The sequence below is a fragment of the Mustela lutreola genome, chromosome 13, assembly GCF_030435805.1.
Source record: "Mustela lutreola isolate mMusLut2 chromosome 13, mMusLut2.pri, whole genome shotgun sequence".
NCBI classification, from domain to species: Eukaryota; Metazoa; Chordata; class Mammalia; order Carnivora; family Mustelidae; genus Mustela; species Mustela lutreola.
In genome coordinates, this window is record NC_081302.1 from 21,341,343 (window position 1) to 21,485,521 (window position 144,179).

At 35.2% G+C, this 144,179-nt stretch overlaps 1 protein-coding gene and 1 pseudogene across 1 annotated transcript; both read left to right on the forward strand.

The window, feature by feature from the left end:
* Window positions 1-6,041: 6,041 nt before the first annotated feature.
* Window positions 6,042-111,893, forward strand: LOC131813586 (uncharacterized). The gene is made up of 3 exons (XM_059143977.1): window positions 6,042-6,235; window positions 6,328-6,807; window positions 111,821-111,893. The coding sequence occupies exons 1-3, from the start codon at window positions 6,042-6,044 to the stop codon at window positions 111,870-111,872; spliced, it is 726 nt and encodes a 241-aa protein (XP_058999960.1). The 3' UTR covers window positions 111,873-111,893.
* On the forward strand, window positions 78,136-78,211 carry LOC131814251 (small nucleolar RNA U3; annotated as a pseudogene).
* Window positions 111,894-144,179: the final 32,286 nt, after the last annotated feature.

The window sequence follows — 144,179 nt, forward strand, 5'->3', positions numbered from 1 at the left end:
AATGCACCAGTCATAAATTTTAAGTGGATCACATGGAATTTATCTTGTGTGTTGTAAATATAGAAGTGCAGTGAACTACTACACTGTTCACTTACAGAATAATTGTTACATAACTAGCAATTTTCAAGTCTTCACCATGATAGGACTAATGCACACAAAACCATTTACTTTATATATGTATGCCCAATACCAGAAGAAACACATGGGTGAGCTACCACTTAACCACTACTATTTTAGTTTAATATAATCAAGATTGTTTACAATTTTCAAAATGTTTAACTGAAAATACTTCATAGGCAAGTACTAAACAAAGTAATTGTTTCCTTTCTTCCAGATAGCTGGTAAGGGGTTTCAAGAATTATGTTGCATTGACTGGATAAATCAAGGTAGAATGAGTGTTATCACTGGTACAGCATTTTGTCTCCACTGAAAAGAGCTAGAAGCATTTGATAGAACCTCAAAAGAAACCCAGGTATAGCAACAGTACCTTCAGCCGCAAGGTGAACAGAAAGTATTCACACTCGTAACTTCCTAAAAATACCACAGATTATAACTGATAACTGAAATAAAATCTGTTCAATATTTCTTCATTTTATTATTATTAATGGCAAATATTGGAGTACCAACAGTGAGACTGTGGCTCTACCTTCTCATTTAATCCTACTGAGCTTCCGTGAAATAATTCATCTTATTCTGAGGAAATGGAAGCTCAACAAGTTCAACTTGACCTCACTTATTAGTCAGCTCAGGACACTGTAACAAGAACTGCTTAAGACTGGGTGCCTTAAGTTTTCTCTGTTCTGGAGGCTAGAAGTGTCGGGTACTTCTAAAAACTAGAAGTAAATAAATGTGAAGAGTAGCAATCCAGAATTAAAGCTTCAAATGGTCTTGAAACCTCTCTTGCGTACTCTTTAAAATCCATTACCACCTAAATCTTGATGCTTCCTCATTTAGATCTAGCCAAGTGTTTTCTACAAGAAACCAAAGATTCTAGTGACCGGCTATAATCACCCTACATGAGACACTTGATTTTTGTAGGGTGGTTTCTGTATTTACTAATTCAAATATTGAACACTCTTGAAAGTGAGTTTTGGGTGTAAACTAGAGGCCCTAGGAGCTCAGAGTTTTTTTAAAAAAAAATACTCAATTTAGATAGGAATACTGAAAAACAAAGAATAGGGCAGATCTCTATAAAGCAAAGGAACAAATACAACCCTGTCAATCAAAATTTTGGAAGGCCTAACGAAAGGCTCACAAATTGTTATAGCATCCTACGCATGCTCTTAGACACTGTAGAAGATCTAGACTAGTTAACATTTTAAGCAGTCTCACCTTTTTTATTTGCTTGAAAATAGTTTTCAGGAGCAAAGACCTGTCCTCCCCACACACTGGAATTCAACCAAAACAAAGTTTAATAAGAGGCATAATATTAAATGCCAATGTAACCTTTGAAATACTAAGAATCATCTTTGCTAAGAACACACAATATGCCTTTAAAATTAAGTCAAAGCAGACACGCCAATTACATTTACTCAAATTATCCCAGTGTAAGATAAACATTCGGTTAAAAGAACTCTACATGCCTATTCAGTGATTTGCAATCTCAGGCTTATACTGGACTAAAAATAAGTTACATAGTCCATCTTTTCCCACAAAATTTTAACAGTGAGCTAATGCATTACTTCTTTCAAATATCCTTGTAGGGTTTTTTAAATTTTTTAATTTAAATTCAATTTAGTTAACATATACTGTATTATTAGTTTCAGGGGGAGAATTTAGTGATTCTTCAGCTCATGTAAAATCCAATGTTCATTACACGAAGTGCCCTCCCTAATGCCCATCACCCAATTACCCAATCCCCCACCCCACACCCCTCTAGCAACTCTTAGTTTCCTGTAGTCTCTTATGGTTTGCTTCCCTCTCAGTTTTTATCTTATTTTTTTCTTTTCTTCCCTTATGTTCATCTGTTTTCTTAAATTCCATGTGGGAGTGGAATCATATGGTCCTTTTCTTTCTCTGACTGATTTGTTTTACTTAGCCTAATCCCCTCTAGTTCCATTTTTATAGGTTCAAATTATTTAATTACTTCAGATTGCCTCAACGCAATTCATTCAATATTTCTCATTGTCATCTACTAAAATACATCTTAAAAATGTTAACCCACTGGTCAACACAATTCATTCAATATCTCTTATATATTGCCATCTACTGAAACACATCTTAGGAACATTGCCCAGTGGTCAATTTTACCCCCAAAAAATAAATGGGTATGTATGGGACATTTTTGGATGCTACAAGTATTGGCTGGTGATGAGTGAGGAAGGTGGAAGTGCTACTAACATCTGGTGGGAGATAAGACAGGGACACTATTAAACATCCCACAAACAGCCCTCCCAAAACAAAGAAAGTACCAATGATGCTGAGGTTTAGAAAACTTGGGTTAACACTGGAATTATGCTAATGCAGCAGGCACAGAGCTAATTACTACAAATACAAAGAACACGGATTTTGGAGTTCCAGGGACTGGCTTCCATCCTTGGCTCCATCATTTACTAACAATGCTATCTTAGGCAAATTGCCTAACTGCTCGGTTGCAAAACCATTAAAACCATTCCATCTCAGTTATTGTGAGGATCACAGGAGGTACTACATGCAAGCTGCTAGGACAGTGACCAGGAATCAACAGATGAAGAATCAAAAGGTAACTGTCACAGTAAGGAGGAGCCCAAGGAGCCCTTGGATGGGATCCTGGAACAGAAGGAGCTTAGGTAAAGGCTGAAAAAAATCTAAGTTATACACTTCAGTTAATAATCATATAACAGTATTAGTTTATTCTGATATACCCCACTAATGCAAGATGTTAATAAAGAATATGTACTAATTTCATGTTTCCTAAATCTCAATCTATCCTGAAATTTTAAAATGGAAAGGGAAGTATGGTATTTCCTTCTTCTGATTGACAGAGTCTTCACCCTCAAGAAATTTTCCCTTTACGTACTCCTACGATCAAGACGAGGTCAAACTCCAAACAGTATTTAACCAACTAGAGATGATCAGAAGGAGATAAGATGTGACACATAACAGAGCTTTAAACTCTCTCAAAAGCTAAGCCCTACAATATTTAGGATAGAAGAATTTATAGACTATTTCCCAAAAGAGGTTTCAAAACATTACAGAAGTGTCAAGGTAAATAAAAAGGGCTACATTACTCAACAGTAACCAAAACCTCATGAAAAATAAATATAAAAGGTGTGTTATATTTGTTAAAACTGAATTCCTTGACTGAGTGGGGGGAAAACCTTCCTAGACTGCTATCCCAAGACTGCAACACATTTACTAGATACTGTTTTGCTAGCTCAAATTTCACTTTTCTTTATCACATTAGGGAGTTCATGCTGAAGACACACTGCCTCTAAACACCAGGCTACAGACAGGTAAAATAAATAAATCTTTTTCTCAAAACATTTAAAAATTATGTTAGTAAAGTATTGGCCCCTACTCTAAGTCAGATTAAGGAGAGAACACATGTGATGTACTATGAATTCGTCTAATATCACTTTTTTAGGGAGCTCAAAGAATTAGGTGACAATATAAAGGGAGAACATACACTTTCTTATTGTATTTGTCTACATTTAAAAACCAGTGTCTGAAGTACTGGCTGAAGGCTGGATTTAGACCTTATTTCGCATTGCTTTTATGTAAGTCAGGTCCCTAATCCTTGTAGCCCCTTTGAAGAAGGCTTACAAAAAGAGCAGCAAAAGTACAAAGCTGCTTGCCGGAGTGCACAGAAAAAAAAAAAAAAAAAAAAAAGTGATAGGGGTTTTGAGTCAAATTGTGTCAGTGCCAAAATTGGTGGAATCCTAACCCAGGTGCTTGGTTTTTGAAATTAGGGTTTTTGCAGACATGATCACTTTAAAGTGAGGTCATTGCAATGGGCCCTAATTCAATAGGGCTGATGTCCTTACAACAAACACAGAGAAGAAAGCCACATGACAACTGAGTCGAAATCGGAAGGACACAGGTACAAGTGAAGGAATGCCAAGGATTGCCAACAACCACCAGAAGCTAGGAGGAGACAGCTAAGGCTTCCCTTGAGCCTTCAGAGGTAGTGAAGGCCTGCTGACTCCTTGATTACAGACTGCTGACTGCCAGCACTGAGACAGAAGTCTGGTGTTTTAAGCCATTTCGTTAGTGGCACTTTGGCAGCCCTAGGAACCTAACGCAGTAAGAAACCCAGAAACGTTGGCTGCCGTAACTATGTCACTAGGACTATAAAGGCAGCCAAATATGGAAGCGGGATTAACACATACCGATGGGTAAGGAATCCAACTGTAGTAGGTAAAACAAGGGAGAAACACAGTAAGCCCCACTGTACCCGGTGTGCAGAGGAGAGTGGTCTTTTCCTTGGGTTCATATCTACATGCCAATGCCGCCACTCCTCCAAGATTAACTTGATTTCAAAATACATTCTCTTAGAGCACCTAGGAACCTAGTCACAAATATCCACAGCCTAGAATTTGTATTTCAGCTGTAGAAAGACAGGTGCCATGTTTTTCCTTCAGGTAAAATCTAGCAATTTCTTTCACTCACAAAATGAACTTGGAGACATCAAGACTGTTCCTCATTATCACATGAAAGGTTTTGAATTCTTAAGTATTAAAGTATATCCCTTCATTCCCCCAAAACACAAGACAGGCAAAATTCTAAATTTTAAATCATGTGCTTATCCTCAATGGTTCAAATGGGAAAAGGGGTCATTATTAAAAATCTTTCTTAAGTATAAATAGTGGTCCTCTTTCAAAATTTTTCAGCATTTTGAAGATTAAGAACTTACAGGTAGTACAAATCTAAGACTGGGGCCACTAAGATGCACCCACTCCTCCTAAGCCTTTCAGTAATCACTGTCACCTAGAGGAAGGAGTAACAGTTTAACTCGTGGGCATTTTACAAATGAAAGAGTGTTATTCCTAGATCACCCCAAACTACAGCCCTGGAAAGGGGGAAGAGTTGCAATTTATTTAAAAGAGAAGGAGCCAACTGTTACCTGAATATCTTAAGCCCTATTGAGTGGGAAACAGGAGGGCTAGATAGAGAGAGAGAGAGGTGGTTACCTGACTGGGCTCACTCAAGGGGCTGTGTGTTCAGGCTCACAGAAATCCCAGATATGGAAATGCTGAGGCGTACAAGACCAGAGATAAGGGGATATAATGAGACTAAAAAGACTGCCTCCTTTGTCTTAAACTTCGGAGATGAGATCTCTCTATAACAGCTACAGCTGGACTACTGAAAATTACAAAACTTGAAAGAAAAAGTAAGCTTAGTGCTATCAGTGGTAAAGATGTCAGGAAGATTTAAGTTTCCCAGTCAGTTCTCAATAAAAGACTTCCAGTGAAAGCCCTCAGTGGCAAGCCATTCAGGACCCCTTGCACTCTAGAGAGCCTTTTTCCTTCCTTTCTGTTCTCACCTTCGCTTAATAAACTTTTTCACTTCGCCCATTTGTGTTCGCGAGATTCATTCTTCCGCTCCGTGAGACAAGAACCCTGCAATCCTGTAACACCATGAACCACCTGTTTATGGAATTGCTGGAATCAGGATTTTAGAACTAACCCTCCAATTCCATTCACTAGTTTGCACATTTGAAGAAATGAAGCCCCTAGGCGAAATGCCCTAAAATGTAACATTTAGTGGGTTGGCAGAATCTACCAACTTCTCTGCTAATGTCCTGTTGGTATTAAAAAGTCAAAAACAGCTATTTGTTAACATATTGCTTACTCACAGTAAGTGCAACTAATGTTTTATGCCAAGTTCCTGACTCTGGAACTTACAGGACAAGCTTCTCATCTTCCCTAGGAAGAAGAGCCTGGGAAAGGAGTTTGATCCCTGAATCCTATCGATCTGGGGAAAAAAAAAAAAAAAAAAAAAAAATGGGACAAGAGCAGCACTGGGTCCCTGGCCATGCTGGGGAGCCAACGCTTATTACTAAGACGGGGGCAAAGAGCTCTACAAATTGCACATATCATCACACCTAATGTTGCAGGACTATGCAAGAGCCTGGCACACAGCGTGCTCAGAGACAAACGCACGAAGCTGGAGCAACAAGCTTTAGCAAAAGCCGGGCCATGAGGGCAATTCAGCAGCGGGAAAGGGAAGCCAGGCTCGTACACCACAGAGACACCAGCCGACGTGTCGCCACTGTGCGGCTTCCAGAAGTGCCAGGGCAGCCTCTTAGCCACGGGTGCCCAGGTCCTGCGGGTGCAGACACGACCCTGCTCCGCCACCCATCCACCCCTGCGAGGGAGCCCCAGCCCGCGTTCCTCGCCCTGCCAGGGCCTTGGCAGGGTTCGCGAGCACCTACCCGCGCGCGGACCTCTGCGCTGGGTCTCGGACTGGGTCAGGGAAGGGCGACGTCAGCGTGGCCACCATCTCGGAACCCTGGTCGGGGCTGTGCCAACTGCTCAGGCCGAGGCACTGCGGCTTCAGCGTTTCTTTTCCTTTTCTTTCCCCTGACCCCCCTCGGGCTGCCAGTGAATATTCCGAGGAGTGGCTCCCACCACACGCTGGCCCTGCCCACGGGCTGTCCTGGGAGATCCTGGAGCAGGGGGAGCCGACGTCGGATCACGTGCGTGGATGTGAGGCGCGTCCGGTCTTTGTCTCTGGGCTGCCACGGGGGCCGGCCAGGGCTAAGGGCGGACGCGGGGTGCCTTGGACTGTCGCTATTAGAACCAGCAGCGGGGAGAAAGTCCTTCCTACGGCCCGCGCCAACCTGCCCTGCGTTCCCCGGATGGCCATGACCACCCAAGCTCAGGGGTAAGTCCTCAGCCAACTCGGACCCCGTGGGTTCAAACACTGTAATTAACTCTGGGACTGGCCAAACTACTTAACCATAAGGGGGGGGGGGGTGAGGGTGTGTACTGGTTGAACCCCTTCACGGTTCTGTGCCTCAGTAGCCTCTCCTGGTGATGTGAAGGTAATATTAGCTCCCACTTAATAAATCTTTTGTAAGGATTACACAAACTAACCAGTATTTAGGCATTGGGCCTGGAACCCGAGTGCTTAAAAATGGTCATGATAATAAATGTTCTTATTTTTTCACATAGTCCTTCCTGTAAAGAACAAATAAATCCTCATCAGGCCCACAGTGGCAATATCTAGAGGTCCCAGTCCGCATAACCCTGAACCACCACAAGGCTGGCTACTAAGGCTATCCGTGTGGTCTCCCAAAGGGATGGTTCTGGGGGACAGCTGAGAGTAAAGGAAGCAGGTAAAATTGTAGGCAGGGAGTCCAGGGAGTCCAGAAATAGGAATTCTCTCTATGAGGATCTGAGAGACCAATACGTAGGTAAAAGAGACCAATAATCCACTTGCAAGAGTCTTGGTTGCCCATTTTTTCAAGCTTGAGAATTTTGCAGTCATTTTTTAAATACACATAGTATAATAATTTTTTTTTTTTTTTTTTTTAAGGATGATGCTAGTGTGGTTCAGTTACAGGTTAGAAAGAAGTTCAAGTGGAAGCTCATTATTTACCTTGTGGGTAAAAGCTTCTATATGTGGTTGTTTCATAGAATACATATTGAAAAGCTGTGACCTCAGAGACATGGTAGTGGAGGGGACAGAAATAGGTGCTCCTAACACTGAAAAGTTTGTCAACTAGTAGTTCTTTAAAAAAAAAAAAAAAAAGTATTCATTTCTTCTGGCAGTAGTAAAACATGACCTTGTTTCTTCCAAGAAATTTTCTTCATATTATGCGGTTGACTATTGCTTCCAGAGATAAGCTAGAACTTAGGACCAGTTTCAGTTACCCAACAGACCATTCGCTTTAGTCTGTTCCATGCTGCATAACTGAATGAATGCATGGTCCAACCTCACTACGTAGGAGGAAAAAAGCTCATCCTATTTCTGAAAGCAGATCTTGACAAACAATGATATTGGGTCTTTTGAAAAAGCAGGTGTCTCGTCAGTTCAGGCTGCTGTGACAAAATGGCACAGACTGGGTGGTTTATAAACTGAAATGTACTTCTCACAGTTCAGAAGGCTGGAAGTCCAATATCATGGCACTGGCCTGGTTAGGTGAGGACCCTTTTCTGAACTGCAGACTTCCTGTTTAAAGTTCACATGGCAGAAAGGGCTTGGGATTTCTGCTGGATCCTATTTAGTCGAGCACTAATCCCATTCATCAGATCAAAGCCCAAAGGCCCCTCTCCCTAACACCATCATATCAGTCATTAGGATTTCACCATATGAATTGTGGGGGACACAAATAATCAGACCATGACAGCAGGTGACCTTGATGACCATTTTGATGATAGTTTATATAACACTTCAAAGGATTTTTCACCAGCTTGGGTTGTAGTTGTTTGTTAACACTGTAGTTCTTTTCTACCTATCCACACTCTAAGCAATTCCCATATCCTACCTATATCACTGGACAGACTTTTTTCAGGTTACCTTCATAAATTCTTTCTCTGACCACCAATGGTACTTAACAGGTATATTACTCTTCAGACACATGTCATATTTCTTTTAAATAGTAGACTTTATTTTTAAAGAAATTTTAGTTTTACAGAAAAGCTAAGCAGAAAGGCCAGAGCTGCCATAGGTCACCTCCCCTCCTCCCTCATAGATTCCCTTATAATTGATAGTTTTATTAACTAAAGCCCATAGTTTATATTAAGGATTCACACTTAGTCTCGTATAGATCCATGAGTCTTGACAAATGGATAATAGCATATATCCAACATTATAGTATTATACATAAAAGTTTCACTATCCTAAAAATATTCATCTCTTCCTTCCTCTACCCAAACCCTGGTAACCACTGATCTTTAAAATTTTTTTCTATAGTGTTGACTTGCCCATGAGGTCATACAGTTAGAATTATATAGTATGTAGCCTTTTAGATTGGCTTCTATCACTTAAAAGTATGCATTTAAAGTTCCTCCATGTCTTTTCATAGCTTAATAGTTCATTTCTTTTTCATATTGAGTAATACTCCCTTGTATAGATAATACCACAGTTTCTTTATCCATTCACCTTCTTTTTTTTTAATATAATTTTTTATTTTTTATAAACATATATTTTTATCCCCAGGGGTACAGGTCTGTGAATCACCAGGTTTACACACTTCACAGCACTCACCAAAGTACATACCCTCCCCAATGTCCATAATCCCACCCTCTTCTCCCAAACCCCCTCCCCCCAGCAATCCTCAGTTTGTTTTGTGAGATTAAGAGTCACTTATGGTTTGTCTCCCTCCCAATCCCATCTTGTTTCATTTATTCTTCTCCTACCCACTTAAGCCCCCATGTTGCATCACCACTTCCTCATATCAGGGAGATCATATGATAGTTGTCTTTCTCCGCTTGACTTATTTCGCTAAGCATGATACGCTCTAGTTCCATCCATGTTGTCGCAAATGGCAAGATTTCATTTCTTTTGATGGCTGCATTATAGCAGCAATGTCCACAATAGCCAAACTATGGAAAGAACCTAGATGTCCATCAACAGATGAATGGATCAAGAAGATGTGGTATATATACACAATGGAATACTATGCATCCATTCACCTTCTGAAGGACATCTTGGTTACTTCTAAGTTTGGTAATTATAAATATGTATGTAGGTTTTATCTGGCCATAATTTTTCAGCTCCGGTGGGTGAAAACACAACTGTTGGGCCATATAGTAAGATTGTTTACCTTTGCGGTTCCTGGGTGGCTCAGTGGGTTAGGCTTCTGCCTTCGGCTCAGGTCATGGTCCCAGGGTCCTGGGATCGAGCCCCACATTGGGCTCTCTGCTCAGCAGGGAGCCTGCTTCCCTCTCTCTCTCTCTCTCTCTGCCTGCCTCTCTGCCTACTTGTGATCTCTCTCTGTCAAATAAATAAATAAAATCTTAAAAAAAAAAAAAGAAAGAAACTGAAATAATGTCTTCCAAAAGGACTGTTCCATTGTGCCTCTCTACTAGCAGTGAATGATAATTCCTACAGCTCCACATAGTCACCAGCATTTAGTGTTATCAGTGTTTTGTAGTCTCGTCATTCTAGTAGATATGTAATGCTGTTGAGTAGTTTTAATTTGCCATTCCTAAACGACATAAAGTTGAATATCTTTTCATTTGCTTTTTTTTCTGTGTATCTTCTTTGAAAAGAAATTTATTTTGATCTTTTGCCCTTTTGCCACTGGGCTATTGGTGTTCTTACTGAGTTTTAAGAATTCTCTGTATAATTTGGATACAAGTCCTTTATCAGTTGTGTGTTTTCAAATAGTTTTTCTCAATGTATGACTTGTCTTTTCATTCTCTTAACACGGTCCTTCACAGAGCAGAAACTTTAGATTTTAACAAAGTCCCAATTTTTTCCCCACTTGATATTATATGCAAACCCAAAATAATTTAGATTTTCTCCTGTAGTATCTCCTGGAAGTTTTTAAATTTTGCATTTTAAATGTATGCCTATAATCCACTTTGAGCGATTTTTTAAAAGACAGGTGTGTTTTCTATGCCTGTATTCATTGTTCTCCATGTGGATGTAGTCATTATAGTACTGCTGACAAACTATTGTTTCTCTGTTGAATTGTCTTTGCTTCATAGCAATATTTGTGTGGGTCTAATTATGATCTATTCCATTCGTTCCATTGGTCTATTTCTCTGTTCTTTTGTCAATACCACTATCTTGACTAATGTAGCTTTATGATAAGTCTTCAATTTCTCTAAAGTGCCAGGGAACAGATAAAGCAGAGCTTTGTAGACCACAATGAAGAGATGGAATTTTATTTTGAAAATGAAGTAAAGCCATTTAAGAGATTTAAGTGGAAAATGTCATGACCTAATTTATTTGTTTATGTTTTTATTTATCATTAAAAAAAAAAAAAGGTAGCCTTGGTGGTTCAGTTGGTTAAGCAACTGCCTTCTGCTCAGGTCATGATCCTGGAGTCCTGGGATCGAGTCCCACATCGATCTCCCTGCTTAGCGGGGAGCCTGCTTCTCCCTCTCCCTTTGTTGCTCCCTGCTTGGATTCTCCCTCTATCCTCTCTCTGTCAAATAAATAAATAAAATCTTAAAAAAAAATTACCCTGGATAATGTTTGGAGAATGGGTAGTGGAGCCAAGAATTTAGTATTAGACTGGTTTGGAGGCTTTGAAGCAAGTGGAAACTCCTAGAAGAGTCAGATGTCAGATTAGCTAGACATAAATATCTCCTTTCACATTTCTTCCTGATTCAATAAGCATGGAGTCTGAACTGAAAATAAGAGTTGTGCAGAAAAGATCTGTTCATGAATTCAAGGATCCAAAGGTAAAATTGACAGACTCTGATAGTGTAATATTTAGAGGGAGATGTCAGGCTTAGATAATCTCTAATCGCCTGTAGTTTAACAAACCATGTGCTCCCATTGGTGCATTTTACAAGGTGTTTAAGCATAAAGAAATGATCTGAGGTTAGTTGAGGAAGATGAGCATAATTAAATGGCCATTTTTTTTTCAGGTGTATCCTAAAAGATATTTACTGCTTTTTGAATCAAATATCTAATTAGTTTCTTACTTGTGTGTTTGATAGGCCCATCTGCCTTTCTAGGAAATTGAGTCTGGAACATGATTTCCTAAATTGAAAGCTAAATTGATCTCCTCATGTGTTAGGACAGGTTCTTTATCTACCCTTTCCTTATTGCCTATTCCCTACTCTTTCCCTACAGTATTTTAGTAACATAACTTTACCACAGTTAAAATCATACAACAAGTTGAATAAAACATGAGACTGAAATATGAAAGATTAATTTTTTTCAAAAGGAAAAGAAACAATAGATGGTTTCTTAAGAATGCAGGCTTGGAAACTGTAGAGTTTGTGTTTGAATATCAGCTCCACCAACTGACTGTTTACCTGGATGCTTTTATTTTCATTTATCTTCTTATACATCAGTTTCTTCATGTCTAAAATGGAAATAAAACTAAACAGCTTCATCCTAATTTTGTTTTGAGAAATAAAACCGTTCTATAAATCTCAGTCTTCTTTATGGCCAGGAAGGATGGGAAACTGATTATGGGTAAGTTCTAGAAATGTATTCCACAGCACATGATGCAGAGGTACCTTTAGATAGGATGGATTTAACAACCATACTAAAGACAATAGGGATTCTTGCTTAAGGGAGGATGGATGCAACATTTGGTATGCATGATGCAATCTACATCCTACTAAGTAATGTCTTACATGCAGATGTTCTGGAGTTCTTGGAATCATCAAGGTTCTACTGATTTTAAGTCTAACCCATCTGGCCACAATTTCCCCAAACCCACACAACTGCTGCCCAGAATCTCCAGACCCCTTTACCTAAATTTAATAGAAGACAGGCAAAGGGACAAGTTCAAAGAGAAGGAGACCCATGCTATATGGATTTCAAAAGGTTTTTATTCCTTAGGCTTAATATGAATAGGAGGTAACACATCATTCATCTAAATGACCTGATGGCATTGGGCCTTGAGACTTGTGGAAAAACAGCTACTCACGTACTAGAACTATGAGCCTACACTTTTTGGAATATTTCATCGAAGTGATGGAAGTAAATACTTTGGTTCCCTGGGCTCTTCAGTACTGACCAGAGTAGCTGAAATCCCAGTCATTTCATGATATTTCATGATATTGTCTAGTATTTTCTTGAGCTGGCTAGAGAGCAGTGCTTGGCCCAAGTTGTGACCTTTATATAGATGCCTGGAGACAAAAGAAGCGGTCCTTGAGTCTCACTCGCCTGCAGCTCCCTACTCTCTGGATGAGGAGGCATGTGTGGAGGTGAGGGTAACGTTGCCTATAATTTTTCCTAAAGGCTAGGATGAGACGAAATTATCAAAACAAAATCCACAAGGCATTCTTCCTCCATGCGTTAGAGAAACATTACATAGACTATAAAGGGCTACTGGTATTTCTGGAGGAATTCTACAAATATTTCCCTATGATGATAAGATTGTTTTAGGAATGGTAACAATAACACAGCAGAATTATTGAACAATGGCAATACATCCAAATTCTGGAGTCCGTTCCCATCCACGTTCAATACTTGTATTAGTTTGCTAGGTCTATCATAACAAAGTACCACAGACAGGGTGGCCTAAATTTATTTTTCTTGCAGTTCTGAAGGCTAGAAGTCTAAGATCAAGTTGTTGGAAGGTTTGTTTCTTCTGAGACCTTTCTTCCTGGCATTCAGACAGCCACATTATCAGTGGGTCCTCAAATGGACTTTACTTTGTATATGTATGCCTCCTGGTGTTTATTCGTTGCTAATAAGGACACAAATTATAACAGATTAGGACCCCACCAATATGACTCAATTTAACATGAATTCCCCTATCTTTAAAGCCCTATCTCCAATATAGTTATATTCTGTAGTACTTGGAATTAGATCCTCAATTTAGGAATTTTGGGGAGACATATTTCAGCCCATTACCCTACCTAAAGACCATGTCAGCTTGATATGGTACACCTATCCTTGCATTGACCAAGGAACATATTGCCAACAACCGTCCATAACAGTGAGACTTATCCCTAGAAAAATAGCTTTTATTGCTCTAGTAGGAAAGCTGAAGGCTAAATCTGCAGTGACTTCAAGCTTTAAGAGTAATGGCAGCCTAGAGTTTAGAAAACTGGAAACATTATGGTGGTGTTCTTCAGAAGCCTCACCTAGACTGATAATTTAGAGAAGTATAGGTACAGTTAAGATGTGCTTAACTGTACCCCTTAGTCTTCTTGTGGCTCTTATCTTTCCATCTGAGTCTTATTGTTAGTATCTCTGGTTTTATTCCAGAAATCTTAAAGCATATTTCTGACCAACTTGAATAAAGATCCACAGGAACTGTATGCTAAGTATATCTATTTGAAATGAAACAGCAAAATGAAATGACAGTAAGAATAATTCTCACATTTTGCTGCTTGTTCAGAGTCTTCTAAGAAAGATACATATTTACCAAGTCATAACAATAATAGATAGCATTTGTTAAGTAACTACCTTGTGTAAGGATTTTTTCAAGATTTTACAAGTATTATCTTTACAACAGCACTGTGATTTAGATTGTCTTATTATCTTCATTTTATGATGAGAAAATTGTGTAGGAGAGATATTTTAAAACTTGCCCAAGTGTAAAAAGCTAACAAGAGGTAGGGTTGTAATTACGATTCAGTCAGATTGGTTAAGAGTCACCATGAGCTCTTTGTGCCTCCTTCCTGATTACAAAAGAAGACATATTTATGTTTAAGTTTTTCTCTTTTAGTTAAATACTAATTACACAAAATGGACTTACAAAAAGAAGCAAGGAAAGGGAAACTGCCCTAAACACCTCTGAATGTTTAGTATTGGGTTTCAAGCGACTGAAATTTTTGAAATACAAATACATACTCATGAAAAAAAGCTTAAAATTTGACATTTTGGATACCTGGGATGAAATATGCTTTGAAAACTGGGAGAAAAATTGAAGATCTTAAACCAAAGAAATACTGAGGAAATATCTCTATAAAATACAAAGAACACAGGTATATTTGTACTTCCCCCTAGGAAGTATGTTCTATGGCTATTACTTTAATCTAAACCACCTTCTTCCCCCAGCACACATGTAATGTCAATCAATATGGCTTCCCCTGCCACCAGGGGAATTCCAGCAGAACTGATTTCATAATTCCAGTTTTTTATTTTTTTTAATCTTTCTAGCGATTGGCACTGACTGATTTGTGTTAAATGAATGTTCAGAGGTCATTTTAAATAAGTCTTCCAGGGGCACCTGGGTGGCTCAGTGGGTTAAGCCTCTGCCTTCGGCTCAGGTCATGATCCCAGTGTCCTGGGATCGAGCCCCACATCTGGCTCTCTGCTCAGCGGGGAGCCTGCTTCCTCCTCTCTCTCTCTCTGCCTGCCTCTCTGCCTACTTGTGGTCTCTGTCTGTCAAATAAATAAATAAATAAAATCTTTAAAAAAAGTCTTCCATTTCTGAAGCAAACAAAAACAAACAATATAAACAAACCAAATGAGGCGATGTACAAATCCATATAGTGAAAACATGTACTCATGCACACATAACCTCATCTTTAAAGCAAACTCCCCAGGGTTACTTTCTTTTCTGCACTTGGAGTGAATTCATGACCGTTAATGACTGCATCGTATTTTAAAGGAGACAGTGCAATGTAAGCTACCTGAATTTTAAAAAGATCATCAAAAACTGGAAATTTATATTACTGATATACCTGCTATTCATATAGCAAAGAAAATCTTTTTTATATATTTTTAAATTCGAAACATTAAAAATGAAACATAGTATTTATTTTTATGTTTGTTTTCAGTAAACTGATATAGAAGAAACAATGAACCACGTGTGTGAGTAGAAAAAATAAACACTAGGCTAAGAACTTAAAGAGAAAACCCTTAGGAGGCATGAGCACGTGCAACAGCTAGAACGAGAAATCACCTTAGGAATAGAAAAGACTTTGAAATCCTCTGAGTATATGTCCTTCAGTGCTATTTTCTATTGTTTTGATTTTTATTGTTGAAGTGTTCAGTTGATCCAGGTAAAAAACAGACCTGAGTAACCTGTTATGTCATGTACAAATGGTTCTGGCATGACAACATGGTTTTAGAAATCCTCAGTAAAATTATTTTGTGTTGCCAGTTAGTACATTGCTGATCTGCTCACATTCTGTAGTTGCATTATAATTCCCTCATGTGTATAATAAGGCAACTAACTCATATGATTCGTAAGGCCTTAGTCACTAACATCTATTCTCCAATCTTCTTAAATTCAAGTGTGTCATTTTACATGAGACTGCTTTCTGTCAATAATATGTTTAGCAGAGCCAGGGTAGACACAACCCACTGGATACAAACAATATAGCATTACTGCTATAAGCTAATATTTATATAATTTTTCTTTTTTTTTTTTTAAAGATTTTATTTATTTTTTTGCCAGAGAGAGAGAGAGCACAAACAGAGGAAATGACAGGCAGAGGGAGAGAAAGAAGCAGGCTCCCGTTGAGCAGAGAGCCCGATGTGGGACTCGATCCCAGGACCCTGGGACCATGACCTGAGCCGAAGACAGAGGCTTAACCCTCTGAGCCACCCAGGTGCCCCTATAATTTTTCTTTTTATATATGGGTTTTGATTAATCTTTTGTTTTTATTTGTCCCATGACTTGCGCCCCTTCCCTTCCTGAGCCCTCCTCCGTATCAAAAACTTACCATCCTTTTCCTTGGATAAATTGTATGTGATAAGTATATAACATGGCATGGATACACTGTAATTTAGTCTTTTACTTATGTACTGGCTTTCATCTTTACTTATTTTTCTTTATTATGAATACGTGTTCATTAAATATCTTTTTTAAAAAGTCTATATTTATTTGTACTTAATTTAGGAGTTGAGACTTTACACTTCTTCGAAGCTACCACAAACCCAAAATATTTATCTGGCCATTTACAGAAAAATTTTAGTAACTCTTGCTTAGAATCTCATAGTTGGATTTTTATTTATTTATTTATTTATTTATTTATTAGATTTTATTTATTTGACAGAGAGAAATCACAAGTAGGCAGAGAGGCAGGCAGAGAGAGAGAGAGAGGGGAGGAAACAGGCTCCCTGGGAAGCAGAGAGCCCAACGTGGGGCTCGATCCCAGGACCCTGGGATCATGACCTGAGCTGAAGGCAGAAGCTTTAACCCACTGAGCCACCCAGGCGCCCCAGAATCTCATAGTTGGATTTTTAAAAAGATCACTTTCTCCTTTCATTCTTAAAATGAAGTTTGAGATGAAATTATGTATTCAAGCCCCAGAATTTTTTATTTTTTTTTAGAGGACTGAGTGGGGTTCTTATTATTTTTAGAGATTTTTGGTGTGCGTGTGGTGTGACAGAGAGAGAAAGAGAGAGAGAGAAAGAGAAGATTTTGGTTTTATACAGCTCACTGGTCTCCTTAGGTACTCTTTGTATGTTTTGTTTTGTTTTACTTTGTTTTTACTCAGTTCTCATTAAACAGTTTAGTTTCACTAAGTGTATATTCTGATTATTCTACCTGATTACCCTTTCTCTAGCTGGTGGGCCTCCTTTTGTGGCCTGTTATCTATCATCTAGGTTTCTAGAAATTCAGGTTTGTTTGTAAGAGGGCCTTCTCACTGTTGAAACCCTGAAAGTATGGAGATGAGAGAGTCCGGTTCTATAAGGCTGTCACCACTCTGTTGAGTCCCCTGAAGGAAACCTCACTATTCTCCAAAATCCCCATGTTCTCGCAGTGGCAAAATAGGAAAGTCTGAGCCTGCAAGCTCAGCAACAATTTATACTTTCTTTTTTTAAATGAGATGTTAAGGTGAATGAACAGTTACATATATTCCTTTACTTCAGCCTGGGGAGCCAAAGGTCAAAGTCTTTGTTGAATACGGTCTTCCAGCCCATTTCCAGTACCTTGAAGATATTCTCCACCAGTTCTACCCATGCTTCAGCTGCGTGCCGCTGCCCAAAGATCATAACATTTATTGTATGATAAAAGGGAAGTACCATAGAATTGGGATTGGAGGGAAATGGAACCATGTTCTAGAATCCCTGCACACATGTCAAAAGCTTTTAAGTATGTTGTCTCAATTTAATCTCTACAGCATTATTTTGGAAAGAAATGTCAGGGTTTATATAACAAATACAGAGAAGTTGAGGGTAGACAACCTAGGACTTTCCCTAGATATTAATGACAATAAAAATAACCCAAGCCCCCTAACAACTTATTTTCCAATATGTTAGTTCTCACTAGGAGAGATTAGTTTCATAAAATCCTGTTTCTAATAAAATTCCAGAATCCATTTTCAGAGATTTATTTTAGTCATTTTTCTTTCTATAGCAGAAGAGCTTGTTTAAACATCACACCAATTAATATATAAGTTTTGTCATGTATGTGAAAAAAGTTAGGAATTCTATTTGACATAAAGAATGCAGTATGCCAAAAATAGAAATCATGCGTTTCATTGCTCTAAGTGTTTAATTAAGTGAATTATATTATCAAGCTCTACTGTTAAGATTAGAATAGAGTTTATTTCCAACTAGTTCTATCTTCAGGCAACTTTTTTTTACCCAGAAAGGTGCCCTAAGGAAAGAATTCAGTGGAAGAAAATGTCGCAGTTCTCTTTAAGATAGCCACCTCCCCTCTGCTATCATGTACAGTATACAGTACACAGTATATATTTCATTTTGTGTAGCAGACTTTTAAGCCCTGATAACTTATGTATCAAAACGTAAGCCTGAAATATTATAAGACTACCTCTTTATGAATTAGATCCATTTTAAGACCAATACCTAAAGATGGAGACAGTGAGAAAAAGATCCCATGTAATAGATTTGTCATTTTTTTTTTTTATAATTTTTTTATTTTTTATAAACATATATTTTTATCCCCAGGGGTATAGATTTGTCATTTTTATGCCCTAGTTCAAAGCTATATGATTTTCTCTATCGCCATCAATTATCTTTCAAAGGCTGTCAAATATGTTCTCTTTTCCTTCCTGTGCAGCTAGAAAATAGAAATAAGAAATTTGATTTTTAAAGGTAGATAAGTTATCAAAGCAGAAATGCCTTTGAATTAGGTCATTCTTCCATAGCATAATGAATTTGAAATCTCCAGTAGAATTTTATAAGGAGCATTTAGCAATACTCAGGGAACATTGAACATTGGGTATCAGTGAGACTTCGGCTGTAGTCCACACTTTATATAGCAGCCTTAACATTAGCTGAGAGGGGGCAGGTCAGCATCTGATTACACGGTGAGGAAGGATTTCTGTCTTGACAGTAGGTGAGTATCTCTAGTGGTTGTTTGTTCATATTTATCAAAGGCAACTTTTTTTTTTTTTTTTCTTTTTGTCAGACATAGTTTGAGACAGCGACTGGATAAAGCTTTCAGAGTCACAGAGGTAATAGCTGCATACTTTAGATACTTTTCTGTGCAGTTTGTATAAGCATCAACTCTTTGGTAAGTGATTCTACATAGAGAGATTTTACAATACGTACGAAAGGGATAGAGAGGACTCTTCAACCTGTAATGAATAGAAAACACATTTCCCAATGCAGAGAGAATCAAGCCATGGGAATGATTTTTATCTATTATGCATGTCACATATTGTTCCCAAAATGATTTAAGATTTCTTACAAGGATGCATAAAATGAAAAGATAAGAGTGCCATTTCACACACACACAAAAAATGATGTAGGAACAAAGTAGCATAAAAAAATGTCATAATAACCCACAAGTCTACTGTAGATAAACCACAAAAATAGGTCTGACTTGTAAATTAAAAAGCTTGTAAGTTATAAAATTTACAATGCCCATGAGATTCAAACAAAACAATTGCTAAAGAGAAGTGCACTATACTTTATACGTATATCAGATAAGTTTCTCCCAGGGGGTCCCCCTGAAAAGGACACAGAAATGCAGATGAGTCACGTGTACCCAGAATGTCACATTCTGCTCTTAAGAGCTGAGAATTTCTTTGTTACAGAAACTTAAACCTTTTGAGATAAAGCAGTGTTACATAACTCATCCCATTTTCTATATAAAAAAATTCCTACAGATTATCTTTATAGGAAAATATTTTTATCAGTGGTTAAATATGTAGCTGTGTAGTTAAAAGATATTGCTAAATCCAATTGTAAAATTAATGTCATGTTTAAAAAGCAAGAGACACATCTTACAATAAGATTGGATGCTATTAAATTTCATAATCAGATGTTTTTCTCTTAGGAATTCATTTTAAATTCAGCCTCTTTTTGGCCAAGACACCCCTGCAATACCAGTCTTTAAGTGATGCTCTTGTAATATCTCCCCAATTCCTCCTCATTCCACATAACCACCGCTACCGCTGCCATTCAGGGTCCCATCATCTCTCATGTGGGCCATTCCTTTAGCTGCTTCTTACATTCTTATTTTCCTATGCTTTGTCTCCTATGGCTTAAGCCAGGCTCCTTTCCACTCCCGGGTTGATCTTTCTAAAGCGCTAATATGTTTATGGCCACCCTTTGTTCAATCTTTCAATAGTTTCTATAGTGATTTACATGACACTTTATAATATGTTCTTTTGTTTCCTTTCCAGGACTATTTGGAACATCAAACACTCAAACATTTTACCTTTTTCCAGCAACCATCCTGAGCCATGCATACTTCCCAAAATTTGACGATTTTTTTTTCTTCACATTTTCTCTTTCTGTCTTTGCACATCCTGTTATCACTGTTTGAAGTGTCTTTCTTCACCTTAATTTCAGTATGATTGTCACCGTTCCTGGACTCACTTCCCTGGTGCCAACAGTGTGGGTTGGCTTATGTTCCGCGGTGTTCTCTTAGTCCCCTGTGTTTTCCATCTCTGTTATAACCCTTATCACTACTCAAGCACCTTACTTCTCTGTCCCCCATGAGATGGTGAGTTTTCTAAGGATAGCAAGCATATCTTTTCAGTCCTCTAATTCAACTTCTGAAAGGTTTACGTACAGTTGCTAATAATAAAAACAGCCTTGATATCTATAGTTCTTCCAGTGGGGTAGCCTGTGTTATAAATCAATTATTTCAATAACTGCAAAAGGTAGATAGTAATGTTATCTCTAGCTGATAGATAATAAAAGGAAAGATTGAGAGTATAATCAGCTTTTCAAAGGTCATCTAACTAGTGCATCTAATACGGAAGAACTAGAATGAAGAGAAAAGGCTAATCGGTTTCACTAATTTTTATTATTATTTTTTTAAATTCTAGATGGGGCATTCCTGGGTGGCTCAGTCAGTTAAGCATCTGCCTTGGGCTCAATGACCCCAGGGTTCTGGGATCGAGTCCTGCATCAGGCTTCTTGCTCAGTGGGGAGCCTGCATCTCCCTCTGCCTGCTCTGCCCCAGCTTGTGCTCGTGCTCTTTCTCAGATTCTCTCTTGGACAAATAAATAAAATCTTTTAAAAAATAAAAATAAAGTAAAAATAAAATTCCATATGAATGAAAATACCATATTCAAGCTCAAAATCAAACCAAATCTGAAAGTAGAATGTATTTTAACTATTTTAGCAAGGAAGGATTAAATATTTATTTGCCAAAAACTTGTCAAACCTGTACAAGCAAGCTGAAATCAAACAATAGGAAAAGAAAAAAAACCCTCAAAAATGTCCAAGGCAGATAATAATAATATTAAAAATAAGATTGTATCAAAGTTTGTTACTAGCTTTAATTTAATACAGGCAATTCTCACTTGGCATGGTAGTACCACATGGTAAAAATGATCGTAAGCTGAAATTGTACAAAGTAATCATAATCAGTGGGAAAGATTACAATGTTCTATGATCTTTATTTTGTCAGGACATTAAAAACTCTTACTAGAGGTTAAAGGCACAATAAAATCAAATTAGTAAAATTAACACTTACGTAGTACATTGCACTTTAAAACACTGAAACATTGAGAATCACCATTTTATTTCTTCTAAAAATAATCTGTGATCTTACCTTTTGCTTCACGTTGTTTAAAGTTATGATATAGAGGAAGCATCTTCTCTATGCCTTGGCTAACTGTCATTCTCCTTTCAAATTTGGGATCAGCTTCCAGCATTTCATCCTTTTTGCTTCCCATGTGGTGAACTGCCTCTGAGAGTTCCTTGAACATGAAATTTTTTTGACAGTGTTACCTCCTCTAGGACATCTTCATCTTTGTTGTCACAACCATTTTGTTCATATATATTAATAAATACTTCTTTTCACTTTATTGACCTTATCATTCTAATTTCACTTAGTGTTATTTCTTTCTATTTGTTCATATTGGTTACCTAATTCTCTTTTGAATTATCCACTTAATAAGAGGTCATATGGGTTTGTTTCCATGAGACAAGGAGGAGCCCCAACTGCATGTTTTGCTGCCTGTGTGTGGACTGGAGAACAGATGTGTAGGGGCTACTTACTGACAAACTTTGGAAGAAGGAATATGAACGGCCACTCATCAGGATGCCCACCTGTTGTTTCTGTAATGATTCGTGAACTGAAGAACACGTAGTGCAGATCGCCCCTAATGCTAGTACTCCTGGTTAATATAGTAGTTAAACAGTAACTGCAATTTGATCTGTGGTCTTGGGGGAGGTTGATGTTATTTAAGTAAACTCTAGTAAATGAACTACTGCATATCACAACCATGCAAAATAAGAACTTGTCTATTTACTATACCACACCTCATGCATTTCATACTGTAAATATTATCATAATAATCGTAAGTAGGCATTGTTACAATCCTAATTCTACATGTGATGAAACTGCAGCACAGAGATAAAAGTAAATTCACATAAGGTCACATAATTATCTGTAATCAGGATTCCAAATCCAGGATCTTTTGGAGGCTGAGCTCTTAGTCTTAATACCCTATTACTCCTGGTGTTCATTCATTAATTCAGAACACCTAGGTGTTCTGAATTAATGAATGAAATAATAAATGTACTGAATACAGAAAGTTTCCTGTCCTTTGTGATTTTTCACAATAATATTAATGAATTAATTCTCTGTAAAGAGATGAATTGGTTTTAGAATCTCATTACCTGATGATACTAGACCCAAATGAGTAAATTTGTACCTGCACTTTTTTTCAGAATAGATAAAATATATCAAACACAAAACACTGTGCAAGTTGAACCTTAATTTAGCATCACTCACTACAACTTGATGTCAAATTCTTCAACATGTATATAAACCATGTTGTTTTGTTATTTTGCCTTTTTATTTTGTGGAGTTTGTTGAAAGGTACGATGATAGAAAAGAGAGGAAGGATCTCTTTGAAGTTTTGATAAACCCATGAGTGATCTTCTCAGATAGACATACACTCAGCATCTACTGTATAATTTAAATGTGCACATTGACCCCCCGAAGTCCATTCACAGACTTAAAAGAAGATTAAGGGCTCTCCTAGATCTTAAGTTTCCTTATAGGCCAAATGTCCATTTCTTTCTTCGGCTGTATCACTTAATGAACCTAGGCTCTTAAGGGTCTCCTGTGGACTGCCATGCCATCATCCCAACACAAGCCTTTACCATTGACCCTGGTGGAGAAAAGTACATGGGCTGTCATGCACCAGCTCTAAATCTGCTTTGCCTTTTCTTCTTTTCTACCAGTTCCTCTACTGGCACAGAGTTACAATGTACTCATATTCTTTTTTCCTGCTCCTTTCATTCCCCATGATGCCCTGTGTTTGATTCTCTTCAATCAGGTGTTTATTTGGTCATGTGTTTCCACTCTACCAATAAGGGCCTGTATTGATTATCATCCATGCATTCAACCAGTATTTATTGGGTGCAAAAATATGTGAATAATTGTTCTCAGTGCTGAGAATAAACCAATAAGCAATTCAAACTCCCAGAAATAAATGTAAAGGTGCTATACAGAGTAACTTTTTAGAAGAAGGCCCTATTTAGCATCTTTCAGGAGGGGAATTTCTTATTTGAGTTGAGACCATCTCTCCAGGCATGCAGGATAGAAATATATTAGGTAAAGAGAACAGCACGTGAAAAAGGCCCTGGGGTAGAATAAGCCTATTTATGCATTAGGAAGGTCTGCACATTTTGGAAAGAATTAAAAATAATAGTGAAAAGAAATTTTAAACCTAAAGCCAGATCCTAAGGGATTCTAGAACAGGGATTGAAAAAAGAGGCTGAACACCAAGTTTAGTAAGTAGTTTATGAGATGAAGTGAGAGAATTTTACAGGGCATTTGAAGCAATTGAAAGGAAGTGATTGATTTAGTAATGCCTATATAATATATCTTATAAACATTACTTGGTCTTCTCCTGGAGAAGTTTAAAGCGACATTGAGGAAGCAGTAGTAATTTCAATAGAGGGCTATTTTTCCAGTTCAAGCATCCTACAGTCAGGTGAAGGCAATGATGGTGAAAGGGTGTGGATGCTCAGTGATTGATTTTAGACTGGCCCATCTGATTTACATTAGGAGAAAGAAAAAACTTAGCTCAAGTTATTGACAGGGTGTATTGATTTAAAACGTTCATAGACCCCAGTCACTGAAATAGTATTTTTTACATTTTTGTAACTTATTTTTGGGCTAAACTGTATATGAAAACATAAAGAAATTTTAATATATATTGTGTTCCTGCAAACTTTGCTGAAATATATCCTTTCTAGGGTTTTAAAAACTACCTTACAGTGTCCCTTTTTTCATTTATTCATTTAATCAATAATGCTCTCAGGTCTTAAATATTACAGTGTTCTATTTGGAATACTTTCTTCACCTGTAACTTTACAGAACATTTCTTACTTTTGAGTGCAAAATACTTTTCTAAATATCAAATAATTCATACAGAATTATATTATCTTATAGTCTCTTTAACTGATTTAACATATTATTTCATTTTTTAGTCTTTTTTTTTCTTACCTAAAAGCCTTACATATTTTATTTGTACTTATTCAGATATGGTGATTTTAAATAAATTTTAACTTCTCAAAATGTTTCTCTTTTTCATCTTGGTAAGTCATAAACATGCCATTAATAGATTCCCCCCAAAATAGGTCAGTGTAAAGATGTAAACTTCTTTTCATCTATAAACAACCTTAATCAATGGTTCAGGCCCGAAATATTTGCCTAACCATTCAGTTCAGCAAATCTAACTGGAGAATCTATGTGACAGAGTCTTTGCCAGGTGCTGTGGGAGGCTCCCTGTGCAGTCACTGTCAGTCTTTAAAATTCAATTGGCATCATTAATGTAGGAATGATCTATATTTTGTTTTTCAATAGCATGTTGATAGTCTACAGGTAGATCGACCTCATAGGATTTTTTTTTCCCAATATCATTTGTCATGCTCTCACCAGTGCCTATGAGTTTCAGTGATTTTTCTTGACTCATACCAGTTGCTAAGTAACATGGAAAAGTACAGCTGCAGCTTCACTTCCTTCAAACTGCTGCTCCTAAATATGAATAAAACCATAGACATTCTATTTTTGTGTTCAGAACTCACCGCTTTCAAAGCTTCTGTGTTAGATTCTCTGAAGCATAATGGAGAAGGCAGTAAAATTACAGACCGAATAAGACTTCTGAAAATATTTGCTTCTTTTTTTTTTTCTCCAGATGCAATTAGATTATTTTTTCTTCTACCTCTGAGCTTCCATTAAAGTTCTGTAATGGATGCATTGAACTAAGAACTAAGAGGACACTGCTTGACCTTGAGCAAGTTATAAATTTCTCAAGTTTCTGTTTCTTAATCTGTAGTTAAATTCAGTGTTCATTTTTCCTCTTCCAGCTCTATGATACTATGAAACAGTCTGCATTATATCACTGAACTACTGAATGGCATTCTTTTTAAATAAATGTCACAAATTATGTTATTGTTTTGTAGTTCCTTTTTATTTGGCTTACATGGGATAAATACTAAACACATTTTAAAGAGAATTCTACTTCTAGACACTTGATAGTTCTTTGCATTCTCTATGGCTAAGTAAAAATATTCACATAAAGATAATATGACATAATAATCCTTTGACAAAGCTCTAGGTCATTTCCCTAATCAAAGTTCACATTGTAGGTGTCTGATATCAGCTTGCATCTCGGGGAATGAAACAAGAGTTTATGTTCCTTGCCTTCTATTTCTCTCAATTCCAGATTCGTAATTGCTTTTGTAAGATCTCCAGGGTGGCAAGAGTTACTTTAGAGTATGCTGAGTTTTTCAAATGTAATATGTATCTCCCTCCATTGTAACTATGAGTCCTTGTCTGTTTCCCTCCCTAGGCCTTGACCTCCTGCAGAGAGAATGTTTTGTGTATTTCATCTTTACAGTTCCAGGACCTAGCACAGTTGTTGTATTGAAGTTATTAAATATTTTCTTTTAAGCAGAAGAAGTAAAAAGTGCTTTGGGAAACCTCACATATCTTTTGACTAGTGGGGATACAGTTAGCAAATTACTTCTTTTCAGAACAAATTTCATGGAGCCTATATCTCCAGATTCTCTCTCCTCAGAAACGATCTAAGAAATAGCATTTTAGGGGCACCTGGGTGGCTCAGTGGGTTAAACCTCTCTACCTTCGGCTCAGGTCATGGTCTCAGGGTCCTGGGATAGAGCTCTTCATCGGGCTCTCTGCTTGGTGAGGAACCTGCTTCCTCCTCTCTCTCTCTCTCTCTCTCTGCCTACTTGTGATCTCTCTCTCTGTCAAATAAGTAAATAAAATCTTAAAAAAAAGAAATAACGTTTTATGTATTTCTATAGAGCATATCTTCTGTTAGAGCATTATCTAACAGAAGGTGTAAATTTAAAAAGTATTCACAATCATTTCGGGGAGCCTGGGTGGCTCAGTGGGTTAAAGCCTCTGCCTTCGGCTCAGGTCATGATCCCAGAGTCCTGGGATCGAGCCCCACGTCGGGCTCTCTGCTCAGCAGGGAGCCTGCTTCTCTCTCTCTCTCTCTCTCTGCCTGCCTCTCTGCCTACTTGTGATCTCTGTCTGTCAAATAAATAAATAAAATCTTTAAAAAAAAAAAAAAAGTATTCACAATCATTTCAGATTCATTGTTTATTATTTCTGCCATCTGTCTAGTGGGCACATGGCCCTGGAGGTAAGGAGTTGCCTTTACCTGAAAAGAACTTTTTATATTAATACTGACACTTATAAAATATATTCTAGGATTAAAAAAATTGTATATTAAAAGAATACTTTAAGTTAATTTACAGTTAAATGGAAAGTCTAATAGTACTTTCTTCCCAAGTATATATATAATCTTTGTTTAAAAAGAGAGAGAGAGACAAATCAAGAAGCTGACTCTTAATAATAGAGAACAAACTGATGGTTTCTAGAAGGGGTCATGGGTGAAATAGGTGATGGGATTAAAGAATAATACACTTAGCATGATGAGGACTGAGGAATGTATAGAATTGTTGAATCATAATTTTATACAACTGAAATTAATATAACACTATATGCTAAGTATACTGGAATTAAAATGAAGAATTTAATTTAAAAAAACCCTCTGCAGGACAAAAGAAAATAACTAGTGTCATATAGAATTTAAATAATTTGGGTTTTTAAAATGATATCAGCAAAAAAATCCAGACTTACTTTTGCCTTAAATTTATTAAATATAATTTTTGAGTGGAATAGATAAAAGAAATATTTTATAATAAAAAAAGAGGTAAAGAAAATTACCTCTTTCTCATTGTATTAGTTAGGTTCAGTTTACAAAAATGTAAATCAGAATGTGAAGACCTAAATAAATTCTTTCTTATATTCTTGCTTGCTTATGCAAATATATTGTTAAATTGAATAGTAAAATGTAGGTTCTTACATGCTTTTATAGTAATTGTTCTGTATAGTCAGTGACAATTTAATTAAGTGGAGATGCTCCTAAAATATGTTGGCTTTCAGTGTTAATTATTGTCTCCTATAAGTGATTGGTAATTTGAAAATGCAATAATTTATCTAAAGTATTTTTTATATGTAGGAGCATTTTTTTTTTTTTTTACAATTTAAGTGTACTCACTAATTATATTTCTAAATAAAAACACAATACTATAGAAGGATTTCTGTTAAATATAATATAAAATAGAGTTGACTTCAACCACGATTTTATGATCTGAGTTTGGAGGAATTTGTTATATTGTTGAGGTCAAAGTATATTAATTGGAAGGAAAGAAAAAAGGAAAAGAGAAGAAAGAAGGAGGAAAAGGAAGAAAGAATGAAAGAAAGAAACACAAAGAAAAAGAAAAAAGAGAAATTAGGGTTCTATTATTTATTTATTTGTTTATTTGTTTGTTTGTTTAGGGGGAGGGACAGAGGGAGAGAAAGAAAGAGAGAATCTTAAGCAGGCTCCACACCTAGTTCAGAGCCCATACAGGGCTCCATCTTACAACTCTAAGATCATGACCTGAGCACCCAAAATGTGTATGAAGCAAATAAAGTGTATCATCTGGGACACAGCATTTAATTTACATGATATCTTTTCAGCTAAGGTTCTTGACTAGCTCAGGGAGAAGACATATTTATGAATATGCTGCCAGGATTACATCTCAAATTTTATATTCTTTGGCTTTTTACACATATTCTGTTTTATCAGTGGGACCACCAAGAGCAGTTTTGTACACTAGCCATAGCTTAATTTGAACTTTTTCCTGTGTCTTAAGTTAGCTGGCACATAGACTGAGATGACAGCTTAGGCTGACAGCTATGGTGTTCTACATTTAATTCCAATGGATCGGTTTCCCCACACCACCAAACAACTCAGTTCTGATACCAACTGGAGATGGCATCAGATGTCTCAGACATCTATGCCTGCTTTTAGATTAGTAGCTAAATTCTACCAGACTGCCTTCCCACCACTCCCTGTTTCACATACCCCTGCAAGTCCAGGCTCTTGTCCATGCTTCTGAACAACTGGTGATAAATGGGAGGTTCTAGCACCTCTGCTTTGGGTTTAATCAGTTTGCTAGAGCTGCTAACAGAAGTCTGAGAAACATTTCATGTACTAGATTGCTGGTTTATTATAAAAGGATATAACTCAGGATGAAAGAGACAACAGAGAGCAAAGTATGAGGAAAGGGCACAAGCTTCTATGCTTGCTCTAGACATGCTTTTCTCCCCGAATCTCATATATTTGCCAACTTGGAAGCTCTCCAAATTTTATCTTTTGGGGGTTTTAATGGAGGCTTCATCTTGTAGGTAAAATTGATTAATTCATTGGCCATTGGCAATTGTTTCAACCTCCCTCCCCAGATGTCAGAGGGTGGAATGAAAAGTTCCTGTCCTCTAATCATGTAGTTGGCTCTTCTGAAAACCATCCTCAAACTTAGGTGAAGTCAACTCTTTAACATAACTGAAGATACAATGATTTTTCTCATTGCTTAGGAAATTCCAAGGGTTTTATGCCTTCTGTGCCAGAAAAGGGAGGAAGACCAAATACATAGTTCTTATAAAGTCACAATACGGTCTTGACTAAGACAACTTAATTCTGCTTCCCATGGTCCTTCTTTATGAAAACTAGTCTAGACATATTCTCATAGGAAGTGCAGAGGAGCAAGAGAACAAGCGGAAGTAATTGTTTTGTTTCAAAACAGAGACTCAGAGACTCAGTCTGTCTGCCAGCGATTTACTTAATATAGTTTCACTGTGGGAAGTTCACAAGCTAGTAGTATACAAGGTAACATCTCTTAATAACCTGGTAAAGAATTAATATACTCCAGAGATAGATTAATCACACTATTGCCCCACATAATGGGAGATGAAAGGAATACAGTCTAAATTTACGTGAGGTGTACCTTTATACTAGTTGGTACTCAGGAGAGATGGCTTAACCAACGAAGAGCTGAGATCCAGCTGCTAGTGCAAAAGTAAAAGTCCCTGTTGCTAGAGCATGTTGCTAAGGAACGAGGGTACCAGTGTTGACAGGCAGGATAATCTTCACAGGGACCTCGCATGGTTTTCACCACTCCTGACCATGAGTTGCCTTGTCATGGCAAGGGCTAATGCCCCAAGGTCTTTGGAAGGTTATTTAGGCCAGCAAAGGGTAGCTTTGTCCACACTGAACACTTGGATAGTTCTCACAAACTCTGACTATGTATAGTGTAAATATTCCCTTGCTATAGTTGTTTCTTCCTGGTTCTTATCAATAAAAATCAGTAGTGCCCCTCAGAAACTGAGCTCCTGAGTACTTAACAGCAACTGCAGGTGTTGAATGACAGCATCCTGACACAGTAACTTTATTCATACATCTTTAATTATAAAAACAAATTTGGTGGTAAAAACAACTTCATTTATTTTATTTTATTTAAATTCAAGTTAGTTAACATACAGTGTAGTATTGGTTTCAGAAGTAGAATTTAGTAATTCATTACCTACATATAACACCCAGGGCTCATTCCAACAAAGTGCCCTTTTTAAATACCCATCTCTTGTTTAACCCATACCCCACCCACCTCCCATCCAGCAACCCTCTGTTCTCTAAACTGTAGAATCATTTATGGTTCGCTTCAACTTAATTTTTGCCATGAACAGTACATTTGAATCATGTCAAACCACTACACAATAATAAACCAGGTCTTCTCTATCCCCCTGATGGCATCATGTTTGCTAAGATTCTGTTACCCAACCCAAGTCAATATGAGAATCAATACCAGAGTCATGCAGGAAGTGGGCTGTAAATTTATTTAAAATATAAATACCGAGTCCTGCTGGAAGTGGACCATAAATTTATTTAAAAAATAAAAAAAGTATGGCTTCAGAAAGACCATTAAGTGGCACCATCAATGTACTATACCACACCTCAACATATGGAAGGAGAGTTAGGTCCATTGAAAATATTGATCTCAGTAGGATTTGAGTGTTCAACATATTCATAATTATTGGAAGACACCCAAATGTCTCCTGTTCAGTTCTTTGGCTTCTTTTCTTTCCTAAACAATGCTATACATTTGACATAAGAATCCTGAAAATTTTAAGAATTCTTTTTTTTTTCCATTTTATACCAGCCACCCATAAAATTAAAAACTTTATTTTTCAGACAACTTGACTTACACCACTAAGATATGAGGAATTCATTAAAGGTAGAACTGGTGGCTTATTTTTTTTTTCTCAGTCATTATCTTAATGCAGAAATTTAAAGCTCAGAAAATAGAAAACAGCTGAGAACTTCAAATCTCTCAATACCAGTGACCATCCAAACCTCTTCCCAAAACCACTTGGCCAAACTCTACTATTACTTCTGGCAATGGTAGCTTACAGCCTACAGTCATGTCCTTGGGATGGTCCAGACCCCCTTAAGTTTTCCCTGGGGAAGCTGATCTGCCAAAATTATTTACTGTTTTTTCCAGTCTAAATATGAGGACAGGCCCCTGATTTCATTTCTCTGAGTGCATTTACTTTGGAAAGCTTGCAATTATAAACCCTTTCTTGGTCCCCTTGAGGTGTGTATGTATTTTCTCCACTCTGGAATATCTTTCTCAATGACTTGGGAGCCATTGCCTTGAAATATAAACATCAAGAAAGATAAGACCCTTTTCTCCCACTCTTTGTGCAAGAGTGGGAACGTAACTTCTATAAGCACTGGTTAGCAGACATAAGATGCTCAATCTGAATAAGTCACTTTGGGCTGCTATAACAAAAGACCATAGATTGGGTGATTTATAGACAATAGAACTTTATTTCTCACAGTTCTGAAGGCTGGGAACACAAAGATCAGGAACTGGCAGATTTACTGACTTGTGCAGACCCTCTTCCTGGTTTTTAGGTAGCAGTCTTAACTGTACTGTCCTAGGGGGGAAAGTCAGGTAGCTCCTTGTGGTCCCTTTTATTAAGACACTAATCCCATTCATGAGGGTGCCACCCTCATGACTTACTACCTCCCAGAGGCCCCACCTCTAATACTGTCACATTGGGGGTTAGGGTCTCAACATACAAATTTTGAAGGACATAAACATTCAGTCCGTTACAACATTCCTGAATATCTTTCAGTACTTCCTCTTTAACATACTCCAGTGTTTCAAAGACCTCTTATCTTTAGTTCTGGTGAGTTGAGCTCGGGGTACCCAAGGCCTCTGCTGCTCCAGTAGAGAATAAAACCTGTCCTACTAACTTAAACTAGTACTGGGCTTTGTTTCACTTTGACACAACCCAAGGCAAAGATAAGATTAAGGTTATGAACTTTCCACTTGAGTATATAGTTAAGACTGGAAAATGTTAACTTAGTTCCTCTTGAAATCATCTGATGATTCTAATACTGTCTGGTTTCATTCTCCTTTGTTTGATTTCTACTTTATTTCTTTAAAATTATTATACATAGTTATTTATATTCTATTTCCAATAATTCAAGTATCTGTGATCTTTGCAGGTGTCATTTTGTTGCTTGTTTTCCTGCTCATTCTCACTTATGAATTTTTTTGTACATTTTGCTTGTATGTCTCTTTATTTTTGAGCTCATGTTTTTTGGAAAGTGGTCTATAAATATTTAATATTTTTTCTGTAAGATGTTTTCTGTAAGAATGCTTTCACTGTCTTTTTGTCAAGCAGTTGAGTTGATGGCATACCCATATCTATGTTAAATTAAAACATTTGGTTTCCAGTTGTTGTTGTTGTTTTCCTTTTTTTTTTTTCTTTTATTATTTTTTTTGATGACTTTCAGTTTTTTTGTTGAAAATGCTATATACTCAAACCTGAAATCCATGTGTTGGCTATCCCTTTGCCATGAATTCTTATGGATTACTTCTTTTAACTTCCTTCCAGAACCAAAGTTAAAACAGTGTTCTCTGTTGAATATCACTGCTGCATGCGGTTTGTTTGTAGTTCACCCTTTTCACCTAGGCTTTTGAGATCTCAGTTGATGGCTTTCCTTTTGGAAAGATTAGAAATTCCCTCTAGAAGTTTCAGGCTCATCTATAAAGGTTCATAGTCAGACTGTACAGATGTGCTACAATATTTCTGACTGGCAGAAGCTTTAAGTCTTTGTTCCTTGACTAATCAGATTCCCTAGTCTCAAGTAATATAATCCTGGAAGGTATAAGCTATGCTGCCAGAATTCTGGGAATGGAAGTGAAAAGGCTTCCCAATCAAATAAATTTAATTAACGCTACAGTAAAAATGGTCCCAACATCTAAGTGATTCATACAATTTTTTATTTTGATTTTATATTAATTCTTCTGTAAGTGTCTGCTGCATCTCCTCTCCAAAGTCATCTTTACTTTAGGGCCCAAGCTGTGGATCAGCCTGTACAAGGCAGTGTTTTAAATCTACCACTCAGAGGTTAAATATCTCATGTTCCTTCATATTTCAGAAGTCTAGCCAAATAGCATGAATAAGTCTTTCTTGATAGCCATAGAAGTATAACTTGTCCCCAGGAAAGGCACTGCATTTATGTAAATAATAAAACAATTTGTCATGATTTTACCATTTGTAGATATTCATTATTTTACGTTTTCTCTTACCTGTACTCTTCCTATTTTCCATGAATATGGAATCATTCTTACTTACCTTCTCTGAGAGTTAATCATTCTGGCTGGATTATGTCGGGACAGTTCCCATGAAGGTCATTGTATTGGTCCCTACTCAGGTCTGTATGCTTTGTGACATTCTTAGGCTCACCTTCAATATGAGATGAAGTACCAGAAATTGTACTTTTGTCAGTTTAAATATAAAACAAAACAAAACAATGACATGAGGAATATATATATATATATATATATATATATTTATATATATATATAACAGTTAACTAGTGAGCTCATGTTTCTTGTTAAATATTATATATAATATGGTATCACATTTCATTTAATACCATATTTATTAGAAATTTAAATGGCACAATAATAATAATAAAACACAGCATAAATGAGGAAAAATATCTAGAAACTTGAAAATGGAAGAGAGTTAGGGGTGCCTGGATGGCTCAGTCCATTAAGTGTCTCCCTTCAGCTCAGGTCATGATCTCAGGGCCTGGGATTAAGCTCCCTCCCCAGCTCCCCACTCAACAGGGAATCTGCTTCTCCCTTTGACCCTCCCCCTGTTCAGGCTCTCTCTTTCATGCTCTGCACTCTCTCTCACTCAAATAAATAAAAAACTTTTAAAAAATAAAAAGAAAGATAACATAGTTTATAAACATAACTGGACATCTATTCTCTTTCACTAGTATTGAAAAATATTTTAATTTACAGAAATAAAAAGTAATCTCACGTCAAGGTGAGATAAAAATCATTTATAGCAATAAAAACTAAGCAAAAAAATGATGATTGTTTTCAAAATCTTAAACTGTTTAGATTTAAGTAAAGGTAAAGAAATTGTTTCTAATTTTTCTGCAAAGGGGAAAGAAACAGAGAAGGCAGCGAATATCCTGAAGAGGTCCATTTATAGCCTTGGGACAAAGGCACGGTGGGCTCTATATTGCTGAAGAAGCTTAATATAGGGTATCCTGACATTCTTAATAATTTTAGTAAAGATTTCTAAGGTAATAAAATAAAGACTGAATCCCAGTGTTGTTACTAACTAGTCACATGACTTTGAACAATTTGCTTAACTTTGCTAAGTTTTAATTTTATCTGAAAACAATGCTGATTATATCTCACATCTTAGGACACATATGAAGACCAGGTGTTATTAGTTATGTATCTTTTGTATTTTTCATTATTGGTATTTGCACATAAGTAGAACCTAATAAATTAAGTTTTACTGATAGTATCTGGGTATAGTAAATCAATTGTATTTTAAATATATTATTAAAATGAAAACAATGTAATGAAAAGTGTTCATTTATTCAAAAAATATATAGAATGGAGAATAAAGAGAAAAGACTGAGATAGGAAAACTTTTTATGTAACCACACATCTTATTCTCCTTTTTTTTTTTTAATCACTTCCATTGGGAGGTTTTAAATGAAAACATACAAACTTTGCTTTTGCTAATTTCTCAGACAGAAAGGCAGAATTGGAGAAGCCACATGATGGTGTTAGCATCTGTTTTAGTCAGCTTAAGATGCCAAAACAGAATACAGTAGTCCCCTGGTTAGCTACCTATAAAAGGCCAACTCTAAAGGCCTTCATTGGCAACCCTGTCCCAACCCTGTGAGGGCCCCTCTCACTCTTGAGAGCTTTTTCTGTATTTTCACTTAATAAACTTCTTTTCCTTCACACACCCCCCCCCCCCCACACACACACACTATAGTAGAATGGATGGTTGAAATTGCAAACATTGACTTAGAGTTCTGGAGGCTGGACGTTTGAAAAGATTGGGGTGCCAGCCTTCTTCCTGGATAACACATGGCTGTACTTTCTCATTGTGTCCTCAATGGCACAGAAAGAAAGAGAGAGGGAGGAAGAGAGAGAGAGCATTTAAGTAGCTCTCTGGTGTCTCTGCTTATAAAGAGCATTAATCTCCTGCCCTTATGATCTAATTACTTCCTAAAGCCTCCACATCCAAATACCATACATTGGGTTTGGGGGCTTCAGCATATGAATTTGGTGGGGGCACAAACATGCAGCCTGTAGCAGCAGCCAAGTGTCTGATGATGACGATGTCAATTTTTGTAACTGATCAAGGAGATTCTCAAGATGGAGAGACTTTAGTTTCTGTGGGTTCATATAGAGTATATTTTTTAGGTCCAGACTTTGACATAATAATATATCATTCTTTAAGGAACTATTAATGGCATTTTCATGACTACTGTTTCCTCAAGAGCTTTGCAAAAAGAAATAGAAGCTTATAATTAAACCAGTTTAAATTAATGTGAAATTTAAATTTTGTGTTTCATTTTACCCTTAAAAATGTAGGTCTTTGTCAATATAAGCTTTGGATTTTTGTTCAATATTACATTCTTTATATCCCTGTATTTTGAAAGCTAACTTGAAAACAGAAATAAGGAAATGTCAAAATATCTAATTTTTTTTTTTTTTTTTTTGACACAGAGAGAGAGACCACAGTAAGCAGAGAGGCAGGCATAGGGAGAAGGGGAAGTACACTTCCTGCTGAACAGAGAGCCTGATGCAGGACCCAGTCCCAGGACCCTGAGATCATGACCTGAGCTGAAGGCAAAAGCTTAACCCACTGAGACACCCAGGCACCCGAAGTTTTCTGTTCCTTACTTAAACAACAGCATTATTTCCCTAGGTAGAAGAGGAAGCTTTATCTTATTTATTTAGGTCCAAAATTATTTTTTAGATCTTTTATATATACACAAATGTGATACTGTGTGAAATCACTTTATATCATCAGTAGTTCATTAGAAAATATTGTGTATGATTAATCTGAAAAATAGTTAATATGAGTTCCAAATTAGTTTAAAATGAAAAATAGTTTTTCTTCTCAATTTATTTCAGTAACTATATCTAAATATGGTATCAACTTCAATGTTTTTCCCAATCCAGAGTTTTTATAACTATAATTTACTATTGGCATTTTTATTAATATACTGAAAATTATTTTACTTCTTTGGATGTATTTGATGACTTATTAAATTAATTTTATTTAACTATTTTTAAAAATCTGAAATCTAACTATATTTTTATGTAAGATTATATGGTTAATATATACTTTCAGGAATAAAAGTCCTTTTTTTCAGCTTAAATACATACACTAAATTCATTGACTCCTTAGTTAGCAAGTTATTTTCTTGATTAAACATTCTATAAAATTCTTATATTAATTTTCAACGTTAATAATGAATAAGTGCACAGGAGCAATTCTTTTCAATGTCATTTATCTTGTAGTTTTATGTTCCTGTTCCGAAACTAATGCTTTTCTTTTTTTAGAAATTTAAAATGGCATTTGCACATTCCAAAAACACTACTTAGAAATTTAATTAGGTATTCTATATTTATTTTTGCACACTCTTTTATATAAGGACAGATTAGAAGACAGATTTTTCAAATGAAAAATATAATTTCAAGTATATAATCTTTAAAAAATTTTTAAATTATTTTCTTGTCTTTCTCCCTCTTTTCCTCTTCCTCCTCCTCCTTCCTTTTCATGAACCTTCAGTTCTTCCTCTCTCAGTCTATAACCACACACGCACACACACAGGCATCCCTAGTTATTTTCCAGACATGTTATATCATAACCCCACAGACGGAATATTGTCTTTTGGGATCAAATATGTGCTATAGTCTGTAAACCAGTTAATTCTATGACCTAGGAAAAATCAGTATCTCACACTTAAAGAATATTTTATAAATGTAAAGTTATAAGCACCATTTTTATGACATTTAAATTAGATGAGATAGTATTCACTGAGCTACCTAGCAATCAGAACGTTTTAGCAATAAACCTTGAAATAATTGTTGATCCCAGGAAAACAATATAAAGGAATTAATTATATAGTTGTGTTGCCTTGGACATTTTAGAACAAGTCCTAAATAAAAATAAAAGTAAAAACTTCTAATCCAACAACTAATTAATATGCCCTCATTTTCTCTCTTACTTCTCATATTTGATGTCTCAAGAAAAAAGTAGGTAGACATTATTTATAGTGGGACATGGACTAGTCATGGGAGTTAGGGTTTATTCCTAAGCAGATGTATGACCCTGAAGAACTACTTAGCATTTTGAAATCTTTGTACTGTTTTTGAGGATAAGGATATGAAATAAAATAACTTCCCTTAAATCTTCAGGTTAGGAAAATTATATTTACAACTTGTATAAATTATAGTAGTTCGAACTTAACTGGTATATCTAACAGGCACTTCCAAAAAAGAATTAGTATAGCAAATGTCCAACTGTAGATTTCACCCCAAATCTGTTGCTTGTGGGGCACCTGGGAGGCTCAGTGGGTTAAGCCTCTGCCTTCAGCTCATGTCATGATCCCAGCATCCTGGGTTTGAGCACCTCATCAGGCTCTCTGCTCAGCAGGGAGCCTGCTTCCCCCTGTCTCTCTCCCTGCCTCTCTGCCTGCTTGTGATCTCTGTGTCAAATAAATAAATAAAATCTTCAAAAGAAATCTGTTGCTTGTGCTATATTCCATAATTCAATAACTGAATTTCTAAAATGCATCTGTTTGTTCAGGATAAAACCCACAAAGTTTTCATTAAATTCTGTCTTTCTTTCATCACCCACATTTCATTTTTTGGCAAATATATTTGGCCCAAACCATAAAATAATTACCTAAATCCACCAAATCTCCCTATAATTGCTATTCTCACCTTCACCAATTTCTTACTAGGATGTGATGACAGGATAGTTTTCATTAGTTTCAGGATAGTTTTCATTAGTTTCTCTACCCAAATTCAATCTAATTTTCCTGAAATAAATAAACAGTGTTATACTTTAAAATATTAGATTTATCAGGTAAAGTCTAGGCTTAAATTCCTTCAATGACTTCTTATCACACTTAGAATAAAATAATTTTTTTAAGATTTTATTTATTTATTTGACAGAGAGAAATCACATGTAGATGGAGAGGCAGGCAGAGAGAGAGAAGGAAGCAGGCTCCCTGCTGAGCAGAGAGCCCAATGCAGGACTCGATCCCAGGACCCCGAGATCATGACCTGAGCCGAAGGCAGCGGCTTAACCCACTGAGCCACCCAGGCGCCCCAGAATAAAATAATTTTTTAAATAAAATCTATATAATTTGGTCCACAAATAATACTCCAGTTTGATCTCTGCAGTGTCATGTCAAGTACATCCCTGTTTTAAAATCTTTGCACCTCCTCTTTGCCCTGCCAACCATGTTTCCACGAGTCCTGTTCTCTGGCTTCATTTGCATCTCTTCATTAGGGCATTTTTCTCAGTGAGGATTTCCAACTTCTGGAATTAACTGAAGGACCTCAGAGGAGATGAAAAGGAAACATGGATGAGGTACAACTTTTTGTTTCTCATAGGGATAAGTTATTGTAATTTCTTAGGCTGTACATGAGCAGTATAGATTATGTGGTATTTTGTCCTAAATACTTAGTCTCTGAACTAGACTACCTGCATGCTTCTATTTTTAATTGCAGACTCAATAACATTTTTTAAATCGCTTCTGTATTGATAAGGAAGTGTCTTTTTTTTTGATATGATGTTTTTATTTTCACACCAGGAATCAAAGAGATTTATGAAGTGTAGGGGCACTTGGGTGAATCAATAGGTTAAGGTCTACCTCTTGGTTTTGGTCCAGGTTATGATCTTAGGGTCCTGGGATCAAGCCCTGCTTTGGGCTCCTCACTCAGCAGGGAGTCTGCTGGAGATACTCTCTCCCTATCCCTCCTCCCCCACCCCACTCTTTCTCTTAAATAAATAAATAAATCTTTAAAAAAAAAAGATTTATGATGTATAAAACAACACTACTCTTCTCATTAAAGTGTATTATTATTACTCAACAAAAAAATCTCTATTACCTACATAATGAATTTATTGTTATTTTAGTATTTAAAATTATATAACAAAAATGATTAATATAAAGAGTTGATTAATATTAAATAATTTATTTTAAGTAATTACATAGTTCTTCCTAAATATAAAATAAATATTCCCAGATATAAGACATGTAGTAAAATCTTGAGTGCTCTTAATCATGTTTTATTGGTTAAAACTTTTATGAAACTGATTTGTCCTCTATAGTTAAGAGTCTTAGAATGATGTCTTAAAAGTGCTGACAATTAAGGATCTCTAATGGTAGATTTATATATACTGAGTGTATATATACTTTACAAATAAAACAAAATTAAGGCACATTCAGAAAAAAAATTGAGGTGACTTTTTAGATTGCACACTTTTAAAAATGATATTTTAGTCAAAAAACTATTCAGGTTATAATTTAAATGTAGAAGTGAAGAGAGGATGAAACATTGAAAAATTAAAAAATAGACTCTAGGGGCGCCTGGGTGGCTCAGTGGGTTAAGCCGCTGCCTTCGGCTCAGGTCATGATCTCAGAGTCCTGGGATCGAGTCCCGCATCGGGCTCTCTGCTCAGCAGAGAGCCTGCTTCCCTCTCTCTCTCTCTGCCTGCCTCTCCATCTACTTGTGATTTCTCTCTGTCAAATAAATAAATAAAATCTTTAAAAAAAAAATAGACTCTATTCTGTTTTTTTGGTGTGTGTGTGTATATCTTTATAGCAGTGCTGCACAGACTTAGCAACTATAGATTTATTTCCAGGTTTTGATATTTGGTATTCATGCATATTTATTTCTTCTTTTCACACTGATTTCGCTATTTGCATTTTTATGAAAATTTAGGATTACCTGTTCATTTCCATAAAAACACACATCCACACACACACACACCAGTTTCAATTTCCTTGAATTTATACATTAATTCCAACTCCTACATTAATCCCTAAAAACAAAGCAGAAAGCATGTAAAAATTAACATTTTTAAAGAAATAACCTTTTTAACGCCTATGGCAATTTTATGTGGCTGACATTGATTTTCTATTATAATAGACAATAAAGTTGGCAATCTTACTAGCAGTATTCTTGCTAACCGTCCTCCTTTAACCACTACATTTTCAATAATTATATCATCATTATCATATCACCATTTCTATATCATCAACTGTTAAAACTTATCATTTGAAAACTTGATTCTCAGTATGCTAGGTGTTCATGAAACAGATTTTAAAACTTCTAAACCTGGACTTTAATCGAGCATTTTCCAGTCTTAAGGCATTATTCTAATTCTCATCTTTTTTGAACTGAAATGTTGTTTAATTTCTTTTTAGAAAACAAACTCATGATTATTGTATAGTCTGATTTCTACATGCAGAAGGTTATTATACACTTTATATTCTGAAGAAAAATAAATGAATAGAGTATTTAACTGTATTCATTGCTATATATGTTTTCATAATGTTTACATAATAACAACTGCTTTTATTTTTGTTTCTATTTTTATACTTTCCTAAACTTGGAATAATTTTTTTCAGAAAAATAATAATAGTAAATTCTAATTTCTAAAATTTGACCTTTTAAATGCATTTTTCAATGTAATGTAACTATTATACTTACACTACATGAATGCATTATCAAAAGATTAGATACATTGTAGAAATATGAAGAATTACAGTTTTATTTTTCCAAAAATTTTATTAATAACCCAAATTGGAAGGAATTCCTCATTCATAAATGATTTAATGCTATCTCAGAAACAATTTTAATTTAGAGCCTGATCTCACTGTCAATTCACTGCTTACTAAGGCAATATAAACTGACATTTTAAAGTATTATTTCGTAATATACCTGGCCTGAAGGAATGGTTTTACCACATGCTGGCAAGAAATGTATGCCCTTACCAATGAAAGAATACTACCTTTAATCTACCAAATTGATATGACAAGAAATCCAATTAATTATTGTCAAATTCTTATTGGGAGGCACATTTAATGTGATAATACATGATGCATCATTTTAGAATTTTATTTTATTTTATTTATTTATTTATTTATTTATTTATTTATTTATTTTAAAGAGAGAGAGAGAGTGTATGTGCAGAGAGGGGAAGGGACAGAGTGGGAGGGAGAGAATCTTAAGCAGACTCTGAGCTGAATGTGGGGGCTCAGTATCAGGATCCTGAGATCATGAACTGAGGCAAAATCGAGAGTTGGCTGCTTAACCAACTGAGCCTCCCAGGAACCCGTAGAATTTTAAGTTATAGAATAAACATTATATAATATTAATATATCATGAAATAAATGCATTTCTAGAAAAATACTTTAAAAACTGCTTTTTTTGAAATGAGAATATGCAGAAAAAAACTATTTTCAGTATTTTATTTTAACACAATTTTCAGATAATAGTAAGTATATTTTTCAGTATGTTCAGAACAGTAAGGATGGGCTAAAACCAAATCAGCAAGATAGTTCAGCAAGAACCAAATCAAAAGATAGTTAATTTTAAAAAAGTAATGAACCATCACATTTTAAGTTTATAGATAGTATATTCACTTGGTCCTAAGCTTAGAACATTACACAAAGCTATACTCTGAGAAGTTTTGATCTCACCCCGTTTTCTCTCTTTTCTCCATTTTAGTCCTCCCCCTGTGTAATCATTTCATTTCTTTTCTGTTATTCCAGTAATTCATTACAAAATATGGTTATGGGGCACTTAGGTGGCTCAGTCATTCAAGCGGTTGCCTTCAGCTCAGGTCATGATCCCGGGGTCCTTAGTTTGAGCCCCAGACTCTGCTGAGCAGACAACCTGCTTCTCTGCTTGTGGTCCCCCTCTTTGTGCTCTCTCTCTCCCTCTTTCTTTCTGTCAAATAAATAAATGAAATCTTTAAAAAAATATGATTATGTGTTGGTATTCATCTCCTACATAAATGAAACATACTATAAAATTTATATTGCAAGTTGAATTTTTCTCTTGAGAAAATATCAGTATGTCAGCAATTTATTCATTAATATTTTTTTTTTCTTTTGGTATTTCTGATGGATGCATAATAGTCATTTATGTTGGCATATTGTATTGTTGTGAACCAGTCCTGTGTAAATAGGCATTTGTTTCAGTTTTTGCTGTTACTAATAATATCTTGATAAACAATGTTGGATATATGTAATTTTCTATATCTGCATAAATGCCTAAAGGGGAATTCCCTGAAGTGTTTGTGGGAGGACTAAGCATAGATCATTTCATGATGATAGATACAGCCAGATTATCCTCCATAAGACTTTTAGGCATTTGCAGACTCACCTGTAATGCACTACAAAGCAGATTTTCCTGTAGCTGCACCAAATAACTACTGACAAACTCTTGGATTTTTGTCAGTTTCAGGGCTAAAAAACAATATCTTAATACACTTTAAAGCTTCATCTTTCTTATGAATGTGATTAGAAATAATAACTTTTTCTGTGTAAATTTTTGTGTTGCTTATAGGTATTTTTTCTCAAATTATAGTGATTCTGTACATAATAGAGTAATTCATTGCTTATGTTATAATATTTCCTTGTGTGTCATCTGTATTTTATGTATTATTAAAGCATACAGATATTTTTAAATACATATATCATTACAATTTCAGTATTGATTTGGATTTTTTCTTGATAAATAAAAAATCTTTTTAATATTAAAAGTCAAGACTCAGTTCAAAATTAAAGATGGAGATTCCTTTACTTAAAGATTAAAAGTCAAGGGGCAACTAGGTGGCTCAGTTGTTAGAGTGTCCAACTCCTGGTTTTGGCTCAGGTTGTGGTCTCAGAGTCATGGTCTCCACGTGGTGGGATCAGCCTGCCTTGAGCTCTGCTGAGTGGGGAGTCTGCTTGGAATTCTTTCCCTCTGCCCCTCCTCTTACTCACACACACTCTCTCTCATACAAATAAATAAATCTTTGGGAAAAAAATTAAAAGTCAAATTTACTTTGAAGAGTAAAGATAATTTATTCTTTTTCCTTACTTCTTTCACAGTTTTATTTTCTTACTTTTAAAATCCTGAGTTGATCATAATTTGTCCTGATATACAATGTGAAGGATGGATGCACATCATCTTTTCTTTCCAAATAACTAATTAGTTATCAAACACAGTTGATTAAAATTTTCATTTTTTCATTATTAACTTGAAATACTACTTTTATTATATATTAATTCTGTGATTTGCATACATTTTTAGGATACTCCCTTTGAACCATTGATCTAACTATTCACAGAATACTACCACATTATTCTGTTGAGGATTTGCAGTATTTCAAATAACTTGTAGAGCTAGACTTCATTTATTGCTTTTCCTTTTCAGATTTTTCTTGGTTTGTCTTGATTATTTATTTTTCTATCTGAATTTTAGAATGAGAAGATTTAGTATAAAAAATACAGTGCACATTAATTTATCAAAAAATCTAGTGAAAATTTTCAACTTTATGTCAGTGGATATTCTTATTCAGTACTATGAAATTAATTTCTATTTTAAAAATATACATTTTTTCCTTCATGTATATTCTCCATTTTTCCTAATGCAGGTTTTGTACCTTATTTTTTGTTAACTTTATTTTTATTTATCATACTGTTCTGTATGTGTTTTTGTGTGTGTGCACAAACTGTAATAAATAAGTTCTTCTCTCCTATTATGAATTTTAAGTAGCTGTAATTTATACATAAAGGTCAATGGTTTGCAGACAAAAATTTCATATGCTGGTTGTAATTTTCTTTGTAGTACTTTTCAGTTAACTGGCTTGGGTTAATTGAATACATATTCATAGCTTCTATACAAGGAGTAGTTTTTATTTTTCTTTTCAAAGACTCACCATTTATTTTTCATTTAAATTCAATTAATTAACATATAGCATATTATTAGATTCAGAGGTATAGTTCAGTAATTCATTAGTCTATATAATAACCAGTGCTCATTACATCATGTGTCCTCCTTGATGTCCATCACTCGTTACACAATCCCCCCATTTCCCTCCCATCTAGCAATCCTCAGTTTGTTTCCTACAATTAAGACTCTCTTATGTTTGTCTCCCTCTCTGACTTTGTCTTGTTTTATTTTTCCCTTCCCTCCTCTATAATCCTCTACTTTGTTTCATCAGTTCTGCATGGTGAGACCATATGATAATTGTATTTCTTTGACTGAGTTATTTTGCTACATAATACCCTCTAGTTCAATCCATGTCATTGCAAATAGCAAGATTTCTTTTTTTGATAGCTGAGTAGTATTCCATTGAACATATATACCACTGCTTCTTTATCCATTCATCTATCAATGGATATCTAGGCTCCTTCCATAGTTTGCATATTATGGACATTGCTGCTATACACATTGGGATGCAGGTGCCCCTTCAGATCACTAGCACTTGCACACATAGATATTTTGTATCTATGTATACATAACAATGCAGTTGCTGGGTTGTAGGGTAGTTCTCTTTTTAACATCTTGAGGAACCTCCATACTGTTTTCCTGAGTGGCTATACCAGCTTGCATTCCCACCAACAGTGTAAGAGAGTTCCCCTTTCTCCATATCTTCACCAACATCTGTTGCTTCCTGACTTGTTAATTTTAGCCATTCTGACTGGTGTGAGTGGTATCTCATTGTGGTTTTGATTTGTATTTTCCTGATGCCGAGAGATGTTGAACATTTTTTCATGGTCTGAAGTCTATTTGTATGGCTTCTTTGGAGAAATCTCTGTTCATGTCTTCTTCCCATTTCTTGATTGGATTATTTGGGTTTGATAAGTTCTTTATAGGTTTTGGATACTAGCCCTTTTATCTGATAAAACATTTGCAAAGATCTTCTCCCATTCTCTCAGTTGTCTTTTGATCTTGTCAACTATTGTTTTGTTGTCATGCAAAAGCCTTTTATCTTTAATGAGGTACTAATATTTCATTTTTGTTTTCTTAACCTTGCCTTTGAAGACATGTCTAGCAAGAAGTTGCTGCAGCCAAGGTCATAGAGGATACTGCTTGTGCTCTCCTCTAAGATTATTTTTTTTAAGATTTTATTTATTTGAGAGATAGGGAAGGAAATAGAGATTATGCATGAGCATGCAAGTGGCAGAAGGGGCAGAGAGAAGAGAGAGAAAAATCCCAAGCAGACTCCTCACTGAGCATGGTGCCAGACACAGAGATTGATCTCACAACCCTGAGATCATTACCTGAGCCAAAATCAAGAGTCAGAAGCTCAACTGAGTGAGCCACCCAGGCACCCCATCTCTAGGATTTTGATGGATTCCTGTCTCACATTTAGGCTGTTGATCCATTTTAAGTCTATTTTTGTGTATGGGTAAGAAAATAGTCCAGCTTCATTCTTCTGCATGTGGCTATCCAATTTGTCCAACACTATTTGTTGAAGAGACTGTCTTTTTTTCCACTGGGTACTCTTTTCTGCCTTGTCAAAGATTAGTTCCATAGGGTTGAGGGTCCATTTCTAGGTTCTGTATTCTGTTCATCCATTTGCCTGTCTGGAATTGTGATGCCACCAGCTTTGGTTTTCTTTTTCAACATCTCTTTGGCTATTCAGGTTCTTTTCTGGTTTCATACAAATTGTAAGATTGCTTGTTCCAGCTCTGTAAAAAAAGCTGATGGTATTTTGACAGGGATTTCTTGAATGTATAGATTGCTCTAGATAGTATATAGCACAGACATTTTAACAATATTTATTCTTCCAATCCATGAGTACAGAACATTTTTCCATTTCTTTATGACTTCCTCAATTTCTTTCATGAGTGTTCTATAATTTTCTCAGTATAGATCTTTTTCCTCTTTAGTAAGTTTATTCCTAGGTATCTTATGGATTTTGGTGCAGTTGTAAATGGGATTGACTCCTTAATTTCTTTTTCTTCTGTCTCATTGTTAGTGTATAAAAATGCAACTGATTACTGTGCATTGATTTTATATCCTGTCACATTGCTGAATTATTTATGAGTTCTACCAATTTTGGGGTGGAGTCTTTTGGGTTTTCCACAGAGTATCATGTCATCTGTAAAGAGTGAGAATTTTATTTCTTCTTTGCTGATTCAGTTGTTTTATTTCTTTTTGCTGTCTAATTGCTGAGGCAAGGACTTCTAGTTCTATGTTGAACAACAGTGGTGATAGTGGACATCCCTGTCATTTTCCTACCCTTAGAGGGAAGGTGCTCAGTTTTTCCCCACTGAGAATGACAGTCACTGTGGGCTTTTCATATATGGCTTTTTTGATATTGACATATGTCCCTTCTATCCCTGCACCATAGAGACTTTTAATTAAGAAAGAATGCTATACTTAGTCAAATGCTTTTTTTTGCATTTCTTCTTTTTCCATTGTGAAGATCATATGGTTCTTTTCCTTTCTTTTAGTAATGTAGTGTATCACATTGATTGATTTGAGGATGTTGAACCACCCATGCAGCCCAGGAATAAATCCCACTTAGTTGTGGTGAATAATCCTTTTAATGTACTCATGGATCCTATTAGCTAGAGTTTTGATGAAAATTTTGACATCCATGTTCCTCAGGGTTATTGGTCTGTAACTCTCCTTTTTGGTGGGGTCTTTATCTGGTTTTGGGATCAAGGTAATGCTGGCCTCATAGAATGAGTTTGGAAGTTTTCCTTCCATTTCTATTTTTTTAAACAGCATCAGGAAAAAAATGTATTAGTCCTTCTTTAAGTGTTTGATGGAATTCCTCTGGGAAGCCTTCTGGGCCTGGACTTGTGTTAGCTGGGAGATGTTTGATTAGTGCTTCAGTTTTGTTGCTGGTTATGGGTCTGTTCATGTTTTCTATTTTTTTCCTTTTACAGTTTTGGTAGTTTAAACATGTCTAAGAATACATCCGTTTCTTCCAGAATGCTTAATTTATTGGCATATAGTTACTCATAGTATGTTCTTACAATTGCTAGTATTTCTTTGGTGTTGGTTGTGATCTCCCCTCTTTCATTCATGATTTGATGTCTTTGGGTCTATTCTCTTTTCTTTTTGATAAGTCTGGCCAGGGGTTTCCTCTTATTAATTCTTTCAAAGAACGAGTTCCTAGTTTCTTTGATCTGTTCTACCATTCTTTTGGTTTCTATTTCACTGATTACTACTCTAGTCTTTATTAATTCTTTTCTCCTGCTGGATTTATGCTTCATTTGCTGTTCTTTCTCCAGCTCCTTTAGGTGTAAGGTTCGGTAGTATATTTGAGACCTTTCCTGTTTCCTGAGAAAAGCTTCTATTGCTATATACTTCCCTCTTAGGACTGCCTTTGCTACATCCCAAAGATTTTAAACAGTTGTTTTATATTTTCATTTGTTTCTATTAATTTATTAAATTCTTTTAAAATTTCCTGTTGACCCATTCATTCTTTAGTGGGTTGATTTTTAACCTCCAGGTATTTGAGTTCTTTCCAAATTTCCTCTTGTAGATCAAGTTCAAGTTTCAGACATTGTGGTCTGAAAATATGTGGGAAATTATTCCAATCTTTTGGTACTGATTTATGACCCAGTATGTGATCTATTCTGGAGAATATTTCATATGCAGTCAAGAAGAATGGGTATTCTGTTGCTTTGGGATGGAATGCTCTTAATATATCTGTGAAGTCCATCTTATACAGTGTGTCATCCAAAACCTTTGTTTCTTTGATCTACTTAGATAATCTGTCCATTGAAGTGAGTAGGGTATTAAATTTCCCTACGATTTTTTTGTTTGTTTTGTTTTGTTTAAAGTTCCCTAATATTATTATATTATTAATCATGTGTTTCTTTAATTTTGTTATAAATTGGTTTATATAATTGGCTGTTTCCATGTCAGGGGCATAAATGCTTACAATTGTTAGTTCTTCTTGTTGGTTAGACTCTTTAGTTATGATATAGTGCCCTTCCTCATATCTTATTACACTCAGATTAAAAGCTAATTTGTCTGTAAATAAAATCTTAAAAAAAAAAAAAAAAAAGGGCGCCTGGGTGGCTCAGTGGGTTAAGCCGCTGCCTTTGGCTCAGGTCATGATCTCAGGGTCCTGGGATCGAGTTCCGCATCGGGCTCTCTGCTCAGCAGGGAGCCTGCTTCCCTCTATCTCTCTGCCTGCCTTTCCGTCTACTTGTGATCTCTCTCTGTCAAATAATTAAATAAAATATTTAAAAAAAAAATCTAATTTGTCTGATGTAAGGATTGCTACCCTAGTTTTCTGTTGATGTCCATTAGTATGATAAACCCTTTTCCACCCCCTCAATTTAAATCTGGAGGTGTTTGGGGGTCTAAAATAGTCTCTTGCAGACAACATATTGATGGGTCTTGAGTTTTTATCCAATCTGCTACACTCTGTCTTTTAATTGTGGGCATTTACCCCATTTACATTCAGAGTAACTACTGGAAAACATGAATTCAGTGCCATTTATATCTTGTAAAGTCACTGTTTCTGTATGTTGTCTCTGTTCCTTTCTGGTTTATGTCATGTTTGGGTTTTCTCTTTGTTTAAAAGACTCCCTATAAAGGGGCTAGTTTAGTGATCACAAATTCTTTTAGTTTCTATTTGTCTTAAAAACTTTTTATCACTCCTTCTATTTTGAATGATATCCTAGGTGGATAGAATATTCTTGGCAGCATTTTTTTTTTTTCTCATTTAGTACCCTGAGTATATCATACCATTCTTTTCTAACCTGCCAGGTGTCTGTGGATAGGACTTCTGCCACTCTAATGTTTCTACCCTGTAGGTTAAGGACCTCTTATCCTGGGCTGCTTTCAGGATTTTCTCTTTGTCTCTGCAATTTGCACACTTTACTATTGTATGTCGAGGTGTTGACATGTTTTTATTGATTTTGAGAGGGTGTTCTCTGTGCCTCCTGGACTTAAATGCCTGTTTCCTTCCCAAGATTAGGGAAGTTGTTAGCTACAATTTGCTCCAATATAATTCTGTCCCTCTCTCTCTCTTTCCTCTTCTTCTGGGATTCCGATTATACTAATGTTGTTTCACTTTATGGCATCACTTATCTGTTGAATTATCCCCTTTTGGTTCAGTAGTTGTTTATCTTTTTCTCAACTTCGTTATTCTTCATCATTTTTGTCTTCATTCTAACTAATGTCTGTCCTGACTCATTTATCCTAGCAGTTTGAAACTCTGCTTTTGACTGCATTTTGTTAATAGCCTTTTCAATTTTGACTGGATTAGATATTAGTTATTTTATTTCTCCAGAAAGGAATTCTGTAGTGTCTCCTATGCTTTTTCCAAGCCCAGCTAGTATCTTTATAATCATTATTCTGAACTCTAGTTCCACATCTTACTTATGTCCATAATGATCATGTCCCTGTCAGTCAGTACCACCTTTTGTACTTTTTCTTGAGGTGAGTTTTTCCATCTTGTTGTCTGTCCAGAGAGGAATAGATGAATGAGAGAACAAAATACTAAAATGGCAACAGTGACCCCAGAGAAATATACACTAAGCAAATCAGAAGAGATCCCAAACAGAAAAAAAAAAAGAAAGAAAGAAAAGAAAAAATTAATTAAAAAAAGAGAGGGCGTCTGGGTGGCTCAGTGGGTTAAGCCTCTGCCTTCGACTCAGGTAATGATCTCAGGGTCCTGGGATCGAGTTCTGCATTGGGCTCTCTGCTCAGCAGGGAGCCTGCTTCCCCCACCCCCACCGCCTGCCTCTCTGGCTATGTGTGGTCTCTCTGTCAAATAAATAAATAAAATCTTTAAAAAAAATAAAAAGAGAGAAAATATAATTAGGTGAAGAGAACAGATAAATATACTGGATCCTGTATGTATTTTGGTCTGTTTGTTAGAAAACTAGATCCCAAATTGCAAAGAAAAAAAAAAAAAACATATATGTACAAAAATAAAATTAAGTATGGATAGAATATAACTTTAAAATGAAAATTAAAAGAAAAAAAAAGAAAGAATGTAAACAGGTGAAAAGAACAGGGGAAAACACTAGATTTGGGGTGTATTTTGGTCTGTTAGAAGAAACTGCATCCCAAAATTGAAAGAAAACTTACATATATATAAAAATAAAATTAAATACAATGAAAAGATAAAATGTAACTATAAGAATGAAAATTTAAGAAGTCTTATTGATAAACCAAGAAATTTGTTGAAAGGAATGAGAAAAAAAATTAAAACTGAAAGACTAAAGAATCATACGAAAAAAGCCATGACTTCTATATAATATTTTACCCTAGCACTGGAGTTCTACCGTTCTGTGTGCTTGGTAAACTTGGTCTTAACTGGATGTTCTTGCTGATCTTTTGAGGGAAGGTGTGTTATGCTGATTCTAAGGTATCTCTGCCCCATGTGGAATTGCATCACCCTTGCCAGGGGGCCAGACTAGCTAAGCAGCTCTAGATTGCTCTGTGTGGATTTTGCTTCCTGAAGGGTTTCTGTGCCACTTTAGAGGCTAAGAATGAAAATGGCAGCCTTCTAATCCTTTGCTCTGGAAAGGAAAGCTCAGGCCCCCACTCCTCAGTGTACCCACAGGAAAAAGCAGTCAATCACTCCTGTCTTCCTGGTCTCTATCTGAACTCTGCCCTCACCCAACCTGTGATTGAACATTTCTATCTCAGGCACACAACTGCACTTCAAGTCTCCAAACCTTGCAAAGTCCTCTGGTGTGCACTTACGCTGTGATTCTGCTCCTCGCTGACCCCCTGATCAGACAGCAGTCACTCAAACATGCTGTGATTCATGGTTTATGGTAATACTGAGCTGAAAGCCCACTCCTGGGCTCACTAATTACAGCCAGCTTCCCTACTCCAATGCCTGGAAACTCTGTCACACTCAGATGCTCCTGTGCTTTCTGTGACCCCGGGAATCCTGAGGCTACACTTTCCCACCCAAAATTCTGGCCTGCTTCACCACCTGAGCACCTTTTAGGCAGAGATCTTTGTCACTAGAGCAGACTTCTACAAGTTCTGATTTTGTACTCCACTGCTATATCATTTTCCGGTAGCCAGCTCACAGAGGCTCCCACTACCTACAGTTTATCTTCCTATATATCACCTTAGATTCACTTCTCCATACTCCCTACCTTACAGAAAGTGGTTACTTTCCTATTTGTAGAGTTGCAGCAATTCTTTTCTTCAATCTCCCATTGAGTTCAGAGGTGTTCAGAATTATCTGATAGATATCTAGATATCTATCAGATAGATAGCTATCTGATAGATATCTATTAAATAGTAATGGAGGGACGCCTGGGTGGCTCAGTTGGTTAAGCGGCTGCCTTCACCTCAGGTCATGATCCCGGGATCCTGGGATCGAGTCCCACATCGGGCTCCTTGCTTGGCGGGGAGCCTGCTTCTCCCTCTGCCTCTGCCTGCCTCTCTGTCTGCCTGTGCTCGCTCGCTCTCTCTCTCTCCCTCCCTCTGTCTCTGGCAAATAAATAAATAAAATCTTTAAAAAAAAATAGTAATGGAGATAAGGGGCATCATTTTTTTATTTCTGATTTTATTAAGGATGCTTCTTTCTTTCTTAGTATAAAAGATCTGATTATCTAATTGTGCATATGGCTTGTTAAGATAGTATCACCGGGTAGTATCACTAGTCTAATTTTACTGAATTTTTTTTAAAAAATGAAGTATAGGATCACCTGGGTGGCTCAGCCGGTTAAGCATCTGTCTTGCACTCAGGTCATGATACTGGGGTCCTGGATCAAGCCCCACATATGGCTTACTTCTCAGCAGGGAGTCTGCTTGTCCTTCTGACTCTTTGACCCCACTTGTGATCTCTCTCGTGCTCACCATCTCTTGAATAAGATAATTTTTAAAAATAAAAGAAATTAAGTATAGTTATTGAATTTTTAAAAAGTATTTTTCAACATTTTTGAAAATTATGTTATTTTTCTGCCTAGTAACTGTATAAGATATGTGTTATATTAATAGATTATCTAGTATAATAGAGCATAGCTTTTATTTCTGGAATATACTGATCTTATTCATGACACAGTATTCTTTAATAAGCTGATAGATTCTGATTACTAATTAATTCTGCTTTAAAAATTATATTGTCATGGTAAGATACCTCTGGCATCCTTCTGCCCCACATTTATGAAGTTTTAGTACCTCTCTCATACTGACTGACCTAATAAAATATATTTGAACCTTTTCTTTTTTCTCTCTACTTTAAAAACAATTCAAATAATGGAATTTTCTGAGTTTTGAAGTTTTGGTGGATTTGCCCTGTAATTTCCTGTGTGGTTTTGAAAAGTATAGTATTTTGTAACCAAACTGCTGTCTACATTAATTCCACATTTGTGTGTTCACAAATATTGAACTTTGATACCTTAAAATTATTTCAAATTTTAAGTGTTTCCTGAGTATTTGGCAAGAAAATGTGTTCAATCTATATTCTATTATGATTTTACAGTGTCTAATATATATCTTTGATATATGCCTCATTTATCCTTAAAATGTGCCTCAATTTTCCACTTTTTGTCATCTAATGAATTTATTTTTGTTTTGTATCAAAACAATTTGACACAGAAATGTGACTTGTGTCAACATCTAGGTATTTTTTTTCTTTTTTCTATAATAGAAAAAATCTTATAAATAATGGTTGTTAATATTTTGAAAAATATATCAGTGGTCCTCAGAAAATTGGTATTGTTGCCCAATTTTAGGTTTATAAAACTTATAGGGGGGCATATGACTTGTTCAGTTGGTTAATCATCTGACTTTGGCTCAGGTCATGATCTCAGGGTCCTAGAATTAAGCTCTGCCTCGGGCTCCGCACTCAGAGGGGAGCCTCCCTATCCCTTGCCCTCTATCCCTAACCCTGCTCTTGCTGTCTCTGTCTCAAATGAGTAAATAAAATCTTTAATTTTTAAAAAATAAAACCTGTATAAATCAGCTTCGAACTGGTTTTCCATGATCCAGAACCCATAATATTGATAAAGAAATCAAGACCCATATGTGAACAATTAACTTGTCAAGTCTCACTGCATCATCCTTTTTAGTAATACTGCTATCTGTAAGCCAGGCTAAAGGTAGCAACCTATGATTCTTTAGCACTAGAAAGTTTCTTCTACAGTGGTATTTATCATTATTAACACTATTGAGGGAAAGTAGTAATTAGTATATTAAGTGTACATTTCACAGCATCATTTGCATAGAAATTTTCATTTTACACAGTTTTTGAATTAAGAATACATTTTTCCCCCTGTTTAACAGTAAAGAAAATGGTAGCTTTAAATGTTAGCCCTGCCAAAAAGATTAGTAAATAGCTGAGATTTACCTCAAATTTGGTCTTCTGACCCTAACCTAAATTCTGCCCATTCTACCAGTGGATCTCCATTGCTAATGTTGTATGTACAAGATTATACCTGATCTTGTAAAGGCTTTATATATCCAGAGTAAATTGGGTAAAGCAAGTACAATGAAAGGGAAGTTGCATACACCTAAAGGTATGTCCTATATTTTTTAATGTTGCCTTTATTTATTTTTATGGAGTTACATATCATTCTATTATTAAATGGTATTTATTGAGATAATGCGTATATGAATTTCTGTGGTTATGCAATAAAAATACATTAAAATTATTTATTTTTTAAAAATTTGTGTATGGTTGACACACAATGTTACATTAGTTTTCAGAATACTGAGTGGTGATTGTTTATGCTATCCTTATCACAACTGTAGCTACCAATTGTCACCATATTATGCTATTATAATATCACTGGTTCTATTCTCACACTTATTCTCACACCTTGATCATTCCATAACCGGAAGCCTGTATCTCCTACTCCCCAGATCCACCCCTGTCCCCCTGGCAACCATCAGTTTATTCTCTGTATTTATAGATCTGATTCTGATTTGGTTGTTTGTTTATTCACTTAATTTGTGGAGTCCATATTTGAGTGAAATTGCAAGGTATCTGTCTTTCTCAGTCTGACTTATTTTAGTTAATATAACACCATGTATTCCATCCATGTTGCCATAAATGGCAAGATCTTACCAATTTTTATAGCTGTGTAATATTCCATTTTAGATATATCAAATCTTCCTTATCTATTTATGTATCTAGGGACATTTAGGTTGAGTGGCATAAGTTCTTTATGTATTTTGGATATTAACCCATTAATAAAAATGTTATTCGTAAATATTTTCTCCCATGCAGTAATTTGCCTTTCTATTTTGTTGATGTTTTCCTTTGCTGTTTAAAAACTTTTTATTTTGATGTAATCCCAATAGTTTATTTTTGCTTTTGTTTCCCTTGCCTTAGGAGACATATATAGAAAAATGATGTATGGTTGATGTCAAAGAAATTACTTCTTATCTTTTCTTACAGGATTTACATTGCTTCAGGTTTCACTTTTTTTGAGTTTATTTTTGTGTATAGTTATAGAAAGTACTCCAGTTTCATTCTTTTGCATGTAGCTGTCCAGTTTTCCCAACATCATTTATTAAAAAGACTATATTTTCCTCATTGTGTATTCTTGCCTCCTGGGTCATAGACTAAAGGACCAAATAATGATGGTTCTATTTTTGGGATATCTATTATATTGATCTATGTGTCTATTTTTGTGATAGTAACCATAATGTCTTAATTACCATAACTTTGTGGTATATCTCAAAATCTGAAGCTGATACCCCCCAGCTTTCTTCTTCTTTCTCAAGATTGTTTTGGTATCTCAGGTCTTATGTGGCTCTGTACAAATTTTAGTATACTTTATTCTAATATACTAGAATATATCTAGTATACTATTGGGAAAATATTGGTATTTTGATAGGGATTGCATTGAATTATAAAATGCTTTGGCTAGTATATGAATTTTAACAATATTAGTTCTTTCAGTCCATGTGGATGGACTATCTTTCTATTTGTTTTATTTTGTTTCTTTCATCAATCATCAATGTTTTATAGTTTTCAGAGTACAGGTCTTTTACCTCTTTGGTTAAGTTTATTCTTAAGTTGTTTTCTGTTTATTTGTTTGTTTGTTTTTGATGCAACAGTAATTTGAATTGTTTTCTTAATTTCTTTTTCTGCTACTTCACTATTATTGTATAGAAACACTAATGATTTCTGGGTATTCCTTTTGTATCCTGCAGATTTTCTGAATTCACTTATTATTTCTAGCTGTTGTTTTGTGGAGTCTGTAAAGTTTTCTTTTCTATGTATAATATCATGTTATCTGCAAATAAGACCAGTTTATTTTCTTTTTTTACTGATGTGGATGATTTATTTCTTTTCTTTGTCTGACTGCTGGAGCTAGGACTTCCAGTACTATGTTGAATAAAAGCATCAAGAGTGGACACCTGTGTCTTATTTCTGATTGTAGATGAAAAGCTCCCAGATTTTCACCAATTGAGTATGATGTTAACTGTGGGTTTTTTAATATATGACTTTTATTATGATGAGGGATGTTTCCCTTAAACCCACTTTATTGAGAAATTATATCATGAATAGATGTCAGATTTTCTGAAATACTTTTTCTACAGCTATTGAGGTGATCACATGATTTTCATGCTTCCTTTTGTTGATGTTGTTCATCACATTGACTTATTTGCAAATGTTGAATTATTCTTGGATCTCTGGAATAAATCCCAGTTGAATTATCTTTTTAATGTTTTATTGAATGTGGTTTGCTAATATTTTGTTGAGGATTCTTACATCTGTATTTATCAGGGGTATTGGCCTTTGATTTTCTCTTTTTGTGTTGTTTTTGTCTGGTTTTGGTGTCAGAATAATGCTTTACTTCCTCTTAAAATTTTTAAAATAGTGTGTGGTGAATAGGTATTAGCTCTTTAAATGTTTGGTAGAATTCACCTGTAAAACCATCTAGTCATGGACTTTTGTTTTTTGGCAATTTTTTGGTTACTGATTCAATTTTGGTACTAGTAACTGTTCTGTTCAGATTTTTTGTTTCTTTCTGATTTAGTTTTGGAAGATTGTATACTTCTAGGAATTTATCCATTTATTCTAATATTACAAATAATTTTTTGTAGTATTTTCACAATTTTTTGTTTTTCTTTTTCTGTTGTATCAGTTAATTCTCCCTTTTTTTCTGATTTTATCTGTGTATTTTCTCTCTCTCTCTCTTTTTTCTTGATGAGTCTGGCTACATGTTTATCAATTTGATTTACTTTTAACTTTTTTTAATGACAAAATTAAATAAGACCAACCCTAAACCTAAGTCTCAGTTTATTATCTAATTACAGAACTGTGAATCCTGAGTAGTTTCTTCTATGCTACAGATGCCTGAAATTTATGTACTCAGCATCAACCTCATGGGTTATTACCAAGTCTCTTCTTTATCCTTTTTTTCTTTAAGTTTTTATCTATTTATCTGACAGAGACCATAAGTAGGCAGAGAGGCAGGCAGAGAGAGAGGAGGAAGCAGGCTCCCCATGGAGCAGAAAGCCTGACGCCAGGCTCAATACCCGGACTCTGGGATCATGACCTGAGCTGAAGGCAGAGGCTTTAACCCACTGAGCAACCCAGGTGCCCCTCTCTTCTATATCCTTATCATAAATACATCATTTAAGTGTTTGACTTACCCTGACTAAATAATATGTGTAATTTAAAGCATAATATTTACCCAGTAAGTCAAGTTCCTCTTAAAACCTGGAACAAATTTGAATCCTCAGTGATTTAAAAATTTTAAGTATTAAGAGCAAAGATAATTAAAATAATTACTTTCAGTGAATATCATTTCAGATATTAAGTCAACTCCCCATTTTTCACTTCAGGGGGTTTTTACCCAAATATTTTCAGCTTATTTATAGGTACTAGTTCATTTTTCCACTTTACAGTGCAAGACAGTCTTATACTTTTAACTTTTGTCAGTAAAGTAAATTCATATTTTGGTATTGTTTCATTTTTCCTCCTCTATTCAGAAAACATTCTCAACCAAGTATATAAAGATGTGTATTTCTGCTTTGGATGAATTTTTTTTTTTCTTTTTAGATTTAATAACTTTAGGACATTTTTCAAAACTTGATTTTTGAGGAACACTTTCAGAATAGTCCCTTGTATTAGAAATATGCTCATATTCAATCAGAAAGAATTGAATTTCAGTCACATGGTAAAGAAAATATTTAGTCAATAAGTATGGCCTATGTCAAACCTCTTCCTAATACAGTGACATTGGTTTGTTTGTTTGTTTGTTTGTTTGTATTTAAACAACTTAATACTTTAGAACAATCATGTTCACTATCTTGTAACAGTCACTTACCTATGCAAAAAGAATCCTGAAAACTCAGGTTTGTTTTTTTTTTATTCTGTTATGTTTGTCATCATACATTACATCATTAGTTTTTAATATAGTATTCCAAGAGTCATTGTTTAAGTATAAAACCCAGTGCTCCATGCAATACGTGCCCTCTTTGATATCCATCACCAGGCCAACCCATTTCTCCACCCCTTACTCCCCTCAACCCAATGTCTTCAGTCTAGTTAAATGCTATAGTCACAGTTGACTAAGATATGTGTCTTAAAAAGTATAATTATACTTTATTCTGAATTAAAGAATTTTTACACTTCTTTTTCCTGTAGAAGAAATTAAATATATACTTTTCATGATATTTTTGGTTAAAAATTAATTCCAGTATAATTTATATACAATGTTATCTTAGTTTCAGGTGTATAATATAGTGATTGAACAATTCCATATATTACTCAGTGCTCATCATGATTACTGTACCCTTAATCCCTTCACCTCATTCATTCAATCCTTACCTGCCTCCTCTCTGCTAATCATCAGTTTATTTGCTATATTTAAGATTCTCTTTTTTCGTTTGTCTTTTTTTTTCTTTGTTTCTTTGTTTTGCTCCTTAAATTCCACATGAGTGAAATCATATGGTATTGTTATCTGACTATTTATTTCACTTAGCATTATACCCTCTAGGTCTAGTCATATTGTTGCACATGACAAGGTTTCATTTTTTATGGCTGAGTAATACTCGATTATATATATATATATATGTATATGCCACCTGTTTTTATCCATTCATCTATCATGGACACTTGGGTTGCTTCCATATTTTGGCTATTTTTTAACAATGTTTCAGGAAACATAAGGGTGTGTATAACTTTTTGAATTAGTATTTTCATATTTCTTGTGTAAATGTTCAGTAGTAGAATTACTGGACCACATAGTAATTCTATTCTTATGTTTGGAGGAATCTACATACTGTTTTCCACAGTGGCTATACAAGTTTCCATTCCTACCAGCAGAATATGAGTGTTCCTTTTCCTCCACGTGCTTGCCAACATTTGTTTCTTGTATCTTTGATTTTAGCCATTCTTCCATTCTTACAGGTATGACATGATATCTCATTGTAGTTCTGATTTACATTTCCCTGTTGATGAGTGATGTTGAGCATTTTTTCATGTGTGTTGGCCATTTATATGTCTTATTTGAGAAAGATGTCTATTTATATTCTCTGCCCTTTTTAAAATTGGATTTTATTGGTGTTCACTTGTATCATTTCTTCATATATTTATACCTACTCTTTACTGGATATGTCATTCATACCTTATTCCATTCAGTAGGTTGTCTTTAGTTTTATTGATTATTTCCTTTGCTGTGCAAAAGCGTTTTATTTTGCTGTAGTCACAGTACTTTTTTTTTTTTTTTCCTTTTGCTTCTCTTGCCTTAGAAGGCGTATCTAGAAATATGTTGCTATGGTCAATATAAGAGAAATTACTGCCTGTGTTCTCTTCTCAGATTTGTATGGTTTCATATCTGACATTTAGGTCTTTAATCCATTTTGAGTTTCTTTTTTTATGTATGTGGTGTTAGAAAGTGGTCTATTTTCATTCTTTTGCATGTAGCTTAAACATACACCTTTAAAAAAGATACTTTATTTATTTATTTGACAGAGAGAGAGAGATCACAAGTAGGCAGAGCGATGGCAGAGAGAGAGGGGAAAGCAGGATCTCGGCTGAGCAGAGAGTCCGATGCAGGGCTCAATCCCAGGGCCCTGAGATCATGACCTGAGCCAAAGGCAGAGGCTTAACCCACTGAGCCACCCAGATGCCCTGCCTTTAATTTTAATGATATGAAATCAATCCAGATATAAGAACTGATGGGTACTAAGCAAGTTAGAATTTATGTAATTTTCAGTGTAAGAGGTAAAGACTTGATACCAAATAAGACTAAATGGGAGAGAGCAAGTAGATAAATGGTTGTTTTCACTGAAATTTTTATGAATGTTTCAAAATAAAATTTCAGTATAAACATGTTCTCATTGCTCTAGTAAGGACATTATAAATAAGAATCTCAATCCATAAATACGATTGCTATTTCTGCAATTTATAGGGTATTATGTGTGCATGAATAGGTGGATTGAGTAGGACTGTGCCTCAAATACTTGCCCTCTCTACAATGTTTATGGGAGAAATTAAATAAGCCACTGAGTTGCTACATTATTACTCTAAGTAAAGTTAATTGGACTGAGAAAGGGTAGCTTATGAGGAGCAGCAAACTACTAAGATGCTAGCATAGTAAGTTTGTTCCATAGCAATAGCAGTAACTATTCAACAAGATACAACCTCTCCAGTTGTTTCAGTGTGATACAATACAGATATAAGCTGTTAGCAATGAGTCACACTTTAGCCCCTCACTACCAGCAAAACCACAAGAGGTTAATTCCAGTTTTCTGTCTACTCCAGCTAATAGGGCAGATAAAAAGCATGCAGATTTCCTAACTAGTTTCAATTTAAATCCATGGCTAAACTAAGAGGGGCTTTAGTACTGTTTGACATATTCTAACATATATACTGTATATACATATTATATATTACATATACGTGTAAATAATTTGTGGTCTATTTATTCTCCCATTTCTCTAAAAATCTATTTCATATCTCTACTCTTTCCAAATCTCCATTCTTTCAAATGTCCTCCTCACTTTTAGCTGAAGAGTTTATTTACTTCACTGGTCAAATAAAAACCATAAAAAAGAACATTACATCAGTTTTCTTATGGTTTTTGTTTTACCAGTAAAATAAGAAGAGACCTCCCCAAACCATGACTGGAACAAATGTGATTCCCCAAACCCTGAATTTTATTTTTTTTAACCTGTATAAAAGTCTGTGAGGACAGTCCTGAGATGCCATGGGAGCTCCTTAGTAATCAGAGAATGCTATTCTTCTTACTTTTCTGTTCTCCTGTTCTTTTTTTTTTTTTTTTTTTTTTTTTAAGATTTTATTATTTGTCAGAGAGAGAGGGAGAGCGAGCGAGCACAGGCAGACAGAATGGCAGGCAGAGGCAGAGGGAGAAGCAGGCTCCCTGCCGAGCAAGGAGCCCGATGTGGGACTCGATCCCAGGACGCTGGGATCATGACCTGAGCCGAAGGCAGCTGCTTAACCAACTGAGCCACCCAGGCGTCCCTCTGTTCTCCTGTTCTTAATAAATGTCTTATACTTTCACGTTTGACTCTGGGCATCAAATGATTGCAAGATTTCTAATCATTACTTCTGAATTCCATAGAAATAGAAAGGATAAAAGGAAAAGTACACATCTGCTGCTAAATCAACTCCCTATAAAGGAGTTTGCAAGAAACGTACACTCATTCCTTCTACTGATATTTTATCATCTCTTCATTTCATGGAAGACTGGGCACAGGGCAATGCTAATAACAGAATGATTCTATGTCTGTGAAAGATGGGACAATGGATATTGGATTAGCAGCTAACAGTTTCCTGTGTGTCAAAATCTTCACACTTGATCTTAACCCAAAGTCTGAGAAATGATAAAACCTTGATTCAAAATATGAGGTTTCTGAGAAATGAGTAGTCCTTTTGATCTGATCTGGATTTTTCTTTTCCTGAGAAGAAGGAAGATATGAAGTACAGCACAATATATCTGGCCCATCACATCCAGTATACAGTAGTAGAGAATGTGAAAGAAAATCTCTCTCTCTCTTTCACACACACACACACACACACCCCTCTTCCGGATCACAAAAGAGGAGAACAGAAAACTCACCAGGCACTATCTCAGAATGATGATCAAAACCCATTTATGAGGACTAACTAACAATTCTTACCCTGCTAATAGAATAAGATCTTCACTTTCTCGTTCTCCTCTGTACATGAGTCTCTGTAAATGTAATGTTTCTTCACTATTTAGTACCTTTGTGAGTCATGCTGAGATGAATATTGGGGAACAAGGGGTTTCACAGAACCCTACACAGACTAGTAAAGTTTGTGGGGTTGGGGATTATTCTGAGGGTCATATAGCCACATGCAGAAGTGTGGGGGGTGGGAAGAGGAGTGGGGTGGACAGTAGATAGACAGGGACAGTCAAGTTTTAAATATTTTTGTAGTTAACACTCTCAAAATCCTGTTAGATTACCTGTACTTTCTGGGCGATTCATTATGTGACTAATTACAACTAAGAACTTGTCTAGATACAAGTTTTCAAGCACAAAGATTCTTCAACTTACTAACAATTATTTTCCATTTACCTTCTCAAACCTCACATGGGCAGTTACCTGAAACCACATAAAACTATAATTAAGAAGAAAATATTTTAATATAGTCATCATGCGTAAAGTCAATCTCAATAATATGGCAGGGATTATCAGTGGAAGATGCTTTAAAAAGTTTTAGCATAAAGTTTCTCTCCTCTAAGATTTATCCTCTGCAGTAACTGCTTTAAGAGCTCCAGTTCAGGCTACAGAGCAGTAGCAGGTGGCTTTTTTCTCCGTGCGGGACTCCAAATTATAGGACTCTCAGTAAACTCTGGTTGCCGGGCATAGGCAGAGAACATCCCCACTATCAAAACAGTATTTCCTTTCATGAGTACTTTATAGTTTTCTGAGTATAGATTCTGTGCCTCTTTGGTTAGGTTTATTCCTAGGTATCTTATGGGTTTGGGTGCAATTGTAAATGAGATTGACTCCTTAATAGGGGCCCTTATATTTTTCTAATGATAAGATTGCACAGCTCAGTTCTGGGCTCTCTGTTCTGTTCCATTGATCTATATATCTGTTTTTATTTCAATGCTATACTGTTTTTATTATTATAGATTTATAATATCATTTGAAATCAAGAATTACGATGTCTCTAGTATAATTTCTACTTTAAAATATTTTTGTTATACACCATTTCCTACCAGCTAATGCCTCATTTCTTTCTTATGTTGAGCTGCTCAATGAGGTTGGCCTGAGTTGCATGTAGCTATTTCAATTTAAATTAAGTGTAATAAAAAATTTAGTTTTTTACTTATACTGTACACATTCAAGTATTCAATAACCATATATTACTACTGATGTCACATTGGATAGTACTGATGATACATACATTTATTATAAATATAATAAATAAATTAATTAAATAAATAAAGTATACAAATAAAGACGATCAAAAACGCCAAATATTTCTTTGAAGTTAGTGATGAAATTCATCAACCACTAGCCAGGCTTATCCAGGAAACTAAAATGATTAGAATTCATATGGAATTAATGATAGGTATCCCAGTGATTAGAAAGAAAATGTAGATTTACTATTCATAACACTGTTCAATAAATGTAAGCATAGACAAATATAGTAATATCTAGAAAAAAAGTAACTTAACTAGAACAAATAAGAACAAATAAACATCCTGAATAATGACATAATTATTAAAATAATTGAAATAATAGTACAAAGAAAACACTAGCACCAGAAGATTTTATAGACTAGTTCTACCAGATTCTCAGTGTGTAGGTAATTCCAATATTGTAGTAAACTAGACAATAGAAAAGAGTAATGTTCTGAAACTCAGAGTGTTCATTCAACTCAATACGATAACAGAAAAGAGTACAGAAAGGAAATACAGACCGATGAACAAAGATGAAAATTTTTATATTAGTAATTGGTACTAAATTCAGTAGCATATTAAAAAAAAGGTGATATAACATGAATAAGTAGAATTTATCCTGAAAAAACCCAATCTGTCTCATAGGTCTATGATGTTTGCTCCTTACCCTTGTGACTGCTTTGTAGGCTCTTCTGCCTGGAAATTTTAGAGTAACTCCAGGAGGATCTCATTACTAGATTTAATTTGGTTTTTACTTTCATTAATTAAGGGACTACTAAGCACATGGGTCACACAAACATGTGAAGCACATGTATACAATTAGACTGAAATCTCCTATTTCTTTTACCCTTATTTGTCACTAAAAGTCATAGGGGGTAAGAATATAAAGAAGGAAATAAACACATCATCTTAGGGGAGAGACTACTTAAAGTAGCACAGTCAGGAAGAACCTCCCTGAAGAGGTGGCATTTGAGTTCATCAGATCTGTATGGGATATGCTTTTGTTTGAGACTATTTACTGCTGATTCTGACCCAGAATCTGTGGTTGCATGCTAAACTATGGATTTTACTTAGAGGGGATGCAAATAATTTCTGACAAGAAGAACCCAAAATCATGTTCATATTGCCTTCAAGAACAAAAATTCGGTAAACATAAACTTCTGAATATAAATTTGTAAATAATCTGGCAATACTCCTATTTCTTTTCTTTTTTTTTTTAAGATTTTATTTATTTATTTGACAGAGAGAGATCACAAGTAGGCAGAGAGGCAGGCAGAGAGAGAGAGAGGGAAGCAGGCTCCCTGCTGAGCAGAGAGCCCCATGCGGGACTCGATCCCAGGAGCCTGAGATCATGACCTGAGCGAAAGGCAGCGGCTAAACCCACTGAGCCACCCAGGTGCCCCAATACTCCTATTTCTTAATTCTTACAATCAATTCTCAAAATGTTCCCTTCCTGTAAAAGTACAGTCATGACTATGTATTGACAGAAGAACAACACAACTCAGTGGCAAAAGGGTCATCTTTTCAGTAAATGCTGCTAGAACAACTACACATCCACATGTCTAGAAAGATGAATCTAGAACCTTATATTTTTCACAAAAATTAACTCAAAATGCAACACAGACCTAATTGTGAAATAATACTATAAAACTCCTAAAATAGGTGGTTCAGTTGGCTGAGTGTCTGACTCTTGATCTCAGCTCAGGTCATGTACTCAGGGTCCTGAGATCATCAGCCCCACATCAGACTCTGTGACAGCATGGGGCTTCCTTAAGGTTCTCTCTCAGGGTGCCTGGGCTCAGTCAGTTAAACATCTGCTTTCAGTTTAGGTCATAATCTCAGAGTCTTAGGATCAAGCCGCACATCAGGCTCCCTGTTCAGCGAGAAACCTTTCTCTCCCTCTCCTCTAGGCTCGTGTGGTCACTATCTCTGACTGTCTCTCTCAAATAAATAAATAAAATATATTAAAAAAAATACATTATATGTTTATAAAAAATTAAAAATTTTTTAAAAAGTAAAGTAAAATAAAAGTAAAAAAAAAAAAAAGATTCTCTGCTTCTCCCTCTGCCCCTCCCCCACCATGTGTGCTCGCTCTCTCTCTCTCTCAAAAAGAAATAAATAAATAAAAAATAAAAACCCTCTTAGAATATAACATAGGAGAAAATCAAGGTGACCTTGGGTTTGACAATAACTTTGTGGATACGATACCAAAAGCACAATCCATGAAAGAAAAAAAAAATGATAAATTAGAACTTCATTAAAATTAAAAACTTCTAATCTGTAAAATATCCTGTTAAGCCTCCTCCTCCACATCCTCCTCCTCCTCCTTCTTTTTACTTGCAAACTGCAGAAGACAGTTCCTCTGTTACAGATTCTATAGGAATGCCCTTATTTCCTACTCTCATCACAGTTCCAGCAGTTTCTGAAATACGTCAGTTTCTGAGTACAGTTTCTGAGTACAGTTCCATTCTTCATCAACGAAAGTAAGTGGCAGAGGTTTCTGATGTTACTAATGCCGGCTTTCTCACTTCTCCCTGGTTGCTCTTCCAGCTTTTCCATCACTTGTGTATCTAATCTCTGGTATTAGCGTCATTCTCACTGAAAAATTAGAGTGATTTCTTTTAACCTGACCTGCCCCTGAGTAATACAGGTATAATCCAGTAAAAAAAGAAAAAGGGGTTTCTAGAACAATAGTTAAGGACTGGAACAGAAAAGAGCCAAGACAATCAATTGATAAAAGTTGAAAACTGAAGACTCAAGAAATAGTAAGAAAGGACATTTTGAGGTATCTTTTGCTCATCATTCTCAATCCCACACTAACTCAAATATGAAACTACTCCTCAGTGTTGTCAATTTAAAAGATCTTAATAGCAGTTAGCATCCATTCTCATCACATGGCCTATCATAAATCTTTACCTTTTTTTATTTTAAAGATTTTTAAAATTTATTTATTTGAGAGAGAGGAAGAAGGAGAAGCATAAGCAGAGGGAGGGATAGAGGGAGAGAAAATAACAAGCAGACGCCCTGTTGAGCATGCAGCCCGCTGCCAGCGCTGGATTGGCCAAGTTTGAGACCATGACTTGAGCCAAAACCAAGGGTTAAATAAACCTGCTGAGCCACCCAAGAACCCTTAGCATAAACCTTTCTAAATTGATCATTATTCCACACAAATCATCCCAGGGATACAATATCCTTGGAAAGCAATCAGGTAAAGGGAATATGATTCAAGAAGAGATTCATAATATTTTATTTGCAAAATAAATTAAGGTTCAAGAAAGCAGAGGGGAGAGATTTCAAGAGGGAAGAAAGAAAATGGAATTGAGGACATACTTCAAGTAACATGTTTCTTTGTCAGGGCTGTCCACAGGAAAAGAAGTAACTGTTTATTTATAGGAAGATATAAAAGAAGGTATTTCTTGTAGTAATGGCTCACCTTGTTATGGAGGCTGAAAGGTCCCACAATCTTCTGTCTGAAAGCTGGAGAACCAAGAAAGCTGATGATACAGTTCAGTTTGTGTCCAAAGTCCTGAGAGTCAGAGGAACCAATGGTGTAACTTCTAGTCTGAGGTCAAAGGCCTAGAAACCAGAAGGCTATAGGTGTGAGTCCTGGAGTCTGAAGGCCAGAGAACCAGGATCTCCAATGTCTTGGGCAGAAGAAGACAGTTCCTCTATGATCACAGTTTCTGTAGGGAATTCCTTTATTTCCCACTCTCATCATGGTTCCAGCAGTTTCTGGAATACCTCAGGTTATGGTTTCAGGGTCCTGTTGCAAGCCCTGTGTTGGGCTTCGCATTCAGTGGGGAATCTGCTTGAGAATTCTCTACCTCTTCTTCTCCCTCCCCCGCTCCTCTCACTCATGCTTAGTCACTCTATCTAAAATAAATAGATAAATCTTTAAAAAATAATATAACCATGAAAATTCTGGTACTGTGGTAAACCCAACATAAACAAAGAGTAGAAGAAATTTCTTAGATACCGTAAGTGAATATGCTCAAATTTTGAATTAGGTTATTTAAATGTGATATGTAATGAACCTCAGTTATAAAACCTCTGTTATACTCATTTGGGGGAAAATATGAGTTTATAACTTGATAAACAAATCAATTTCTAGGTCGCTTTCACTGAAGTAATGAATATCTGATTCCCAAAACACCAAATTTTTTATGATGACCTTAGTAAATCCACCTTTTATAACTTACTCATTATCTTTTTAATGCAATCAAGTAAGTGTAAGAGAAATCAAACAATATTATAATCATACAGCTACTAATGAATTCGTATCTCTTAAAGTAGATAACTTTTATATCCACATGGGAAAAAAATCTATCTTTCAGTGTTTTATATTCCTTTAACAATGTAATGCAAGTTTTTTACTTCTATTTATACTGCATAATTTACCTTAAGCATTTGAAGATTCAGGAATTTGTACATCTGCTTAGCCTTAGAACCTGGCTTAAAAATGAAGTAGATTTTGTAAGGAGAAATTTATAATATTAAAATATACCTCAGGCTCTCAATATTTTATGCATTAAATTTGGGAAATTTATTATGAAATACATGACATTGACTCCAATGTTTTTTAAATCTAGTTTTCATTAATTTTCCAGCATATACTAAAGAAAGGGAAATTATTAGTTTAAATGAATAAGATTTTTAATATAATCTAGTAGTAGAGCACAGTGAGTAAAGCACTCTCCTGTTATAAGGAATTAAGGAATTAAATTTCATCGGAAGGGAGCAAAGATGAATTAGCAGCATTTGTAACAAATCAGCAGCCACAGGAATCTTGGGAAGAGAATTCCTACTTAACCATACCTTGTATGAGTGCTTCACAGACACGGAAAGCCTATGATGGAAGAAAGAACATGACTTTAAATGTATTAGTTTGGAGGGGGTTGAGGGAGTTGGGAGGGCCTGGTGGTGGGTATTGAGGAGGGCACATATTGCATGGAGCACTGGGTGTGATACATAAACAATGAATCTTGGAACACTGAAAAAAATAAAATTAAATAAAAAATAAAATATATTAGTTTGGGAGGTCAATGGAGTAGAGGTTATGACAGCAGCAATATCCTAAATTAGAAACAATATTAATTTTACAAGCCATTTTCATGATATAATTTAATCATAAGTGTAGCACAATTACAAATGGAGGAGAAAAACCCTACCAATATAATCATGTTAGTAACTAGTTAAAAAAGAAAGGCGTTAATATTAAAGTATATCCTCAGAGACTATTTGCTGGCTTTATTCTTCTATCAAAACATCTATATCACCAAGCATGTAACTTATAAAGGTCCATGCTTGGTGATACAGATAACTTGATACAAGTATGTACCTTTGTAAGAATGAACTGTCACTTCTGCTATATTGTATGTATTATTCCTATGAACAGTATGTTGTATATTATACTGTATTACATTATATTACATTATTATTATACTGAATTTTTTCCTTTACCTATATCTACATAGTGAAGAATTTATATGAGAGGTCTTTCAGTTTTGCCCTCTTCCTACAAATGACTGTGCATCACTGCATTTTGGGCAGATGAGTATTAATCTAAAATGTATTAAAATTCTTCAGAGATTCTATAACTTCTTGTGCCAGTGGAAATATTTAGTATTATTTGATACTATTTGGAACTGTCAGCCTTAATAAATCACTTTTATTGTTTGCAATGCCTTCACATGTAAAAAAGTATTCTTATTATATCAATATCACTGTTATTTCTCTACCCTCTACTTAATATTTGTCAACAGTATTAAATATTATAATGCTTTATTACTTTCTGTTTTCTTTACCTTTCTCAGAAGAAAGGTATTTTTTCTGATATTTTTACCCACTTGTATTTTACTTGTTTACTTTAAAAAATCCTTACTTTCCTGTATAAAAAGCTGGCTGCTTCCTTTTCCCGTCATTAATTTTGTTTGTAATGTAATCACCTTACTCAGTGCTATGAGACAAATGCAATTTCTTTAACATGGCCATCAAACAGACCACCTTCTATAAAGAGCTATAAAGCTGCTTTTATGTGGAGGGCTGAGACATGATTCAATTAGGAAAAACTGTGTAAAATAATAGGTTTTTAAATGTGTATATACAAAAGAAAAAGAATAGCCATAGTTTTTATAAATTTTGAGTCAATGTAAAATGCTGGTCAGTAATGAATTTTTAAATTTAAAAATTATGGTATCTAAAAAGATGCTTTACTATGATAGATATTACTTATACTGTGATAGCCCTCATTATTGTAAAGTGCACAGTGGCTTCAGAGTTCAGAAACTGGGGCATGTTTCAGATATCCGACTTTGGAAAGTCACCAAATTTGCAAGTCTTCTGCTTTTACAATGGCATGAGCTGCAAGACAGCCTGGATAACGTCTTGGCATCCTTCCGAGGCAATGAGGCCCTGATGCCTGTCAGTGCAAGTGCAATTTGTATTTGCCTATGGAATCCTTGGTTATTTGGATTTAAATTTGGGTATCTCCTTTATGCTAGAAACCAATAAAATAATGAACTACCATTCTGAAGATCCAGCAAGCTAATCAGTCTTCTTCCTGACATGTATAAAACTTCTCTGTGTCATCTGTTTCATGCTTCACATTCATTGTTTGCTTTTCAGACAGTTATAAAGTTTTCTACTAGGAAATGTTCTCTTTCAAATTCCTTTAAACAGAAATTCTGTATGAATCTTTTAGATACGAAGGACTTCTCCGATAGAAGGGTAACAGTTTGACATATCGTAGGATTCATTAAATAAGTAAATCACTCATTTTTAAAAATTACTTGTTCTGGTACTGTTGTAGAAGTAAAGGTTGGTTATACCAATGAAATATATGATCGAGGCTACTACATTACAATTGCTCACATTCTAATGGGAATAACCTTCAAATATTTAAGCAAACTTAAAAATCATGGGAGACTGTGTAAAAGATAGGATGTGAGTTATTTAAAGGGTAATTAGTATAGAGTGCTATGAAGATAGAGTGATCATTTCAGGAAAAAGATACAACATGAGCATTGCATATAGAGGTCAGACAAGCATAACACCCGAAGACATATAAATAGCTTTGTATGTCAGGGGCATGGGGATAAGTACGAGCTATCAGAGGAGATGGAGAAGAGGAATTGTTAATGACATTTTGTATCTTGCTAAAGTTATTGGATTTTATCCTGGGGATTTGAGGTGGGGAAGTGACCCTATCAGAAGTATGTTTGAAAAAGATTATTGTATCAGCAGCGTGAAGGATAGATCTGACAGGGATCTGAAGCCAGAAGAACATTTAATAGATAGGAGAGATGCAAAGAGCAGCATAGACAGTGCACATTAGTGAGCCTTCAAAAATGTTTATTGAGTTGAGATGCATTGAAGAAGTTTGTTGAAACTTTCTTTTCTCACGTCTTATTTTTAGAAAATGTCAATAGCAGCTATTCATTGGGTTACTTCAAAGGTCCTCCGCTGAACCTTGGTGAGGGTGAGATAGTTGAAGTCTGGGTGAGTGACCCATCTCATCACAGATGCTTCAAAAATGTCATCAAACACTTCTCTGCAGATGGTTCCATTGTTCAAAATGGTCTTTATAGGTCCTGAGTCTTATGCTGCAGTCTAATGCACAAAACAGTATCCTCCTTTATGCAGTAGAATTCAGTAGGTAATTTAATTATTCCCTTTGCACCTGGCAAACAACATGTTAGTGACTGCACCCTCTTTGACTGTTAGAACCACTCTCCTTGCCTATTAACTACTCTTATGGCTACGGTGTATTCCATTTTCTTTTCTAGGTCATCTTCAGAAAGTGTTGCCAATAAAATAAATCATCTAGCAATTCCTTGTCAATAATTTTGAAAGCTAAGGTATACCAAAGAACAAGCTGCCTACTGATGATTGAAAGCTGACTGCAGCATTTTTGTTTTTGGAACAGCTCCACAATTTTCTAAATGTGTCATTGTTACACTGTTATATACATGAAAAATAGCTTTTCTCATTTTACAAATGGATGAATTAAAATACAAAAGATTGACTTGTAAGAAGTTAGTAAGAGTGCTTAGTTCAAAAGGAGAAAGAAAAGCACACTAGCATATGATAGTATTTCAATACCTCTAGTGTCTGTATTGGCAGTAAGATTTTATTTGTTCACCTAGGCAATGGGAAGTATTATGCTCAAAGTATTATACTCAAAGGAGAGAAAATGTACATTTTATCTTTTGAATAAATATATAATTTCAAGTCATATAATTTTTCAGGCTTGCTAAAAAGCATAGAAATAACAATGGACCCAGTAATAGTGAGCACCTTGCAAACAAATTGTGGTCTCCTAGATAGTACTTCCCATTAAAATAAATTGGGGTCCTCAAAGAAATAGCTAAATCCAGATATACTGCAAAAGCTACCAGGAACATGTAAAATGGACTCAGGGTCCAATTTGAAGAGATTTCTGTATAGGCAATTCTGAATAGGCAATTTGAGCAGTCAAACAAGTGGAACTAACTGAACAGATTATTGAAATTAGTAAGATATGATAAATTCATGAATTGATAATTTACCTAATGAGAAACTTACTAGTCACATTTGGTGGATACTGGATAACCAAAGTATTCTGCAAACTGATAAAGGAAAAGACTCAAGGTTTCATTCTAACATTCTTGTACAAACTGCAACTACATAGTTGATGATTTAAAAAAAAATAAGCACCCCAGCTCATAAAGGAAAAGCACTATGAAAGAATTGGAATATCAACATAATACAATCACTCATTAAATTAGTGACATAGAAAATGTTTATCTATGACTGACTAAATTATTAGGAGAGAGGCTAAAGAGGATTGGGCTAACAGTACTAGAATTCACTAAGCAATATTAATGTTGAAAGAAGGAAAGCAGTACACAGTATTTTTGTAACAGAAAATATAAAATACTACCTGTGACTCTTTGAAGCCAAAATATAAAGTCTGAGTTGGGTTGAATCAATCAGTCTATGAGTTTATTTGAAGTACAGAAAATAGGTGGAGAAAATATGGCATCAAGGATGAAAAATCCAGAATGTGAGTGTTGGAAGAGGTCCTCTGAAAGGCATAACTGACAGTTGTCCTGTCAGCCAACCCAAGCAGGCTTCCACTCCTTCTCTGTCCTTGGAATGTACACTCTGTACATTCTTCCCACCATTCCCACAGTGGGAACTGTTACAAGGACATAGTCTTGAGAAGTACAGTGTCTTTGGTACCTTCTGAACAGTATACGTGACACAACCGAGTTAAGGCAGGCCTCTGTGTAAACTTTGAGATTTGGCAAGAAGGTGTGGAGATCTACTTGTCTTGCTGCCTCCCAAGATAGGCCTCCTATGTAAGGTTCCTTGTTTATTAAGCTTGCCACCTACCCACCTGGAGTGGTCCACCTCTTCTTTCTGTCTCTCCCTACTTTCCATGTAAAGGGGAGAGTTTCAAATTTCACCCAGGAAGCTCCCAAACTTTCAAACTAATAGTGAGACACATATAGGACAAATGACTTGGTTTCGTCAACAGTAACAAACAATTTTTATTACAAGAAAAAAAAAATTAAAGTAGTATTCAGAAACGTGTCAATCCACTACAATGTGTGCATTTGTTTGGTTATTCATACGTACAAAGCAACTTGAAGAAAAGAAAGAATAGGGCAAATGTGAATACTGACAGGATAATTATGTTATTGAGACATTATTGTTAATGTTCTGATGTAAAAATTTTACAAAGAATCCTAATCATTTAGAAATGTGAATTGAGTTGTTTATAGATTAATTATATGATTTGGGGCACTTGCTTTCAAGTAAGTCAGGAGGTAAAGATAAAACCAGAGGGCTGATGACTTAATTAACTGTTGAAGTTGGCTCTTCACTAGATCAGGGTTTTTTATACTATTCATTCACTTCTACTTATGTTTTAAAGGTTCTATCCAAAAAAGAAGGTTCTAAATAATGAATTCTGGAACACTGAAAAGAAACTTTAAAATAAAAAAATACATATTTTAAACATTTTTAAAAATAATTTCCTTTAAGTTCCATCTGATCCATCATGGAACAGTGTTTCACTAAAAATTGGTGTAAAATAATTCAGTTTCTTTCTTTACTGGTGAGAGAAACAAGGAATAGCAAAAAAGAGAGTTTCCTGTGCAGAGGAAGGAGGCTGTTAAAGGACATGGTTGAGCAGCTGCCAAAGAGTAGAGCTCAATTATATCTGAAGGCTTTGGTAGCAACAGTTGTGCTGAGGCTACTGAATGAAAGTCATATAGACTGTGGTTAAATGTATTACTTATCTTGAGTTCCAATTAATAAGAACTTTACTCTGGGCTGTGATGAAGGAGTGTTGAAGTTCACCAAGATTTGGGCAGAACAGGTACTGAGGGAACAGATCAGCTTACTGGTGGTGTTAGGCCATCAAAGTCACCACATCCAAAAAGCCAGCGATTTGTCTCAGTGGGGGAGAAAGATAAGATTAGGTAATTGTCCTACAACTGATTATGTTAAGAACAAATTATTTATGTAGATAGACATAGATGCAAATAATATCTGTATAATCTCCAGGCTTTCTCATAAATACCATATTGTAGGTACTCACTAAATATTCTCAATATTGGCTATGAGAATGATGACTTGGGAACAAAATAATAGAGAGTTAATTATCTTCTTGTAATGAGGAAAGCAAGAGCCATGGAAATAAAGAATACACACAGAAGGCCAGTCTTGAGAAATGAGATACCTTGAAGGGAAGGAGTACTTTGTTGCAGGTAGAAAATTGAGGCACAGTCATCACCCTCTGATTTATGGCAATAAAGAAACAATGTTGGGGGCACTTGGGTGGCTCAGTGGGTTAAAGCCTCTGCCTTCGGCTCAGGTCATGATCCCAGGATCCTGGGATCGAGCCCCGCATCGGGCTCTCTGCTCAGCGGAGCCTGTTTCTCTCTCTCTCTCTGCCTACTTGTGATCTCTCTCTGTGTCAAATAAATAAATTAAATTAAAAAAAAAAAAAAAAAGAAAGAAACAATGTTGGAGACCAGAGGTTCATAGTGGATATTGCAAATCTTGGGTCTGGGCATTTGGACAAGATGCAAATTCACAGGACAGTTCCTTGGATATAATTATAATTTCTCATAGTTATAATGTACTCAGAAGCATTAGCACAATTAAGCCTGGAGCTGAAAAGATTCTTTGGACCAAGATTGCTGGAGCTGCTGAGAGAAAACTGAGGAACTGGAAATACATCAGAGACAGATGTTGCAGCCCTTCCAGTGTTGGCTCTAACCAGTCCTGTTACTTACTACATTTGCAAATATTTATTGTGTAAATGGTGCTGGTTTCTTTTTCTGTCTTGAAAGAATCTTATCTTCTGTTGTCTTCCAAATCAATGACTTGTGTATTTTAGTGCTCCACCTGAAGTTTTTAATGATTCATTTTTTCTTATGTTTTTGAGCCTTTAATTTCTGTCAGTTTAACATACATTGTATAATAATTTTAACATTTTCTGGAACCAGAGCATGCTGGAATATTAGAAATATAAATAGCCATAGCAATATATAATAAAAGAATATCAAAGAATAAACAAAGAATATTTATTTAACTTACTTGTAGTTGGTTAATAACTTAGTGTGGGAATCTTTCATTGGAAACTGATTTCTTTTACTGTACCTTGTATTACATAATTACTATTAATACTTAGGAGGAGTACCTGTAAGAAATATATATGGGTTATGAAATATTTTTTATTTAGAAAACAAAACAGAAACTAAACACTTGGCTAATCTGTGCAATATCTAAAATTAGCAGAAACATGAAATTTATATCACCTTAGTAAAGGGAAATTAATTTTAGAAAATTAAACAGAGGCAGAGTCACCAAAATTCCATTTTCCCTACCTTGTTCCTATATGGATGATTTAAACTCCTTTGCAATTCTGTTGAAGAACAAAGCACTGGTAGAAATTTTCTTTTTTAGGATTAACTGAATATAGGAATTTAGACAAATAATGATCAGATATTTTTTAGTCAAAATTATTCTTAATGTAACACAAGATAAAATATGTAGAAATTTCAATTTTATGAGGTTGAAAAAGCTTAATTTTAATGTTCATAATTTAGAATCTATACTTTATTTTCTATATTTGAAGAGGAAAGTCTTGTTAGGATATAGGTAACTCATGTTGCATAGGACATAAGTCTGTGTCTTTTTTTGGGAAACAAAGTTCCTTGCTTCTGCGTTGGAGAAGGACTTATACTTTAGTTAATTCTTCTGTAAAGGAAAGGTAGAGTATGAGTGATAATAGCACCTACCCAAGGAAATTGACAATCTCTCAATTTTTTTAATAGGTACTTTAACTAGAAAGCAATCTGAGGATACAGATAACACACAATTGCAATTTTATTGAAAAATGTGGCTTTCCACTATGTTGATAGCAGTTTCTGAGATCCATTGCTTAGTGCAGTGGTGCCAATCATGTCTCAGACCAGGGCAACATCAGTAGGGTCAGAGCTTTGATGTCTTAGGTGGGATTCTCTGAGAAACAGATTCTGATATGGAGATAGACAAGCCAAAGTTTACTGGGGAGTGCTTTTATGGACCATAGGGGTTTTTTTGTTGTTGTTGTTTTGTTTTGTTTTTGTTTTCTTTTGTTTTGTTTTTATGTTCATTTGCTTCTGCAAAATGCAGTGTTTTTAAATTATTATTGTGTTCAGTTAGCCAGCATATAGTACATCATTAGATTTGAAGTAGTGTTCAACGTTTCATTAGTTGTGTGTAACACCCAGTGCTCATCACCACACATGCCCTCTTTAATACCCATCACCTGGTGGCCCCATTCCCCTACCCACCTCCCTTCTGTAATCTCAGTTTGAGGAACCATAATTTTAAAAGAGTAAAAGATGCAGGATTGCAGAGAAGAAGAAGTTGAATTGCCATAAAACTAAATAAGAACCTCTAGATTATCGCTCAGGGCACTCCAAAGCTAAATGAAATAGTAATTCAGAGTTTTTCCAAATTGAGATACGGGGGCCCAGGCTTTGTATGCCATATATCTTTGGATATGAGTTACTTCTAAAATGGGAACAAACTTAAGTGAGACAGCTACCCTTGGCTAAGGGCAATTCTTTGAGATGGATTCATCTTTGAGGCTTCAGATGTCCAAGAATGCTGATATCTTTGTCCTCAGAGGAGGAGATCTAAGCAATGTATGGAGCAATGTTCGAATGTTCTTCCTGGCTGTGTCATCTTTCTGGCCCTTCTAGAGATTGGGAGTTAAGAGGCTTAATCATGTGACTTTTGCTATATAATTAAAATAGATTATGTTGTACACTAGTAACGATCGTGACTGATATAATATTGTTTTTCCTTAGATTCTTACATGAGATATTTTTGCCCATGTTAACTGAAAATTATAATGTATCACCATTCGTGCAAAACCCTTTCAAGATTTCCTAGGGTTATTGATAGGAAAATGAAGAATAACAGGAATAAGTCTTTTTTTTTTTTTTTAATTTTATTTATTTTGACAGACAGAAATCACAGGGAGGCAGAGAGGCAGAGAGAGAGGAAAGGAAGCAGGCTCCCTGCTGAGCAGAGAGCCCGATGCGGGGCTCGATCCCCGGACTCCGGGATCATGACCTGAGCCGAAGGCAGAGGCTTTAACCACTGAGCCACCCAGGTGCCCCCAGGAATAAGTCTTTATGTGTATCTTTCCACCTCTTTCTATATTAGAGCTTATAAATGAAGACCAGATGCTACAGAGGCATTGAGAGCTTGTTGTAGGCATGACACACTTGTCAGCTCCCCTCATGCTACAACAGGCTCCAGCACTAACAAGTTAAGAAAACTACAGTGGAGTGGGGGGCACTTGGGTGGCTCTGTTGGTTAAACGTCTGCCTTTGACTGCTTCTCCCACTTTTGCTCCCCTTCCTTGTTCTCTGTCTCTCTCACTCTCTCTGTCAAATACATAAATAAAATCTTTTAAAAAAAGAAAGAAAGAAAGAAAGAAAGAAAGAAAGAAAGAAAGAAAGAAAGAAAGACCACAGTGGGGATGCATTAGTTAAGTCTTCACAAAAAAGAAAGAAAAGAAAGATGAGGTATCCAAATGGAGAACCTGGGATGAAATTGGGATACTTATTTTTGTTTGGGCATTTTTTTATAGAAGACAAATATGAATTGGGTAGAACTAAGCCAGTGTCTGCTGATACCATGATATCAGATATAAATATTCAGTGCAATCCTTCCCTTCATCATTTCCTGTTTTCTTCACCCATGCTGTTTCGAGTTTTATCATCTCTTCTATTCTGAAAAATAAGCCAGTAAGAAGAGTGTTTATAAGGTGCTTCCAATCTCTTTGACAATTCATTTGGCATTTTAATTACTTTTAATCTTTTGTATTTTTGTTCCAATATTAAACTTCTCCATTGAGTAAAACTTGGAAAAGTCAAAACAAAGAAACAAACATTTGTAGAATCCCAATAAGACACAGAAACATTTTAATTGGTCTCAAAAAAAAAAAAAAAAAAAAGTGAATCAGGTGTTTTTTTTTTTTTTTTTTTTTTAGCTAGATTTATTCCGTTTTGCTCATTATCATCTTTAATCTCCTGGCCTCCAGTTCTAATGTGTGGCTGTTGTTAAGATAGCAGGAGTCATCTCTTGGCCAAATCAACACAGTGTGTGGGAGCCAGGGAAAAAAATAAAAAGAAAATGGTGTCAGAAAAAAAAACTTGACATATAGAAGAGTGTTCTGGAGAACCTTGAGAAGAATTTGAGTAGTCATTGTAGAGGAAACATTGGCAGGAAGCTTGAGGCTCAAGAAGGCCTGTGAAGTGTAGACAGCACTCCTGATTTTCAAGAGATGTGGGTTGCTGATAGGACTATTAAGCCTATGAAGGAAATCTATGCAGCCCCTGCTGTTAATCCATCTGCAGAAAGTTTTATATGCCAGTTTTCTTAATTAGAGTGGACAGAGAGGGGCATCCTGTTGAGATTAAGTCCACAGCACAATAAAGGAAGAAACTGTTTTTACTTATTGGGCTGCTACCAAGAAATGTGCTAATTACCAAGATAGGAGAACATTTTGTATATCTGATAAGGGAAATTCTTCACAAGTAAAAAGATTGGAGGTGATCTTTGAAATTTTTATTCAACAAGGAAGAATGCAGCCTACTGAGAATGCTGATTGAACTAACTGTTCTAAGTATGTTTACTTCATCTCTAACCCCAATTTGCATAGAATTCCACTGTGCTAAAATGTGTGATGGACCTTTCCTATCCTAGAAGGGGAATTTATATTTTTTTTCAACAAGGCAAAGATATGTTTCATAATTGTGTTATTTAAGAGCTGTGAATGCCCTGTATGCTTATGCTAGAAATGGAATAACAGTTTGAAATACAGGAAGATCTACACGGTCATCTTAAGAAATGTTTGATATCATGGTATCAGATACAAAACTTCATTATTTCCTGTTTTCTTTTTTTTTTTTTTTTTTTAATTTTTTATTTTTTATAAACATATATTTTTATCCCCAGGGGTACAGGTCTGTGAATCACCAGGTTTACACACTTCACAGCACTCACCAAAGCACATACCCTCCCCAATGTCCATAATCCCACCCCCTTCTCCCAAACCCCCTCCCCCCGGCAACCCTCAGTTTGTTTTGTGAGATTAAGAGTCACTTATGGTTTGTCTCCCTCCCAATCCCATCTTGCAACATGGAGGCTTAAGTGGGTAGAAGAAGAATATTTCCTGTTTTCTTCACCCATGTTACTTCCTGGTAGTTTTATAATCTCCTCTATTCTGAAAAATATGCCAATATGAATAATGTTCAGAAGATGTGTTCATCTCTCTGACTTTCCATTGGCACTCTAATTACTCTTAATCTTTTGTATTGTTTTGTTCCGATATTAGATTTCTCCATTGGCTTTTGTAATTATATTGTCTACCTTTGTGATTTAAGTAAGTATGCAAAGATTTTCTTTTTTGTGGATATCTCTTACTTTTTCTGAGTATTTTCAATACTCTAGTTGATGTATTTGATTTTTTTCTTAAAAAGCCATTTATAAATTATGAAAATGACTTATGAAAAGACTAGATTTATAATTTTGCCTTTATTACTAATATGTTCACTTCATGTTTTTATTAACATTTGCAGAATAAAGTAATTCTATTTTAAGTTAAATTTCTAAGACTATACTTTCAGGGATCATTTCTATAGTTTGTTAAGTTAAATTTCTTCTAAAATTGGAAGACATTTTAACAGCTAATTAATAGAATAGAATATATTATATAAACTATCATAATTCTTTATAGTCATTAAAATGCATATATAAATGTATACTATGCATAAATAAGTGTATAATAAATATAATATATGTTAACTATAGATATATAGTGATTTCTAATTACTACTATATTATATATATAAATATATTAATCAACATATAGAGATATAAATAGACACAGATACATATACATATTAGTTATATATATTTCTTTCATGCCCACTTTTTGTTGTCATCTACAGAGTGTCATGTTTATGCTCATTATACAGAATACTTTTATGCCAATATAATTTGTAAAAGTACATGCTTAGTTTCTATCTCTGTCCCAGAAACCTAAATTTGACTCTGATACTCTTTTTTTTGGATCTTAGGTTAGCAAAATGAACTTTGGTTTATCTAGAATTAAGCAAAGCTACATATTTACCTCATTCTTAGTCCTTTTGGGGACAGTACCACCCCTTTTGAGAACACATGATCTAGTCCAGTAAGATTTTAAGCAAGTGGGATATTTGAAAAGTACTTGATGCAGAGTACAATGTGCCTGTAGAAATAAATACCCAGATATCATGGAAAACGATGAGTTAATCTAAAGTTTTTGAAACTCCATGGGTAAAGACAACGTAGTAGAAAGTGGTGGCATACTTCGGAAACAGGAAATAACTTAGTTGAAAAGCATAGGTAACAGAGGAGCAAAATAGGAGGGAAAGTTTGAAAAAGCATTTTTACTATGTTGTGGAAGCACAGAATATTAGAGAAAGATTAATTTTTAGGCAAAGAAGCACACTTTAAAATTTTTCATCTTGAATTTATATTCTAAATCTATGGAAATGGTTCACTCATATAGGGTATCTATATCTATGTAATGATAATAATGATTTGTTCATTTTCAGAGTGTTCAGCAATTATGTGGAATAGGATATTAACAGGAGCTGCCACATAGTGAATTCCTCTTAAATTACTCCTCCTTACCAGTCTAAAATAAGCCACTGGCTGTTCAAGGATCTCAGTCAAATATGAGGTAACAAAAACACACTTCTTTCAGTGTATATGTTTATGAATAATTCCTGGCCTATCCTATTGTCTTCATCCACATCATAATAATATAATTTAATCGTAGATTTTACCCTACAATGATGAAAATTACTTGCATGTCAGTCATTTTATAATCATAAAATATTTCAGATAAAGCATCAGCAAATGATAATAAATAAAATTGATTTTTCTCAACACAGTAGCAATTATTTTTCTCATCCTCATTTTTGTAATGGCATTATGAAAGATTTTGATTTCTAGGCACATTTCCAGACTTCGTCAATCCCTAATATTAATGAACAAGTCATCCCACGTGCTTTGGTAGCGTATTCTGAAATAACATTGCGCAAAAGCTAATGACCTAGATGGTGTGTGTTTCATTTTCACTAGATAATTTTATATTTCAGAATTTCTCAAAATACAGCAGGTGTAATTAGATCCACCTGAGACAAGTTCATACCTGGGGCTAGTTGGTACCTAGTGCTGGAGGCTTAGGCTATACAAATAAGCAATGCCGGAGGCTGGACCAGCCAGGTACTTTTTACTCCACAGTGATGATGAATACAACCTATTGCAGTCAAGAGACAGAGGCTCTCTAATCATTTTTTTCCTTGGTTTAAAATACATGGGACGGATTTTGCTAAGGGACATGTAGAATGTGGGAGAGAAGCCCATGGATCTTATTCTTTTTCTTACCAGGTTTCATTACCTTCTCATAGTGGAGAGAAATTAGTTACAGAGAAGAATAAATAGGCTGGTAATGACAGAGTAACAGCAACAATTAAAATTACTCAGATGGAACAGGTGTGTGTGTGTGTGCGTGTGTGTGTGTGTGTGTGTGTGTGTGAGAGAGAGAGACAGAGAGAGAGAGATGTGCCTATAGGTACAAATTGCATTATTACACATGCCCAAATATTTTACAACTAATTACGAACCCCCAATGGAAAAAAAAAATCTAGTATCCATGAGCAATGATTTTTAATTTTTTAAATTTCTACACTTAGCGGGCGCCTGGGTGGCTCAGTGGGTTAAGCCGCTGCCTTCGGCTCAGGTCATGATCTCAGGGTCCTGGGATCGAGTCCCGCATCGGGCTCTCTGCTCAGCGGGGAGCCTGCTTCCTCCTCTCTCTCTCTCTGCCTGTGTCTATGCCTACTTGTGATCTCTCTCTGTCAAATAAATAAATAAAATCTTTAAAAAAAAAAAAAAAAATTTCTACACTTAGCAAAAATGCTTGATGCATTTTGTTTTAGCTATATGTTTCCTATTTTATAATGGAAGATTTGTTTCTTACATAATTTTACAAGAATATTTAGTGTTCATAACAAATTCTTAGCAAAGCCTGTCAGTTTGATTTAAATTGGAGTTAATGGAGCTCTGTGTTTGTTACATAAGGTAGCAATTGTTATTGCAGCAGGTTTCTGTCAAGTATTGGCCCTTTTAAATTTTGATCATTACTGTTCTACATAGTGGTCATTTAGTCAATCAGTGCCACCAATTTTACATGTTGAAAAGAAATTTTGAAATTGCTATCTTAATAATTTCAAGTCCATTGCTACTAAACCCATTAATGTAAAAGCACATATCATCAACTACAGTGAATTAATTACAGTCGATTTAGGAACTTTTTTTTTTTTTTTTTGTATTCCTTTCCCCACTCTAATTTGCCCATCATGTTTTCTTTCTTTATTATTCTCTCTGCCTTTCTTCCCTACTGACATTTATTTACCCTTCCTTACAGGATCTTCTTGTCTCTTCCGGATTCACTACTTTGCTTCTTTCCTTTTTCCTTCTCATCACCATGTAGCTATTTCTTCCTTGTTGTGCATTTCCTATGCCTCATATTTTCTTCCACTTCTCCATCACCTTCACTGAATACTCTCTTCTCTTCTTCCTCCATTCTTCATTCTTTTCTCTAGTAAAAGTGGAAGACCTAAAGTCAAGAGCAATGATTTTTAATTTTTTAAATTTCTACACTTAGCAAAAATGCTTGATGCATACAGATTGATAAATAGTGACTAATGTTTGTTCTTTCTTTTGACAGTGTGCTTTTTAAAATTTTGAATAGGAGGTTTATTTATTTATTTATTTTTAACTTATTTTTGTTTTTCTTTATTGTGTTTAGTTAGCCAGCATAGAGTACATCATTAGTTTTTGTTATAGTGTTCAATGATTCATTAGTTGTGTGTAATACCCAGTGCTTATCACAACACATGCTCTTCTTAATACTCAGCACCTGGTTACCCCACCTCTATTTCCCAGAGTCCAGAGTTTCTTATGACTTGTTTCCCTCTCCAATTTCTCCCATTCAGTTTCCCCTCCCTTCTCCTGTGGTCCTCCACACTATTCCTTATGTTCCATATATGAGTAAAACCATATAACTGACTTCTCTCTGCTAGACTTATTTCATATAGCATAATCCCCTCCAGTTCCATCCATGTCAACACAAATGTTGGGTATTTATCCTTTCTGATGGCTGAGTAATATTCCATTGATTGTATGTACTACATCTTGTTTATTTAATATCTTTTTCAGGTCAACCCTTAAGCAAGATACTAAAGATAATATAGTGAATTAGATCGATTCCTTCCCTGTAAGGAATTTACTAGCATAAAATTATAACATGGTTTTGCTAACCACAAATAAATACACCCTGTAGCATTTGACAATTGTGTGGATATATTCCAGCTGCAAAGCTTACTCATGAGAATTTTATGTCTCCTTAGTTCAATTGCTCAGCTCTTATCTAAAACTTAATTCAGAAATACTGGTTAGAAACTCGTCTTTCAGTTCTTCCTCTGCTGAAACATCAACTTCAGTACTAGTAACTGCTACCCTCTATCTGTCCCTGAATTTATACTTGCTGAGTAGGAACACCAATAATCCTGTTGGGGTTTCGTTCTATACACAGAAGACTTACTAAGATTACTATGGCTTAGGATTTATGTGCCAAATAGGAACCCTCCCCTACAAGGATACCTGAAGATGAGCTTAAGGAGAGAAAGAACAAAATATTTAGATGAAGAAAAAAAAAAAAACTAAGTAAAAGCGTGATTAGAAAATGTGCTTTAGTTTTATAGTGAAAACTAGTTGATCTCCTGTTGCAAAATATAGACAAATGTAGACCTTTGATCCATGTTTGATTTTACGTGAAATAAAAGGCAGTCCTCAACCGCGTACCGCGTTCACTTAGTTAAAAAGTAACAACATAATACAAGAACAATTGGATATGAACAATAAAATGTGTGACAAAAGTAAATTTTTAACATCTCTGTGGAGTCTATTATAGTCTATCAATTCCCTTCCCCAAATGTTTCTTAGTGTTAAGTGTAAATAAAGTAGCACAATGGACAAAGGCAATTGTTGCCAGATTGGTTTTTTTAATAGGTCTTCGGCATGACATTAAAAGAAGGGATTAATCCATATGTAAAATGCCCTGGAAAGGATTCTTATAAACTGAATCCCAACAGCTGGAGCTGTGTTCCAAAACAATAAGCTATGAGTAGGCCTGTATTAACTGAGAAGGACTGAGCAGAAAGAAATGTGCTGTGACTATGAACTTGACCCAGCCATTGGCTTATACCATGCAATGTGAAACAGTCCTAGCTGCAGGACTTAAGAACAATTTACTCATAACCCCATGATATTTAGCACAATGTATCAAATATGTTATATTTCAAGCAGTTTATAATTCAATCAAACCATCAATGATTCAATACTAAGTAAAGGAAATCACCAGCATTATGTAGAAAAAGTTATGCGGACTAAAGAGGTTGGTGACTCTGGAAATAGATGGAAATACAGACTTATGTCAGTTTACACTCAAATAACAGTGAAAGATTACCTGATCTTTTAGTGCCAAGATCTATTTAAGGTCCTAATGGCAGAGTGAAGTAGTGCAGAGGACATGTTATCCAAATAGGAATTTTGAAAAAGAGAGTAAAACAGAAACATATTTTAACAGCAACAACTATTCAGAGCATAAGTCTAAAATGAACTAACATACACAATTACAACTGTGATGATAATTTTACTAATCTGTAATATACTGGATAAGAATTACTAAAACACACCATGTGTTAATGGACTGAATTTTGCTCCTGCAAATTCACATATTGTATTCCTAACCCCAAATACCTAAGAATGTAACTGTGTTTGGAGATTAGTGTCTCTGAAGAGGCAGTTAAGTTTAAACGAAATCATTAAGAATTCAATATGACTGCTGTGCTGTGCTTACAAAAAGAGATTAGAACAAAAACATGTAAAGATAGAAGATCATGGGAAGACATAGGGAGAAGATGATTTCTACAACCAAGGCGATAGAACTTCAGAAGAAATCAGCCCTGATTGCACATTGGTTTCAGACTTCTAAATGTTCATAATCGTGGAGAAAAGAAATATCTGTTGTTCATGCCATTCAGTCTGTGGCATTTTTTAAGGAAGCCCTGATAAAGTTTATTATAAGCCAAAGAAGTGAAAGCAAGATTACTTTAAATGCAGTGATTAAATTGTTCCAATTGTGTAGAAAAGCTAAACTGTAGAAGAATAATTCTCCCTTGGACAAAATAAGTCTCTTTCATTTCCAGGAGCCTACCTTTTAACATCTCTGAAATCTGTTGTCTAGAAGTTCCCCTCTTATATGCCCCTTAGTGTGCAAGAGTATTTTTGAAATGGTTCTCCAGGTGATTGTAATATGCTCATGATGCCATTGTTTACCACATCTGCTTTAAAACAACTTTTCCAATTTAAAATGGTAATGGTAAGAATGAGAACTGGAGTCATAGCTATCCGGCCACTGGGCAGTCTACCTAAAATTCCCCATTTTTCCTGTTCTCATTCTTCTAGTTGTCATGACACATCCAAACTCTTCTACGTCATGTCTTACCTCCTTGACTGCTTTGTACATCAACATCCAGCTATAATCTATCTTTACATTTTCTGAGGTCATGTCTAAAATGTCTGACTAACTATTCAAACATTGCTTATTATTGGTTACACTTCCAATGAACTTCATCATGGACTTTATTTTTGACCTCAATAGAAGAAGTCATTCATAAAAACCAAATTTAGTTTCTTTTTAACTGAGATATTAATTTTTCAGGAAAATTACATTTGCTTGGGTTTTATTTTGGGGTCTCAAATTACATATACATATAATAACTTGGGATATTTGTGTTTATAAATATTTATGTATGATATATTATTTATATTTTTATATGTAAAAAAATAAATTATAAATGTACTATAAACATGTTGAATTTCTATTGACTTTGAAGATCTTATTTCTAATCTTTGCAGTCAGTGTGATAGAAGTAAATTTAAGACTAAGTTAAAAGCTCTAAACCACATATGGCAAAGCAAGATTTTCATTCTGCCTCAACAACTCTTTTCCTGTTTCTGCTTGACTTGGTGAAGAGTAAAAAAACATACTCCAGAAACATGATTCATTCAAGTGTTGCTGTCAGCATGGTCAACATTCTAAATGAAATGACTGTTTGGTTTTTTAAGCTGTACTTTATAGAGTATGGAAGTTGAAATAACACAGTGGGACATGGTAAAAAACTGCTGCCAGTCGTCCAAGGTGAAACAAAGATGATGATGCCCTCCAATGAAGCAGAATAATTACTGCCAATGAAGCTAGAAGAATGACCAAGATCTCAAGGACCTTAGGAAATAGGAGTGAGATCTCTGGGGGAGGGCTGAAGAGATAAAAGACGAAAGGAGAGAAAATAGAGCAAGGTGACAGAAAAACAGACTCTGAAATAGACATCAAGGCTGGGCAAATAACATTTAAATGGGAAAAAAACCCATTTTTCACAACTTTCTGGAGTCTATGCACATTAGAGACCTTTTAATATAAAAAATATTTTCTTTCAAATAATGGACTGTATATACCCTCCCATATTATACTGTTTTGGCCACAGAATTGGTGATTCATGCAAAATTGAAAACAAATTTCAGATTATATTTTTGTAATAACTGTTCTTGATGGATATTTTAATGGTCCATGTCTTTGTATGTGTGTTCTCAGCCTGAATAAATCCTTTAGCCTTACTTTTTTTATATTAATTGAGAAAATGGAACTGGCTTCCATCTCTGTAGAGGTTACAATCATATATTAAAATATAAAAAGCATTGCAATTAATGCCAGTCATTTGTGAGTTCCTGCTATTAACACAAATACAAAGAAAAAGAAATAAAGACTGAATGGCACCCCTTGAAGATAAAGAAAGTAATTTCTAAAATCATCATCCCAGTGTCAGTATTAAAATGTTCAATATAAATATTCACCATTTTATAGAATGATGATGTATTCCTGAAAAGTCATGTATATTTTTGCATCCAAAGAAATTCAACTATGTATTAAATTTATTTAGGAGAACTCTTACTTCAATTCCAAAGTGAAATATCTTGCAAGATAAGAATTCTATTTTAAAATAAATGTTAACCTGATAAATTAACATTGCTAAGGCTTAATTTTTACATACTAAATCTGCCTTGAAGAGAAAAAAAAAAGGGGGGGTAGCTGGTCTTAGTTGGTTAAGCATCTAACGTGATCTAAGGGTCCTGGGATCAAGGTCTGAGTCTGCCTTTCTGAGTCTGCTTCTGTCTCTTCCTCTGCCTGTCCCCCGACCCTTCATGCATGTGCATGTGCTCTCACTGTCCTTCAAATTAATACAATCTTTTAAAAATCAAAAATTAAAGAAGATAAAAAGAGAAAAAAGCCCTTCAAGTCCTAGACAAGATGAATTGATATATTTCTCAGTATTCTTTATGCTAAGTACAGCTAAAACATGACACCAACTTAAGACTCTAAAAAGTGGAGACAGGAAGGTGGACCAGCTAGGGACTTTGCAGTTGAAGAACAATATGGCAGAGAGTTCACTGGCTTTCCTTTTTGCCTCATTTATCCTGGACTGGGCGCTGGAGAAACCTACAACCTACACCAAAAAATCATACTGTAAAAAAAAAAAAAAAAAAAAAAAAGAGAGAGAGAGAGAGAAGATAAAAAGCCCCAAGAAAAGATCTTTCTCTCCAGCAGAAGGACTGGGAAGGAAGCAGTCTAGCATAACAGAAAATTAGATAATCATTTTTTTTTTTAATCCAGCCAAACACATGGGAAAAACTTATGGCTCTGCTATACACACATCAACACAGGCTATGTAGGAAGCAAACTTTTCACCATTGCCTGGCTGTAATAAAAACCCCCTCTCCTTCCCCACTGGAGTAGCACAAGAAGAGGCCTGATGAAAGCCAAAACTTTCACTACCATCCAGCAGTACAGACTTAGCCCTACATATCTCCATTGCCACCCTCAATCCTCTATTCCTTACGCAAAGGCGTAGGGGTGGTCTGGACTTCTACAATGATCTAGTGGTAATGAGGTGCCTCTTCTGCTTCCCTCTGAGATGGTGTCCTAGGAGGCTAAAGGAGAAGACAGGACTGGTATCCCTTCAGTGGATGAAGAGTACATGGGACCCCTGTGTACTATTTTTGCAACTCCCTTTGGATGTATAATTACATAAAAATAAAAAGTTTCAGAAAGGAAAAATGCATTCATCAAAAATTTTAATGGTTGCTCCAACGTGATTTTCAATACACTTCTTCACTTTTTAAATTGAAATGAAATTAAATGAAATGAAATAAAGTGCAGAAAATATGTTCAAAATTGCAAGGTCCCTAATTCTGTTAGCTGCTTCATCACACACATTAATCTCTCCCCTTTTAAGAGACCACATTAAATGAATTTCAAAGGAACACTGAAGATCTAAACCAACCACATTTGCATAAATAGGACAACCAGTAGAGGGGAGATAACAATACATTCCTTGACAATAAAAAGCAGCTGGAAAAAACATAACTGGTAATTCAGGGAAGAGTCATCCTGACTCTTTTCTGGTCATTGTAACATCTGAGAAGGAGTCCGTTCTGTTTGTCCGACACCCAAAAATCTCAGGTTTCAAAAATTCTGAGACAGATATTTGGAAAAAGGATAGTTTGGAAAGTTTGGAACTATCCTTGAAAACATAGAAACATTTTAGAATAATAATAAAGACATACAATGTGAAGAGAATGAGAGGGTTGTGAGTAAGTAAGGATTTAAGGGTAGAACAAAAACGAAATGGCAAAATTGGAGCAAAACGTTGCTTAAAAATACCACTTTATTTATTCACAAATATGTATTGAGAACAAAAAAGACAAAATGGCTGATCTCAAGAGTGCTTCTTTAAAGAAGGGAAGAAAATAATAACAAAAATTCGTTTGTAATTTTCAGTTAAGTTACCTGAAAAATATGGGACATATTTTTCCTTTCAGTTCTATGAGTATTTGTTTCATATTTGTTGAAACTCTACTATTAGGTACATACACATTTAGGATTGGTGTGCTTTCTTGATGAATTTTCTGCTTTTACATCTTGGAATGTCTCTCTTCCTCCTTAGAAAGAGTCCTCCTACCACTACTTCAGATTGCTTTTTCTTCGTCTTACCATGATGTATCATTTTTTTCCCTAATACTTTGCTTCACATGTCCAAAACAGCCTTGCTTTATTTGATTCTAATTTAGCCCCACTACTAAAATATGATGCTTCTGATAATCTTTCCTAGTGCCTTGTGTATTATAAGGTCTTTCCAACCTAGCTGATGGAAACATAAAACTATTTTCAGCCCTGTGGAAACTCAAGGAATTGTTAGCGCACCGGGGAGTTCCTTGTCTTGGGGAGTTTCTGCTCACAAGGGTACAGATCATTTCCCAGCCAGACAGAAGGGTATTCCTTAGTATTCCTGCAGCTCTTTTTCTGTACGCAGCTTTCACTTCTCAGATACTCTGCCCATCAAATTGTAGCTACCTTTGCCTTTCTGAACTTAATGTCATTATCTCCTCAGTTCAGCAAGACTGTAGGGTTCTTTCTAGATGTTGCAGCCTGGCAACTGCCTACCAGCAGTAAACTGGAGTGTCTTACAATGTTTAAGACACATCTGAGAATAACTGAGAAGTAGGAAAAGTAGAGGAATGTTAGAGGGTTGTATAAATGAGCCATTATGTTACATAATGGGTAGCCCAGTAATGATATTAGTACAGGAAGTATTGAAAATAGTTTGAATGGAGTCTTATTTGCATAAGTTAAATGAGTCAGCTTCTTGAGAATTACTACTAATAAGGCTATTTAAAATGTTATATCAATCCCCCAAACCGAGTTTCTTCGACGGCTGACTCTTTTAGTCAATTGCTAGGTTATCATTTGCTTTTCTTCCATTACAGCTTTAAAAAACAGTTCTACCATTCCCAAGCTGGGAGCAAAAGAGACACCAGGGGTGTGGCCCTTTTCATATGTGAGATGATTTGCACTAGAAGAGGAAACTCAGAGAAAAAATTTTATAACTCAGGTCGACTTACCTACTCTCACGTGCATTTTTTTCCCCTTTGAGAGAGACCTACTCTCTCAAGTTATAAACTGTTCTCATTAGCATTTAGGGAAAAAAATGACATTTGATTAAGCATATTATCCCCTTAATAATGTTGAATTTAAAAATACTTGCATAGCATTTCTCACTTACCAGGCACAGTTTTAAGTACACTACAAATAATAGTTTATTTAAGCTATACCTTTTTTCCTGTATGGAAAGAATCATTATTCTTGTTTGTGAAATGAGGAAACAGACACAGCGACTTCATGACGTGATCTTGATCACTGGGCGGGCAGGTGAGGCATCAGAATTCAAGTCCAGGCAGTCTGGCTCCAGAGTTTATAGCTGAAACATCTTCACAGGCTGGCACTGGAGCTAGGTTTGCTTTTGATGTTATACATTCTTTTCTCATTTTATTGGATCTTCTTTGAACTATTTTCTTTATTTCTCTGACTCTCTGAACATCCCTACAATTGATACGGTTGATTTTCATTATTATTGGTAGTTATGTTGTATACATTACCATGAACACTGAATTAACAAATACTGAGTCATTTCTCCTTGAAGGGAACACAGGGTAAGTTTCTGTAAGCCTCTGGTTACATTTTCATAAAACAGTCAATACATAATGTTATTTTATGTGTGTTTTTGTTTAAAAACGCTTTAACATATGTTAAGTATATGAATTCATTAACATCAAACTCACTGCCATCAGTACCATAATTTATGACTGAATGGAGCTTATCTTACCCATTTATTTTCTTCCTAAGATATCATAGCCTTTTTTGCATTTAGGAAAGATAAACAGCACTTAAGCACTGTGATTGGGTCTTTTTAAAAAGTGAAATCACCTCTGCGAAATAAGTCAAGCAGAGAAAGACAACTATCATATGATCTCCCTGATATGAGGAAGTGGTGATGCAACATGGGGGCTTAAGTGGGTAGGAGAAGAATCAATGAAACAAGATGGGATTGGGAGGGAGACAAACCATAAGTGACTCTTAATCTCACAAAACAAACTGAGGGTTGCTGGGGGGAGGGGGGTTGGGAGAAGGGGGTGGGGTTATGGACATTGGGGAGGGTATGTGCTTGGGTGAGTGCTGTGAAGTGTGTAAACCTGGTGATTCACAGACCTGTACCCCTGGGGATAAAAATATATGTTTATAAAAAATAAAAAATTATAAAAATAAAAAATAAAAAAAAGTGAAATCACCAACAAAAATACAATATTGGAAAAAAAAAAAGAAGACACTAAATAGTGAAAGGGAAACTGATTTATAGTATTAGAGCTGAAACAAGAAGGCGCAGCTTTTCCTTGCTTGACTTCAGCTGAGAATGTGTGCAACAGGTTGACTCTATGTTTGCACCACTCAACACATACCCAAAAATGATGACCATAAGTGTTCAACTACTATTGATTTTGAGGTTATGAATAAATTTTACCAAGTAGGAAAATTTACAAATATAGAAAACATGAAAAATGAGGATCAACTGATGAGAAAAATAAAGGAAAATGAAATTAGGTCTCAAATCTACAGAATATGAATATAAAAACAAAAAAATTGATGCGGTTTCATTTTGAAACTGAGAATGCACAGTAAAAATATTGAGAAGGATATATTTTATTTATGAATTTGACCAAATTAAATAAAATACTTTTCCTTTGTTTTAGTGTTTAAAAGCACTGCTCACAAGCCAGGGGTAACATCATCTAAAAGAAAGTTTTCTCTAAGAGAATAACGGATGCCTACTTTATTTTTGCAATAAGGCATTAATCTCTCCACTCAAAACTAAAAAAAGATTACATAACTTAAAAAGGATTCACAAAGGTGTAATGTATCTCCCCGAAATGATGAGACCCCATAGCTGAATAAAGAATGAGATTAGTGACGACGAGAGTATGAATCAAGGTAAACTAATAACTACTGGTCCAGTATCTAGAAATTGAAGTTAATAGCCACACAGAGCGAGTGTTACATAAGATTTTACTGACAAAATTGGTACCTGTGTTATTTTACATTCAAAAGTACTTAATTCTGTGAAACAGTTGCTGCTCAATTAGAACTCAATTATATGTTAAATGAACTAAACACCATTTCATTTGCACAAAGGAATCTTTAATAATGATTAATGGAAATTTAATCAAATACGAGTTGAGACTGCAATGTGTTCAGCAACAGAATAAGAATGAGTTATATTGGTACTAACCAGATCCATTATCTAGATCATGATGCTGCTGAGGTCAAGTTGGAGGGTTTGATCCTTATACAGCACATCAAGCAAAAAGAATATTATGCAGCGTTAACAGATGGTGTCTCATAATCCGCTCTTCACTTTATAAATGTATCGCTTTGGCTGCAATAGACAAAGTGATTATGAAGAAGGAAAATCACTCAAAGTGGCTCAAAAATATGTCAGTAGTTTTGTTTGAAAAGGCAAACAGCAACAACTGAAATGATTTATTAGGAAATAGGTTCTTGAATATTAGCGTAAGGCCCACACATCCAAAGAATTACACTTAGTAATTCTCATAAAAGGGAGAGATCTCAGATCTTTGTTCATTTTTCTTCTGCCCATATCCAGCCTCCACCCATTATCCCAAAGCTTGGATAATTATATAATATTCTGATATTAGGGAATAATAAATGGCTTATAATGTGTATATTTCGATCCAAACAGAAATACATTTTTAATTATTCAAAATATGGAGGGGTTTTGTTTTTTAAATATGTAAACACTGAGCTCAACTTGAAAAGCAAATATATGCAATATATTTTATGTACCACCTTATTGTGTTCTTTGGTATGTTTTATTCATAGTCTGTTACTTTGGTTTTGAGTTTATATTATTACCCATAATTATGCACTGTGTTATTTTCTAATACTCATGAAAAACTGAAATGTTTATAAATGTGTCCTTATCTTCTTTCTTCTAAATTAGTTTTGTCGTGCTATGGGAATCACAATCCTGTTCCCCCTATCTTTTTATTCTAATACTGACCCTCCAATTTATCTGTGTGATTATATTGAGTTCCTAGCATCCTAGCATTATTAGGGGAGCAGGAAGTGTAGTTCATTTCCCTCATTACCTGGTGTTTTATGAATACCTTTTGCTTCAGTAAAAATGTTCTGGCTATATGAATATTTGCCTTTTAGTCTTATAAACTCTACAGAGTTGAGTGAATGAAATAAATTCTTGGGGCACCTGGGTGGCTCAGTGGGGTAAAGCCTCTGCCTTTGGCTCAGGTCATGGTCCCAGATCCTGGGATCAAGTCCCACATCGGGCTCTCTGCTCAGCGGGGAACTTGCTTCCTCCTCTCTCTCTCTCTCTCTGCCTACCTGTGATTTCTATCTGTCAAATAAATTTAAAAAAAAAATCCTTAAAAAGAAAGAAATAAATTCTTTTGGATTATTAGATTGTTATAAAAATGAATGGAGGCTACCATCTATTTTTTTTTTTTTAATAAGCGTATTGAACATGCTATACCAGTGAGTGAGACAGGTATTTAAGATAATGTTTACACAAGAGCATAATGGCCCTCTGGCAATTCCACCACTATGGGGGAAAAAAATCACTGTTAAATTTAGTTTGGTATTATAAAAATCTCAGCACAGTGACATGCTTCATGTAGTGGATAAATCTAAATTTTACTTTTATGGACAAGACACAGGTACTGAATTATTAAAGTCTCAATTGAAGACACCCACTGAAAAAACTGCCTGCAATTCAATTTAACTTCCTCAAAGGAATAACAGGAGAGACCTAGTCTTTGGAAATCAGGCCTGTGTATCAAAGAATATGAGTGATGTATAGTGGACTTCAAGCTGAAGACAAATGGTATTATTAAATCCTCTGAACTATTCTTTCATTAGCAGTTCCAATTTACAAAACACTTTCCTCGGTGCTAAGTAATCTTCGCAGCTTTATATTTTACAACTGAACCTACTTATATTTTAGACTTTGAAACACTTGTGTTTTAAAAGATCTCATGACAAATAGCCCTAATCTTGCTATGTGGTAATATCTATTGGGTTTTCAACATTTAGCTTCAAATGTGTATCCAGAGGATCTAAAAGATCATGTAAATAGAGCTTATGGTATTATAGGCACTATAAATTCTCTAGAAATTATATAATTAGGAAAAGTATGCTACTGGGAATGAAAATTTATGAACTATCAGATAGGACTATTTTTAAAAGGTAGACAATAGTTTTTCTACTTTAATACTTATAAGCTAAATGTCTATAACATATTAACTCAGCTTATGTAAAATAACAAAGTATACACAACAAGTATACAATATATAAGGCATATAACTTTCCTCGGTTATAAACCGTTTGATTTAAATTCCATAAATTTTTGTTGCTCTTTCTCAGCCATCCACATCTTTTCAAAAGTACAAACATTTAGATAAATACAAGGATGTCACATATATACTATATATATTGTTTCTCCCTCCTACTCCATATGTCATAACTTTCATTCCAGAGATGGAATTCTCTTGTTTTTCCCCACTGCCCTGCATTCTCCCCTCCACCCTGGCATTAGCCAGTACACTAGAATCAGAGATAAGGAAGAACTCTATATGCCTAGTGTCCTCCACCAAATGAGAACTGTGTGTGTGTGTGTGTGTGTGTGTGTGTGTGTGTTACCCATGCCTTAGACTGGCACATTTCTGTTAATACCACATCAAAATCTATCATGTATTCAGGTATGATCTACAGTTTGTTTCTAATACACAACTCACCATATATATAAATTTACCCCAAGATAAGCTTCTCTCATTCCTTCTCTTTGCCATCTTATTTCACTTTCTTCTATTCATTCTGTTGGTGAGCCAAAGAAAAGCAGACAAAAACAAGTGAAAAAAAATTTTAAAATGTTTAAATAACGGCTGAAAAGTCAAGGTAAATGTGATTATTTAGAAAATCAAAACCAAATGGAACCCCATTTATTTTACATTTAATTAGACTTAGTATACGCTTAATCTTTCCAGTGGCTTAACATGCTGATTCCATCTGTTTCCCCAGTTTGGTATTTACTTCCAGTTATTTCCGAAACTTAACTGGCCTTCTAAATTCATAAGGCTGAGGACGTGTGAGGGAAGCACTGTGTCAGGGAAAGCTCTGTCAAATGAAGCAATGATGGCTGCCATAGATATTTTAAATAATATCTCACTAAATCAAACTGTTCTGCTTGTGGAGTAGTCAAGGACTTACTGGAGTTATCTCCCAGAAGTTACCGGTGGTGTTCTGTTAATATTACAGAAATCCTTCAGGAAGTGATGTTTTTCATCTTAATTTTCCTTCATCTTGTTCTGCCTATACAATAGCGGCAAGAACATTTGCAAAATTTCTGTTTGGAAAAGTTGGATACATATTAGAGACCCTGAAGTCTATCTTCAATGCGTTCACATACTTTTGTAGAAATCATGTTTTCGATAAGTAACAGTGTAAGGCAAATCAAGTGAGGAAGACGATGGATGCATGAGCTCATATCACTAAATTTCTAAGAAAAGATTTCATTTCTTAATGGCTCTTATGTTTAAAAGGCCCTTTTAATTTTCACTTAAGAGCATGGATAATAGAATCATGTTTGTCAGATATTTGGTTTTTGGAGGTACCAGCTTGATAAGTTTGACCTTGGGCAAATGAGTTAAAACTCTGCTTCCTGATATATGCAAACAATTCCTACAAAAACTAATGGGTATTAAGCATTTTTATTGAATTCCAGGATTCATTGAGTATCAATATTGGATAATATTATTGGATGAAATATATTTTTATTAATTTTAATTTATGCTTTATCCTTAATCCCTGTTTGCCTCCTGCTAAACACAGAGACTAAATATAGCACTTTTACAAACAACAATCCTTGAAATATTTAAACTGCAAAACCATGGTCCAAAAATCTTTATTTGCTTATGCTAAACCTTGTGATTCTAGAAATTATTATGACTGAGTTCCTCATGATTGATCTTCCAGATTACCATTTTCTGGATATTTATTAATAAGCATTTCTTTTCCATATGAAACCCTGAAATAAATTACTATATTCCAGATATAAATTTATTTAAGATGCAAAGATTAAATATTTTTCAATTTTTTAATCAGCATTATACATTATAATTGATGGCCTTTAAGATTGTTTTGAGCTCTGTCTCTTCCTTGTGATTTTTCTCTTTCAAAACCACTTTATCTTTCCTTCACTTCTTCCCTTCAGTTATTTTTATCTAAGAACAAAGTAGGCATCTAAGTTGGAGATGGGGGAGGCAGTGTTCCAGAGGAGGTACCAGAAGAGTGGGAGAGAATGCAGTAAGATGCTGTGGGGACAGATTTAGTATGGGATATAGAGCTCAACTACTGTGAGAAAGGCATCTGAGCAGTATAAGGCCTTGGGACAACATAGCAGGGCCAAAGCAAGGTAAGGAGTGTTTCTGTAAGGAATGGATCAGGTAGGGCTTCACAAACCTAGGCAGCTTAGTAGAAGGCAGGGACAAGAGGAGACGTAGCACAGTGCAGATTGCCATAGGCAATGCTGGGTTCCAGAAGGTACTTGCAGCCAACAGCGGAATTCAGAGTCTGAGTGGAGCCTACACATGGAGGAGGTACAATCTGGTATAGGGTATTAGAAATTGAGCAGGATAATATGGAGGTTCTGTGAGGGGCCATTTAGGTGGAGTGCTCAAGTCCAACCAGATTACAAACGGAATCCTTGCAGGAAGTGGCCAACACATTGTATTGAAATCCGAATACAGTATGTAGGTTGCCCATGCAGGGGAAGAGACATAAGTGCAGAGGGCACGGAATAGCTGAGTACTGAATATGTTTTGGTTTTCATGTTGTCACTGCTCCCAGACTTTGTCTGTATACTTACTAGAGAATACAAATGTGAACAGATGCATAAGTGTGTACCAAAAAACACTTGTGCATACATGCAGTTTTACATCTATATGAATACATACTTGCTTATTCCCTTAATGCTGGCATTTCTAATTCTGATCTAAAACACGAGTTTTCTCCCCTTTATATTTGCAGATTGCTTCTACAATAGGAGGAAAACCTAACTCCTGTCCTTTTTCTTTTTTAAAAATATTTTATTTATTTATTTGACAGAGAGAGACCACAAGTAGTCAGAGTAGCAAGCAGAGAGAGAGGGGAAGCAGGCTCCCTGCTGAGCAGAGAGCCCCATGCGGGACTTGATCCCAAGACCCCGAGATCATGACCTGAGCTGAAGACAGAGGCTTAACCCACTGAGCCCCCCAGGTGCCTGCTCCTGTCCTTTTAAAAAAGATTTTATTTTTATTTTTTAGGGAGATAGAGTGAACGAGAGATTGCACACACACAAGTCAAGGGGAGGGGCAGAGAGAGAGAAGCAGACTCTCCACTGAGCAGAAAGCCTGATGTGGGGCTCCATCCCAGGACCCTGGGAATGTGACCTGAGCTGAAGGCAGATAGATCTTAACTGAGTGAGCCACCCAGGCACCCTCTAGCTCCTATCTTTAATGTTTACCTATTTGAACACTGTGTATGTGTGTGTGTGCGTGTGAGACTTACACAAGTATTTAAACCAAGTGTTAATGATTGTCAAGTGATGGCAAGTTTTAACATCCAATATAATACAGTGTTATAAAGGATACTCAGTGAATGTAGAAAATACTGCAAATTACAAGTAGTCGTAATAAACATTAAGTTTCAGTTATACAGATGAGGAAGTTCTGAAGATCTGATGTGCAGCATGGTGACTATAGTTAGCAATCTGGTATTGTACTCTTGAAATTTGCTAAGAGTAGATCTCAAGTATTCTCACCACACAGGAAGGAAGGAAGGGAGGGAGGGAAGGCGGGAAAGAAAAGTAAAAGAGAGAGAGAGAGAGAGGAAGGAAGGAAAGAAGGGGGAAAGGCAACTGTGAGGTGATGGATATTAATTAGGTGGATTGTGATGACCATTTCATGATGCACACAGACATCAAAACATCAAGTCGTGTAATGTGATTATTATAATTTTTATTTTTCAATTATACCTCGGTCAAGCTGAACAAATCATTTATACAAGACTATGTGATGGTTTAGAAATTTTTTTCAATATGTTATTTGGGAAAAATAAAAGATTACATGAGTATAATATGACTCTAAAACTGTAAAAGGAAAATAGATATTTGCCCATAAAGATAAGCTGGGAAGATATATAATCCCCCCAAGACACATAATAAACATAATAAAAGTAATACAAGCATATGGTAATAAATCCATACAGTAAGCAAGAGAAAGAAAAAGTAAAAAGTCATTCTTCCCTCCACTTTGAACTCCTGTTCTTCCAGAAACAAACTTAACCATTTAAGATACTTGTATTTTTACCATAGCTATTGTCCCATTTCGAACTATATAATACACTTAAATCTTTATTTCTTCAAGTATCAACCTAAAACAATCTCTGATGAGTTCCCAAACCTGCTGTGAAATATGAAGAGTGTAGCTTGGTTCCCTCTCAGAAGACTTTGGGGAAATGAAGGAATGGTAAGATTTTGGTCTCAAAACCCTAGAATATGTAATATGTAAATTTTGTTATTTATGTGTTAGCGAAGTAGCCACATTTTTTGTACCCATTACTGTGAGGAAGCTGTGGGTCTGAAATGAGGGAAATTGGCAAACATGTCTTAATTTTAAATTACACCTATTTTTTATTTTAGAATCACATTTTTTGGGAATGTTTCCATTATCAAATTGAAGAGAAAGGATGCCTTTGAATTTTAGGTAGACAAGTTGTTGTTGCTTTTGTTTTTTAAAGATTGTATTTACTTATTAGACAGAGATCACAAGTAGGCAGAGAGGCAGAGAGAGAGAGGGGGAAGCAGGCTCCCCGCCGAGCAGAGAGCCTGATGTGGGGCTTGATCCTAGGACCCTGGGATCATGACCTGAGCCGAAGGCAGAAGTTTTAACCCACTGAGCCACCCAGGCTCCCAGACAAGTTGTTGTGTAGATAATACGTTTGTAGATAATCCCTTTAAGACACAATTTCAGGTCAGGAGGACTAATTTATAAGGATCAAGATGTGCCTTTTTTGGGGAAAAGATAGTATTTGGTTGATTCATTAGACTTAGGCTCAGATATCAAACACAAACTACTAGGTCTTAAAAGATTCATATTACTACAGTGTCTGCTTTCTCTGTTGGAAGGTTCAATGCAATTAGGAGGGTTTTAAACATTGTTTGTGTATTATATTTGATAGGGAATAAAGGCCATGAAACAATTACAACCAGTTCTGTCTTTAGAATTCCTGTCCTTTTTAATTTATTTTAGTGAAATATAGTGCTGCTTAGGTAAAAAACAAAAACAAGATATAAATATAATAATATGCATTCACTTTAATAAACTAGTTTTAATAATTTATTTTAGAGAATTACCTTATTTTTCATGTTTTTCTCAGTGTTTTGTAACTTCCATATTTTCTTCTAAACTAGAAATATTAGTATATACTATTAATATATTATATACTTACAGCATATGTTACATAGTTACATGTTAATATTTAATGTATGATATATTAATATATAGTGTATAAATATATTAATATATAATAATGTATATAATTCTTTGTAGGAGGTAAAGGAGAATATATTTAAGCAGTCTATTAAAAAATTTCAGTTTTTAGTTTTGCTTTCACTCCTAGCTGATAGTTTTACTGGAAATAAAAATTTCAGATTAAAGATATTTTCCCTGTAACAATTCAGCTATTTCCCAGTTTTTCTCTATCATCAAGTGTTAGTAATAAACAGCCTGACACTAATCTAATTTTATTATAAGTAGGCTTTTTTTCCTTCTTGGGGACATTTTAAATTTCTTACTTGCTTTCATTGGAGTGAAATTTTACTTGTCATGTAAAAGTAAGATACTGATTTTAAAAGCTATAGATTATTCCTTGAAATAATCACTATGGCTCCTGTTTCACTTGCTACAGTATCTCTGAAACTTCCCCCACCATCTCCAAGAATACCTCTGGAAACTCTTGGTGTGCCAAAGAAAGAATGCAACCATTTATAATATGGCCTTTTTAACGGTCAGTCTAGCTTGTGGCTAACATGGTATATATTCCTATCTACTTGGCCTTCCACATAATGTCTCTTCTTCACATGACTCTTTCCTTTCCTCTCTTTCTTAGAGCTAATATGTATGTGTGTGTTAGCTTGCCCATGTCTATGTTTATGTAAACATTTCTTTAACATTGTTTCACTGGGTCATTCATGTGTTTATCATAAATTGTACAAGAGAATGTTTTCTAACTTCCTAAAATGGAGTGACTTTAATACTAAGATTTATTAAGAGAAAATCCATCCCTTTTGAAACTGATCAATTTTTTAAAAATATTAATGTACAAAGTTATTTCTTTAATGAGTACAATTTTTTTAAGTTGGTTTATTTTAAGTCTTCCACTCAATGAGACAATAATAGGATTCATTGTCTATAAAAACATATTTTTGACCCATCTATAGAAGGAAATTTAGACCTTATGTTCTTTATAATTTTATACTAAATGACCATCTAGTGAAGTCTGGAGAATAAGGACATTTATATATGGGCATGTAATGTGTTTGTGTGTGTGTGTGTGTGTGTTCCTATAGGCATGTACTCAATCTCCTTTGTGTGCTAAATGTTGTATTTACTAAGCACAGAAATAAACAAACACCTTACCATCATGGAGCTTCCATTCTATGTACTACCATAAAGTGAGCTAAGTATTAGTAGTGAAACCGAGGCACTTAATCTGACACCTCCTTGACAGATAAGAAGCCCTTGGTGAGACTAGTCATCAGGTGGGTAGCTGTGAGGAAACCTAGGTGATAGAGACATCTAGAATGTCTCTATATCTCAGTGACTTAGGAACCCTGAAATGTTACCTTTCCATCCTGACTTCACTGAAGACCTATGAACACTATGAAACCCAGACATAATTCAAAACAACATCATGGCACCATAGGAAAATTTGTCTGTAATTTAGTATAGCTAAATTTTGAAGCTATTCTTGCCAATTGCAAGCTTTATATTCTTTGTCCATACCAAAAAAAAAAAAAATTGCTCTGTATAAGAATTAATTATGTAGATCCTGTCAAGGGAAAAAATAGCTTAAGTTTAAGTGGTCAAACAGAGGTAACAGTTTTTATTCAGTTGTTACACACTAAGGGAAATCTGAAGATTAGGTAATTCCTTAAGGCATAGCAAAATTAGAAATTTATAAGTTAAGGAGAAAAGAAAGATATAGGCCCGGGTCACTGTTTTCTTAAACAGTAACTGCCATGAAATCTATGTCAGAATGGCTAGAGATCTTCCATTTTTCCATGCCTCTTGCTCAGGATCCTTGGTTCAATCTCATTCTGGAAACTGTCAGAACATTTCTTTCCAGAGCTGCATTTATTAAACTGTTGGAGACCAGGTGCCATCTGGATTTGGAATTACATAGGGTTTTTTTGTTTGTTTGTTTGTTTTCATTTTGAAATGATCTTTTTTTTCAGATGAACAGATATTCATGTTGGAACTTGGACCTGATGTTTTCTTTGTCTGCTGCATGGCTACCTCCCAGTAATTCTTTCTTTCTTTCTTTCTTTCTTTATTTTTTTATTTTTTTATTTTTTATAAACATATATTTTTATCCCCAGGGGTACAGGTCTGTGAATCACCAGGTTTACACACTTCACAGCACTCACATAGGGTTTTTACACTGCAGGTGAAGGGGGCAGATCTTAGGGACTATCTCATAGATTCTTTTATAGATTAATAGATGGATAGATAGGTAGAAAGGTAAATACATGGCAGTAGGAAGAGAGAAAATGTTACTTGCTATGGATCTTATAAAGCTCAAATTTTGTATCAGTTCAAAGTATCCTGGTCTTCTACTGTCTTAAAAAGTTGAGAATTGCGAGTATGATGGTGAAATGGCACATTAATTAATTATGCAAGATATCAAAGAAGTAACTGAAATGTTTGTTATATACAGTTAATTTGAGTGTCACTTATCTGCAAACCTGCTTTACAAGGTGAATATTTTAGAAAAGTGCTATGAACATGTAAATGAAACATTTGAATGTGCCTTAAATTGGAAACGTAAAAATATACTCTGCACATTATTCTGGGTATATCTCCTCCCTCGTTACATGCGAATCTATGGGCTAATTTCCCCATGTAAACTACTGAAAAAAAATTCAAAGAAGGAAATATTACTTTTAAGAGATGATTCTTAAAAAGAATAACCCAAGCTTTCTGGATTGTTGAATACAGTATGTACTACAATTTTATATTATTGAATATAAGCAGGAAGCTATTTTAAATGAAAGAGTAGCATATAACTTGTAAGGTACCTTTGAACTGGATGAGGGTTTAGCAACAGGTGTGTTTCAGTAATCACTCATTTTTCTTTAATATGCTCATCTTTAGGAGCCCTGTCTATAGATAGTTAGAATCTAAGTATTGAATTTTTAATCTCCTTGCTGCAGAGCAATGGGAAAACTTACGTTGTGTCAGTGCATTTAGCACTTGAACATTTTCAAAAAAATATTTACACTTGCCACAGTTGATTTTTAATTGTGTCCTCTTGATTGTTGGATTTGGCTATAATAATTTTACTAGGAGATTTTGCAATTTTTGTTTATTTATATAAAGGTAGCTACTCCTTTCTTAAAATTATCAAGCAATTAAATGTGTTTATGGTATGGAAATATGTTTAGTATATACAGACAAAACATTAAGAATAGGAGTATGCTATTTCAAATGGAAAAATAGAATTTGCTTACATATGTCAGTAGAAAGCATAAAACTGTCATTATTTTATTTCTTCTTTGGGATGAGGCAGAGGCTGTTATTTCACTAATTTTTATTTTCTCTGTGTTCAGTACTAAAACCAATAGATCAAAGATGTGTCCAAGAATTAAGTGTGTACTTAGAGCTAACACAAAATCAGCATTTTAGTAACTTGACTCTGTTGAAATTACAACTGGCTTAAATATTTACCCTTGGAAGTTTTGGATGTGCTTTTGTCTTGATATTTTTTTACATGCTACACCACATGCAAAATCAAAATTATCTGTATTTCATTTGCGATGTAGGCCAACCTATCTCCCTAACATCTTTCTACCACTTATATCATGCCTTTTAGAGCTTTTTTATTCTCCATTCTGAGGTGCTACAAAGATATCTTTAAAAAGATTAATACTGTTGCCAAAATTGTCAATTGAAATCTGAAAAATCTAAATACCAAATAACTATCTTTTTTTAAACTGCAATACTTTACTTAGCAAACAGCTCCTCATCTAAGTTTTCTTTCCCAGTGATTGGCAGCACCATAAATTCATTTGCCACTGTCTGAGATCAGTATAGCCATTCATATAGCGCATAGCCATTCATATCTCTATCTTTCATTATCAATCATTAAATCTGATTGACTCCATCTTTTATATTCTCAGATGTTTATTTCTTCCTACAAGCCTTGTTCTCGGGTATATAATGCAGACAACTGATAATTCTAATTTGGATAAGGGACAGTGTTCAGTCATCTCTCTGAAAGCAACCTAGGTGAATTCTTCAAAACAAATTATCACCCACCTCCAACTGAATTCACGGTAAATTTAAGATGAAGTCCAAATGCTTCAGTGGTGCCTATACATTATTATATAAATGCAGCCTAGCGAGGCTTGCCCTTTTTCTCACTGTTTCTGAACCAGTCATACAAAATTGATCTGTGATTACTTGTTTCCCCAAACTTTTAAACTTTCAGACATCTCTCTGGTTAAAGTACTGGTCTCGGGGCACCTGGGTGACTCAGTGGGTTAAAGCCTCTGCCTTTGGCTTAGGTCATGATCCCACGGTTCTGGGATCAAGCCCTGCATCAGGCTCTCTGCTCTACAGAGAGCCTGCTTCCTCCTCTCTCTCTCTGCCTGCCTTTCTGACTACTTGTGATCTCTGTCTGTCAAATAAATAAATAAAATCTTTCAAAAAAAATAAAAAAAGTACTAGTCTCTTTCCTCTAGCACTATGTTATCTATCCACCGGATCCACATAATCTAGGACTCGGTTTTTTCAGTCCTGATGCCTGAGCTGATTGTCTTCTCTGTGGGCTGTTATTGCTTGTTCACTTACCTACATTCTCTGTCATAATTAATGTTCATCTCACTTTTGCCATTCTCATGGACACATCACAATATTTAGCTCAGTGCCAGATGCATGATAAACATTTGATAAATATTTCAAATGAATCAATGAATGACAGGTAAGAGAAAGAAATATAGAATTATTCACGTATCTGTATTATGCAATAAATTCATTATTGCAGTATTGATTTTGTGCTGGTGTTTTTTTCTTTTTTGCGGGGGGGGTGCATATCAGTGTATCCACATCTGTAATGTGTTACTCAGTATCCTTTAATTCTATGCCGTTTTGAGAAAAATGACCAAGTGGAAGATTTTGAGGAAGTCAGAGATGAAAACTCTAGACAGTAGAGGGGGGAGGACATAGGTGCCTATATCCTTTCACTAGTAAATGAAAGAGAAAATGATGAAATTTAAATATGGAAGGGAATTTAGCTCTTTCAGAATGGGTGATTTTATAAAACAATGAAGACAGGACAGCAGCGGAGGAGAGAGAGAGAAGCTTCCTTTTTGAAGGTGCACTTTAGGTAGATGTTTACCAGGATTAACCTTTAAAAAGAGAAATTTAATCTAATAATGTTGGAACTTAGAATTTAAAAGTGACATTTTATAATTTATAAGCATTGATAGTGACAGAATCTAGAACCACTGCTAAAGAGTAAGGCTAATTTATAGTTTGTTACCACTGAGTATATTTCTTGGCATAATTTTAAAATTACAATACTTATAAGAGAATTATTAGAGAAAACAATGATAGTGAAAACTTCAAATATACCGTGCTCACTGTTACTTTTATGAAATTCACTGCAGCAAAAGCCTTCATTTTCATCTGGTTGTTACATAGATTATTGAAGAAAAATAAAAATTACTGCTTTAATGTAAAAAAAAAATAGAGCATAACAAAGGAATGAATCACAAAGGTCAGTGAAATGGACAAACAAGGAAATACTTTCTATTTTCTTTTGCATTTACAGAGGAAATTTTACTAGTTGCACCTAGAGATGTATTTTTTTTTCTAGAACTATCCCATTAATATTACTAATGTGTGGTATCTTATTTTATTTTATTTTGGGTGGGAATGTCTCACTCAGGCTCCATACCCAGTGTGGAGACCAGCACAGGGCTCGATCTTAAAACTCTTGAGATTGAGATCCGAGCTGAAATCAAGGGTCAGATGCTTAACTGACTGAACCACCCAGGCACGCCTGCTCTGTGGTATTGTGATAGCATGTGAATTCATTAATTTAAATGATTAAAATCACGTTATATGTAAATTCAAATTCTAAGAAAACATTTTTATTCTTACCTGTATATGATATAGTTTGACATGCTTTTAAAATTTTCCCATTTCTACAGTCTTCCTACAAACTCTTACCCAAATTCCAACCCATTCACCTCATTAGACTGATTTTCTTCCCCAGTTAGGAAGAGAAAATACTACAGTATTTCCATTCTCTATTACATTTTGTTTTGGTTTGGTTTTCTGGGGGTTTTGTTTGTTTTTACATGTTTTCCAGCTTTATTGAGATATAATTGACATACAATGTGGTGTAAGATTAAGGTATGCAATGTGTTCCTTTGATACATGTATATTATGAAATGATTACCATTGTAGCATTAATGAAAACCTCCAACATATCACATGATTGCCATTTCTTTTTTTATAGTGAGAGCATTTAAGATTTACTCCCTTAGCAACTTCCATGTGTATAATGCAGTGTTTTAACTACAGCCACCTTGCTGTACACTGGATCCCCAGAACTTTTTATCTTACAAGTGGAAGTTTGTAGTCCTTAACCAACATCTCCCCATTTCTTCCATCTTTCCACCCCAGCCCCTATTAACCCCCATTCTATTCTACGCTTCTTTAAGTTCAGCTATTTTAGATTCTACATAAAAGTGATAGAATACTGTATATGTCTTCCTTTTTCTGACTTATATCATTTAGCATAATGTCTATGTTGTTGCAAATGGCAAGATTTCTATCTCATGATTCTCATCTGTTATTGTATATCATATATAAATACATGTATTGTTATTATAATTCATATTATATTGTAATATAATTGGATCTTATATATACAAATATATATATACACACATACACATATACACATACATACACACACATACACAAACCACATCTTCTTATCCATTCATTCATCCAATCCAATAATACCACTTCTAGGTATATATCCAAAGAAATCAGGACCTCAAAGAGATATCTGCACTCCTGTGTTTATTGTAGCTTTATTCACAATAGCCAAAATATGAAAACAACCTAAGTATCTCCATTGTTTTAATTGTGGTGCTTCCATGAAGTACCAGAACACAGAGCAGAGCTAGGTGACATAGAAAAGTAGAGTTTCCAATCATCTGTGTTTATATCTCTCATTTGTTTCCTTCCTCTTTTCACTTTATATCGCCCTTATGTTTCCAGGACAACCCACTGAATCTCTAATAGTTTCTGAAGATCTGTCCAACATTTATATGCTTAGCATCCCTTAATCTGAGATCTGTGCTCTTTTCAATGTGACAAATAACTAATCTGGAAACCTAATTGTTAATTGTGTGTGAGAGAAGAATTCATTATCCATATGTTCATGAGAAGCTACGGCTATATTCTTACAAGTAACTTTTTGTGCAAAAATGTTAAATTAATGTGTTATACAGCAGGATAAAGACTGAATTACCTTCATCCAAAATGACTATTTTAAAACTATTTTATTTTTTAAAAGATTTTATTTATTTATTTGACAGAGAGAGATCACAAATAGGCAGAGAGGCAGGCAGAGAGAAAGGGAGCAGACTCCCTGCTGAGCAGAGAGCCCGATGTGGGACTCGATCCCAGGACCCCAAGATCATGACCTGAGCTGAAGGCAGAGGCTTAACCCACTGGGCCACCCAGGTGTCCCTTTAAAACTATTTCGATTGCAATTTCTCTTCCATTGACCGTGTCGTCATACAAACTTTAATAATTGAAATAATAGTGTGGAATACCATAATTTGTCAGTTATCTCACAGAACATTTATTGAGTATTTACATTGAGTTTGGAATTTGTAGAGTGGTGTAGAGGTAGCTTCAGATTGAAGGAGCTTATGTGTATTTGGAGATATGACACATAAGTAGAGTAATGCCAAATAGAGTGATAGCAAGTATATTAAAGTCCTGTATGGGTGCTGTGTAAACATATTAGTGAGCAACTGATCAAATTTCTGAGAAGAATTTAAGTAAAAAATGAAATGAGACATTGGGAATACAAGGATCTGAACAAAGTCCAAAGCAGAAAGAAAGACTAGAAAGGACAACCAGAAAGAAAGCAAGAAGAAGAGGAAGCATGATATATAAGGGAACTGCAAAAATGTGTGCAAAGTGCAGGTACACTGGTACTTGAGTATAGGGAGAAGGTATTGGGAATAGGAGGAGCAATTCTGGATGAGAAGATCAGTGCCAGGTCATGAAGGATGTTGCAGGCCATGCTAGGGATTTTGCCCTTTATTCTCAATGATGTTTGCTCTCTTAATGAATATTAAGTAGAACATCATGTGATTATTCATATTAGGAAGATTATTTATTTATTTATTTATTTATTTTAGCAGAGTCTAGACTTCAGGCAACAAGACTGTAAGCAAGAAAGACAGATAGGTAGTGACCGCACTAAATCAAACTTGGAAACACGAGGGACTGAACTAAAGTCAGAAAGTTAAATTGTTAGAACTTGGATTCTGAGGAGTGAGATGTTGATGACTCCTGGGTTTCTGGATTTTCCATCTAAAATATATGCAACCGTTGGTGTCTTACTTGTAGCCTACATCAGTCAAGGGTCGAAGTTAACTGTACCACCATCTTGTATCCCCTGGATAAAAAGGAAAAAAAAATTATTGTTCACAATTGTTGGGAGCTTCCCAAATACGATCTTTGTTGGTCAAGGGTAACTGAACTATGGAAAGTGAATGAGAGTAGGGCAGACATATGGAGGTGTATACAAGTATTTTTTCTGAAAGGTGCAAGAGATGGGAACATACTTAGCTTTTTCTGGTAAAGATTTGATAATGATAACAGAAATGGTGATTATTAAGTTATGATTGGAGCCACCTGGAAGAGAATGGCAGCTCTGTTGGTGATTTAAATTTAAGGAGCTACCATCAGTTTGTGAGAGCCCCAACACACATTTCTCTTTGTGGGGAAGACTTTCAGGGGACACTTTGGAATACAGAGATTTTGTGATACCGGAGACATATTGCGATAGAATAAATACCCTATCTACCTATTAAGATCATATAGATCTATATCTATAAAGTTTCTTACTTTCCCTCAGACTGAGGTTGTTATTCTCCCTCCATTAGCACAAAATCATTGAGTTTCATTCCAGTAGCAAAACTTCACCCTGAGAGTGGGACAAAAGTTTGATTTAGTTAATTTCCTGGCGGCAGTCTTGGGCAATTGCCTCATATGATTTTGCCTCTCTCACTGGATAAGAATGGGTCAAATTCTTGTAAGAGCCATTGATTTGGCATGGATTTATGTACTCCACATGAGGACAATAGAGTCCTTTATTTATACCCATTCCATTACAGTGAATATGTTTTCACATCATATCGATGATAGGTCCAGCCAGTGACAGTCTGGCACTGACAGTGACAGTCTGTGAGGTGCAGACTTGATTAATGGCTTGATTGCCATTGGTCACATCAGAGAACAGGCCCTTACCAAGAACATTTGTCAATGGGTCATCTGTTCTTCCCTAAGGGAATTTTTCTTTCTCAGAGAAATCTCCCCAGTAGGACCAAAGAGCAGCTTTACATCAGTCAGCACCCACTACAAAATCTCTGAGATGATTTCTGTCTCCAAATGGACTAAGGTTGGCTTGACATGCTACAGGGGAGGGTGGGCTGTGAAGTTGTTTAGGTGATACAGATATCCCTTCATAAGCATTATACATAAATTTTCTTCACAAGCCAACTATTTGAAGTTTCAGTGATTCACCTGGCTTTGTACACAACAGTTACAAATTTCACCTTTTCATGCTTAGTATAGGTGGGTGTCCCTGTAACCTTTACCTAAAAGGGTTCAGAAATTCCTGCCTACGTAGGAGGACCGAAGGCTGATTGTCATAGTGATGACTAAGTCCACTTGCCCAGAGAATGGTTAGCAACAACCATGGTACCAGTGAAGCAGCTGCCTTTGATTCTGCTTCCTCATTCTCTCATGTTCTGTTAACCAGGCCACCAAGACTCATCCTTCCTCTTCCTAAAAGCCATATCTCTGTCAGTGTCCCATCCTTATTGCACAAACTGTCAAGAACTGGGAAAGGTCTGAAATGTTACCAGATATGCAAGTTTAAACATTAGTCTCTTACTATTTCTTGGATGCTGTCAGAAGATATGACTCTCCTAGAACAAAGACAAACTAATTAGCCATTCCAGTAGCTTTAGTCAGAGTGTCAAGGTCTTCCTGCACATGTTTTATAAGCCCATATTTCTAAAGATTGATGTAAAAAGAGCCAAGTGAGTTTTGCACACACAATGGATTGAATTACAGGAGAGGAGCATTTTTCTTTGGAAATTCAAATCTTTTATGGTGGACAGTAAACATACCTGTTATCTGCTCTGGAGGAAAATATCTTCCAAGGCAGTTTGCTATACACACAACCTTGAAAAGGTAGTTTAGAAATAAGTCAATTAGTGCCTCTGCTGAATGGATAAGTGGAAAGGGAGGACACCCGTGACGACGAATTGTCTCCAAGTATGCAGAAGTGGAGAAAGGAGAATTAAAGGAACGAAGGAAAAGCTTTCTGTTGTATAAAAACCTGAAATGCATGCCCTTGTCTCATGCATGGATGAAACTGTACTCAAAGACCCATTTTTACAAGACCCCTTCTATTACAAAAAGTTCTGAAACAAAACTAGATTATAGCATAAACCAGTTGGAGAAGTGCAAAGCCTGCTTTCAGAGGGCACAGCCTCCACACTGAAGCTGCTAAATAATTTTGCAAAATTATATTGTAGAAAAATCTGTCATTAGATTTGATAGAGTAACTGAGATGTGACTTACCCAACCATCACTTTTTGGACATTAGAACATAGGCAGGACTTAGAGGTCCTTCCCAAACTTCAATGTTGGGAAACAGATTCTAAGCAGAGCACAGCCTCATGGAATTAAGGAGACAGTTCAAAGTTAAAGGTGTTTGTAACATAAACTTATTTGCATCTTATTTTTACCGTTTCACTCAATTGGCCATTTCCTCATATTCCTAGGGTTTCAATTACTATACTGTGTATTATTGTTAAATTTACTCTAGTTCTCTTTCAATGCATAATAAAAAGAAGACCATACCAAAGTTATAAATTTATGATTGCTGGAGAGTTGACTCTTGCTGGGTACCTAAGATATGAGTGTTTGGTCCAAGGACATTGTTTGAAATGAAAACATTCCATATTATCCTGAGTATGTCTGCCTGCCAGTCTTTCTCTCTCTCTTTTGTTTTCTAATGTAATGAAGCTTCACTTTTTATATCATGGGATATTATGTCTTTCTTTTACAATTGGAAGCTTGTATATAGCTTAACAGTATTTCTTCAAAATTTATAAAGTAATTTAGTAATTTTTTCTATTTTTTTGACCAGAGGATCATGTCTATACGACCTTATTCTTTGAAACATTTGACTAAGTTATGTTTTTGAAATAGTGACTGATCTTGTTAATAACTGGTCTTTTGGTATGATCACTAGTGATCATCAATATTTGGACTCACTTTTAATTCCTGTTTTTGCTTCAATTTTTCAGTATTTAAGCATATTTTTGTCTGAACATTTTAGTGTTTGTACTTTAACTGTTTTAAAAAGCTTGTGTGTATATAAATATATAGCATATATATATATATACACACACACACACATTCTTGCTTATATGGTTACACACACACAAGCACATACACACATATATATATACACACATACACACATACACACACATATATATACTTGCTTATATGATTCATGATCAAGTACATAATTATTAGGATAAAATGCCCTCTATATGAAAGTAACTTAAAATTATAGCTATTCTATTTTGTCATCCTTTTACCCTTGTGTATGTACTTAATTTTGTCTTTTGAACTCATAGATTTTTATAAATTCAAATGATCCAAATTACCATAATAATTTTTAATATTTAATTATCTAATTATTATAGTGCGGTCATTGAGAGACCCTTTAATATGGCTTCAGCACATCTTGAATGTATTTTATTTTTTCTATTTTATTTTTTTAAAGATGTTATTTATTTGACAGAAAGAGATATCACAACTAGGCAGAGAGGCAGGCAGAGAGAGTCGGGGAAGCAGGCTCCCAGCCAAGCAGAGAGCCCAATGCGGGGCTCAATCCCAGGACCCTGAGACCATGACCTGAGCCAAAGGCAGAGGCTTAACCCACTGAGCCATGCAGGCATCCCTTGAATGTATTTTTTTTTTAAAGATTTTATTTATTTATTTGACAGAGATCATAGGTAGGCAGAGAGGCAAGCAGAGAGAGAAGGAAGCAGGCTCCCCGCTGAGCAGAGAGCCCGATGCAGGGCTCCATCCTAGGACGCTGGGATCACGACCTGAGCCGAAGGCAGAGGCCTTACCCCACTGAGCCACCCAGGTGCCCCCCTTGAATGTATTTTAAATGTAGATAGTGACGAGAGTTCATGCCAAGCCTATTTGTTTCTCCTACCCAAACCCATGAAATTAATGGTCCTCCAAGGAACCCTAGTAACTTTAATTAGAGATTAGTAACAGAAGTGAATATAACATCTGAATTATTTTGTAAAGATGTTTGTGAAAAATTTTCATGGACTAAATTGTATTTATTCTATTAAAATACTTTCAGAAGTTATAAAGCTGGAAGACACATCTTTTTGTAACTGATTTCCAACTAATCCTTCCATTAAACATATACCTTTCTTACAGTGTAAGGCTTTATAGACACCAAAGACATTATCATGCCTTGATATATATCCTCTTTCCCTTTTAAACTTCAAGGTTGTTATACTTTTAATGCACTGAATTTCTGTGTCAATTAACAATTTAAATTTATGTCCATTTAGAATTATAGGCCAATGATACGATGTTAATGAGGAAAAGCAACGGTATAGATTTTTTTTTTTAATTTTTTATTTTTTATAAACATATACGGTATAGATTTAATAAAGACTGAGCAACATCTTATAAAGATATAATTGTTTTCAATCTCTTCATTCTCACTGAAGTTTCAATGTAGGGCAGCCAAACCCAGTATATCACAGACTAAATCAGCCTTTCCAGGCTTACTTACCGCAATTCCTCAGGCATACATTTAAAGGAACATGAGTTGACACTTTCATCTCCCAGACTGAGCTTCTTGAGTCTGAGAATTTTAGACTGAGCTAAAATTCTTGAGATCATTCTTTCTCCCCCATTAACTTTATCCCCCACATCCAATTTATTGTCAAGTTCTCTTACTTATACTTCCTGGATATTGTTAGAATCCATCCTCTCTTCAAGGTCATCACTGTTACTGCCTTTGATAAAGCTGATACCGTTTCTCCTCTCATTTATTGAATTATCTTCCTATTTTTCCTCTATTCGTCCAGTTTTGACCTTTTCGTGCAATTCCTTTTCAGGCTGCTGTCAGTAATTTTTATAAAATAAACACAGGATATTGTTTTATTTCTTAAAAAGCTCTTATGGTTTTCTACTACATTTAGAATAAAGCTGAAACAACCAGTCACTGGGTAGGACAACACTTTATTCTCCTGATAATCCCCTTCAGCCTTTCATGACATCTTAACTTCTTAAACTGAAGAAGTTTTTTCAAAACTGCCATTTCTCTCTCTCTCTCTCTCTCTCTCTTTTTTTTTTTTTTCTGACTCATAAAACTGCTCTCTGAAATCTTCTTGCTAAACAAATTTTTCTTCCTCTGGGGAAATCTTTCTTATTCTTTAAAATTTGGCTTAGATATATGTTTTTGTTAAGGAGCTTACCTACTGTTTCCCTGGTAGATGGAATAATGCTGAAGATGTCCAAACCCTGATCTCCAGAGCTGTTATCTAACATGGCAAAAGAACGTAAAGAGGTGACTAAGGCCGAGGACATTGAGGTAAGGAGATTTTCCTGCAGTACCTGGGTAGGCCCAATCTAAATATGAGTCCCTAAACATGGAGGAGAAAAGTGGAAGAGTGAGTCAGAAGATGCAGAGTGAGGACTAGACCTGCTATTGCTAATTATGAGAGAAAAGAAGGGGACTAGGAGCCAAGCAATGTGGCAACATCTAGAAGTTGGGAATGGTTCTTAGTTTACAGTCAGCAAGAAAACAAGGGCCTTAGTCCAACAGCTGTAAGGAGCTGAATTCTGATGATAATACAATTCAGCACGGAGATGGACTTTGTTCTAGGAGCCCCCAGAGAGGAACACAGTTCTGTGGACTTTTTGATGACCCATACAGAACTTCTGATGTACAGAACTGTAATGATGTTCTTTGCCTGGGATTCTAATAGCAGCTGGGATTATCTTTTAAACATTCATAATGCAGTAATATGATGTCCCTTGACTTGTCAGTGTCCCCAATAGACTATCCACTTCTAGTTGGCATTGTCTATATTCCTGTCAACCTTCAGAATGCCTGGAACATAGTAAATATACAATAAATCATGGCTAGATTAATGTATAAATATAACACTATTCATACATTTATGTTTTGTCCTTTATTAGAAATAAAAACATCCTCATATTTCATAATTGATTTTTAAAGTGTCTCCCTCCCCTTTGTTTTTTTCTCTTTTACCTTCTTTTAATTATCTCCATCTTTTTCTCTTTTCTTTCACTTTTTATTTCTCTTATTATATCTGCCTCTCAAATGCTTCAGCATCGCCCAAATATCAATAGATTTGGCCATTGAATAAAGCTTTTTTTCACAAGTACAAAACAAACAAACAAACAAACAAACAGGGCTCCTGGGTGGCTCAGTGGGTTAAGCCGCTGCCTTCGGCTCAGGTCATGATCTCAGGGTACTGGGATTGAGTCCAGCATCGGGCTCTCTGCTCAGCAGGGAGCCTGCTTCCCTCTCTGCCTGCCTCTCCGTCTACTTGTGATCTCTCTCTGTCAAATAAATAATAAATAAAATCTTTAAAAAAAACAGAACTTAATGCAAGTATATTAAATTTGACAATTTAGTACAACTTACTGACAGCCAAGTTATAGCTTATTTATTATAATCTATTGACAAATACATTATATTGGACAAAAATAATCACTGGGCTAAACAAGGTGCTATCACATTTTTTAAAATTAGTTTTATTTTATTTTTCTTTTCAGTGTTCCAAAATTCATTGTTTATGCACCACACCCATGCTCCATAATACCCAACACCAGGGTCACCCAACCCCCAGCCCCCTCCCCTCCAAAACCCTCAGTTTGTTTTTCAGAGTCCACAGTCTCTCATGACTTCTCTCCCCCTATCGCATTTCTATTTGAAATTTAATAATGATAAATGGGAGAAGTATAAGTAGACTACATGGAAAGTGACAACTGCACAGTATTTCATTGCAACTACTTATAAAAGTTTTTAAATTTCTTAAGAACTACAAGAGTTTACAAATAAACTCTATTAGCATTGGTTAATAACATCATTATAGTGATTATAGATCTTCATATATGAACATTAGATTGCTTATTTTTGATAAACATAGGGTTTCACTGCATATTCAATTAATGTTGGTTTAATTGATTAATTAATTTACAGCCTTAGAAACTGATATGATTTTGATCTTTACTCATAACATGAATACTTTTAAATGCAACTTGATCTAGGAAAAGAGAGAGAGAAAAGCAAGGTATAAATAATAAAATTTGTCTCTATCTTGACAATCACGGAGAAGTATTATTACAATATGTCCTTTCCAAATTGTATGTTTGTCTTCTGATTTCCCCTTTCTCAAAATCCTATAAAATTGGAGTAGAAGAGAGATATTTTCTACATCTAACAAAATGGTGTTCACATCAGCAGGGCATTCTAACAGAATGGATTATATATATTTTTTTATTTTCCTTTTGAATAATACATTACCATTTTTCCAGACAATGGTGGAGCATTTGGTAAACTGGCATTTAGAGGAATATATTTTAGTTACAAGTAGGCCACAACTAACTGTGGAAGAGAATGGAAATAAATTCTCTGGACTGTATTCCATACTAAATGAAGATGAACTAGGCTGAGGAATTTTTTCAACTCTGCTCCTTAGATTTTCAGTAGTATTTTTGGGAAGTGTTTCATGAGCCAACTCAGAATAGCCAAAATCAGGGTCTACCATTCAAGAAATTAGACCCTTATTTTAACTTCAAACAGAGTAGGTTCACCTTTTTTTTTTTTTTCATATCAAGTACTAAGAGTCTGTGTAATATTTACATGAAATTTTATAATACTTCTATGATTAAAGTGCTGAATTATAGTATATCAGTTATTAGTCTTAATCTGAAACTCTATTTCTAAGTAGTTTATGAAAGGTTTCAGTGTCTGTGAGTGGTAGAGTCAGAATCCGGTTTGGGTCAAGGTGGTTTCACTATCCATGTTCATCCTACTACAACATGAGCGAGTTTATTATTTACTTCAGCTAAGAATTGCATCCCAAACAATCTTTCATTTTTCTCTTAGAATTCCTTAAGACATAACAATGTGTTCTCCAAGAAGTAAAGATTAGAAAATGATCTTAGACACCATATTTTACTTACTGTTCTAGAGTCTATTGCCTGATTCCTGCAGGGCAGCCTGATTTGTCATGGCTACTGTTTCTGGGTGTTTGTTGTTGTTGTTGTTGTTTTGTTTTTTCAAAAAAAATTGGGACAAACAACCTTAACATACTAACTCTTTGATAGTAGGAACACTGCCTTTCATGTTGACAAATGTATTCTCAAAGCTGAATGCAATCAATGGGGCATAGCAGGTCCTCCATAAATGTGTCTTTAGTAGGTGAATCTGCTTCCGCTAGATTGGTTTCTTTATTGTACATATTGGGTATACCACCTGCCTAGATTTTGTAATTGATAACAATTAACAATAACCTGGTAACAGGACATAGAATAGATAACAGTAATCTAGTCCGCTAGACAATGAACATTTAGACAATATAAGTTGTGCTTTAGTCAACAGAATATGATAACTTCTTTCCTGCGATTTTGATCACACAGTCCAACTCTTTAAATGGAGTCTCCGCTATACTCCTTCTAAGGCCCTTTTAACTTCCACTCCCCTGTCATGGAGGAGGTTTACATCCTATGCTAACAATTTCAAAATTAATGTTTATCCCACAGTTTGATGGAGTTTTTTCCCTTTCCGTCCTCCCATTATTCATTTTTTACTGGGTTGCATCTTTTTACTGGTTGCATCACTCTCATTTTCCCTTGTGATTAGAGTGGTTTATAAATAAATTTTATTGAACTAATATTTACTAAAATACCGTGATCTCTATAAATAATACATGTTTGAAATTTGTTTTCTTTCTTCCCAAAATGAATCTTACTTCACGCTGTCCCAATAAGATTTACTATTTAAGGACTCAGTAACAAAAAGTGTTTACAGTTTTCTAATGATTCACACTTGAAGTCCTATGTATATAATTTACTCAAATACCATGACCTCTGTAAATTACATATGTTTGCAAGGTTATTTTTTTTCCCCTAAAACGAATTTTAAGCTGTCTCAATAAGATATTTCCTATCTAAAGACTCACTAACAAAAAGTGCTTACAGTTTTCCAATGATTCACTCTAGAAGTACTATGCTTATATTAATTAAATATTTACTTTAGCCAAAAAAGATGAAGTTGTTTTGAATTTATCTCATAAATAGTAGTTATTTGGGTTAATAATTTTTCTTTATGTCCAAATAGAAGTAATCAATTACTATGAACATACTACTCTACTAATAAATTACCATTACTTTTTAAATAAAATTTTTAAAAATTAATTTTTTTTAATTAAATTTTTACTGACTGACTGGCTAGGTCAGTCAGTAGAACATGCAGTTCTTGATCTCAGAGTCATGAATTCAAGCCCCACATTGTGCATAAAACTTGCTTAAAAAAACAATATTTGTAAGAGTAGTCTTTTATCGAGGCACCTGCATGGCTCAGTGGGTTAAGCCTCTGTCTTCTGCTTAGGTCATGAGCTCAGGGTCCTGGGTTCAAGCCCTGCATCGGGCTCTTTGCTCAGCGGAGATCCTCTCTGCCCCCCCGCCCCCACCTGCCTCTCTGCTTCCTTGTAATCTCTGTCTGTCAAATGAATAAATAAAATCTTAAAAAAAAAAAGTAGTCTTTTATCTAAACAAGCATCTAACAAAATAGCATGTTAATTATAAAATAAATAGGCATGCAAATGTACATGTTATAAGCTCTGTTATATTAACTTTTGCACCATTATAACATTAGTTTCATACCATTTCTCCAAGCCAGTATTTTTCAGATATATTTTGAATCATTTGGTAATCTTAGCATCCATATTCATCAGTGATATTGGTCTAAAATTCTCCTTTTTGGTAGGGTCTTTGCCTGGTTTGGGGATCAAGGTAATGCTGGCTTCATAGAAAGAGTCTGGAAGTTTTCCTTCTGCTTCAATTTTTTGAAACAGCTTCAGGAGAATAGGTATTATTTCTTCATTTCTTCTTTGAAAGTTTGGTAGAATTCCCCAGGAAATCAATCAGATCCTGGGCTCTCGTTTTTTGGGAGGTTTTTGATCACTGCTTCAATCACGTTACTAGTTATTGGCCTATTCAGGTTGTCAATTTCTTCCTGGTTCAATTCTGGGTGTTTATAGTTTTCCAGGAATGCATCCATTTCATCTAGGTTGCTTAGCTTATTGGCATATTACTGTTGATAATAACTTCTGATAATTGTTTCTACTTCCTTGGTGTTCATTGTGATCTCTTCCTTTTCATTCATAATATTATGAATTTGAGCTTTCTCTCTTTTCTTTTGGATTAGTGTGGCCAATGGTTTATCGATCTTATTGATTCTTTCAAAAAACCAGCTTCTAGCTTCATTGATACGTTCTACTGTATCTCTGGTTTCTACCTCATTGATCTCAGCTCTAATCTTGATTATTTCCCTTCTTATGTGTGGAGTTGGTTTGATTTGTTGTTGATTCCCCGGTTCTTTAAAGTGTAGAGACAGCTGGTGTGTTCTGGATTTTTCAATTTTTTTGAGGGATGCTTGGATGGCTATGTATCTCCCCCTTAGGACCGCCTTTGCTGTATCCCATAGGTTTTGGACCGAAGTGTCTTCATTCTCATTGGTTTCCATGAATTGTTTCAATTCTTCTTTGATCTCCTGGTTGATGCAAGCATTCTTAAGCAAGGTGGTCTTTAGCTTCCAGGTGTTTGAGTTCCTTCTGAACTTTTCCTTGTGATTGAGCTCCAGTTTCAAAGCATTGTGATCTGAGAATGTGCAAAGAATAATCTCAACCGTTTGGTGTCGGTTGAGTCCTGATTTGTGACCCACTATGTGGTCTATTCTGGAGAAGGTTCTATGTGCACTTGAGAAGAATGAGTATTCTGTTGTTTTAGGGTGGAATGTTCTGTATATATCTATGAGGTCTATCTGGTCCAATGTGTCATTCAATGCTCTTGTTTCTTTATTGATTTTCTGCTTCGATGATCTGTCTGTTTCTGAGAGAGGCATGTTAAGATCTCCAACGATTAGTGTATTCATATCAATATGACTCTTTATCTTGATTAACAGTTTTCTTATGTAATTGGATGCTCCCATATTGGAGGCATAGATATTTGCAATTGTTAGATCATCTTGGTGGATAGTACCTTTAAGAATGATGTAGTGTCCTTCTGTATCTCTGACTACAGTCTTTAGTTTAAAATCAAATTTGTCTGATATGAGAATCACTACCCCAGCCTTCTTTTGAGACCCATTGGCATGAAAGATGCTTCTCCATCCCTTCACTTTCAGTCTGGATGTATCTTTAGGTTCAAAATGGGTCTCTTGTAGACAATGGATGGGTCCTGTCGTTTTATCCAGTCTGCAACCCTGTGCCGTTTTATGGGTGCATTTAGGCCATTCACATTGAGGGTGATTATTGATAGATACATTTTTATTGACATCGTGTTACTTTTGAAGTCGTTTTTTCTGTAGATTATCTCTATATTTCTGTTCAATGCTATTCTTGGGCTTTTTCCTCTTTTATAGAACCCCCCTTAATATTTCCTGCAGTATCGGCTTGGTGGTATACAATCAGAAAAAAATATATTTGATAAAATTAAATATGCTCTCAATTTATATTTTGTATTTTTAAGTTCCAATTCTGAATTTCTAAATAAAGAATTTCTAATTCTAAATTTCTAAATGAAATTTAAGTTTTGTATTTCTAAATTCCAAGTCATCATCTTTGTACAAAACTATTACATTTTTTAATCATTGCATTTATGAGGAAAATTCAACTTACTGGCAGATCATACTCTTTTTAGCAAGTCAATTTCTAAAATAACAAAGTATTTGCACATTGGAACATGATAGAGTTTTGATGATAGAATTCTAGCTTGATGTTAAAGTATATTTAGTGATAATGTAGTTTTCAAAGGTTTAATTTTGATAAGAGATATTGAAGTAGCAGAAGAAGGTAGTAGGCTGTGTTTTGACAACTCTTGTTCAAACCTAATCAAATACATTTTAAAAGGTTAAAAAATAGAGCTTTGCCAAAATATTGCAGTATTAGTAATTCAATCAAAGTAAAAAAGAGGGATGCCTGGGTGGCTCAGTTGATTAAGCAGCTGCCTTCGGCTCAGGTCATGATCCCAGCGTCCTGGGATCGAGTCCCACATCGGGCTCCTTGCTCCGCAGGGAGCCTGCTTCTCCCTCTCCCTCTGACTCTGCCTTCCACTCTGTCTGCCTGTGCTCGCTCTCGCTCTCTCTCTGACAAGTAAATAAATAAAATCTTAAAAAAAAAAAAAGTAAAAAATAATGCTAAATAAGAAATAGTTTCTATTTTCTTTCAATGTGATATATGAAAAAATTTTAGATAAATAACAAAGATAAAGGATATGTTTTCTGAGACTTAAAACAGGCTTCTGACATTTTCAAAGGCTTAGGCTAATAACACTGGCTTTTTCTTAGGCCTCACTTAATTTCAGATTGCATGGTCATTCCTGTCCAGTCACTGAAATGGAGGAAATATTGACTGACATTAAATAATGATTAAGGTGGTTTTCTGATTTACAACAGAAGGAATTTTTTTTTTCTCAACATCTGAGGAAATTTTTCTGAAAATAACTTTATTTACCTTTGAATATTGCCATTACCATAGCTTCATGGTGTTCTCAGTTTTCTTATTTAGTTATTTAATTATTTGAATACTTAACATGACATCTACTCTCCTAACAGATTTTTACATGTACAATAATTTTTATTTTTTTTTAACCTACAGGCACTATTTGGTATAACAGATCTCTAGAATTTGGTCATCTTCGATACAATTTTTTTCTTTCATCATCTTTTATTTTATTTTTTTAATTTAAATTCAATTATCCAACATATAGTACATCAGTAGTTTTAGATGTAGTGTTCAATGATTCATCAGTTGTGTATAATACCCAGTGTTCACCACATCACGTGCCCTCCTTAATGCCCATCACCCAGTTATCTCATTCCTTCCCACCTCCTCTTCTGCAACCCTCAGTTTGTTTCTGAGTTAAGAGTCTTTCATGGTTGGGGCGCCTGGGTGGCTCAGTGGGTTTAGCCGCTGCCTTCAGCTCGGGTCATGATCTCAAGGTCCTGGGATTGAGTCCCGCATTGGGCTCTCTGCTCAGCAGGGAGCCTGCTTCCTCCTCTCTCTCTCTCTGCCTGCCTCTCTGCCTACTTGTGATCTCTCTCTGTCAAATAAATAAATAAAATCTTTTAAAAAAAAGAGTCTTTCATGGTTTGTCTCTCTCTCTCTTATTTCTCCCCCTTATACTCCACATATGAGTGAAACCATATGATAATTGTCTTTCTCTGATTAACTTATTTCACTTAGCATAATACCTTCCAATTCACTGATGTCGATGCAAATGGTAGGTATATATCCTTTCTTTTTTATTTTAATTTTTAGTGTGTTATGTTAGTCACCATACAATATATTGTTAGTTTTTTTTTTTTTTTTTTTTTTTTTTTTTTTTTTTTTTTTAAAGATTTTATTTATTTATTTGTCAGGCATAGAGGGAGAGCGAGCGAGTGAGCACAGGCAGACAGAGAGGCAGGCAGAGGCAGAGGGAGAAGCAGGCTCCCGCCAAGCAAGGAGCCCGATGCGGGACTCGATCCCAGGATGCTGGGATCATGACCTGAGCCGAAGGCAGCCGCTCAACCAACTGAGCCACCCAGGCATCCCATATTGTTAGTTTTTGATGTAGTGTTCTAAGATTCATTGTTTACGTATAACACCCATTGCTCCATTCAATCTGTACCCTCCTTAATATTCACCACCACCGTTCCCCCACCCTCTCCCCTCTAAAACCCTCAGTTTGTTTCTGAGTCCACAGTTTATCATGGTTTTTCTCCCCCTCCAACCCCCCCTTTACTTTTCCTTTCTTTCTTTTAATGTCCTTCATGTTATTCCTTTTGTTCCACAAGTAAGTGAAACCATATGATAGTTGACTTTCTCTGCTTGACTTATTTCGCTCAACATAATCTCTTCCAGTCCCATCCATGTTGATGCAAAAGTTGGGTATTCGTCCTTTCTAATGGCTGAGTAATATTCCATTATCTATATGAACTACATCTTCTTTATCCATTCATCTGTTGAAGGGCATCTTGTCTCCATACAATCTTTATACCTATCAAGCAATTCCCCATTTCCCTCTCCCTTGCTTCTTTTGTGTTCTACATCACTAACTAGATTATAAACAACATTGTCTTAATTCCTGGCTTCATAAAACCAATCTGTTCATATACTACTGAAAACTTAAATGATTGAAATTCTTGTACATAATATTTATTGTTGTTAAATTAACAATTCAAATCCAGGCTGATTGTTAAGTATTTTCTTCATGTTGATGTCTTTAGGCTCAATCACAGACTTACTCAGTTTTTATAAAAATATGAATGGCTTTATCGTAATTTAATTATCCTAGCAATTTTCAAATCTTTCCTGGATCCTACAACATAGCAAACAAAAACAAAATATTAGTAGACTCTGGTTTTAAAGACCATGTGACCTTCAGAATGATATGAGGAGGTTTACCTCCTTCCCTGCAACACTGAAGTGAAGTGTTACTTGGTTCTCCAAATGCCAGTAACCAACCAGACTATGGAACTGTGGAGTAACTGAGTATATAGTTATAAGTTAAGTCAGACAGGAAATGAAAATACTATTTTTAGATGATGTGTTAACATTTTAGCAAGAGACTTATATTCTCAACTGAGTGAATATTTCTGATATTTATAAATGACCAATTGTATGTTTTTATATCTATTAAACCATTTTATTAATACAAGCCATCACTTTTGGTACCAGAAGACAATATTACACAAGTATATATTTGTTTCCTATCCAGTGGCTGAAGAATTATATTTGTACATATTGAGCATAAACAGCCTACATTTGATATATCTGATGTACATATAACTTTTGGTTACCAAAAAAATAAGCAATGGAGAACTCTAAAAATCTGCTGTAAAAATGAGTTTTTCTCTTTTTTTTAAGATTTTATTTATTTATTCAACAGGGAGAGAGATCACAAGTAGGTAGAGAGGCAGGCAGAGAGAGAGGGAGAAGCAGGATCCCCACTGTGCAGAGAGCCAGAGGAAGGGCTCAAATAATGAGTTTTTCATTGAATATACTTAGTAAGGATACCACAAAAAAGAAATTTATTAAAAATAAAAATGAGTTCAATCTGGAAGCTAGATTAATTGTTCATAAAAATCAGGCTTAAGTATTTATTTTGCAGGGTTTGAACATAATTAAATAATATCATCTATTACATATAATTCTGCCTCCTATCTTACACATCCCATTCAATAGACAGATAATAAAGTGCAAATTGATACAGTTAAAGAAAAACTAATTTAATGACATAAACCTGTTCAAAATTACTCAAAGAGTAATTACAGAGAACAAGATTTAGGTTCCTGAAAAGCAAAATTTTAAAACAGTAAATATAGGGATGCCTGTGTGGCTCAGTGGGTTAAAGCCTCTGCCTTCGGCTCAGGTCATGATCCCAGGGTCCTGGGATCGAGTCCTGCATCAGGGTCTCTGCTCAGTAGGAAGCCTGCTTCCTCCTCTCTCTCTGCCTGCCTCTCTGCCTACTTGTGATCTCTGTCTGTCAAATAAATAAATAAAAATCTTAAAAAAAACAGTAAATATAGTACTAAAATATAAAAAATTAAAAGATCTAAAAAATATCCAAGTATTTCTCAGACAACTTATTACTGTTTCTAAGAATTGACAAGATAGACAATATATAGTGACACTGATGACATGACAAGCAAAGAAGGGAGTTAAAACTGGAGAAGAAAATTAAGTGGCTTTCAAATTAGGAGATGAAGCAAGCATGGAAGAATACAAATAGAGAGATGAGAGGAACAAAGAACATTAAAAAAGTGACTGGTGAAATCATAAGGAATACAATTTAACCTCTAAATTAAATAATGGAACCATAATTCATTACATTTAATTGTTTTCAGATTTAAAATTCAGGATGCTTAATATGACCCAAAAGTCCCTACATAGTCTGGATCTTTTTATTCCTTTTCACGTTATATACTCTGCACTCATCTTCACACTCTCCATCCTTCTCTCCCTTCCTCTTGATTCCCAACTCCTCCTCTATACACACATTGTCATCTCTATTCTTCAGACATACTCCTAGCTAATGTCTCAGAGATTCCAACCACTGGCAAGGATCTAAACACTGAGACAGAATGGGATTTTATCAACACACATAGCACACCTAAGTTCTTCACATACAAAAACACAGGAAATTCCAACTATGTTAAGAACACTCTCATCGCTCCATGATGAGCAAATAAAAAAGTTGTCTTCAGGGATTGATAATCTACCCAATAGAACTGTTCGTTGAATACTAGTCATTATTAAATGAAGCCTACATAGATAATGATGTTGTGCATTCATAGTTAGCCTGGTCAAATTGAGTGTATAGTGATACAGTATGGTCATGATAGTATTTAAAGAGCAGTATCATATCTGATACTATTGTCAGTGGCCCTGTTGCCTTTATAGATGAAATCTTGTGTCCTAGAATATTCTACTGTCTTGACTAGTTTGAATCCTTGCTTGCTCAGTCAGCATGCTACCACATTATGACCAATTGCTTCATTGCATCTCAGGTTTTCACATGTGGCTATCTATGGTAATCTTTAATTATATACCCAAAGATTTTTGTAAATCTAAATTCTGTAAGCCCTTACGTGTTTCATTCACCATGATTCATTTGACACATTTTCACCATAATTGCTTCATTAATTGTTTCTCTTCTTTTTTTAATTTTTTAAAAATTTTTTAAGGATTTTATTATTTTGACAGAGAGCACAAGCAGGCAGAGTAGCAGGCAGAAGGAGAGGGAGAAGAAGACTCCATGCAGAGCAGGGAGCCAGAGAAACATGGGGCTGATTCTCAGGACCCTGGTATCACGTCCTGAGCTGAAAGCAGATGCTTAGGTGACTAAGACATTCAGGCACCCAGTCATTCACTGAGTTTCTGCTGCTGTAATTTTTTTGTTCATTTGTTTCCTAGATGTGTTTCCTGATTCATTGAAGATTAATACATGTGAAAATGATTCATCAAGTGCTGAACTGAAGAAAGTCCTTTCCTGCTTTGTTGCTAGGTATTTGAAAAAGGTGTTATCTATCTATCTATCCATTCATCTATCCCCATAGACCTGCACTATTACATACTAATGATTAGGAGTGTAATCCTAGTACAACTGGGCTCAGACACTGACTTTATTATATACTATTTTTAGGACATTTAGGTTATTATATAACTTTTTCAGACCCCAATTTTCCTTATCTGTGAGAAAAATATTAATATGATTAATGTTCAGACTTAAAGTGAGTATTAAATGATAGAATGTATACAAAGCACTCTTGTCATATACATGTTCTAAAATATGTTACTTCTTTTGTTAGTTTTACTACTGCTGCTGTAGCTGTTACTTCTGATACTCTACTACTAACACATTACCAAAGTATGTTTTGCTGCTAATTTACCTGTTTTATATTAGCCATACTATTCTTTGCTGATACTGTGTAACACTAATTTTAATTAAAGGTAATAGAAATATGAAGCAAGAAATGATCAACATGAACAATGTTGCAGAAGTAAATTAATTCAAAAATTATTTGTTTATTTTGGTGTCATTATTTCTTCCATTCATTCAAGTGAGAGACATTATGTGAATCTATGTATACAAAAATTCATAAGGACTGATTGTTAATTTGATAAGCTTGTTTGATTTACTAATTATTGTTGGAGCCTTTAGAATATAAATAAGTAATATTTTGAGATTATTGATAGAAAAGGCTGATTCTTATTGGGGATCTTATATTTTTCTTTTTCTTTTTTTAAAATTTTTTATTTTTAATTTTTTATAAACATATAATATATTTTTATCCCCAGGGGTACAGGTCTGTGAATCGCCAGGTTTACACACTTCACAGCACTCACCAAAGCACATACCCTCCTCAGTGTCCATAACCCCACCCCCCTTCTCCCAAACCCCCTCCCCCCAGCAACCCTCAGTTTGTTTTGTGAGATTAAGAGTCACTTATGGTTTGTCTCCCTCCCAATCCCATCTTGTTTCATTTATTCTTCTCCTACCCACTTAAGCCCCCATGTTGCATCACCACTTCCTCATATCAGGGAGATCATATGACACGTGTCTTTCTCCGCTTGACTTATATCGCTAAGCATGATACACTCCAGTTCCATCCTCCTTGTCGCAAATGGCAAGATTTCATTTCTTTTGATGGCTGCATAGTATTCCATTGTGTATATATACCACCTCTTCTTGATCCATTCATCCGTTGATGGACATCTAGGTTCTTTCCATAGTTTGGCTATTGTGGACATTGCTGCTATAAACATTTGGGTGCATGTGCCCCTTTGGATCACTACGTTTGTATCTTTAGGGTAAATACCCAGTAGTGCAATTGCTGGGTCATAGGGCAGTTCCTTTTTCAACATTTTGAGGAACCTCCATGCTGTTTTCCAGAGTGGTTGCACCAGCTTGCATTCCCACCAACAGTGTAGGAGGGTTCCCCTTTCTTTGCATCCTCACCAGCATCTGTCATTTCCTGACTTGTTAATTTTAGCCATTCTGACTGGTGTGAGGTGATATCTCATTGTGGTTTTGATTTGTATTTCCCTGATGCTGAGTGATATGGAGCACTTTTTCATGTGTCTGTTGGCCATCTGGATGTTGTCTTTGCAGAAATGTCTGTTCATGTCCTCTGCCCATTTCTTGATTGGATTATTTGTTCTTTGGGTGTTGAGTTTGCTAAGGTCTTTATAGATTTTGGACACTAGTCCTTTATCTGATAGGTCGTTTGCAAATATCTTCTCCCATTCTGTCTGTTGTCTTTTGTTTTTTTTTAACTGTTTCCTTTGCTGTGCAAAAGCTTTTGATCTTGATAAAATCCCAATAGTTCATTTTTGCCCTTGCTTCCCTTGCCTTTGGCGATGTTCCTAGGAAGATGTTGCTGCGGCTGAGGTCGAAGAGGTTGCTGCCTGTGCTCTCCTCAAGGATTTGGATGGATTCCTTTCGCACATTGAAGTCCTTCATCCATTTTGAGTCTATTTTCATGTGTGGTGTAAGGAAATGGTCCAATTTCATTTTTCTGCATGTGGCTGTCCAATTTTCCCAACACCATTTATTGAAGAGGCTGTCTTTTTTTCCATTGGACATTCTTTCCTGCTTTGTCGAAGATTAGTTGACCATAGCATTGAGGGTCTATTTCTGGGCTTTCTATTCTGTTAAATTGATCTATGTGTCTGTTTTTGTGCCAGTACCATGCTGTCTTGATGATGAAAGCTTTGTAATAGAGCTTTAAGTCTGGAATTGTGATGCCACCACCTTTGGCTTTCTTTTTCAATATTCCTTTGGCTATTCGAGGTCTTTTCTGGTTCTATATAAATTTCAGGATTATTTGTTCCATTTCTTTGAAAAAGATGAATGGTACTTTGATAGGAATTGCATTAAATGTGTAGATTGCTTTAGGTAGCATAGACATTTTCACAATATTTTTTCTTCCAATCCAGGAGCATGGAACATTTTTCCATTTCTTTGTGTCTTCCTCAATTTCTTTCCCGAGTACTTTATAGTTTTCTGAGTATAGATTCTGTGCCTCTTTGGTTAGGTTTATTTTTAGGTATCTTATGGTTTTGGGTGCAATGGAAAATGGGATTGACTCCTTAATAGGGGCCCTTATATTTTTCTAATGATAAGATTGCACAACTTAATTTCAGCTAAAAACTGAAATTTACATTTTTATGGCCAAATTTCTGTAATATTAAGCATTCAATCAATTGTCAAGGATTGAAGTGATTATATCCTCAGATCTGTAGAAATGTAGTTTGTTCTCCCTTTAAAATTCTGAAAAATGTCTTTTACAAAACTGTGCATTCATGTTTCACTACATTCTTTTTTCACTGTATCCCTGGCACAGTATAAAAAATGCATGATGGGGGTGCCTGGGTGGCTCAGTGGGTTCAGCTTCTGCCTTTGGCTCACGTCAGGGTCTCAGGGTCCTGGGAGGGAGTCCTGCATTGGGTGTCTCTGATCAGCAGGGAGCCTGCTTCCCCCTCTCTCTTTGCCTGCCTCTTTGCCTACTTGTGATCACTCTCTCTATCAAATAGGCAAATAAAATCTTTTCAAAAAATGCATGATGACATATAGTTCCTATAGAGTAAAAAAAAAAAAGGAGAATATTAGAAATTCTCCATTTAAGGAACAGTTTTTCAGTGCTTATGACAAAGGTAGTACTAAGATTACTTGTTCTTAGTTACAATGATATCTTTTCAAATAAAGGCCCCAGACAATATTATTTTTTGCTACAATTATTGCTGATTGAAAGAATCACGTCAATACATGACATCAGTCACATGTATTTATAAAAAGAAAATGTTTTCTTGACCATGTTTGGAATGTTTAACCAATCCCACAGCATGCAGATGCATGTGTGTCTGTGTGTGTATATCAATAGAAAACTTGTAATTTTCATATATATACATATATTTTCATGAGTACAGTTTATGTAAGCATAATAATTTTGAATAATTTTAAATCATAATAATTTTGAAAAATAGATCAAGATCTGTGATAAAGATTATAATCTCACCCTGTTTTATGAACTATTATTCTAAACTTACTGCTCCCAAAAGTCATTAAATATGTGCTTAACTATTATCAGAAAAACAATATTGTGCATTTTAAGCATAATTTACAAGCATACATTTGATCCCTCTAAATTATTCTCAGCATTTAAAAGACACATATGACGTGAGATAGACCATTTGTTTGGATTATAACCAACACTGGATCCTTCAGCATGAAGAATGGAGTAAAGAGTCTGAATATATATTAATGTTTTATTTATCAAGATTATCATACTTATTGACTGGAGAATTTGGAAGTCTTTTATATGTAATTAAAACATAAATATATAATTTTCACCAAGATAAAAACTCCTATAAATTGAAACATCAGATTTTACACTTCATGCATTCGTATTTGTTAAATGATCCAAAGGAAGAAAAGAATTTTGTATAAGGAAATATTACAGCTTCCTACATTCTGAAAATTGACAGATAAAATATAGAGATGACAAAATTAGTATGTTGTAAAAGTTAAAGAGAATATAATATAATATAGCTGTCATGTTGGATATTAGCAGTGGTGGTAGAAATGTGGCAGTAGAGAACATACAAACCTACAATAAGAAATAAGAAAGTCCAGATGCCTAATGAGACAAAATCTCGAAACCTCAAGGACATCAATAACCTTATGAAACACAAGAATCTTTGAAATCTGAAGAATGGGAGCCACTATGCCAGTCCTAACTTCTGTATCTACAGAAGGGAAATGAGACAAAAGACTACACATATCTGAACATTCAACAAATGAAATATTGGAATTTGAAATTATGTAACATTCAAAAATCATAATATATGATGATTTATTTCATATATAATTTAGCACTTTTTAATTATTATAATAGAACTGTGTATTCAAGAAGACATCCTCATTTAACAATCTCAACTAACTCTAGAAAAAAATCAAACCATGAGTATGATTAATAGAGTAATTACTATACCAATTTATTTATAAAAATAGACTTGTTTTCTTATATCTACAATTTGGGTGATCTTTTTATTTGTCATTTTAAGTCATTCTTCATTAGTTAATTAAACACTACTGGGGAGCATTCAAAATTAGTTAAGCTGTGGAAAAATGTGGGTGTCTAAGAATATTAGTCTTAATATTGTTTAATTTATTAAGAAATTTCTATTCTATCAGTTTCTGTCAGATTACTGAATAATTTTACATTGGTAATTAAAAATGTTCTATTTTCATAGGCTTTTAAACATTTTAAATAATGGGTAAAATACTACAGGTGAATTAGACTATGAAGAAAATTTGAAGGCCCCTGAATATGACTGTGATGGAGTAGTAGGTATCAGACATGCTCTCCCTCCAATTAAATCTTGATACAATAGTTAGAACAATTGTACCCGACAATCAACCAGGGTAGTGAATGGCTTGAAAAGAAGGAAAGATCATAAATTGTGATCCATACTCATATAATTCTTTCTTTGAGGGAGGTTTCCATACAGGAGCAGAGTAAAATAGAACTATCTGAGCCCATAATCAGTGAAAAATACCTTTAAAAATGAAGGTGAAATAAAGATGTTTTTAACCTTCCCACAAAAATTTAGAACTCAAAGCTAGAGACTTTTCTTATGAGAAAACTAATCTCCTGATGAAGGGAAGCAGTAAAAGTACCATAAGCAGTAAATGTATGGGTAAGTAGAAATCAGTTTTAGATTAATACTAAATATTGTGAGATTTATAACATATGTAAAATAACATATGCTAACACAATGGCAAAAATGGAATAAAGGGAATATTTAATGTTAAACTACTGAAAGTTTCTTGCCTTTAGGGTAAGTGACAAGTACTAATTTTAAGTAGGTTGCAATAAATCATTGGTAGTATAACTGATAAAAGAATGATAAAAGAATGTAACATCTATAAATCTTATAGGCAAGAACAGTTGAGTAACATAAGATATGACTAAAAAATAATACATAATGTAAGGAAAAATAAGAGCCTAATATGGAAAAAACTGAATTATCCAAGGAAAAAAATGGGGTTAAATATAAAATCAGACAGAACAGTTAGAAAATAAATTGCAACATGACAGACCAAAGCCTATTATGTCAGTGTGTTTACTAAATAGAAGTGTTCTCTTAAGTAAAACAAAAAGCCATGGTTTTCCTCAAGATTTGTATGGCTGCAGGTCTCAAATTGAGGTTTTAATCCATTCAGAGTTGATTTTTATGTGTGGTGTTAGAAGGTGGTCTGGTTTCATTCTTTTACGTGTAACTGTCTGATTTTCCCAGCACCATTTGTTGAAGTGACCTTCCCCCTATTGTATATTTTTGTTTCCTGTGTTACAGACTCATTAACCATATACACATGGGTTTATTTCTGGGTTCTTTATTTTGTTCTATTCTTCTAGGTTCCTTCTTCTTTACATTTCTTCCTTCCTTTTCTTTTCCTTCCTTTTCTTGCCTTGCTTTGCCTTGCCTTCCTCTCCTCTCCTTTCCATTCCTTTTCTTTCCTTTCTTTTTTACCAGTACCATACTATTTTGATTACTACAGCTTTGTAGTGTGTCTTGAAATCTGAAATTGTGATATCTCCAGCTTTGTTTTTCTTTTTCAGTATTGCTTTGGCTATTCATGGTCTTTTGTGATTCCTTAGAAATTTTGGTATTTTTTGTTCTAGTTTTATGAGAAATGCAGTTTTTATTTTGATAGGCATTTCATTGAATCCTTAGACTGTTTTGGGTGCTATGGACATTCTGACAATATTAATTCTTCCTATCCATGAGCATGGAATATATTTCTACTTGTTTGTGTCATCTTAAACTACTTTTATCAGTGTTTTAGTATTCAAAGTACAGATTTTTTACTTCCTTGGTTAAATTTATTCTTAGGTTTTGTTTCTTTTTTTGTTTTTTGGTGTTTGTGTGCGTGTGATAGCAGATCTCTCACACAGAGAGAGAGAATCTCAAGAAGGCTCCCTGCCTACCACAGAACCTGATGCAATCAATTCCGTGATACTGAGATCACAACCTAAGCTAAAGTCAAGAATGAGTTGCTCAGCCAATTGAGCCGCCCAGGTGTCCCCACTAAAACTTTTCTAATAAGTAGATTTATTCTAGTAAAAACGGAATCAATGATGTGAATTCCAGTGTAAGGCCATATCCAATAAATATATAAATGTATAAACATATCAACAATAAAGAAAAATACTGAATAGAAATAATAAAAATGAAAGCAAAAACCAGTAACATAGTAGTCAGACATATAATAGAGGAACTCACAAGATTTTTTTGAAAAATAAAGTATATGGAAAATCCTAGCAAGACTGACAAATTAATAGAGAAAACTAAGATTACAGATATTGTGAATAAAAAAGGAACACTACTTCAGATTCTACAGAAATATAGAGTATTTACAATAACTTATGCAGCTAATTTTTTAAAAAATTTGTTTTATATAGACAGATTGCTTCAGAAAACATGTTACAATAAATGCGACAGGAGAAATAGATATAAATTTTTCCACAAAAATTACATCAAGTTCAGATGGCTTTACTAACCAATCTTTTCCAAACATTTACAGAAGAAATGCTAGCTGTTTCTTTGTATAGAATAAAAATTGTGTTCAGGTTTTTCTTCTTTATTCATTTATTTAAGATTTTATTTATTTGTTCACTGGGCTCCATCCCAGGACCCTGAGATCATGACCTAAGTTAAAGTGAGCCGCTTAACTGACTGATCCATCCAGGTGCCCCACATTCCAGTTTTTCTCAAAAATATAATTGCAAATTAACTGATGAATTACTGAACTCTGATCTGAAACTAATGATGTTCTGTATGTTGGCTAATTGAAATTAATTAAAAAAATATAGTTACAAATTTTTTGACAACCTGGCAGAAATAATCCGGAAATATATAAAAAGAGTATTATGTTGTCAAAAAACAAGATTTTTTGGGGAATAGAAGGTTGTTTTTAACATTGAAATTTAATCAAGAGTTTTCACATTAAAAGAAAAAATAAAATAAAAATAATATAATTATTTTAGATGATTAATTGAAGACATAGCTATTATTTTACCAGATCTTTAATCTGGTATGATGTACATGGAAAAAAATAAATGCCATTATTTAATATTTTTCCCCTGAGACTGAGAAAAATGTTATCCATTATTGCCAGCTCTAGTCTATATTTCATTGTGGGTCATAACCAATGTAATATGGCAAGATATTAACATGATAGCTGTTAAAATGTCCAATAGAAATGCACCGAAACAGATGGATAGAAGTTATATTCAGAATCCCCAACTGGGAATAACTCTAATGGCCAGTAACAGTAGAGTGAGTAAATTGTGGTACCTTTCTATCTTAGAATTCTGTACAGAAATGAAAAAAGATTAAATTACTGTTACAGTACATTGTGGATAAATTTCACAAATATGATCTTGGTAAAGTGAGATAAAAATGAATGAAGTGAAATTTTTAAAAAAAGTTTGTGTTATATGATTCCAGTTGTGTTAAGTCACAAATCTATGATTTTAGGTCAGACTAGCATTTACCATTGGGTATACTTCTGTCTAGGGTATGGCATAAGGGAGTCTTTTGGGGTAATAGTTACACAATCTTGATCTGGGTATGGGTTACATAAGCTGCACATTTAAGATATGTAGGTTTAATATGTGTGATAACTCCAGAAAAGGGAAATAAGTATATTTGCCTACACTAATTCTATGATGTATATTATAAAATAATGCTTTGACAATTGGAAAATATCCTCATTCTGGAACTCACAAAGTAAAATATATAATACACAGATTAATGCTGCGTATTTTATATATATATATATATATATATATATATATATATATATATATACTGTGAATTATATTATTCTTGCTTAGTTTTCTTGTTCCAGTAAGAAAATATGATATTAAAACCATAAAATATTTTAGGCAAGCATACATTTACTTAAAAAAGGAAATTAGCATCATCTTCCTTCATCATCCTATCCATTTGTACCTTACTTAGTGTAGAGAGTTATTAAAAAGATTCTAATAGGGATGCCTGGGTAGCTGTTGGTTAAATGTCTATCTTCAAGTCATGTCATGATCCCAGGATCCTGGAATCGAGTCCCGAGTCAGGTCCTTGCTCAGTGGGAAGCCTGCTTCTCCCTCTGCTTGTGCTCTCTCTTCCTCTCTGACTAATAAATTAAAAAAAAAAAACTCTAATAAAGTATAAAATTTCAGGTTTTTAAGAATTCTAACATGATGTGAGATACTAGTATGCAATCAGATCACTGATTGGTACCTACATGATACCTGAATATCTTGAATAATAAAATACATTTATCTTCAATAGCATAGCATTGCACTGTACTTTTTAGTATATGGAAATAATTACATACGGAAGTAAAATTCACTGACATATAAAAGTAGAAGGAATTTGATCCTAGTTTTTGAAGATCATTGAAAAATGAAAATAATATATACGGTGTCAGTCATTTGATATCTTTATCCTAGAAAGGTAATGTATTACTTAATCTCACAATAATTACAGTATGTATCATTATCTTTTTTATTGATGGGTAAAGTGAATTTGGAAAAAATAATGCCCACATTCAAAAGACATCCATATAACTATGTGTAATGAGACATGAAAGAGTTAATCTTCCCTGGAGCCCATATGAACAAGTTCCAAACCTATTACAACATTAGCAATGTGATTATTAGTATTGCCTCTACCAGGAATTCTTCCAGAAGTGGCATATTTGGGAGAGAAATTAGATAAAATAATTTTTGGCCCATTTTATCAGAAGTGATATTTTCTTCTTCTGGTAAGTCTGTAGAGCCAAAATGTCCTTGGATAAGTCTTAATTTAAATCCTTCTTAATTATACCTCATCAGTAAAATTGTGAATTTAAATTGGAATATAGATAGAAATTTTGCTCATTTGTGGTCAAGACCGAAGAACATTCTTCGCTACTCTTAATACTTACTAGAATATAGCAAAAACTATTTTACATAAAGGTTTCCAATTAAGGGGCAAAGTACTGAGGGAAAACAGTCAGAGTTGTCTTTGTTTTTGGCAGTCCTCCTTGATTGTGTCCTTATAGTAATCTCCCAGACATCTTCCATGCTATTAGAACTCCAATCTGCTGTATTCAGATTGTTCACACACCTCCAATCTGCTATATTTTTCAAGGGTTCTCTGCCTCTCTTAAAAAACAATTTTTGCCAGAAATAGTGGTCTCATTTCTCTCAGTAAATGATTGTTTTAGGTAAGAGCAACTGACAAAATTGTGGCAATTCAGATGTACGGAAAAGTTCCCAAAAAGCAATTTATGAAGGTTTTTCTTGTTCCTAAAAGAGATGAAAGATAGAAATATTCTTTTTTCTGCTTCTTGATCCTGTCCTCTACATGTGACGACTTGAAATGGGAGTGCCATCTTGAAATTTGTACAGAGTCAACATGTTGAGGAGGAAAGAACGAAAGGCTCCATTCTTATTTAGACATGGAGTTAACCATACCTGGAATTGCCCTTCTGCCATTCCTATTGTGGGATTTTTTGAATATTGCAGCTGCAAGCATAGTAAGTTTTATTTTTTATATTTTAAAGTTCTACAGAACTAGTCCTGTGTCATTTTAGAGCCGATTCTATATAAATACAATTAAAATGTTTAGATTCTGTATGACTGGAAGGAGAGCCAAAGAGATCACTTCAGAAAACAACTCTGTGTGGGGTCAGTGCAAGGAATGAGAATATGACTCTTCCTCTCCATGAGATTAAAGTTGAATAATCTCAAAACAGCATTGGAGCTACTAAGACCAATGTAAGAGCATCCAGTATTTTGTGAGCATAGAGAAACATTCTTACACTCCCCAATTTTTTTTTAAGTGAATAAACTTACATTAGTTATTAACAGATATGAAAATGTGAAACTTCAAATTTCACTCCTTATAAAAGTGTAGTTGACTGTGGTATATTGGAGGATGCAATTTAAGAATGCCAAAGAAAAAGAAGTACTCAGTCTGAACATGACTCTTTGACTACAAAGAAAGTTAAGTTGACTCTTCTTCTTATGTCAACACTTTGAACGTGTGAAAGCTTATGGCACACAAAGAAAAAATTGCAAGAAGAGAGCCAAGTGGCATTGGCAGAGTTTTGCAAAGAATGTCTAAAAGGGACATACACTCTTTATGATTCCATATTGCATGTAAATGAGCAGAAGAATATTTTTACCAGACGTGGCTGGGGTAAAGAGATACACACATACATAGATAACGGATATGCACTCAATCTGTGAAACCTAAATCTATACATTTCATAAAAATTTAATACTTTTCATTTCTTTTTAAAAAACTGGAAAATGTGCCTGCGCTGAATTTGGATTCCCAAAGGGCAGCAGTCAGCTGTGACTGCTTGAATTCTGTCTCCTTTAGTTGGAATATGCACTTTCTCTCCTCTGGGCCACAGTCGTCACAATTCTTGATTGCTTCTCAGAACATTAAATATATGTATATAAAAAATATATGTTTATAAAAAATAAAAAATTAAAAAAAAAAAATCAGTGACCAGCTGCTATTTACTCTCAAACCCTAGCCAGCATTCATTTCTCCATGAGGCTGACAGCTTGGTACCTAAGTGTATTTGTGTTTGCAACCTTCATGTGGCGTCTTCAGACTGACATCTTCAGTGAACTCACCAAAGAGTTTTTAATTTTATGTTTGCTCCTTGACCATTTTGGATTTTTAATTTTAAGTCTCACTTACCTCACCCTGGCTCAGCTTAGGAACAGATTTTCTTTCTTTTTTCTTTCTTTCTTTCTTTCTTTTCTTTTCTTTTTTTTTTTTTTTTCCTTTTCAGTTTTCAGCTCTTTTCTACATTGTGGATAGTGCACAGGTCATGGATTTGTACCATTGACCAGATAGGGATTTTTAACCTTTTTTTATGAGCACTGTTCCCAATACAGACTAAACACTGTAGGGATCTGCATGTTGAGAATAAGATACTAAATCTTTTAAGGGTTAAATGTGAAAAAGAAGGGAGTTATTTGTGAATGGGAAAATTGGTTTCTAATTCCTAATTATGTAGCTTTTTCCAGCATCCCCATCATCACTTTTTTCCCTTTTATTGTTAATTTTTTTTATTTATGATTATCATTCCAGTTTGCACACACTTGGGTTCCTTTACAATCTATATGATTGACAGGAGACTATGAAAAAGATCCATACATTTAAAATATTTTTATCAGTACTTCACATATACTTCCAATTTTTTTTTTTTTGGTAACAGGTCAAAATGTGAAAACATTTTATAATTAAATGTATATTACGCATATTGTTATATTTCTTTTATTTTCTTAATGGACATCATTTGGGTTACCTCTAGTTGGGACAAATATAAACAAAACTACTAGGAACATTTTTATACAAATATTTTTGTGAGCCTAAGAATTCCATTTCTCTTGGTCAGACATCCACAATTACAATTACTTAGTCGTAAGTAGGATTATATTTTATTTTATAAGACATTGCCAAACCTTTTATCAAATTCGCTGTATCATTTATGTTTTCATCAACGAAATACAAAAATTCCAGTTGTTCCATATACTCATCAACATATGGTGTTGTCAGTATGTTTTTAACTTTAGCCATTCAGATATGTATACAATGGTGTCTCTGATTTTTTCCTTGTGTAGTAAGAATTTGTTTTGTAAAGAACCATCAAAGTGGCTTCCAAAGTGGCTGTACCATTTTGCATTCCCAACAGCAATGGATGGGAGTTTCTTTTTGCTTAAGTTTCCATTTAAATCCAATTAGTTAACATACAGTAGTATTAGTTTCAGGTGCACAATATACTGATTTAACACTTCGATACACAACCCAGTACTCACCTCAAATGTACTCCTTAATCCCCATCACTCATTTTATCCACCCCCCCCCCCACCTACATCCCCTCTGGTAACCATCAGTTTGTTCTTTATTTTTTTTTAATTTAATTTTATTTTTTCAGTATTCCAAGGTTCACTGTTTGTGCACCACACCCAGTGCCCCATGAAATACGTGCCTTCCTTAATACCTACCACCAGGCTCACCCAACCTCCCACTGCCCCCCTCCAAAACCCTGTTTGTTTCTCAGAGTCCACAGTCTCTCATGGTTTATCTCCCCTTTTGGTTTCCCCAACATACTTCTCCTCTCCTTCTCCCAGTGTCCTCCATGTTATTCCTTATGCTCCACAAGTAAGTGAAACCATATGATAATTGATTCTCTCTGCTTGACTTATTTCACTCCTCCACTCCTGTCCATGTTGATACAAAAGTTGGGTATTCATCCTTTCTGATGGAGGCAGAATACTCCACTGTATATTTGGACCATATTTTCTTTATACATTCATCTGTTAAAGGGCATCTTGGCGCTTTCCACAGTTTGGCAGCTGTGGCCATTGTTACTATGAACATAGGGGTACAGATGGCCCTTCTTTTCATTACATCTATATCTTTGGAGTAAATACCCAGCAATGCAATTGCAGGGTCATAAGGAAGCTCTATTTTTAATTTCTTAAGGAATCTCCACACTGTTTTGCAAAATGGCTGCACCAACTTGCATTCCCACCAACAGTGTAAGAGGGTTCCCCTTTCTCTACATCTCTCTAACACTTGTTGTTTACTATCTCGTTAATTTTGGCCATTCTAACTGGTGTAAGGTGGTATCTCAATGTGGCTTTGATTTGAATCTCCCTGATGGCTAATGTTGGTGAACATTTTTTCATGTGTCTGTTAGCTATTTATATGTCTTTTTAAAATTTTTTAAAAATTTTTTATAAATATATAATATATTATTAGCCCCAAGGGTACAGGTCTGTGAATCACCAGGTTTACACACTTCACAGCACTCACCATAGCACATACACTCCCCAGTGTCCATAACCCCACCACCCTCTCCCTACCCCCCTTCCCAGGCACCCTCGGTTTGTTTTGTGACATTAAGAGTCTCTTATGGTTTGTCTCCCCCCGATCCTATCTTGTTTCATTTATTCCTTTCCTACCCCCCAAACTCCCATGTTGCATCTCTACTTCCTCATATTAGGGAGATCATCTGATCATTGTCTTTCTCCAATTGACTTATTTCACTAAGCATAATACCCTCTAGTTCCATCCACATCATCGCAAATGGCAAAATTTCATTTCTTTTCATGGGTGCATAGTATTACATTGTATATATATATACCACCTCTTCTTTATCCATTCATCTGTTGATGGACATCTAGGTTCTTCCATGGTTTGGCTATTGTGGACATTGCTGCTATAAACATTTGGGTGCACATGCCCCTTTGGATCACTATGTTTGTATCTTTAGGGTAAATGCCCAGTAGTGCAATTGCTGGGTCATAAGTTAGTTCTATTTTCAACTTTTTGAGGAACATCCATGCTGTTTTCCAGAGTGGTTTCCCCAGTTTGCATTCCCACTAACAGTGTAGGAGGGTTCCCCTTTCTCCAAGGGTTCCCCTTTCACTGTTCCGCTTTTCCCGCTTTTCTCGCCAGCATCTGTCATTCCCTGACTTGTTAATTTTAGCCATTCTGACTGGTATGAGGTGATATCTCATTGTGGTTTTGATTTGTATTTCCCTGATGCCGAGTGATGTGGAGCAATTTTTCATGTGACTGTTGGCCATCTGGATGTCTTCTTTGCAGAAATGTCTGTTCATGTCTTCTGCCCATTTTTTGATTGGATTATTTGTTCTATGGATGTTGAGTTTGCTAAATTCTTTATAGATTTTGGATACTAGTCCTTTATCTGATATGCCATTTACATATATCTTCTCCCATTCTGTCAGTTGTCTTTTGGTTTTGTTAACAGTTTCCTTTGCTGTGCAAAAGCTTTTGATCTTGGTGAAGTCCCAATAGTTCATATTTGCCCTTGCTTCCCTTGCCTTTGGCAATGTTCCTAGGAAGAAGTTACTACAGCTGAGGTCAAGGAGGTTGCTGCCTGTGTTCTCCTCAAGGATTTTGATGGATTCCTTTCTCACATTGTGGTCCTTCATCCATTTTGAGTCTATTTTCATGTGCAGTGTAAGGAAATGGTCCAGTTTCACTTTTCTGCATGTGGCTGTCCAATTTTCCCAACACCATTTATTGAAGAGGCTGTCTTTTTTCCATTGGACATTCTTTCCTGCTTTGTGGAGGATTAGTTGACCATAGCGTTGAAGGTCTATTTCTGAGTTCTCTATTCTGTTCCAATGATCTATGTGTCTGTTTTTGTGCCAGTACCATGCTGTCTTGATGATGACAGCTTTGTAATAGAGCTTTAAGTCCGGAATTGTGATGCCACCAACTTTGGCTTTCTTTTTCAATATTCCTTTGGCTATTCAAGGTGTTTTCTGGTTCCATATAAATTTTAGGATTATTTGTTCCATTTCTTTTAAAAAAATGGATGGGATTTTGATAGGGATTGCACTAAATGTGTAGATTGCTTTAGGTAGCATAGACATTTTCACAATATTTTTTCTTCCAATCCAGGAGCATGGAACATTTTTCCATTTCGTTGTGTCTTCCTCAATTTCTTTCATGAATACTTTATAGTTTTCTGAGTATAGATTCTTTGCCTCTTTGGTTAGATTTATTCCTAGGTATCTTATGGTTTGGGGTGCAATTGTAAATGGGATTGACTCCTTAATTATTGTTTCTTCTGTCTTGTTGGTGTAAAGAAGTGCAACTGATTTTTGTGCATTGATTTTGTATCCTGACAGTTCACTGAATTCCTGTACAAGTTCTAGCAGTTTTGGAGTAGAGCCTTTTGGGTTTTCCACATATAGTATCATATCATCTGGGAAGAGTGATAGTTTGACTTCTCCTTTGCTGATTTGGATGCCTTTAATTTTCTTTTTGTTGTCTGATTGCTGAGGCTAGGACTTCTAGTACTATGTTGAATAGCAGTGGTGATAATGAACATCCCTGCAATGTTCCTGACCTTAGCAGAAAAACTCAGTTTTTCTCCATTGAGAATGATATTTGCAGTGGGTTTTTCATAGATGGCTTTGATAATATTAAGGTATGTGCCCTCTATCTCTACACTTTGAAGAGTTTTGATCAGGAAGGGGTGCGGTACTTTGTCAAATGCTTTTTCAGCATCTATTGAGAGTATCATATGGTTCTTGTTCTTTATTTTATTAATGTATAGTATTACATTGATTGATGTGCAGATGTTGAACCAACCTTGTAGCCCTGGAATAAATCCCACTTGGTCGTGATGTATAATCCTTTTAATGTACTGTTGGATCCTATTGGCTAGTATTTTCTTGAGAATTTTCGCATCTGCATTCATCAAGGATATTGGTCTGTAATTCTCTTTTTTGATGGGATCCTTGTCTGGTTTTGGGATCAAGGTGATGCTGGCCTCATAAAATGAGTTTGGAAGTTTTCCTTCCATTTCTATTTTTTGGAACAGTTTTAGGAGAATAGGAATTAGTTCTTCTTTAAATGTTTGGTAGAATTCCCCTGGGAAGCCATCTGGCCCTGGGCTTTTGTTTGTTTGGAGAAGTTTGATGACTGTTTCAATCTCCTTACTGGTTATGGGTCTGTTAAGGCTTTCTATTTCTTCCTGGTGCAGCTTTGGTAGTTTATATGTGCCTACGAATGCATCCATTTTTTCCAGATTGTCAAATTTGTTGGCGTAGAGTTGCTCATAATATGTTCTTATAGTTGTTTGTATTTCTTTGGGTTGGTTGTGATCTCTCCTCTTTCATTCATGATTTTATTTATTTGGTCCTTTCGCTTTTCTTTTTGATAAGTCTGGCCAGGAGTTTATCAAACTTACTAATTCTTTCAAAGAACCAGCTCCTAATTTTGTTTATTTATTCTATTGTTTTTTGGTTTCCATTTCATTGATTTCTGCTCTGATCTTTATGATTTCTCTTCTCCTGCTGGGTTTAGGCTTTCTTTGTTGTTCTTTCTCAGCTCCTTTAGGTGTAGGGTTATGTTGTGTATTTCAGACCTTTCTTGTTGAGAAAGGCTTTTATCGCTATACATTTTCCTCTCAGGACTGCCGTTGCTGTGTCCCACAGCTTTTGAATGTTGTGTTTTCATTATCATTTTTTCCATGATTTTCTTCAATTTTTCTTTAATTTCCTGGTTGACCCATGCATTCTTTAGAAGGAAGCAGTTTAGTCTCCATGTATTTGGGTTCTTTCCAAATTTCCTCTTGTGATTGAGTTCTAGCTTCAGAGCATTGTGGTCTGAAAATATGCAGGGAATGATCCCAATCTTTTGATACCAGTTGAGATCTGATTTATGACCCAGGATGTGATCTATCCTGGAGAATGTTCCATGTGCACTAGAGAAGAATGTATATTCTGTTGCTTTGGGATGGAATATTCTGAATATATCTGTGATGTCTATCTGGTCCAGTGTGTCATTTAAGGCCTTTATTTTCTTGTCGATCTTTTGCTTGGATGATCTGTCCATTTCAGTGAGGGGAGTGTTAAAGTCCCCTACTATTATTGTATTATTGTTGATGTGTTTCTTTGGTTTTGTTATTAATTTTTGTTTATATATTTGGCTTCTCCTATGTTAGGGGCATAGATATTTCAAACTGTTAGATCTTCTTGTTGGAAAGTCCCTTTGAGTGTGATATAGTGTCCTTCCTCATCTCTTATTATAGTCTTTGGCTTAAAATCTAATTGATTTGATATAAGGATTGCCACCCCAGCTTTCTTCTGATGTCCATTAGCATGGTAAATTGTTTTCCACCCCCTCACTTTAAATCTGGAGGTGTCTTCGGGTCTAAAATGAGTTTCTTGTAGGCAGCATATTGATGGGTTTTGTTTTTTTTTTTATCCATTCTGATACCCTGTGTCTTTTGATTGGGGCATTTAGCCCATTTACATTCAGGGTAACTATTGAGAGATATGAATTTAGTGCCATTGTATTGCCTGTAAGGTGACTTACTGTCTATTGTCTCTGTTAATTTTTGATATACTACTTTTAGGGTCTCTCATTGCTTAGAGGACCCATTTCAATATTTCCTGTAGAGTTGGTTTGATATTTGCAGATTCTTTCAGTTTTTGTTTGTCCTGGAAGCTTTTTATCTCTCCTTCTATTTTCAATGATAGCCTAGCTGGATATAGTATTCTTGTCTGCATGTTTTTCTCGTTTAGTGCTCTGAATATATCATGCCAGTTCTTTCTGGCCTGCCAGGTCTCTGAGGATAAGTCTGCTGCCAATCTAATATTTTTACTGTTGTATGTTACAAACTTCTTTTCCCGGGCTGCTTTCAGGATTTTCTCTTCATTGTTAAGACTTGTAAATTTTACTATTAGATGATGGGATGTGGACATATTCTTACTGATTTTGAGGAGGATTCTCTACACCTCCTGAATTTTGATGCTTGTTCCCTTTGCCATATTAGGAAAATTCTCTATAATAATTCTCTCCAATATACCTTCTACTCCCCTCTTTCTTCTTCTTCTGGAATCCCAATTATTCTAATGTTGTTTCATCTTATGGTATCACTTATTTCTCAAATTCTCCCCTCGTGGTCCAGTAGTTGTTTGTCTCTCTTTTGCTTAGCTTCTTTATTCTCTGTCATTTGGTCTTCTATATCACTAATTATTTCTTCTGCCTCATTTATCTTAGCAGTAAGAGCCTCCATTTTCAATTGCACCTCATTAATAGCTTGTTTGATTTCAATTTGGTTAGATTTTAGTTTTTTTATTTCTCCAGAAAGGGCTTTTATTTCTCCAGAAAGTGTTTCTCTAATATCTTCTATGCTTTTTTCGAGCCCAGCTAGAACCTTGAGAATTGTCATTTTAAACTCTAGATCTGACATATTACCAATGTCCATATTGATTAGGTCTCTAGCCTTTGGTATTGCCTCTTGTTCTTTTTTTTGTGGTGAGTTTTTCTGCCTTGTCATTTTTTCCAGATAAGAATATATGAACGAGCAAATAAAATATGAAAAGGTGGCAAAGACCACAGGAAAATGTGTTTTAACCAAATCAGAAGAGACCCCAAATCATGGGGGGGGAGGAAGAGGGTAAGAATAAGTTCAGAAGAGAAATAAAATTAAAAAAAAAGAAAAAATATAAAGAAGAAAAAAAAAAATATATATATATATTAGACTGGTGAGTAGAACAGGCTCACCCACTTAATTTTGGGAGTATTTTAATCTCTTAAAAGAAACTACCTCCCAAAACTTTAAAGAATGAAAAAAATATAAACACAATGAAGGGTTGGAATATGACTATAAAAATGAAAAAAAAATTTTAATTTCTAAAAAAGGAGTTGATAAGGTAAATTGGTTGGGAGAATAAAGAAATAGAAAGTGGAGAGAATTTGCTCAGGCTGGAGACTAGAACAAGCCCAGTGCTAGATTTAGAGTGTATTTAGATCTTTAGAAGATGTACCCCAAATTTTTTAGAAGAAAAACCCTATGTGTATACAAAATATAACGTTAGATACAATGAAGGATAAAATATGACTATAATAATGAAGTTTCAAAAAAGATCATTTTTTTAACGAAAGGTATTGTTGAGATAAACTAGTTAAAAATATTAAGAGAAAAAATGTTAAAAGAGGAAAGGGTAAAAGTTAAAAAAAAATAGCAGAAAAAAAATTTAAAAAAATTAATTAACTTTGCAAGACTAAAAAATCATGGGGAGAAAGCCATGGATTCCATGCTTTGCTTCCTCCTGCTCTGGAATTCCAACATTCCCCTTGGTAAGTGAACTTCGTCTTGGCTGGATTTTTTGTTGATCTTCTGGGGGAGGGGCCTGTTGTAGTGATTCTGAAGTGTCTTTGCCCGAGGCAGAATTGCACAGCTCTTACCAGGTACTGGGCTAAGTAATCGGCTTGGGTTTGTTTTCGGGAGCTTTTGTTCTCTGAACGCTTTCCATAGAGTTCCGGAGGATTGGAATGAAAATTCATGGTGGCCTCCCAATCTCTGGCCCCAGAACACTCCTCAGTGCACCCTCAGAGAAAAGCGCTCAATCACTCCTGTCTTCCCAGCCTCCAGCCTCGCTTGGAGAAAAGCACTCAGTCACTCCCGTCTCCCTGGCCTCTGGCTGCACTCTGAGCTCACTCAGCCTGTGACCAAGTGTCCTGTCTCTGGCACACAGCTCTGCCTGGAGTCTCTGGACCCTGCAGATCCCTGAGCTCTTCCCGGGGGTTTCTCCCAGGAGCTTGTGGGGACCCCACTCACAGAGCAGTGGCCTGTGCCACAAATTATGGTTCAAGGTAACCCCAAGTTAAGAGCTCACTCCTTGGCTCTGTCTCTGTATCCAGCTTCCCAGCTTTAATACCTGCAAGCTCTGCAACAGACACCCCCAATCTTTCTGTGACCCTGCAGGATTTGAGGTCACGCTGTCCCTGTGTGCCCTTCACCCCAGTTTAGGCTCTGGAGCAATGTCCTTCAGTGGAGCCGACTTTTAAAGTCCCGATATTGTGCTCCGTTGCTCCACCACTTGCAGGGCGCTGTCCCCCCCACCCCCCGTGGTCTATCTTCCCGTTGCTTTGGATTCACTTCTCCGCAGGAACTACCTTTCAGAAAGTGGTCAATTTTCTGTTTCTAGAATTGTTGCTCTTCTCTTCAACCTCTTGTTGGATTTGTAGGTGTTCAGAATGGTTTGATAAGCTATCTAGCTGATCTTCTGCTACCTGATGTCATCTCAGCCTGCTATCTTGACTCCTCCCCCCAGTTGTTCTTTTCTACTTGCAGAAGGGGCCATCTGTATGTCTTTGGAAAAGTGTCTGTTCATGTCTTCTGCCCATTTTTTGACATGATTATCTATTTTTTGAGTGTTGAGTTTGAGGAGTTCTTTATAGATGTTGGATATCAGTTTGTTCTCTATAGTTGAATCTGTTTCTTGGTTTGCCTCTTTCTGTCTGTTTTCCCCTTGCTTGCTTGCTTTGTTTCGTAAGTTTCACATATGAGTGAAATCATAGGGTATTTGTCTTTCTCTAACTGACTTATAAATTCAATTATTTATCTGACATACATTTACTGAGATGCTTCTTAGTGAGCTGCTCAAATTATTAAGAGAAATTGGATAGT

Excerpts from the sequence above, each read along its gene's own strand:
- LOC131813586 (XM_059143977.1), top strand. The coding sequence starts at position 6,042 with ATGCAAGAGCCTGGCACACAGCGTGCTCAGAGACAAACGCACGAAGCT. Across the intron at positions 6,236-6,327 it reads GGGCAGCCTCTTAGCCACGG|GGCCTTGGCAGGGTTCGCGA; the intron begins GTGCCCAGGTCC and ends TCGCCCTGCCAG. Across the intron at positions 6,808-111,820 it reads ATGACCACCCAAGCTCAGGG|ATGGAATAATGCTGAAGATG; the intron begins GTAAGTCCTCAG and ends TTTCCCTGGTAG.